General features: G+C 44.9%; 2 protein-coding genes across 5 annotated transcripts; both read left to right on the forward strand.

Moving 5' to 3' along the window:
• Positions 1-35,739: 35,739 nt before the first annotated feature.
• On the forward strand, positions 35,740-113,824 carry SYNPR (synaptoporin). Of its 3 annotated transcripts, XM_042880970.1 has the most exons (8): positions 35,794-35,810; positions 35,896-35,961; positions 75,535-75,607; positions 76,236-76,355; positions 95,139-95,263; positions 105,799-105,997; positions 111,186-111,377; positions 112,075-113,824. In XM_042880970.1, the coding sequence occupies exons 4-8, from the start codon at positions 76,317-76,319 to the stop codon at positions 112,339-112,341; spliced, it is 822 nt and encodes a 273-aa protein (XP_042736904.1). In that variant the 5' UTR covers positions 35,794-35,810; positions 35,896-35,961; positions 75,535-75,607; positions 76,236-76,316; the 3' UTR covers positions 112,342-113,824. The 3 variants fall into 3 exon arrangements, with proteins under 3 accessions (XP_042736903.1, XP_042736904.1, XP_042736905.1); XM_042880971.1 differs by lacking the exons at positions 35,794-35,810; positions 35,896-35,961 and adding an exon at positions 69,723-69,757; XM_042880969.1 differs by lacking the exons at positions 75,535-75,607; positions 76,236-76,355 and having other exon boundaries at positions 35,740-35,810.
• A 3,573-nt stretch (positions 113,825-117,397) lies between these two features.
• On the forward strand, positions 117,398-121,134 carry SNTN (sentan, cilia apical structure protein). Of its 2 annotated transcripts, XM_042880945.1 has the most exons (6): positions 117,398-117,584; positions 118,202-118,374; positions 118,472-118,599; positions 118,956-118,990; positions 119,563-119,702; positions 120,868-121,134. In XM_042880945.1, the coding sequence occupies exons 3-6, from the start codon at positions 118,499-118,501 to the stop codon at positions 121,024-121,026; spliced, it is 435 nt and encodes a 144-aa protein (XP_042736879.1). In that variant the 5' UTR covers positions 117,398-117,584; positions 118,202-118,374; positions 118,472-118,498; the 3' UTR covers positions 121,027-121,134. The 2 variants fall into 2 exon arrangements, with proteins under 2 accessions (XP_042736879.1, XP_042736878.1); XM_042880944.1 differs by lacking the exons at positions 117,398-117,584; positions 118,202-118,374 and having other exon boundaries at positions 118,407-118,599.
• The last annotated feature ends 762 nt before the right edge of the window (positions 121,135-121,896 follow it).

The raw sequence follows: 121,896 nt of genomic DNA on the forward strand, positions 1-121,896 counted from the left end.
AAGTTATAAAACTATGAAAACAGGATTTAATAATGGTAATGCTGACAAAGCCTGAACCGCAGCAAACCTGATGGGTGCCTCTATATACCTACAGCCAACTGTGCTGAAGAACAGAAGGAGTAGGAGCTGATTTATTGTTATTACTAGGTGCACTTCTATACAATTTGGAGACCTTCCTTTTCAGACTGGTAGAAGTCTGAATCTAGAGGCAGATTAATGTTTCTAATTTCTCCACCTGTGTTGTTTTATTCAGCTCTCCATGGCAAACCAGCATGGTAGTTGTTGATGGGCTCTGCATACTCTGTGCAGAGCATGCAGAGCGTGTTCCATTGTGTCCATCAACATAAGTTCATTAAAGATGGGGAGGCTAAGCCTGCTATGTCTGTTAGCAGAGCTGAAATGAAAAATATCTGGCAGGAGTGGAGTCTGGAGCAAACAAGAATTTACTTAGACTGAGGCAGAAAATAGGCTCTGATTTAGAGTTCAGTTTGGGTGTATGTTTTACACATGGGCATATAGAAAGAGAAAATTCATTGATTTGCTTCAGAGCTAGTTTATGTCCTGGTGGAGCAAAGCATTTAAGTGCCTCCTTAAGTCTATTCCTGTTCAATAAAGTGTTTATGCAACTGCCTATGTCCTGCTGATATGAATGCAAGGCTTAAGCATCTGCTTAGAGTGAAATGTTCTCTTTGTTGCACTGATGCTGATGCATGCTGCTGTATTTCGAACGTGAATGACATCACAGACTGAGGATGCAGGGATGAAGGACGGTGTTATCATTACCACATCACTGCTAATGGGTCGTTCAGATCTTCTCCAGGGACGTATGTGTTACCAGCACATATACACAAGGGGTTTATTTTTAAATCTGTTGCAAATTCTCCTTCATGTAAATAGTTCTTCCTCACATGGACAGTAAGAAGAAAAAAAAAAAAAACACTAAAAATAATGGAATAAATCAGAGTTCTAATTTTGAGGATGAAATCTGTGTAATATTTTTGCTTGCTATGTCTATCAACAAAAATCTTCCACTGGAGACTTTACCTTTCTAGCTTTGATAGGGCATTCTGAGTTCAGTTTGAGGCACATCACAGAGACACATCCTTTCCATACCTTGGTTAGGAAATGCCCCCAGGACCTACAGCTCAGCAGGAACTGCAGCTCTGGGTGTCAGATCCATGCACTGACCTATGCAATATGAAACCCAGAATTGATAACCTCGTAGGTTTACCAGGTTTTGCAACAAAATAGGGAGGGGTTCTTATTTTTGCTTTCTCCCATGCAATTATCTCTGAGATTAAAATTCACTGTTGCTGCTATTTCCAGAGCAGAGCTGGGAGCTGAGCTGAGGTTTCCTTTTATTTCAAGTGTTTTTTATTGTTGATAGTGCAGAAGAGTCATCTGTGACAATTATTTTATCCTGTCAGTAAAGCTTCCTACATGGGATTTATTTTTACAGCCAGCATCCTTCAGAATATTTCTTTTTTTTCTTCTTTCAATTCCATTTTCATTAGCAAAGCAGCTTCTGTGGGCTGTTCTCACACAGACGTTTCCATACATCCTGAAAAGCTGAGTTGCTTTGCTGACTCTGGATATGAATTGCCATCTTCTGTGCATTTCAATGGGATTAGTTTAAATCCACATTAGCATTGTGGATTTCAATAGGAATCTTACCTTGGACATCACCAACATTTCTGCAGACATTTGGGTCACACACAACAGTGAGTATTGTTCTGAGGTGTGAGATACAAACATTACTTGACCACAAAATGTCTTTATCAGATTTAACATCACTGGCACTTCACTTCTTTTCGGTCATATTTCTTACTCATTTTTTTTTCCCCCCTTATTTTTAATATCTCATCAGTGTTACAAACTAGTGAGATCACGACCTATATAGAACTGTGAATCTTTACATTTAGGGAAAGGAAAAGCTGGGTGATAGCAGCTGCAAGCATTCAGCTGTCCAAAGGCTCATTAGTCTTCCTCTGTACTTCAAACTGGCCTGAACTCTTCTATCACACAACAAAGCTTTCCACGGGGCGAAGCATCACACAGCCATGGTGTCATCTATAGCACCAAGCGTCTGGTGTGGAATTTGCCATTGCATTTCAGATACCAAGCAAACAGAAACATGTATTTCCATAGAAACTGTAATGTGCTGCCAAATACTGCCCTCAACTATGCAAATATCTCTTCTAGTATAGCCAAGGAGCCTGTTACTATATTCTAAAGAAGAAATTGATGCCGTATGTTGGTGTGTGCCAATCACTGAATGACAGAATCATTAAGAATGGAAAGACCAGTAAGATCATCTAGTCCAACCATAGATCCCTCAGTTAGGTATATCCCAATATCACGCCTATTGCTTTTACTTTTGCATGGAGCTTGATGACCTCCGCACTGCATGGAAGACATGGTGAGCACTGCTCTAACAGAACCTTGGTCTGAGGGAACTGAGGGGCCTGGGCTGCTTGGAAGGAAAGATTTAAAAAGGGCAGCCAAAGCAGAGCTCCCAACACTCGTAGGAAGAGGAATGAGGTGATGTCTGCCTTAGTTGTTGTCTCTGTTTTTCCCAGGCAGATCTCTAACTTTAAATGTTTGTCACATCTTTTTATTTTCCCTCATAAAGCAAGTGCAATTGCTCTGTGCCCTGTTGAAAACCCTCGGGTGGAACTGGGACACTCCATGAATTCTTCACACCCAGGGCAAAGCTCGGGTTTAACCGAAATGAGAATAATAACCATTAGATGAAACACGGAAATGAAAACATTGTTTGCATACACCTGACTCTTTTTGTTTGGCTTCGGATGAAAAGTTCTGATTCACTGTAAATAATTTAAGGATTCTCCTTCAGCAGAAAATCAAGACATTTTAAAAGTAGAACAGCTAGTTTTTCAAATGAAGCCTCAAATAATACTTTGGAAGTGTTGTGATAAAATGCTTTACATTTCCAAAAACTTTGTATTTTTAAAACTAGACAAAATGCCGTATATTTCGCCCATTTTATTCCCTTCCAGTTCTTTTCAGCTGGAAGGTTCACACCTGGGTACAGTTCCTCTGAGGTGCCTGTTGTTGAGCAGAGATGCTGATTGTTATTTCAGTGAGTAAGACCGTTATCCAAAAAACAATCTCTGCAGCTGGCAAAAGTGTTGAACTGCTAACGAAACCCAGAAGGAAGCATGGCTGTGGTATCCACACTTCATTCCCAGTCAATGATCTCCCCATAGGCAAAGATCCCAGTCTGCAGGTCCCTGATGCTGCAGGCTGATGCTCTTCCTTTACAATTACAGTGAGATTTCCCAACAGTTATTCCACCAAGTTGATTGGGAAGAGAATGAAGTTAGAAATAAATTCCCTTTAGCATGTTGGAGACATTGCCTTTAAGAATTTAGGTAAGTTGTGGCTTAAGTTTATTTGCTTGACTTCTGTTTCTGAAGGATGTGGGGCTTAAAGAGACTTGAATTTTTGAGTTTGTTTCAAATCCAAAACCTCTCACTGCAAGGCAGCAGTAACTATTGATGGCAATGAATGAGCACAGCAAATGAAAGTACTGACCAGCACAACACTTTCAGATATGATATTTCAAAGCCCTGTTCACATTGCTGCATTACTTTTGAGGAACAAAAGCTGAAGAATCCGTAATCCTCTTCTGATAGTGGAATATTGAAGAAAAAAAAAATGAGTCCCTTACAAGAAGGCTTAAGAATGAGTGGTCAGAGCTTACACTGAGTGCCATCTCCTTACATGCCATTTTTCACACTGTTCTGGCTTTTATTAACTATTATAAAATTGACCTCCAGTGGCAGTTGAATATTTCCATCTTGTAGGTCTGTAGGTCTGGCAGTAGAGAGCTGGGCTTGCTTACAGGTGTAAATACTGCTGCAAGAGCATAAATCTAGGAATTTCACCTCACTATTGCTCTGCAGCACTCTAAAACTGAAAAAATCAATATGTATTCTAATAGACAGGAACAAATTGGGTCTTAAAGTGTAAATAGGGCTGGGTGGAATACAATAAAGTAAATTTAACTAGTGAACTGTATTAACTGTAGTGATTGTTCTGTATTCAGGGAGGATAATTTATGTAATGATTGTCAGTACTGCTGGAATTTCCACACCAGATCTTGAAGGTCAGAGGCTGAGCTGGGACCTGAGCCTTTCCAAAGGTAAAGAAAGCATTTTCAATTAGATTAAACCTCATTATTATTTTCCAAGTCGTCTCACCTTCATCACAGAGCCAACGTCTGAGAGCACGACGCCTGTTGCTTGGTCCCTAAGGCCATCCCTGCTGGGGCTGCGGCTTCTGGAGCAGCGAAGCATCGCTCACTGCTTCTTCCCCAGCAGATGTCAGAGAAGAAAGAGTGTAAGAAATATGGATCCCTTCCTCTAGACTGTGCTTGCAAAAGAAGGCTGTTATTTGGTGGGAATAAATAACATATTTCCAAAGGAGAATTTTCTGCCTTGGAAATGCTTGCCCGGCTTTGGATGAAGTTTCTGAATTCTGAAGAGAATCATTTTGGCTTATTCATTTCTCTATTGTGTCAAAATGCTTTGCTTCATAATAGCTTGAAGCTGTTTCACTTGGACTTTGATACAGTAGAATATTAGCTGTAATAACAGGATAAGTACTAGACTATAGCTGTTTTCCTTCTATTGAAACAAAAGTTAGTGCTGTATCAGAACTACATGATCCACTATGAGTGAAAAGAAACACTCCCATGTTCCCAAACCAAATAAAAACAAAAACCATGTTTACAGGAAAATTCTGATGAATGTAAGTATTTTTCATTTAGAATGAAAGCAAACTTCAGGATTTTCTTCAGAACTGAAAACCTGGCCAGCATCCCCAGTGACTGCCACACGGTGCAGGTGCAGGTTTGGCTGCTGAAGACTTGCTGGATGGCATCTTCAAACACAGAGCAGCTTGCTAAGCCCAGCACCAGGCTCAATCTGAAGGAAGTTTGGGAGGCCCTCACCCAGAATTTATCATATTCTTTATTCCCTCTCCTTGTCTGCACAATCGTCATATAACGTAAACAGAAAGGTAGGCTGCTAGAGGAGCATTAAGCATCCTTTCTGCATTAAGGAAGGAAAGTTTTGTTAATCATACCATTAAACACGTACACAGGGAAGAACTGTGCTCCATAAAACAAGCAAAGAAAATCAGACCAAAGAAAATCAGACCATCAGTCATTGAGCCCTAAGAGGAATAGGCAGGTTTGTTGCCCTTGCAAATACTGCTGGGAATGGTCCCTGAGGTTTCCAAAAAGATGCACTCAATGTTTGTGGGCAATATGGCCTCAGCTCTTGTTGATCCTCAAAACATTATTTTGATACAAATAAATTCATCAGACAACACATCCAGAATCTTCTCAGTAATTTCTTTGTAGTTAAGACCTGAAGAAATTTATGTATTTAAATCATACCTACCACATGAGTAATGTTTTTCTTCGCTGTTGTTCTAGAATTGTCTTCTAGCATTAATTCTTCACAAAATAAAGACAACTGAAGAATTTCCAATAAATGAAATCTGAGTGCATTTTAGGCATGGCCATTAGACTAATTAAAATCCACAGTGACCAATATATTTCAGTTGAGTTAGACCACAAGTATATCCAACGAAGCTGTTTCCATTGCCAGCTCTGTGATACCATCCTGGCAGCCAGTCCAGCTGGGTTTACATGATTTCCCCTTCTACATATTCTGCTGTTCAGCCTCACTGTATTATATTATTGTTTATATCTATTTTCTTTTACTCAGGGCCATATTCTTGTTTGTAGTGGTTTTCCTATAGAGGAGACCACATGGGAGCTTGACCTGACCCAGAGAGTCAAAGAATAACAGACTTATTTCTATCTAGCTGTAAAAATAGTGTGAATATGCTCTACCAACAATGTCCTTCTTCAGACTGTTATATCCCACCACTAGCATTGCCATGCAAGGCAAATCTGACCTAGGGAAGTGCTTTGACACCTGAATTAATAAACCAGAGTGGGATGTACACAATCAGTGGTCTTGGACTCCTCGTATTCCTTTTAAAGCTGCTTAAAGCTGATGAACAACTGTTTATTTTCCAGATCTTTTTTTCCTGTTAAAACGTTAACTCGAAACTACTTTTTAAATCACGTTTTGTGTTCCCTCAGTGTCTGGGTGCCCTTACCTGTGACACAAGATGTGCCATGCTTCAGTGTCCTTGGGCAGCAGGACCAAGGTCCTGGCTCAGTGCAGATCTCACATCGTGCCATTTTTTGAATGATTTTGAACGGAAGCAGAAGGACCCAGACAGATTTTGTTATCTGCAGGATCCTTGGTACCATCAAGAAAACAAAACCTGCACTGTGGGGTGGCTGCTGCAGATAACTGAAGGATCTTGGCAAAACTGAGATGCTTTAATAACAGATGGTGGAGATCAGGCTTCTCCTTCCTTCCTCCAGTGCGGAGGACTCCTCCATGTGCCATCCTGTGCTGTCTTCCTAGAGCTGTCATTGCACGGCCCTGTGCTGTTCCCTTCCCTGGGACATGTCTGGAGACCTCTGCAGGGCTCCAAGGGACACGAGAGTGACCCTTTATGGTTTCATGCTCCATAGACTGAGATATTAAACAAATTAGAACCTGCATTTGTAAATACTGTTCTTGTCCTAGTGCATCACTATGACCATCACACTCATAAATGAGTAATAGCTGGAGACAGAAACCCTCCTGTGCCAGAACATCCCCAGAGCCTTCAGTTCTGCTCCACACAGGTTCCCTGAGATCTCATGCCTTTATTAACATATTTGGTCTTCAGGTGGCCAAGTGACCTTGGGAGGAAGCAGTAGCTGAGCTCTCTAGAACTGATACTGTTCTGCATCCAAGCTAAGTGACTTGAATAGTTGCTATGCCCTGTTCTACCACAACTAAATTTGGGTCCAGGTGTTAGTGAAATCCAAGGGTTTTGTCACAGCAGTGACTGAAGGAGAATTTCTCCATCGTTTTTCATTTTTAGGTCCTAAGTCTTCGAGGGAAATGTGCCAGCCTTGAGCTGAAAAAGACTTAATAATGCCCTAGCTGGTGAGAAATAGCACATATATTGCTGTGAAAGGTAATGCAGCCTTTCCGAACACTGGCACTCAGGAATGTATGTGATGGAGGTGATCCTCCACAGCTCTTAGATGCTGCAGGCAGTAAGCAAAGTCTGGGCCAGGAGAGCTGTGAAATTCCACTTCCAGAGCAATCTAAGAAAAGCAGGTTTAAAAATAAGCAATCAAACTAGTTTCATTTGTTAATGACTCAGTGATTCACCCAAGATAAAGTGTTTCAGATTCGAAGGGTTCTACTCCTGGGAGTAGCTTTCTTTGGAATCAATTGTTTTGAATGAAAATTAGAGTGCAGCTGAAACCAGTACTGATGAGACTATATCCATGGTGCCTAACTCCTTACTTCATCTTACTTGGCCCTTTTTCTCCTTCTCCTTCTCAACTGTAGATCTCTTCAGTCACTATCAGCTCCTAGTCAACATAAATAGACCTTTGGCTCTTGGTTGACCATCTTAAATGCTGTCCTTCTCCACCTCTGCACTGCCTGATTTAGTTCCAAAATAAAACTGGACCCAGTACAAGAAAAGGGGAATTCAAGCTCAGTTAAGGTAGGCTTAATTTCTACCTTCCTTTGTTCTCTTTACAGTGCTCAACCCACACAACCCTACACTGACAAGATTTCAGAGCTGAAAAAAGAACTCCTGCTGGCTTTTCTTCCAGCTATTGGTGATGATGTCAAGTAAGATGTTACCTTTCCCATAAGGTCTTGCTCTGTTCATATCCTTCGACCCCTGGGATTAAAATAGAGGAGTTAAAACAACTTTGGTTGTTGTGATAAGCAGCTAAAGGAGCAAATGATGATGCTGATGCCCCTCGATTAGATCTATTGTACCAAAACCCAGAAAGCCAGCAGCCTCTAGGGCTGATCTTTTTGACAAACGTTGCAGTCTCACTCCATTTCATATTTGCTTTTTAAACCATCTCCCAAATATCTGCCCACAGGGATCTCACCCTGTGATAATGGAGGAAATGTAGTTTTGCAGAGGAACAGTGATGCAATAAATAAACTCTGCCAATAGCAGGCTACTTCAGTGCCAGCTCCAGATGGGTTTTTTAATCAAGCAGAGCAATATTGATGGCCTTTGCTTGAGCTCTTTTACTAATTGCTTTCCAACATGAACTCAGCTAAAGGTATGATAAATCCAAATTTCCACCAAATGTAAGGCTGGGATGAAGATGCATTTTGTCCACGTATAGGCAGAAGGCAGCAAACAGGAAATCTTTACACTTAAGACTTTCTTTTGAAGATGTTTTCACTGATGTCTCTGGATCTTGAAATGCATGATTTAACATCTTATGCTTTACCTCATTTAAAAGAAACTGGCAAGTCCTCACCTCCTTACCCACCACTTTAAGGCAGTCTTCAGCACTTACAAAGGAGCTGTATTAAGTATTCAATGTTCTCTGCTCATCTCCATTATGTTTACTAAGCAGTTAGCATTATCAAGTTGCTGCTGTTCCTCACACTACAATATGAGCTATACAAGTTCTCAGATCTGCAGCACTCATCTACAGATACATTTAATGGACTTCAGCTTCAGGAATTTGTGTTTGAATTGGTAGTTAAGAGAGATTATTAGCATAAATGTGAACACAGCTCTGAAGTGGTGGAATATGTTCAAACACTATAGAAGACTTGTAACCTGCCAGAAGACCTTTTCCAACTTACCTGCTCTTCCTAATAGGAAATATGCATTAAACATTGACCTGCTGATGGAGGAGGAGACCTTTTAGCTCATGTTTTTACTGACTAAGTTATCGCTGCTCTGTTCTCTGTCTGTGCTGAAGATGACGCTGTTTTCAGTTGCAGACTTCATTCTCTGTTCTTGAGGGTTATCATTAATTCACTCTGTCCTTGGAGAATTTCTGGGCTTGAGTTGTGCTCCAAGTTTGGATGAACAAAGCTAGCACTTTTTTACACCCAGTTAGTCTATTTTTTGTTACTTACACCCAGGGACCTTTTCATGGCCTCTCTCTATTGCCCTCAACATTTCAGCATTCCCAGGAATGCTGAAATCATCAGCTGTATTCCCCTGTGTGATTTCAAAACAAAACCTGCTGAAGAGCTGAAGGGCCCTCACCCCACAGAGTTTGTCATTTTGGGGCAAGGATTTGGTGATCCTTGCTGCCCATGGGGAAGCTGAGCAAGATACAAAGAGCTAATGCACAATGCTGACTTGTGACAGATCCTACCCTGCTTGGGTTGAGAAAAGCTCATTCTGTAGCCTCTTTTTGGAGAGATGGCATAGGAGAAAGAGCTCACATTGGTAACCAACCCCATGATGGAGGAAACATCATGCATCAGGCCTGAACTTGGTCTGAGCATCCTCCTTTATCAACCTCTCTGTGCTCAGGGCATCAACAGTGATCTGCCCAGCCACCCTGAGGCCAGGCTGCTTAACTGTGTTAGGGAACAGTAATTTCCTGTTGAGACAGCCAACAACCTTCCTCATTTAAAATTTTCTGTTTAATTTCATTCTGTGTTTAGATGAATGCTGTTTTCTCTGTGCTTGCCTCAGAGCTTTGGCTTTTTGGTTCTCCAAATCGTGGTTTGGCAAGAATGCAACCCAGCTCTCCTTGGTTAAACAGAAAGCTGCTGCTTTCTGCTGAGCACAGAGGAGGGCCTGGCGTTATACAGCTTGCCTTCAGTCTATGATGATTTCCCCATCAAGGAAAATCTCAGTGTCAACCTATCTGTGTAAATATACTTGGAGATGTTCAGCTACAATAGAAGCAGTAATGTGCAGGCACCAAGTGTTTTCATTTAGCCCTACAAGGTGCTGTAATTTTCATTACATAGAAACCACTCAAATGGCACTTCAAGGATGAGAATGCAGTGCTAACATGGCTTTCAACGAGGGCCAATTTATTAATATTACTGAAAGCCTCAGAGGTCAGCCTTCCAATGCTCTTGATGCTCCACAGCACAGCTGAAAACACTGGGTCTCCTGCAGGTATTTTCCATTTGAAGTTACTGGCAGAGAAAAGTGGGGAAAAAATGGAATGCACAAATAATGGAAAGGCTACGTGGTACCAAGCCATTTGCTTCAGCTCTGTGAACAGAGAAATAAACTTTCCAGCAGACATTTATAAGCATTTCTTTGTGTTTTAGGACCATCAGGTTTATGTGGAATGAGTCATGGTGCCATATTCTGTTTTTGAGAACAGTGACACATCCGGCTTAATTCTTTTCGAAGTTGCAGCACAGGACCTGCCTCAAGAAACCCAATTCATCTCCTGAGACAGGTTTCAACATATGCATGGGCCAAGTTCCCAGACGCTTGGGCAGGGCTTCCTCACACATCTCCCCTCCCAATCTGCCCACTTTGTTGATTTCTTGCTAAACTGAATGAAATGAAGACCAGTTAAATCATCTCCAGATTTCTGCAACTGATAATGAAAAGTGAAAAATACATTAAAGAGCTTTCCAGCAAAAATAATGATGGCCTTGTCATTGCTGCAAGGTCGTGTTTGGATAGTCAAAGAGCAACCTTGATTTTCATCCTAAAACTGCCTTCATTCTATAATTTCACATAATTTTTCACCTCAGTTTTCTCCAACCAAATATATTTTCAAAATGGTTTATTTTCAGAGAAAATGAAATAACTCTGAATTGATTTCTGCTTTCAGTTTGACAAGCCAAAAATGTTTTCTCCTGGATGAAAACTTGAAAAACACCATGAGATGGAAAACAACTTCTTAGCACTCCAAAATGGGAATCACACTCCCCATCAATTTCCTTCCCCATAAAAGATGGGTGAGTCAGACTGAGGTCAACCTCCCACAGAAAAGGACCTGGAGAAGATTAGGAGAATTAGAAAAGATTTGAATTGACCAAATAAAAGGTAGGAAAATCTCCAACATTTCTGTATTTGAGGCCAATGCTGGCTATTCCCAGAAGCACGTAAAGACGTGGTGAGCATTTTTTATTGGTAAGAATCATAGCCTCATAGAATCATTAAGATCAGAAAAGACCACTAAGCTAAGGAGGCAGTAGAGTCTCTGCTGAGCAAATGGAAGAGGATGGGTCTGGCCTTCCCATCATGGTTCATTCAGGACAGAGCTTTCAGGAGCCCCAAGTACCCACAGAGGTGGGAGAAGCTGCAGATGCTGTGCTGAGCCCCTGACAGTGAGGTTTTCTCTCCCACATGCCAAGCGGTGAATCACAAAGCCTATTGTTTCTTACCTGAGGTTCACCTCAAGGGAATTGAGGTGAAATGCCTGTGCAGAGGAAAGCAGGCTCGCTGCAGTGGGAGTATGTCAGTGCTTTGCTGCAGCTGGGAAGGATGAGCTCCCCCAGTTTAAGTCTTTGTTAAGATAAACCCATGCCCTGGGGGAGGATATACAGAAAATACACACAACTCAGATTCCTTTCTTTGCATCCACAGCCTCCTTGGGGTTAATAGATAACTTGCTGCTTAAAACTAGAGTGCCCAACTAGCACCAAGCTCAGAAAATCTGCCCCTCTCACTTTTTCCCTTCACATACTTCTCTGCAAGGCTCAGCTCCTGCAGCCGTTTAAAATGTGCCAATTTGATGTCTATTCATATGAGTCATTAAATTACACGTAGAATCCCATTCTATTTGACATTCCATCCAGTCTCTAGGCCAAAACGTATGGCAGCATATTGAATGCCTTAGCATGGTCCAAAAACTGAGCAGCAAGGGGACTTTTGGCTGCTCAAGGAATTACTCAGATCTAACTGCAGCAACAGCATGGCAATAAAATACAGCAGTTGCTTCCCTCCAGAAACTTCTTTTCAAAAGAGGATGGAGGCTGGCAAGAGCTGGCATTTGTCTCAGAGACAGTCAAGGGAGGGTTATGTGCGATGTTCCATACAAAAGGGACTTGGTTTAATGTAGGTCTACGCAAGAGAGCTGGGAAAGAACAAGCAGCAAAAGCATAACACTTGATTTTTTCACCTGACCAGGACTTGACCACGTTCTCAAGTGGGTGAGACCAAGTTGGAGTGGGTGAGAGCTTGGAGATGCTCTTTTGGGCTTTCAGCTTGTTCTTGTTTGTCTCATTATGTCAAATGACCCAGAAGAGCCCTCTTAATGATTGAAATGCAAGGAATGGTCTTGGTGCCAGTAAAGACTGAGGAGATGCTGCTATCCTTCCCCTGGCTGCAGACATGAGAGTTTCTCCCAGCTGAGTGTTAGACAGCCATTAGCTCCACATCTCTTAATGACCTCGTTTTTCCAACAGAATTTAGTAATAGACATTAAATAAAAGCAGGTGGAAAATAAGACTAAGTATCAAACACTTTTTTGCTGCATTGTCTCCATTTTTAACAGAAATGTCTCAAAATACTGCAATGAGCACCTGCCTCTCACCACCACTGTGAAGATTACCTAAGGCTGGAGAAATGCCTTGAAGACAAATGTATGTAGGAAGGCTAATTATCATTACTGTGTTGCTAATAAGGTTATTTTAAACTCAAAGTAGGTCACTGGAGGAGTTTCATTAAAAAAAAAAAAACAAAAAACCTGCAAAACACAGTGTTTTAAACAACCTGAGCTGAGAACAAAAGACTAACAGTCTCAAATGAAAGAAATAGACCAAAAATTAAGCAGTGTCTTATAATGAGGAATGGTGCAGCAGGTACCAGGTGTGTCCCTGACTGGATGTGAGCAGAGCCTGGGGCAGCCATGGAGGCACTGTGCCATGTGCAGAGATAATAAAGCCTCTGAGTGCAGTCTGATGGAAAAGGGCTCCCTGAAACCTGGCAAAAGGCAGAGTGCTGTTTGGTGGCTGTAACCAACCCACCCCAAGCTCTCCTGCCATCAGGCTGCTTGCTTTTTTCCAGAAAATAATGGTTATTACTGCAGCATCTCTCTTCTGGAGAGCACAAAAATTGTCCATATTGGAGCCAGTGCAGCACTCCCAGCCATGGGAAGAGGAGGGAGGGAGGGAGGGAGGGAGGGAAGAGAGGAAGGGAAGAAGGGAGGCAGGGAGGCAGGGAGGCAGGAAGCTGGCTTGGTGATTTCCATGGAATTCCCTTCAGACTCAGTAAAGGTGGGGAAATCGATGGCCACCTCCTTATGAAATACATGAAGTGAAGCACACAGATGCTGCTAACAGCTTGTTAAGTTTAAATCTAAGTAAGAGCAAACATCTAACGTGTGAGTGCTGGTGTAACTTTTCTGCAAGTAGGAAAAGTTGATATGTGGAGTTCGGAATGCTTCCATCCATGATTCACTTTGGCTTTCTAACGCTCCAGTGCTTCTGATACTTGTTCATAAGTGCACCTACCTGTAGATAAATTCAGCTGAATTATTAGACTGCACCTGATCCAGCTGATCTCTTTCCTGGCAATGAGACACTCCATTTCTGCAGCACAGCATTCCTTACCAGTGCAATAATCACCATATTTCTCAAGTTCAGCTGAAGTGGCCTTCTGGGGCTCTTTGATATCTACTCTTATTTTTATTCACATCTGTTTGATGTCCCCCCCAGTTTATGTCATAAGAGCCCCAAGACTCTTAGCAGTTCCCCTGTGTTCTTATTTACAGTTGTGTATGCAATTAAGACCTCAGACTACTTAGCTCTTTAAACATTTTTTAGCCATACATTCCTATATCTGTGTATTGTTCACAGATCAAAATATTGTGGCAGGTTGGGAGCGCCTTGTTTCATAATCAGCATGAAGGAGCAAAGCTCAGAAAAACAATGTGAAACCAGAAGAGAACTGTCTTCTAATTCATTCATCCATCCTGAAAGACATATTCAGCCTCAGTTTGTTTTTATACAGTATGATTTTTAATCTAATTGTCCTTTTAAGAAAAAAATCACCTCTGATTGGTGGCAGTCTGGGTTATGAAGAGAACATTAGGGAACACCACAGCAAATTGGCCCTGAATTAGAAGAAGCTGCTAAAAATGTAAAGCTTTAATTATTATCTCATAATGCCAAGTGAGAAAAGAAAATGCTGCCATTGTGACACCAACACATCTGCACTCCGTTCTCATCATTCTTAATTACGATGGCACACAGTGATGAGGTGTAAGATGCAGAAGGGTGGAGGAGGGGGTGTGGATATGTACCTGTTGTACACCTGGAGCCTTTCACATTTGCATTTGACACTCCTCTGCACACTCAGATGGATGTATTCCCAATTAGCTCAACTTCTGCTGGAGCTGGCAGAGCCAAGACAGGAGGAGATATTATCTTTAATGTCAAGGTCTTAAAATATAACCTTTTCAGAACACGGTCAGACTCTGACCACATCTGAGGCCTCTAAACGATACTTTAAAGGAGATAAATAATATAATAATAGATAATAATAAATGTCAAGTTTGTCATAACTTGGAAATGCAATTTACCTTCTCAGCCGGAGGGAATATAAGCTCCTGTGTTGTTCTTCACCATTAACGTTCTTCCTGTTAATATGCTGGGTTTCTATAATTATCAGCCCTCTGCCTGCTATATTGGTGGTTGATTGAATGTTCGGAGATACACGCTTGCACCTCAGCCCACATCATGGCCCTTGATTTATCAGATCTAAGCAGCAGAGGCTCTGCCTATTTAATAAAAATGGAGCGACCCGAGGGAGCTGTGGGCATTGTTGCTGTTTGCAACAGAAGAAATGAATTACTTCAGCTTTGATCTGTGAGGTTACCCCTGTCCGCAGCACAGCCATTAATTACATCTAATGATGGGGCGCTGCAGATAGATTTTAAGAAACTTCTTAATAAAGTTTGGGAGACAAATGCTTGTAATTGTGTGATTGGTGCAGAGTGCTGGGCAGCTCTGGGAAGCGCTGTGTGCACTCTGTGGCACTGCCATGAGACCCACAGGGTGCTGTGGCAGTGTGGGGACAATGCAATGGATAAGGGAGGGGATGCAGCTGTGCTCTTATCTTTTGCAATGCTGAGAAATACAGCCAGGGCAAAGACCTCAATTATCATGAGAGCTCATAAGATAATTAACTGTGCAGACAAAACCAGCGAACAAATTGATCCAAAGCAAAAAGACAGAGGGGAGACATCAGCTGTCGATTAGGAGAATATACCCTGCTGTCCGCAGGCCCGCAGCAGTGCAGCTGCAGTGCTTCTGAAGCATGGCAAATACAGACAGAAAGCCACTGGAGCAACACGACGATGGTTCAGATGTTAACTGTGGTGTTAATAGCCCTGTGAGAAGGAGAACTTAAAAAGGTGATCAGATCCTTTAACTGTGAGGGTCGATAACCAATAAAGGAAAAAGTACAGCTTTCACTTCTGGAAGCTGAGAGCCTTCATAATGCAAAAGCAAAGTACCAAATGGAAAAGACTTAGCAGATTGGTCACGTATTTAGGGGGCAGAGCTCTGCTTCACAATCTGTAGAAGTGATTTGAAAATGTCTGTACTCAAGGATTTGCTCCAGCAAAATAAGTAGATCTGCTGATGCAACCTCTCCAGAACACGTCAGCCCTTTGATAAAAGAGTTTGCAAACTGTACATCTAAATGGCAATCAAGGCCAACTTTGATTCACAGTATGAAGTGTGACAACAAAGAGGTTCTCGTTGGAATCCAGTGCTGTCAAAGCATTTCTTGCTCACAAGTGCAATTTAGAGGATTAAAGAGGGTGAAGTTTGCACCTTCCAAGGCAGAGCTAATGTTCCATTTCTCCTGAAATACAGATGATGCACAGTTCTCCTTCTGCTGGGGCTTGCAAAGGACCTGGCACATCTATTGGGCAAGAAGGCTGAGCTGCTACACAGCCTGGTCCTCTGCCTGCCCATGCTCACACCCTCATCCTGATGCTTTCCTCCCCTGAAAGAAATATGAATTGGATTGAAGAGAGTCTAAATTACATTCAAAATGCAGCTCTTGAACAAAATCCCCATTCTTCAGTGATCATCATCATCATAAAGCCCCATCCAAAGATTATTGCCTGTAGGAACAGTGTATGCATGGACTTCAGTAGCTTACAGTCTGGGAATGTGCTGCTGGAAAGTGTCTGCTGCATCTCCCTGGTCCTCTCCCATCTCTGAGACAATTCCCAGTGCAGCTGGTTGGTCTGAGCATGTGGCATGGCCAGCAGCCCTCCGGGTGTGTGGGTATTAATAACGCCTTTGTATCTTGGGATGATTAAAACAGAGATGAGAAGCAGCATCACAGCTCCTGGCGATGCTGTGGCTGCCAGCAAGGAGATGCAAATGATGCAAGGCTGAGAGCATTGCTGGCAGCAACCTCATGCCTGTCCCCTTTAGGGGCCCAGATTGCATCTCCCGTGGATATGTACATTTGGACAGAATCAGGATGTGAAAATCAGCCTCTGGGAGACCCTTTCTCTTTTCCTGCAGGCATCTGCTGTATTCTGGTTTTCTGCTAACCCTGGTTATCTCAGCTGTGAAGGAGGGTGAGCCATCCATCAGCACAAGCCTTAGGCTAGGGAGGCTCTGGGGCTCTCTGGCTCTGGGATACAATTGGTTCATTTCCACCTGCAGGCTTCTGAAGGAGATGCACAATCCTTCCATAAGCATTCTGTCTCTCTTGATGATTGTGGGAAAATGGAGCATAGAGCAAGCAGAGGCCTCTGCATTTTAAGCACCTGCAATAACCACAGCATTCTTAAAACACCATGAACCTAACAGTGCATTTTTTTTTTAACTGATTCAATAACCGCCCATTCATAAAATAGCAGCTATCTGTCCACCATTATTTCTAGGAATATAGAGTACAAAAAGATGCACTTTGAGGAAAGAAAGGCAGAAATAAAAGGAAAACCCACCAAAATAAATAAGAATGCTACTAATCACACACTGTCCTGCAGCTCTTCCTCAGCACCTGTTGATGGATGCTCACACAGCTGACACGCTGCTGACTGCCCTCATACTGCCTACAGGGGATGCAGGAGGTGACCATGGGGCACAGTGCCTCAGCACCCTGCAGCACCAGCACATCCCCCTCTGGCTCCCAGAATTTATAAACAGAAGTACAATCCTTTTTTTCATAGCAAAACCTTTTCATTAAAGTGTATTTTTCTGATCAAGCCTCTGAATGCTTCTTCAGTGCACTGCGCAGTGCTGTGCTCAGCTGTACATCCGACCTATTTATTACCTGTGCTTCTGGTTTGGCTGTAGCCAGCGTAAACTGATGCCTGTAGGGCTGGAGGATCAGCCACTGGGATGTGCTCAGCTCCCTTTCAGATCTTTATGTATTTCCCCTATTGTCTGCTGCTTCCATAGGGAACACCACTGACTTGCACCCTGATCTGCTTGCTGCAAGATAGTGCTGGGACAAGGGCTGGCACAGCCTGGATGCTGTCAGACTGCTCCTGACTCCATTCACATCTCTGTAACTGCCTTATGTTTGAACCTGCAGTTTGCACGATCTACATCCCACCCCCTGCACTCCCAGCACATCCTGGACTCTGGGAGCCTTCCTGCATCGACAGACCCTGACTAGAGAGAAAGCTCTTCAGACAGTCATATCTGGCCTGTCCTTCCCATGGCATTTCCCTGAGACGAAGACTTGTAAGAGCAGGGACTTCTGAGATGTTTGTTACGTGCAAAACGTAGGGATGACTTCATGGCACAATTACCTTCTTTCTGCTCAGGTGTGATCCATGCTGCACTCACCGTATCAGCCTTTACAGCACTCACCCAAGCCTGTACTATCTCACACACGAAGCTGTCACATCCCTGCTACGTCAAACACAGCCATGTGGTTCAGGGGGAACAGTTCTCCCAGATGCTGATGACAGGCATCAAACGTCCCTTAGGTCTGAGAGCCGAGGCTGCATGGTTCTGTATTACATAAACTGCCCTAATCTGCACCCTTGGTTGTCAGCTGGCAGAGGTTCCGACTTCACGTTGACATGCTGCCAGCGAACAGTGTGTTTCTCCCCTCTTTCTTTACCTTATTCCACTTTTCTCCTTTTCCCAGAGCCTCTTGCTGTCAGACATACATTTCTCTCCCTAAATCCCTACAGGTTTTAGGGACGATATTTTAGAATCTCTGAGTTGTCTTCTTTTTGTGCTGTAGTGTTTCATAAGGAAACACTTGGTGCTGTGGAGAGAGAGATGAGTTGATGTGCTCTGGAGAGCGATGACAGCATAAGAAGAACCAAGAGTTCAGAGAGAGATGTGAACAGACAGAGGCACGGAAAGCTCAGCTCTGAAGTAGAGTCTCTCCTTCACTTGCTGGGAGGACTTTTGCAATGCTGTGTATTGCACTGCAGTGTTGCAGAGCCCAAGTGTATTGGAATATGTAATACTGGGCAACAGTTATTTCCCTAAGAAATTCTAATGCTCACTGAACACCTGTATGCATCAATAAACACATGGAAAAAAAAGAAAAAAAATGAAACACGTTAAAATAAATTGAAATCTCACAAATAAATTGTGCTCTGAGAGGAGAAAATATATTTCTGAGGTAAACAAAAAAAGTGCAAAGCATTTTGATGAAGCTGAAGGCTGGTGAGCACTTCTTGAGCAGAGGAGCCCTTTCAGACAAAGCCTCGGCAGCTCCCCTCTCTCTCTCCCCCCAGCTGCTCTCCTGCACTTTTTTCACATTAATTCTGCAGACACTCCTCCTATGGACCCTCACCCACACACCACAGCTTGGGTTGTTCTCCTTGCCAGTGTCAATGGCAGAACAAGGGTGCAAGGTGGTCCGATGGTACCTGCTGCATAATGTGCGCCTAATGAAGGATCTTTGCTTATTAGATGAGGGAAGGGAGCCACAAAAGGAAAAAGGGTTTTAATTAGCTCTCCAAGTCTCTAAGCCAAAGGAGAGCTTTCAAATCACATACTGCATGCTGTTACTGTGAATGGTACTGGGCCTTGTTTCAGCCCTGTAGCAGCAGAGGGCATAATTGAACCAAGTCTGAATTTCCTGAGCTTTCTGATTGCATTTTCTTTCTGATAAGCAAAAAAAAAAAAAAACATTACTTTGCAAATGCAAGACAGAGAGACCCTCCCATCTCTCACGGATGATAACATTAGCCCTTTTCATTAACTGGTAGCCCCGTGAGCTCCTCTAACAGAAAGTGCTGTGCAGGTGGCTGAGATTTCCTCTCATTACAGTCTAATCCCCTACGAAGACCTCTCAGGCTGGCAGTGCTGCCCCAAAGCATTGCAAGGCAGCTGAGGAGCTGAGACTCCTGCAGTGTCCAAGCACCTGGCTGCTGGTCCCTGGAACCACGGAGGGAAGAGAGTTGGTCGTTCCAAATGTCTTAATTTCCAGGTCAGCCTGGAAAAATGGTACAGAGAAAATCTGTGTGCATTTTCTAAAAATGTGAAGGAAAAGCCCCCACTTCTGAGACTATTTTGAAAGAGCTAATGGAAGAAAAGAAAAAAAAAAAAAGGTAAATTCCTTGTTTCAGAGAGGGAGTTCTTTGCTTCTTTGCTTGCTCTCAAACCCAGAGGAAGGCAAAGCTCCTGGGGATGCTTGGCTGGCTGGGAGCTGCAGTGTGCTGATAAGAGCCTCTCCAGCTCTGCAGGCAGCATGGTGTCCTTGTGCTGGGGGTCCCTGGCCCTCCTGCTCCCAGCCTTGGCAAGGAGGAATGCAGGAGGAAAGAAAAGGCCAGCAGTACCACAGCACATGGGATGCTGTGCCACACTGCCATTGCCCATGCCCCCTGATGAGGCAAGGAACCATGCATTGAGCCCAGCAGGTCTCACTGTCCTGACTTCTCACCTTTGTTGAACTTTCTGACATCATCTCCAAGTTTTCACAAGAGCCCTTTCTTAACCATCATTAATAATTTCCCTTGAGGACACCACAGCTAGAAATCTGTTGATGTCCAACCCTGTTAGCCCCAGTTTCTCAGAGACTTTGGTACAAGTCACTGTTGAGTAGTTTAAAGGAATAAACTTTGGTGGAAGAAATGAGAAGTGCTTGGCTGCAAGTAGCTGACCGTGTGAGGAAGGAAAGAGCCTGTTTGTCCCAAACCTAACCAGACATGGTTCCTTGGCTCAACGCTGCTACCATCCTACCTCATTCATCCCCTCAGCTGCTAATTAGCTTTATTCTCCATGCTCCTCATACAAAGATAGTTCTGGTGTTATAAAAAGAGCTCTATATTTAAGCTCATATTCAGAGTTGATGCAATTTAGCACCACTCCTTTGCCTGCCAGCATCCAGCATGTTTGCACAATATAAGGGAGTTTCTTTACAGACAGCAAAGTATTAAGTCAGCAGTGTTGGCCCAGCTAGGAGGTGCGCTCTGAAAGCCATGCCAGGTAGCAGGTGGCAGGTTTGAAGCCTTCACCCTCAGACAGACCATGGGTACTGAAACCCTGGATGCGTTCAAGGCCAGGTTGGACGGGGTCCTGGGCAGCCTGGCACGGTGGGTGACAACCAGCCCACAGCATGCAGTTGGAGCTCAACGATCTTTGTGGTCCCTTCCAACCCAAGTCATTCTATGGTTCTCCTGCACAGGAGCATGGAAATACCAAAATGGTGTGCAACACCAGCTCCACTCCCAGAGCCTGTACACACTACATATGGACAAACACTTGACTCATTTCCTTTGCCTTTAAGTCTTCACAAAGTTATTCTTCATCAACAGATCATATATATGATGGTCACACACTTCCCAGTTCAGCAAAGGTACTACGTTAGAGCATCTGTAGCGAAATAGTGACCAATATTTCCGTGATGTATTGAAGTAATACCAGCTCAGCATCACCTTCAGCAGAAAACAAAGCACTGAAATCACTCAAAGTGCTTCTGAACTGAGAAAATACCTTCCCAACGCTCTTAATACGTATTGCAATGGTCTGTGGAGGTGACCAGTGGTGGAACACTAGACCTGCCTGGAGGAGCCCGGTGACTGCGTGCCAGCCCTCCGTTAATAGGCACACGGCTGCTAACGACGCCCGGCGCCAGGGAGAGGGGGTCGGCTTTGCAAAAGGCGACGTGCGGCCCCATCCAGTGGCAGCTCGGCAGATTGCAGGGGACTGTGCTTCGGGAGGGCGCCGGGCTGTTTTGGTTGCTTTTTCCTATTGTGCTGCAGCAGTCAGAGTGACCGGTGATAAGCTCTTTTGCAAATACAAAGCGTGCTGGCTATTTTCAGCTGCACGGATTTGAATGGTTGCATTTGCTAAGGGCGACGCTTAGAAGATAGGAATTTTCTTTGCAACAGTGAATTCAGTTAATTTTAAAAGTAGTGAATTGCTTTCTCTGAGAGTCACCGTTGATAATAGCAGATCTTCATGGAAAGTGTTGTCAGGTTTGTAAGATTCTGGTATAATATACATGCAATTATTGAGTGCAATGCAGAGAAATTTGGCTCAGATCAAAGTATGTGTCTGTGCCTCACACATAGTACAGTTACCCTACGGGCTGCGAAGTGTGTTACAAATGATAGTTTGGGTGTAATGCTCAGTTTCAGCTCCAGCTGGGGGTGCAAACCAGCACATTCCCAGCCCTGTAGCTGTAACCCCCTCCCCAGGGTGGTGCAACCTTGCAAATACAGTTTCTGGCTTTTGGAAGCAATGCAAAATGAAATGCAGATTATTAGATGCATTACACAAGCTACAGGCTTAGAAATTGCAAGTGCATATTTCAGCACTTGAATATTATCTCAGCAGTAAAGGGTAATGAAATGTTGCTGTTACTGGCACTGAAATGTTGTCCAGGTTTACACATCTTAGGGCTTGCAGTGAGTTAACAAATATTTGAGATCTTGTTCTCTAATGCTGCCTACGTGGGTAGGGAAGAGTGGGGAACAGGCTCTGCTGCCAGCAAGTCCTCTGCCTCAGCTCAGCTCCGTTTCAAGAGCTTTTCAGAAGGAGCAGACAGGACAGAAAGCAATGGGAAAGTCATGAGAAAGTCTACAAAACTTGCAGATGAGAGAAGTTTCTAGTGGCCCTTGCTGTTGCTCATGAGCTGTTCTTGCTCCACGTGCTGCTGTGTGGTGAGTGATGGAATGGCGGTTTGGCACTGCTCACAGCAACCTGTCCAGCTGAAAACGTTGCTCCACCACCCACCAGAGATCCCTGCTTTAACCTGAACCAACCCCAGCCCATTTGTGATTAACATCAGCACACCCCAAATCTTCCCATCGGGTAGGTGCTTTCCTTGTTGAGTACCTGAGAAGAGATTTGCAAGCAGTTCTGTGATTAATCTGCTGATTATTTTCTCTCCTCCTCACCTTCTGTTATGTTCATTTAAGGAAATATCAATCTAAAAATGACTTCTGTGCAAATGAATGCAGACACCTAAAGGAAAGACCAGCTGATCTGCATCTACCTCAGCTTGATGTATCCCACAAGGAAAAAAAAACTATAAGTGAAAATCAAAAATCTCACTTTTGCTCAAGATTGACCTCTGGATTCAGAGCACTGCTTTTTGGAAGGACAGGGAGAGACCCCATACCATCACAAAGCTACAGGGATGCTTGATGGAGATTAACAGAGGGCAGGTTAACAGAGCTGGCCTAAAAGCAGTTTAGGCTCCAGCATTTCCCCAAGAAATTCAATACACTTCCAATAATCTGCTGAAAGGTCACTGAATAGTGAGTAATTCTGCAGGCAGCCGATAGCAAGATGATAGCATTGCTGGCACGCAGCCTACGCGCTCTCGCAGCTAACTTGCTAAGTGAGGCCATTTCCTCTGCAAGACAAAGCTTGGGCTAGAAACGTAACCCTCTCACTAGGAGCTGGGATTTTTGCTTTAATTTTATGATAGAGGATCTCTGACTCCCTCAAGGCACTCAGCTGGATCCTGGAAAGAGAAAACTCATGGATGCGTAGACCTGACCACTGAGTCTCAGTGCATCTGAAACAGCAGCCAGAAAAATAATCGCATCACTGGGGAAGCCATTGGCCTGGAAGCAGAGGCCCTGTTTTGGGATGCATTTGGGCAAAGAATTGGGGAGGTACAGGAAGGCACTGGTGCCAGAGCACCAGACGCTGCACCCCAGAGTGCTGCATCCTCCAGTAAAGGGCCATAGAGATGCTCTCCAACTCAGCACAGTGGATGGGCTGTATGTAAAGCATTTGGGGTCAAATTCTTGGCCAGCATCAAAGACTTCTGCTCCTGAGGTCAGTTGTTGAACAAGGACCCATTTCAGTCTGAGGAAACAGCTGAGTTTTGTGTTGAGACAGGAGAAAAAATGCAACTGCTTCTTTGCTCTAACAAAGTCACTGTTCTTTACATTGCCAAGGATCTCCGACAAGACCTCTGATCTACTGTGATAAATAGAGCATGAAAATCAGGTTTGGGCTTCAATTTTATCCATGACGTTAGCTCTGCCTTCCATTTTTTCTCCTGCAGGGTAAAGTTCTAATGAAAAAGGCAAAAGTCACTGTTAATAATCTGAGTATTATTTTTCCCTCCCTTTCTTCCAGGCCTGACTGTGGTGGATTTCAGAAAGAATGAGTCTGCAGCTTGGAGCTCTCCTGCAAGCCTTCACTGCTCTGCTGGCCGAGTCACCGCAACATGGGCATCTCCCAGCTGCAGGATCCTCCTCTTCCCAGTGCCCACACAGACCTGCTTAATGCCCAACTCCTCACCTCAAAATGCACAGGTCAAATTCTTTCCAGCCAGGAAGTTCCATTTTCTCAAAGCAGGAGGCTTCCATGGGAATGCTCTGCCTCTGTTAGGTGAGCACTGATGTTGGAGGCCTCAGATCTGCATCACTCACCCAGGATGCAGGTCATATTTCCCCAGCAGGGCAAGGGTTCTACAATCTTTTACATCAAGGCCAATTGTCCCTGGGTATCCAGAGTGGGAGGTCATTGCGAGAAAGCACCTAGCTTTGAGTGTACTGGGAGCATTCCCAAACATACTCAACTTGGGTTAAAGCGGTAGGCAGGCTTATCCAAAGCTGTAGAAAGCCTGATGGACTTATCTTGCTGTGTGTTTCCCTGTATTCACTCATCTAAAGCAACGCACAGCGCAGAGGCGTCTCACTCTTGAAAGGGGCTGGCAGTGAGCGTGGGTAGAAGCACAGCGTGGCTCCAATCGCGTTATCAATCATCCCGCTGCGACATGGCTGTCGGTGCCACTCAAGTGGCTGCTTGACTGAGCGGCCCACATTTGCCAGGAAGCCACATGGCCCAAGCAGCTGCTGAGCAGTCGGCTAAAGCAAATGCTGGGGGAAAGCAAAGCGTTCGGCCACTTTTCCTGAAGAACTGCATTTAAATTTGATGACAGGCTGGGTTATCGACCCCTAGTTTAATTGCATGGGGGTGGTGAGGTTCATCAAGGTTGGATTGCTGCTGGGTTGGGCTCCATCCTGAAGGATTGTTTAGGAACATTTTCCAGAGGATTCTTTTGGAACAAATTTTGGGATCATAGAATGGCTTGGCTTGGATAGAGACTTAAGATCACCTAGTTCCAACTCCACTGCCATGGGCAGGATTGCTACCCATTAGACCAAGACGCTGTGTGACTGCATGGTCTACTCACCAGCTGTGGTCCTATTCATGCTCCTTTCAGCTCTGTTTTCTGTGGGAAACCTTGCTTGTTGCTAACGCTCCTCACCTTCCAAAAAGCTTTGAGATCCAGTGATGGCAAATGGTGTCTGTGAACAAGATGTTAGTGCAATTAGCCAGACTTGTTAAGTACTTTCTGGCAGGTAATGAGTACATGCCATGTGTCTGTACACTAATTCAGCAGCTTAGCAGTGTTGAAAAAAAAAACCCTAAACACTCCTGTTTTCTAAACACGTTCAGTTTTGAAGAAGGGAAGGAAGCCACATCTGCCTTTGCAAAGAGATGCCATGTGAGTGTGAAGGTGAGAGATGCACTATTTCCATCAGTGGACATTTAGCATCCTCCACATGTAGACAGCCCAAGTGAGGGCTGTCCTGCAGCAAGCTTTGGCTCTGGAGGTACCATTCAGGTGATGAAAGCAGCCACCCTGGGGAAGCTGGGATGTCACTGAAGGCAGGTGGCAGAGCACCCATGTTCTGACCGTGGCCACAAAGACAGCAGGGCTAGAGCTGGGCTACAAAAAGCCCCATGCCTGAAGGGCGATGTGAAGTGCCCCAGCTCCTGCAGCCACCATGAACTCCCTGCTGCCTTCTCTCACATGGCGCCTCGTGGCAATGGCAATCCCTCCTCTCCTTGCCTTTCCTGTCTGGGTTGATCCCAGCCATAAACGTACAGCCCAAGTGTGAATCAACATTGTGATTCATCCTTCCTGCAATGTATCCTTTCACTGTGATTAAACAGCTATTCTGTAAGACATGAACTTCACTTAAGACTACATGGTTTATTTGGGTTTGGGAATACAGATGCGGTCCTGTTCAAACTGCCATGCCTGGGAGCCAATGACAGAATACAAAAATAGCTTATGCTGTCAGCATGGCTTTTTCTTATTTGTATTCTGAGTATCATCACTTTGGCAGGCACAGGAAGCTCTTCTTGTTTGCATTTTATTTTGCCTGCAGAAAATTTACAGTTCAAATGACTTCTCTATGCTTCATCAGACTAATCAGATGACAAATTGCTTGAGCTACAGAGAAGAGACCTCAGACAACAGAAAATATTAATGGAAGAAAAAATTAAATGCGTGCTTTTGGTAAGAGCGAAGATTTTGCTTCACAGAAATCTCAGTTTTCATGTTTTTTCATTCTACTGTGGCGTGAAGATTGGTGAAATGTAAATCAGATTATTTAATCTGATTACAAGGATCTACGCGCTCCGCATCGTCATTTTCTTCAGTGGCACAAAACCTCAAAACCTTCCCTCCCTAACCAAAAGAAAGGGCGATGTTTATTTATTTATTTATGCTGCACTTTCCACTTTCACTGAAGCCTCATAAAGCACTAAGAGAAACTTGTTTTGTGCTCATCTTCTTTATTGTTTTTGATGGCTGGCCGCTCCCCAGAAAGCGTGCTTTAACAAATACCCAAAGATCCATCTCCTGTTCAGCAGGGAGCGGGGAGATGGGTTGGGTTTTCTCTTCCTTGTGCTGGCTGACCTTGCCTGGAGTGACACAGAGCAAAAGCAATAGAGATACATTGCCCCAGTTTTCAATAGGAGCCTTACCACTGACTAAATGTCAGTTTTGGAGCTCTGAAGTGCCCTTGAAAATAAGTTTACTCTCAGATTTCTATGAAGTATTATTTTCTGTGCAAGGACTTTCTTCTGGTCTGGTGTTTATTTTTCAGGCAGGACTGTGGCACCATCTTCTGGATGACTCTTTAGACAATAAAAAATAACCCACCAAAGGCGAAGATGATTCTTTATCATCCCTAACAATGAGAACAGCTTGAATATTCATTGACTGTGCGCTCCTGATTACGGCAGGCATTAAATCATTTAATTATGCCATCCATTTTGGAAACGCTAAGAGCTAGTCAAACTCTTGATTGCAGAATATTGTTGCAAGGGAATACAGATTTTGCTTCTGTAGGGATACTCCTGCCCAGAGTTCTGATGAAAGGTGTCCTGTAGATTAAACACAGGGGCACAATTCTCCCTGATGTGAGGGAAGACCAAAGGAATAGGGGTGAAGGTTGGCTTTCATCTGACACAGTAGGTGTGAGCTTTCAGGAAAAAATCACTGATTAGGTTTCTATTCTCTCACCCCCAAATTAAACTATTAAACTCTAAAGCTGTATGGGGAGAGCACAGATCTCTGCTCCATTCCTCTCTCCTCAGAATAAAACTCAAGCTGTGTAATGGAGCACAGGAGGCAGCTGTTTCTCTCTACAAGATTAAGGTCTACCTGTGCAAAGTAGCACCACAGAAAGGTTTGCATACCACGGTTATAAAATGCATCAGGGAAAGCATATGCATAGCATGATTAGGGAAACTGTACAATGAGCAATGAGATCTACTTAAGCTACTCATTATCTCTGGTGTTATTTTGATGTCTTGCCTGAAACTGAAGTAAAAGGGAATTTCATTTGGCATATAAGTGCTGTGCTGTGTTCAAAACCTCCAAAGAATGCAGGTCCAGATGTTGCACCAGAGATTAGAGAGGGACTGATAGTGTGGAAATGACATGCAGATGTATTTCAAATCTCTGTATATTGATGATATTCAGCCATGTTTGCATCACCTCTCTCTTTTGACTTTCTCACAAAAATGTGAATGACAGGGCCTGTCTGTAGAGATGCTGAGCAAGAAGCTTTCATCTGTGCAAAATCAAGGGCTTATTCACAAAGGAGTGCATTCCTCCCACAGAACCATTGCTTCTGTCTAAGCAACCACACAGCCACCTATGGAGAAGGGAACAGAGGCCAAATAGTAAATCTGATAAATGTCCACTATGTACTAGATTTTCTGGGCAAGGCTTTCAAACAAAGCATTTTTGTACTCCATTCCTCCAGCTCCTAGCACATGACCAGGGCTGTAAATTACTCTAGAGTACAAGTAATAAATTCCATCTCTGTTTTGCTCAGAGTTTAAGACAGCCAGCTTTGAAACTTGTATGTCCATGAAGATCATGGCTAGGCTTTCCTTTATTCAGGAAGAAAAGACGAATCGTCTAACAGTGACTTTGCATAGCATGAGGATGCTTACCCATGTCCTGCAATGCTCCTGGTCAGAGCCCAGGGCTGCCCAATGGGAAAAAAATAACTTTGTGCCACTGTGGCCAGCACCAGAGCTCATTATGGCAAGTGAACTGAAGTGACCGTGTTTGACTGAGTCAGGGGGCTGCTCTGTGGTGCCCACAGGTCTCAGGATTTAATCATAAGCCTTGCAGTATTTATTGTTATGGTGGCTCAAGGAACAATTCAAATAAAAAATGTTGATCCCTTCATATCCTAAATCTGACTGTCAAGCATCCTGGCTGTGTTTTAGCAAGTTGCGTTTTAACGTGCCAGATTAGTTGCTATGCATAATGAAATTGAACTGCTGGAAAATAAAGTAGGAGAGCAAGAAATAACAGCAGACCCTGAGGTTCCCAATGTGAAGCCAAGGTAAGTGCAAGAAGCTGATATAAAGCTGAGAAAAGGTGCAGACAGCCATGGCCTCGCTGTGCAGGAGCCATTTGTGGCTGTAGAAAATGACATCTGGTCTGGGATAATCTGCCTACGCATACAATGGCTTTATGCGAGGGAAATGCCACGGATCTCAGAGGACTTGTTCCAGATTTAGATCTGGGATCAGGAGGGTGACTGCAGCTCAGCTGAGGGCAGCTGCTCTGGAATTCCTGCCCTGGAGCACCTCAGAGCCACTGCCAGGCACTGTGGGCAACACTGCCTCGTGCTGCACTGGGTCATACACAGCCAGGAGAAGACCCTCTGTTGGCTGAATGAACTGCCCCAAGGCAGAAATTTGGCCTTTTCCAATTTACTGACACATGTCCAGTCCTACAGCAGTGAACTGCCTGGGGCTGGTGCCCAAATTGTAACCAATGGGATGAAAGTCATCCTCCAGAACTTGCATTTCAAAACCAGGGGTGGAGGACATCACCCTTGATCCATACAAGGGATACAGCCATGCAGCCCCGAATAGAGATAGCAACTGCTGTGTGCTGCTGGGCACACCAAAGCCAGGTGATGTCAATGTAAAAGAATTCTGCAGTCCCCAGACCAAGTCCCACACCTTCACCATGGCAGCAATAGGGTCAGCACGAGGGGCAGCCTGGCTGCAACACATCTTAGTTGAATCTGGGAGGAGAGGAAAGGGATCGTATCAGGATGCCTTCTGATTTATTTACATAGCCTTCAAATCCAGATTATTGAACACTAGCATGAAGATGCTCTACAGATATACGGGCTCATATATCAGAAGTTCTGGTATATACAGGTCATTGAAATGAACTACATGGACTTTACAAAGATCAAGCTGCTCTGGAAGTTGTTTCTGCCAAGGCAGATTCTGAGAAAAGCAATACAAGGTCACCACATTGCTTTTGCTGACAACAGCCTAAGGGAAAAGGGATCCTCTATTTTCTTCTCTATCTGCCCCTTCCTCCTCAGGCCTCCCAAATGCTCTCAGACAGCCTGAGCTCATCACTTCTCCCAAATAAGTTATTTCAGAAGCTCAAGTCTCTGCTTCCCATCCCCTTGACAGATTCTACAAGAGCTGCCATAGCCTCCAGCTCCTTCCGCACCTGAAGAAATCTCTTGCAAGACTTCAAGTGCTTCTGAACACTTCAAGTGCTACGGCAGAAAAGATAACCAAATAAAATCTAAGAGACAATAGGAGACAAGATATAAGGAGAAAGACAAAAAGATGTTGCAATATTTCCTTCTGCTTTTTGTTAGGATTTTTTTTTTTTTTTTTGAAGGTCTCAAGGCTCAAGATTCTCTTATTCTTAAGAAAAAAAAAATGGCCTTCAGCAAGAAAAGAATACAACATTCTCCTAAGAAGGACACAGTAATAAATAAGACTGATGCCAGAAATGCTCAACAAATGCAGACAGGCTTAGGGCCAACCTAGTGCCTAACTCTGTGCTGCTGCTTCAAGCAGAGCATTACCTGCCTCTCCACACAAATCCTCTAGCAGCCATTAGGGACTATACATAGCCTTCCTCACCCAGCCCTAATTGACTTAATGATGCCTCTGGGAGGGGCTAACTCAATATAAACCCTCTCTCCAGTAAAGCCCTTTGTATCTCCTAATTGCAGCTCCTCAGTGTTTTTGCTTTGGGCTTAGTCTTTCTAATTGGTCTTTTACATATATTTGTATGTAGGGTTTTTGTTGTTGGCTTTTTTTGTTGTTTGTTTTTTAGCATTTTTGGTGGGTTTTTTTTGTTTTGCTTTTTTTTGGTTTTTTTTTGTTTTTTTTTTACTGTTAGTCTTCTATTTCAGTTTGCCTCTTCTTTCCTGTGCTAGGCAGTTTCCCTTCACCATGTTTTTGTGTTATTGCTCTGTTCTGCAGGGTTCCCTTGCTTTGTAAACTTTTCCCTTGGTTTGTAAACTACAGGGTTTAGTGCTGTGCTCTCTTCTTCTGTCCACCCACTTCGTCCGAATGAGATTTCCCTGACAAGAGCATCCAAGTAAGTCACAGACGTTACTGTCTAACACAACTGAGCTTTCACCAGTGAAACCTGCTGACTCTTTCAAGCTGGCCAGGAGTATCCTGCTTGCTGCTCTGACATTGCTGGAGCTGCATGGCAGATGATGCTTTGCTTCTCAACCTGACCTCATCTGTAGCTGAGCAGCAATTTTTGAGGAGCAGCTCTTGCTGCTCACCAGAAGTAGTGGGGCATCATCCCTCATCTCCAGGCTGTGGGTATGTGCAGAGTTACATGAACGTGCCCTGGAGGGTGTTTGAGAAGTTTCCTGTCCTCTGCCTTTTCTATGATTGTTAAACAGCCAGCTGTGAAATTCCTTCCAGATTGTAGGGCTGTGCTGGTGTGCACTGGGGGATTTTAGTGAGATTGGTTTTCTTTTCCCACTTTGTTCTTCAGGAGATTAGTATCTCCTGTGCACTGTAGGGCTTTACATCCCAGAGTAAGGAAGGGAAATAAATGCTCACCTGCTGAGAGAAAGAGCAGGGAAGTCTTTCTTGAGATACACATCACTAACTTATCCCTTCCCAAGGATGCAGACAGTGTGTGTGTGTGTCCTTTACACCAGTACCTGGAGGCAAGGTTTCTTCATGTTATTTCTCCTCCAGTCATCATTCCTGGAGCTGCCAATGTGAATCCTTGGCAGCACCAAGGTGCCCTGGTGCTCTGATCCCTTGTTCTGGAAAGAGCTCTAATGTGAAAGAGAGCAAGGTAGGCTCAGGCCTCTTGCTTTGTGTAATGTGGGGCTGGGGCAGATGGTTTCTAAGTGGGGCAAGTACCTCAGAGCAGGCCTTGTTTATGGAGCCACATCTTCAAGTCAGTGCACTGATGTTTTCCCTCTTCCTTTAAGAAAATAAGGCACTTAAACCTTTTCTTTGGTAAAGGATGCAAGGGGAAAGTAGGTCGTATTTGAAGGATCCCAGCCCTGACAGTGTCCCTTTTAGAGCTCCAGACCCAGGTTTTTGGAGAGACAGGATCTGACTGTGGCAGTGCTCCTGTGTACCAAATCACTCTGAAGATGCTCAGAATAAATTGCAGTCCCGTGCTTTCAAGGGAAGGGTTTGGTTGCCAGTGAAATAATTACAAAATGGAGCTATCCCTGCTCAGCTCCTCTGACACTGAGCTGGGTTTTACCAGGAAGCAGGGCTGTTTTTTTTTACCTTTAAATATTTTAAGCTAAATTAGCTGGAACCTAATTACAGAATGCTTTTGATTAAGTCAGACAATACTCTCTGGAAGGTAGGATTGAAATTGACAAGACTTGATGTCAGTGAAGGATTAAGAAAGAAAAGAAAAATGACTGATTAATTTTTTAAAATCAGACATAATTGCTCTTTGTGCACTGTGTGAAGGTTTCAGCACAGCAAAGCCTTTCGACTCAGCAAACCTGACTTTCAATAATGATTTTCAATCTAATTTCACATATGCAAGAGCAATCCAAAAGGAGACATCGAAGATGATTGCTATAGAGATCAGGAGAGAAACCACGGTAAGTTTTTTGTGAGATCTAGGAATTGCATTCAGATAGTTTGATCTGTAGCCGCTAATGCTTGTAGGTCAATATCAGCTATGCAACAAAACACTGGTGCTTGATTGAATCCCTATGCCTCTATGAGGTGCTCTGTAATTGCATGCATTCCACACTGCAAATGATCCTTCTACCTGCTTACTGACTGTTACTGGGAAATAAAATGTTGATTCAACAAAACTAACTTCAAACAAGAATATTCTGTACTTTCAGCTTAACGGTGAGCAATGGTCAAGTTGCTCAATTAATTGGAATCCTGACATCTTTTAATTATGTATCTGGCAACATATTGAGAATGTCTTTTTCTAAACTGAAATGATCACACATGGATTTCTGTTTATGAACATTTTTCAGGTTCTAAAGTTGGAATATACCCTAATACTGGGGCCTTTGAGTTCGCTGACTTCCATGTGCTTGAGGGGTACTGCTGTCCCCACATGGCCCTGTCTGTGGGGGGATTTGAATCATAGAATCGTTAAGGTTGGAAAAGACCACTAAGACCATCCAGTCCAACCATCAGCTTAACCCTGCCATGTGCCTCAGTGCCACATCTCCACGGTTCTGGAACACCTCCAGGGACAGTGATTCCATCATTTCTCTGAGCAGTTTGTGCCAGTTGGGAAATGAAGTTCCTTGGGAGACAAGTTTTTTAAGGATTATTAATGTGTGGGAGTGGATGCTTAGAATTTGGAATCAGAGCAAGAGAGAGACCCACAGATGCTGGAAGATAGAGTAGAGCGAGCTGGCTGAAGCAGTGATCTCTGCTGCTTTTCCCACTGATCGCCCATGTGTGGTTTCTGGTCACTTGCATAATTCTTGGCTGTCCCAAGGTCCATCATTTGTTGCCTGTTATTAAATTTTGAAGTGAAGACATCGAACAAATGAAACAAAGCCATGAAATGACTGGCAATTCCCATTGGGATGGCTGTCTGCTCTCCCAGTGCCAGGAAAAGGTTAAAAGCTCCCTGGTGTAAAACACAGCCATGGGGGAAAATACTGTAACCTGCTCAAAGTGTCTGGTAGCTTTAAAAAACGAAGATCTAAGAGACAGCATCAAGCTCTCCCTTCCTGCAGATAATGTGTTGTGAACAAATTTGATGGAGACCCCGAGAGGATGAAATGACCCTCCAGAGTGTGGATCTCGGGAAGAGTGACAGGTAGAGTGTGAGACTGAGGCCTGGCTGGAGCTGAGAAATCTGGTGTGCTAAGCACCATATGGTCCTCCTCGCGCCTGTGTGAGACCTCATTTCCACGCCCAACTGCTCACAAAAAAATGCGGTGCTGGTGCTATCACCAGTTGCCTTCAACTCCCTTCAAACCGGGTGACCCCACCGTCTGGCCTTGGCTGCTGCAGCCTGGGCAACCCGTGGCCATGGGCTCTGTGCTCCTGCACGTACGAGGAGAAATGTATTTTCAGCCTCCAGTCTTTTACACATTTACATATATGTGTATTTGGCTTACGTTTAATGTCCAGCAGTCTAGCAAAATAAGAGATCATTTCCTACTGTTTCCCCACTGGCTTAAATCTTAAAACCATCTGCTAAAGATGTCCCAAGCAATGATGAATACCCACTGCATTGTTCAGTGACCTCCAGTCCTTCGTGGCTTTTGCCACTTCCATCCACTGTGGTGGCAGCAGGGACAGGAGAGCATCACTAAGTCCATCCCTGGAGTTCAGCATCCCCTCTTACAATGGCCACTTCCCGTGGGCAGCGTTTAATCCTGAGAAGTGAGGAACCTCTACAAGAGGAGACTCCCAATGCAGTGAGCACACTCATGGTGTGAGGCCCTGTGCCCATAATACACTTCCTGCTCTCCCCAGAGCATTTTCCATTCGCTATGATCTCTAATTGCACCTCTGTAGCATTTCTGGTTAATGCATGCCAAGCACCAGCCGTCCAGGTGTGAAAACAAGGAATGTGATTTAGCACAAAACCCAGCCTTGACGCATAGCTTTTTGCTATTCCTCGGCTAATTGCAGATCTATCACATCTGCTGCTTTGAACATTTGTTTCAGTTTTATTACACAGTACCAAAAAAGCGTGGATCTCTAAAACATCATTTGTAGAGCAAGGTTTGTACTGGGAGGCTCAAGAACCATCCCTGGAGGTGATCAGGAACCACAGAGACGTGGCACTGAGGGATGTGGTCAGTGAGCATGGTGGGGGTGGGCAGGTGGTTGGACTTGGTGATTGCAGTGCTGTCTTCCAACCTTAGTGATTCTATGACTCTAACTGGCGAGGAGATGCTCTTCTAAGCTAACTGGGACTGTGTGTAGCAAGAGCAGCTGTGAAAGCCAGAGAGACACATTCTGCTGTACTGAAGTACAAATGCTAATAGCCATCTGGAAGCCTTGGTGATGGCTAGGGCATCGAGCGCTGGCTGTAAAATCAGGTTACTGCTGCTGTTCTGCAGGAATTTACAGCTCAGGGAGGCTGAGCACTGAGCAACCAAAACATGGCTGGGGTGGTGGAAAGGCAGTGGGGAAGGCAGCATAAGGGGAATTGTTGTAGGTGCTGTGAGCTCAAGCCTATGGAGTTAGAGAGCAGCAGGAAAACCTTCCCAACCCGATGGGAAAAATAACAGTGAGGAGAGTCTTCAGAGCACCTCCTATTTGTCTGAGGCTGACAATTTCTGGAAAAAAAAACATTAATACTGCTAAAAACCTTGCGATTACAAGAAAACATGATTAATAGGAGGGCGAGTGAATAAGGCTTCCAGTGCTTCATGGCAGTCAATGGAGATTGTGCTTTCGTTTTTTCCAGAAAATACTTGCAATGAAATTAAGGAAAAAATCCCCACTGCTCAGTTATGCCCTTATTACATGTCTTGGCGTTCTTTTAGTCTTTGAGGAAACTTTCTGAACTATCACAGGACACCCACTGAAGCCTCCTACAGCACCAAACCACCCCCAGGCAGCAAAGAGAACTGCTGAGAAGCATTCCCAACCTAAATAATTGCTTTGTTGTTTAAATAAAATAGCTGCTATAATGTTTGATAATGAAAATTCTTTTTTTTTTTCTTTATTTTTTTCTCTCCTAGAAAAAGGAGAGCTACAAGCTACAACAACATAAAGTAATAATATTAAATATAACATTCTGACCCTAACCCTATTTTTGATAGGGGAAACGTTAATAATAGTAATTTAAAAAGGTGAGTCTGCTCCCTGTGCTCTCACAGCCTGCAGCTGGGTTCCTTGTAGTTCTGTAGAGTCAAAGCTCTAAATCTTTTCCACAGATCTCCAATTAAACTCACAGAACTTCATTCCCTGTCTCCCTCCATCCTTCTTGTTCACTCCTGGAATGCATCTGGATTTTTTTAATAGAGCTTTATCCTGAACAAAGCTGATGGACTCATTAAACTTCGACAGCTGCTTGGTTAATTTGCGGGAGTGAGAACCTCGGGTGTTTCTCAGGTCAGGGTGTTTTCTGGCCTACTTGGGCACGGCTCCTGGTGGGGTTGGGGTGGTAGAAGGGTGATGCTGTTTGCAGAACGGCTCTGAATCCGGCTGGATGCGTGCTGTTCGGTGGGTCTGTGCCCCCAGCACTTCCCAAAGCCTTTGCAGGATCGTGATCTGGTCTCACCACGAACTTCTCACGGTGATGTTTCACAGCCACAGAGAACTGGAAGCGCTGCCAGCTTGCGGAGCCAACGCGAGCACGGATCGACACGGGGATGTGCCGCCCGGGAGCTTAGCATCGTTATTGAGGTTACGCCGTGAAACGAGGCCAGAACAGCGGCAACGCGAGACGGGAAAACGCCGCTCTGCTGTCAAGGAAATGCCACAAAAGCACGAGGGAGGGCGGGACAGCAGGCAGCTGCCGCGGGGGGCCGGGGGTGGCTGGGGCGGGAGGGGAAAGGAGGACACGGGGCTCTAATGTGCCTAATGTTAGCAGCTCTTGGGTGGGCGGGGGGACAGGGAGGCAGGTTTTCTTTCTTTCTTTCTTTCGTTTTATTTATTCCCTTTCATTTATTTATTGTATTTATTCCCTCTATTTTATTTCCTTGATTTTATCCATTTCCTTTATTTCACCCCTTCTTGTCTTTCTTCTATTCCTTCGTACCTTTGACTTAAATTCCCTATTCCCCCTTCCCTTCCGAAGCAAATAAAAACGCATCTCGAAGAACCAACCGCATCCTAAATGAACGGCGATGCTCCCGGAGCGTTCCCACGGCGCGGGGCGGCTCCGCGGGGCGGTGCGGGGGGCGCGGGGCCCCGCCCGGCTGCTCCGCCCGGCGTGCGCGGGGGCAGCGGCGCGCATCCCCGGTTGGAGGCTGGCGGGCGGCTCCGCTCCGCTCGGCTCCGCGGGGCTGCGGCGCCATGGAGGCGGTGGACCAGGTAGGACGCGCAGCTCCGCGGGTCGGGCGTAGGGGTTTGCGCGTTGCCGAGAGCTCCTCTCTGATTTCTTCTCTCTGCCCCGCAGCTCGCCTCCGCGGGGACTTTCCGCGTGGTGAAGGAGCCGCTGGCCTTCCTCAGGGTGTTGGAGTGGGTGAGTGCCGGGTGGGTCGCTGTGGGATTGGGGGCTTTTGATGGGAGAGGGGATGTCACCAAAGTGAGCCTCGCAGAACAGGTGGGAGACGGGCTGAGGATGAGGACCCGTCGTCCTGCGGTGATGGGATAGGGGGGTTTTGTGGGTGTCCCCCGGGCTTTTGCAGGTTGGAAAATAAAAATAAAAATCTCATTATGCATTTAGCAAACTTGTCTCTGGGCCGAGCGGGAAAGGAGGCAGATAATTGGTTTGTGGAGCAATGTCACTGTTTGTTGCTCTGATGCTCATTCGTAGTGAAGTCTGCAGGTCAAATGACAGTCATCGCCAGTAGGTCTGCGGGAGGAGAGAGCGGCTCTGAACGGAAAGTTCAGAACATGTCATGGAGGATTAATCACATTCCCCTAACGCCGACTGGCTGGGGAATTATGTAAGCTGCATATTTTGGGGGGCACATCTGCGTGCGGGTGCCATTACCCACATGCTGGCACCCACTGTGCTCACCATAATGAGGAGCTGTTGAGGTGTGCTGGGGGCTGCTGACCCCCAGAGCCCTGCATGTCCAACAGAGCTGGGTGATAGGCACTCGGATGCGGGCTTGGGATGAGGTGGTCCTGCAGTGGGGTGACTTGTGTGTAACGCTCCCAGCATCCCAGCAGCGCTGCTGCTGCTTCCAGGAGAACTGGGGTGCTCAGGGGCTGAGCCCTGGGCTCTCCCTGCTGCTTGCTGTGAAAGCAATTTTGGAGCAGAACAGAGAGTGAAGCTATTTCCATGGCAAATCACTGCTGGGAGTGTGGTGTCTTCACTATGTGCAGCTGTGCTGGTGGTGGCAGGGCAGTGAGCTCCAGGGGGGGGCACGGGCTTTGACCTTGCAGGAAACTGTTCCCCACAGAGCATTGGTGTTCTTGGGGAGTATGCGGGAGCTCTCAGGGCTCTTTCCTTGACAATTGCCCAGTTCTGTAACTTTTTCCAACTGCTGAATGTAAACCTGCCTTTATCATGGTTGAAAACCACTTGTAAAAACTCTTCTGTTGCTCCATCTGCACATTGCCTGCTTGCATGTATACAAATATACATGGGTCTGTAACAGAAACATAGCCCTCTGGCACTGCTGGGGGGATCGATCCTTTGGAAAAGGGCAAAAGATTCTAAAGTATCAGAATTCGATGGTCTGAGAAACAACTTCAAATTTTGAATGTACATGTGAGTGGAATTAAGCATGCCTTAGTGTAAAGAGTAAGACTTTATCTATTGACTTTGTGGATTACCTGAATTCCAGCTCTCTTCACTTCATCTTGCTGCTCCTATCCTTCTCCTCTCGCCATGCTTGCCATCTCTCCACCATCTCTGGTCCCAGTAAGTGTCTGTCTCTCCCCCTGACTCCTTTTTTCACTCCAGCTGTCATTTTGAACTCCAAAACAGACCCAAAGCTCTGGCAGATTCTGTGGCAGCTTTCACATTCCCCAGCAGCATTGCAGCCTTCAGTGCACTTGATCAGAACAGTCAAATTTCCCTGCTAATTGCTGGATTTACAGCTGTTTCATTTTGGGTGTTAAATGATGTGTGAGTGGGGTTTTTATGCAGAAAGTGCTGGTGACAGTGGAATTTATTAAAGCTGCTCTCATTACTGCTGATGAGTTTCTCAGAGGTTTACAGTAATCACCTATAGGAAGGTGTGACTGACGTTGTGTGATGACGTGACAGCTGAATCACAACACACATGGAGCTTTAGGATATGGGAAAGCAACTGCAAGTGGTTTTACATCACATTCTTTTGGCTTATTTATCATCTAAAGGGAGGTGTTAATTTCTGTTTTTGGAAAACTTGTGCTTTTCTTTTTTAAATGCTTGTTTCCCAGAAAGCCAAGTTCTGGATTTCAGAAGCTGTTAGGACATATGGGTGGGAAGGCTACAGCATGGGTGGCACACTGGGACCAATCCTCAGCTGGTCCAGGGAGGCCAAACCCTAACATGTGCTCCCATCTTGTGATCTGTTTGGGTAGGTCCGTGGAGGAGGTAGTTCGGGGGTCTTTGTCTTTATTAATAAACCTACCTCTGCATTGTAAAAAATGCAAATACTTTCAAGTCTGGAGACAACCGGGGTGGCTGTAGGTTCTCAGGCTGATAACTGCAGTCTGTCAGCGTGCAAGTTCCATGAGCTCATGGAGCTGTGTCTGGAGGCACTGGATTGGGCCTCTTGAAATCTTCTGCTTTGATTATTGCTGAGCGCTGTGAGAGAAGATGCTGCAATAGGACTGATTCTTCTGAATATTCATGGTGTGTTTTCATTTGTATTTCTTGCGTACTTTGCAATCTATTTCCAGGCAAGAAATTGCATTTGGAGGCCATTAACAGACAACGCTGGCTCAGGCCCAGGAAAGGTTAGGAAAAGAAAAAAGTGACTTGTAGCAATTGAACACCAGAGCTGTGTTTTCTAGGGGAAGTTCAGAGCTCTACATTGGTTATAAATGGTGTACTCACAGCATAGGGATCACGGTTCTGGGCTTGGAAAATTGCACACAGCTGTGCTAGATAGGCTCTGGATGTTCCCAGTTCTGAGTCAACTCTTGCGTTGTGGCATGTGTTGGGGAAAGCTGCTGTGATTGCTCTTCTGCCCCTTCATCCCCCTGCTTGATCTTCATTTGAGACAAGGGGATGCTGCTGATGTTTATTTCTCATAATTGTCTGCTGTGGCTCTGCAGTCCTCTGTGACCAGTTAACAGTGTCACAGCTTTCCCTGAGAAAGGACTCTCCTCAGTGTGCACCTGACAGCAGTGGGTAAGGAAAGATGAAAGAAATATTTGCTTGTCACCCTGGATTAATTTCCATCACATGGATGTCTGGATGTGTTTGGATTGCTTTGATTGGGTCTGTGAAAAGTAAGCAGGAAAAGCAAATTTGTCACTTGTGTTATGTTTGTGTGTCATGGTTGTTGCTTCTCTGGAGCAAATCTACTGAAAAGCAGAACTTTGTGTGTCTACAAAGGAAGCACTTGATGTGCATGCCACTATGGAGCCAGCCAACCTGCAAAACCTGCAAAAATATTTTGGTAAATGGCATCAGGCTGAGGTTTTAAGAGCCTTTCCCCTCTCTTCCTGTGGCTTACAGAACTGTACTGCTGCTCATCCCTTGTACATAGCAATATGTGTTCCTGGGAGCCGTCTTAGAGCTGTAGTTTTCAGCTATTGGTGGTGTTGCAGGCTGGAAAACACTTTCGGGGTTTTTCTTGAGGGTGTTGACACTGAGATGCTTAATGAACCTGAATCTATCTGAAGAGTTGTTGTAATTCATGCTTTGTGCAGAGAAATTACATTCTGGTCTTTGCATGACTGCAGTCGCTGCACGTGATTCTGCTCAGGATGTACAAAAGGTTTCCAAAGCAGTGCCTGGCATTTGGACAACAGATCCCCATTCATCTCTGATGGAAACTGGACATATGAATTGCCAGGAAGGTTTCAAAACTGTGTGCACATGGACCAAACTAACCCTGCTCTGCTTCCTTGCCCTCGTGATGTGATCTTTTGGCTCAGGAGCTGGGAAGAAAAGCCTGGCAAGTGCAAAGCTTGCTTTGTTTGCATGGCCTCTGAAAGGGTTAGCAGTCTTTCCCTGCAAACAGATGTATGCTTGGAAGACAAAGGGAATCTCAGTCTACAAAAACTGATGGGAAGTCTTATTAGGACAAAAGTCCTAATGCTGATTGCTCATCTGGCCGTGGTGCCCTTCTTTGGATTATATTTGTGTGCATGTGAGTGGATGTAAGTAGCTGCATGCTTCCAATTGTATCCTAGAAAATCTTAGATGTCATGAGTTGATGAAAATAATGATAAAAACAGGTTACATGCACGAGGCATTGATTAATATTATGGTCCTGAGATTCTTTTCAAGTTGTTGGATCCACTTCATCACATTTGCTTGTGTTTGCATTTTGCCTAACCAGAAGATGGCTGTCTACTCTGGCATGGGCATAGAGTGGTCTGTAAGGAGTCCTGTAGGTGATAGAGTCGAGTAATCCTGATGGAGTTTAATGTTCATGGATGGCTGGAGGGTTGGGTGTTTGCTCTTCTCTATCCTTGGATTGAGAGAAAAGCCTTAAAATAATATTTTTCCTGCCTACTGATGTTGCTTGTGCAACCTCAGGACCGCATTCTGTTTTGGATCTGTTCATCTTGATGTGTAGGATATACAAATATGTGAAAAAACATATTGTTGATCTTTTGATGTCTTCCTTGTGAAGCAGGTACCTGGTTGTTTTTGAAAACCTCACCCCAGTTACTATCTCAGAAATCTTGTATCTACAGCATCAGGTCAATACAATGTGTGCTACTTCATGAAAAAATGCAAATCCATTTATATGGTATTTTAGTACTACAAAGGTAATTGCCATGTAACTAGCCTTTGATGGGATGATTTCTTATAGGCAGCTTAGCATAATGCATGCAAAACACTCTGCATTTCACCACTGTGGAACAAGGGGATGTGAGCACACAACAGAACGGAGCCCTGTGAGCTGGCTTTGTTGGTCCCTGTGGTTGGACATACAACTTCTGGACACTTAGCAGGGCATCACTCACTGCAGCCTCACTGAAGACAGATGTGAACCCACATCTCACCACTGGTGGGACTGGGGTGAAGGCAACAGAAGCCCTCAGTGCGTGTGCAGTATTTTACCTTGTGGTTTTAAAGTCTCAGCTTCTGGGAGTCTTGTGATTCTGAAACCTTTGGCTCTGATAAGCCATATGCTACCATATGGTAGTTGAAGAGAGATGGAAGCCCTGAAGACTGAAAACCCAGCAGACAAGCAAAGGAGCAGAAAATCTGTTCTGTGATCCCGTTTCCATGCAGACTGCACAGAGCTGGCTGTTCTGCACACTGCTCACATGCATGTTTTTTGTGCATGGTACAAATTCAGGAACAGGCAAAGAAGGAAGGGGGAAAGGTCAGTGATGCCTGACCACATTGCAAACAGAGCATATTTCATCTGAGGTGTGCTTGCCATCTCTGCTTGGGCTCAAGCTATAATTATGGCAGAATCAATTTTAAAAGGTCACAGCTTGTTGAAGGCTTGATGATTCTTAGGCAGGCCGAGTCCAGGCTGAGTGGGACTGGGTATGCAGGAGTTGCACTGGATTAGTGTGGCTGAGAAAGTGTGCTTTGGGACGTGGGGGTTCTCTGGAGTGAGGAACTCCATAGGCATCCCTGAGTGAACCTGGCCAAATCTCTTTATGGTAAGCCACCTTCCTGATGGCAGACTCAGCTGCTGTTATCTGAGTATGGCTGTTCCAAGCTGCAGGAAGAAAAGATGAGGAGAGAAACTCATTAATGCTAAATTTGATTACATATGCAAACCAGGTTTCTATGAAAGGAAGAACAAAAATGTTCTGACTTTCAAACTAGCAAGGAGATGGATGGAGATAGAGGGCTGTGTCATTAGAGTACACAGTTACAGGATCCTTGCCAGTTTTTATGAGGGAGATGTTTCAGTCATCACTCCTGTAAATCAGCATCTGCATAATTGGAGCCCCGGGTGAAAGCCCTGCCTGTTGACATCTCTGGATTCCAGTGTTGCAGTCAGGGAGGAACGTGCTCATGACAAAGAGCTGCCATCCTTTGGATCTTGCAGTCCCCATGTGAACATGGGCTCGTGTACCAGCTTCTCCTTGGAACAGAGTGAAAGCAATCAAGTGTTATACTCCAGGAACACAGAGCAGCAAAGAGCCCTTGTCTGTGTGCCCATCCAGCCTGGCACTTGGCCAGGGGGTCTTAAGGGATGGGTTGATGGTTGGACTAGATGGTATTAAGTGGTCTTTTCCAGCCTTAGTGATTCTATGATTCTCTGATAATGGCTTTTGCTCTTGGGGGATCCAGCAGGTGCTGCAAAGAACTTAGTGGGAGGGAACATGTGGAGGTACTGCTTTTGAGGTGTTGGATCAAAGTGTCACATGTACTGCAAAAGCACAGTTGCTAAGGTGACAGCTTGCTTTCTTTTTGGCAAAAGGAAAAGAATACTGAATATGGACCAACTGCCAGCTTTTGTACTATTTAATTTGCACAGTTTCATCTTTTGGCCATTGCAGAAACTTCTCGAGTTGGTCTTTGGAAGCAGTGTTTTCCCACTCAGAATACTGCACTTGCTCAGCTGGAAAAGCCAATAGTGCTGCTCGTCTCAGTGAAATGCATAAGCCATGTGAAGTGATGGTGTTTTCAATGAGTATAACTACAGATACAAATCACGGCGTTAAAAGTTTGGCAATGGCATTCAGTCAGAGAAGTATTTTCAAAGAGCCATTTATAAAGACCAAAAATGTTGTGTTGGTTTATTGGCACTCTGCTCATTCATGCATTTGCATCTCTGAGTGCACAGAGGGTTGCTGCAAGTGTGCATTTGCAAGTAGCTCAAAGCTAATCTCAGATGCACAGGGGGGTGAGAACTGGTGGTCACACTCAGGGTTGTGGCTGTGATGGGAGGACCAAAATTCAGGCAGCAGACAGCTCAGTTACTGCCAGGCCTGAGTATCTTTATAATATTTCTTGGGGAGGAAGCTCAGCAAAGGACCGGACAAATGTGGACCCTTGAGTTGAGGGGCTCTCTGTAGGAGCAGCCTTGTGCAGCATGGCTCAGTGCTGTGTCCCAGCAGTGGAGAGGAAAGCAGAAAGGTCTTACAATTGGGATTGGGGTCATTTCTTCACCAAGAGGTCCCAGTGGGCATGCCATTCACCCACGAGTACTGGAAGGCAGCATGCAGCCTCCCACGTCTCTGTGCTAAGGAAGCAGGTGAAAAACTGTAGAGCTGTAAGGTTTCACCAGCACTTTATAAATAATCAGATGATAACGGCCTTACTTTGTGCCAGCGGAGGTGCAGGTTGGATATTAGGAAAAATGTCTTCTCAGAAAGAGTGGTAAGGCACTGGCATAGGCTGCCCAGGCAGAGGATGGAATCACTGATCCTGGAGGTGTTGAAGAACCATGGAGATGTGGCAGTGAAGGTAAAATAAATATATCTGACTGTCCTGCAAAACTCCTGCCCAGTCAACCTGATCCTTCTTCCTTGAGAAATACCAGAGCTATTGCAAACAGCCTGAGTGAATGTTTGTGGGAAGTAAATAGGCAGCTGTGTGCTTCTGCCACCTCAGCGGGTGGCTCTGGGTAACTGCTCTTCACAGTTCCCTGAATTTCCAGCAGAAGTTTGTGCTGGCTGTCCTCAGCTGATGTATGTGCTCTGCCCTCTGGTGTTATTCCTCAGGTGATGCGAATCCAATCCGAAGTATCCGGTTTGAAATGCCAATCCTCGTCTCCAACCCTCTGACATTTGCTAGTTAGGTGCTCATATTGGCATCCCATATTGTAGAATCAGAGAACTGGAGAAACGTTAAGGTTGGAAAGGACCTGCACAATCATGAAGTCCAGCTGTTGCCCCCTCACCACTGTGTCCACTAACCATGTCTTAAGTGCCTTCTTCCTGATGTTGAATGAAACGTCTCCCTGGCCCATCTCGATGGAGTTGGGTTGGATACTGAAAATGGTTCTTCAAAACCTCTTCAGTGCCAAATGCTGCAGCCATAAGCCTGCAGAGCTTTGTGGATCGCCATCTCCCAGGGCAGCCTGCATGCTGGAGCAGAATTAGGTCCCACTTTGCAAGAACATGCCTGCCAGAAGAATTAAACAATGGATGCTTTCCTAGTTAATTTTAACATTTTAATTAAATTCTTTGCTGCTGCGTGCCTTTGATCTCAGCGAGCTGATATACGTAGTGTCTTTTGTTGCATCCTAGCTGCATTTTATTCCAAACTTACACATAGCTGCTGGGATGTATTTGAGTATGAATAGAAGTACAAAATCACATGCTGTTAGGTGAAGAGTGCATCACAACTCACTTTGGCTGCCAAAGGCATACAGACCATGAGATTTTGTGGGCAGTGTTGGTGGTAGATGGATGGTTGAACCAGGTGATCTTAGAGGTCTTTTCCAACCTTAATGATTGAGGACTATTTCAGTGATGTCTCAGTAGAGCTTCTTTTTAAATGTAGTCTCTCTCTCTTGGTAGTGCAAGAAGGGGGTAGAAACATACAATGATTGAATGGCCAAGGTATTAAAGTCAGCTTCCTTCTGTTTTATAGCCTGGGGGCAGTGACTGAGGAGCCGTGAAGTGTTTGGGCTGTACCCAGGTGTCAGGCAAACAGTCATCATTGCATCAAAGTTGTTTGTAGAGCTGGTTGGAGAACAGAGTTTCACTTCAGGGGTGAAAAATCACTTTTCATGTAAGTTTCCATTGGAAATTCCATCTTTCTAGTGAGATTGTGAGAGAAGAAATATTTTTGCCACAGTCTTTCAACTCAAAGCTCAGTTGGAGGTTCACGTTGGATATCAGGAAAAGGTTCATTGCTGAGGTGGTGTTTGGGCACTGGAACAGTCTTCTCTGGGAAGTGGTCAGGCACTGAACTTGCCAGAGTTCAAGAAGACAATGCTTTCAGACACATGGTCTGATTGTTGGATGCTTCTTTGTGGAGCCAGGAGTTGGATTTGATGATCCTTATATGGGTGGTGACCAGGTCCTTGTTCCCCTCCTGCATCATGTTGTTATGCCCCAAATTTGCTTCTGGAGGGGCAAGAGCCACCTGCACCCTTGGCATTGGGACTTGCAGAGGAGGATTAACGTTTTTTGAGCAGAGACGATAAATTTTTGGAAAAAAGTGAGCAAGTTAAAAATGTAGAAAATCCTTTTGGTAGAAAACCTTCAGCTGTCAAGCACTGATTTTTAGGCAGCATGCATATTGACACTGTAGTTTATGCTTATACTTTGTGCAAGTGGCAGGAGGCTCTGTGCAATCAGAACCCATCCCAGTACAAGATCCGTGCTGTCCCAGATTCTGGGGCCTTGGCAGGCAGCTGAGGCTGTGTCTCAGTGGCTGACATACATGAGGACTCAGGGTGGATGCAGCAGAAGGTTGCCTGCTGCCACAAAGCATGATGCTGCAGTGCACTGTAAATGAGCTCTTGCCTGTGCTGCTCCCTGCATCTGGACCAGAGTGTTTTTTTACCGAGGGAACCAAGTGCTGGGATGGCTTGCTTTTTGTTTTTTTTGTTTTTTTTTTTTTCTTCCCCCTTTCTTTCTTTTTCCCATTTTCCTGATTTATTTTTCTTTTTCCATCCCTTCCATCATGATTTTCACAGTAGACTGATAGCAACAGGAGAGCAAGGACAGGCTTGGGGCAGAACTGCGCCAGCACAGCTTGTGCTGCTCAGCAGTGAAATAGAGAAGCTCTTTCTGCCACAGCATCCAAATGTTTCATTCTTCTTTTTTTTTTAAAAAAAAAAGAAAAAAAAAAAACCCAACAAAAACAACCCAACAACCGCTTTTCCATCTTTTTGTTTCTGTGCTCATTAGCACTGGCCACCCGTGGATGTTGTATGGGTTGTTAATGCAGCTGAAGAAGCTCTGACAAAGCGCACAAATATTGTTTCTGCAGCTTAGCACCTAAAAAGTAGTGACTCAGCAATGATCTCATGGGACGAACAGTTCCCAGCTCTTCCTGGCTTGCAGTGAGATCCACACATCCCTGGGCTGCTGGAGGCACGGCGCTGCGTACCCCACATCTGCATCCCTCCTGCTCAGAGGCTGCTGGGTGTGAGGAGAAGAGGGCTCTCTTCAGAGAGATTTTCTGGGGGATTTTTACGCTCCATCCCGTGATGCGCTTTGGGATGCATTCAGCTTTCTCTTCTGAATAGGGCTCCAGATGATGGAAATAAATTATCATAAATTAGAATAGATTGCACTCTTCAGCATCTCTACATCTGTCATTATGTTTCTTTAACAGCTCAGTTTAACATTTATACACACTCTGACAGCAGCTACTGGTGTGTATGCTATAAATATTGGCTTGCAGAAGACATTAATGGAGTTTAGGTAAACGTTTGATGACGCTGAGATTCTGTTCCATATGGTGGCATGCAGCAAAATCGAATTCACTGTGCCATGTATAGCACTCTTGTGTTTGTATGCACTATCCTCCTGGCTTTTTGTCAGTGTTCTGCACTACCAAGAAGTGCAGGTGCTTTCAAAGAGGAAAGTGGGTTCCTTGCAGTTGATTCTGCTGTTTATCACCTGTGCCATTTGTGATGCTTGAAGCCAACTTGTGGTCTGTGTCATAGAGTCATTAAGATTGGAGAAGACATCCATGATTGTCCATCCATCATGGCCATGCCCACCATGTCCATTCTATGGATGGGAAGGGGCCAGGGAAAAGAGGTGTCTCAGAGAAGCAGCAGGCTGGAATTGGGCAAAAAGCTGTGGGATTGCTCTGCATTCAATGTGAGGAAGAAAACCTGTGGGATTTCCTGGCCAAGACAGTGTTTCGTTAGTATTGCAGTGGGTCCCAAAGGCAGGGCACAGTCTTTGTGTGTTGGTTGGTCATGATCGCTGAATGTGGAATTTGTGAATGTCAACAAAACTGTCACCAAAACCACACTTGGCAGGAGGGTCTGCCGTATGTTCTACTGACTCACAGGAGGACAAATAACTCAGACATCATAGCAAGAGGTAGGAAAAGCTATATTCTTCTCCCTCTGGTGTGCCTTGCCATCGTCCAATAGAATTAGGACGTCTCCTGCAATTCTCTTTTTTCTTCTTTTTTTAAAACTTTTTTTTTGCTAATTGCAGCACCTTGATTAGTGCAGCTTGATGATGTGGCTGTCTCCTATATAGCATTTCTCTGATGTATCCTAGTTTTGAATTAGTGTTAAGGTATGCTGTGTTTTTTTGGCTCTGTGCTGCCGAGAGGCAGCTGCAGTACAGGAGCTGGACAGCCCAGATGTGGGGCCCAGGAGAACATCTGGCTCAGGCTGGCCCCTGGGCATGGTCACTTCGTTTTCCCCTGTGTAATGCAATGTAAGTAATGAAGCAACCTCAGTGTACAAAGCAGGGGAATCTGAAGAATGCTCTTCACACCGTAAATTGCTGAAGGTCTTTATGATGCTAGTGAATTAAAAATCCAAGTAGGAAAAAAAACCCCACAGTGCTGTAAGTTCAAGTCACTTCTTTCACAAGCTGCGAGTGGGGAAGGGAAGAGATCTGAATGGAAATGTATTTAAATTCTTTCTGTGGCAGAGTGCTGGGTTATTGCACAGAAAACAGTGTGCTCCCTGGCACGTAGAGAACTGGAGACATTTTTGTACAGACCAAATGTTTGTTTCCTTTGGTGGCATTGCCCCTTGTGATTGGGATTGTTAGGGAAATTTTCAGACCCTTGCAGGTTGCTTCTTTTAGAAGATGTTGCTTCAGGTGTTTCAGTGATGCACCTGTGTTTATTTGCATAGCGATGCTGCTCCCTCCATGCTGGCTGGGCACCAAGCCCTCTTTCTTACCTTCTCTCAGGTTTCCAGGTTTTAGCATTGTTCTGCCTGGTTGCCCTGTCCTCCTGCCTCAGCCTTCCTGCTCTTGCTGCCTCCTGCAGAAAGAAATGTGTTTACAAAACTCTTCCCTGCCAAAGCAGCCTTGCCTGTGATTTTCCTCTGGGCAGCTAATTGTGTCTGAGCTTGGGGCTTGCATTTACGTCTCTTGAATGATACCATAAAGAAGTAAGTAGTATTTAAAGAAAGGCAGTGTTTATGTTTGCTTGCTCTTAAAGACATTTTAACCCAGGCAACATGATTTCATGGTGAGCCTTGCTCCATTGAACCTTCTCCAAGCTGCAGGAGAAGATGAAGTCGGGGGGCAGTTTTAAAATGCTGAAATCTCCTTTTCTTTCTATTTCTTGTGTTTATTTTCTGTTTGTTTTTTTTTTTTTTTTTAGCTCTCTGAGGTGTGTAATTTCAAACCTGGAGGCTCTGGGTGCAGCCCTTACCATGTAGCTATGGCAGGTTTCTGTGATACCCTCATACGAAGGGTAGTTTGAGGAGGGGTGTTCTGTAGTTGGAAGTTCATGGAAATGAGACGTGTGCATCTTGAGAATATCTCCTTCTGGGGGTTATTTAATTAATTGCAAAGTTTTGTTTTGCTCCGAACCAAGCTGTAAAGATACTCTTGGGTAGAAGGGAGGGAAAGGTGAGGCAGGGGCACAGGCTGCCCAGAGAAGTTGTGGATTCCCCATCCCTGGAAGTGTTCAAGGCCAGGTTAAATGGGGCCCTGGGCAACCTGATCTGGTATCTGATTTAGTGGTTGGGGGTTGGAGGTAGATGATTTTTGAGGTCCTTTCCAATCCAAGCCATTTTATGATTCTATGAAAGGAGCCTTTGTTCTGGGTGGATTATTTGTTTTCAAATATACACGGTGTTCTCATAGAAAATGAGTGTATGTGCTGCTTTAATTAATCTGTCAAGTTTTGTTTTTCACATATGACTGATGCTCATAAATCCTCAAACTATTCCTTGAAGGCTTTCTGTCCCCATTGTATAATGGAGATGACCCATTCCCATCTCCAGCTGCCCTCCATATCTGGCCATAAGCCCCTTTAGGGTAGGATGGGAGAAACGTTGCACTTTTTGCACTCAATCAGTGCTGGATCTCAAAGTTTAAAAATATCACAAGTGAAAAACATGAATGTGAGTCATACAGAAAACACCATTTCCAAGGAAGTATAAATATCAGAGAAACACATTCTTCAGATGTTTCCTCCTCCAAACAGGTATTCACATCCAAGATTTCTTTTTGAAGTGTTCAAAGACATTGGCTCCCTGCTGTCAGAGTGACCATTAGGTACAAGAGATGCCTATCAAGTATTGATAGCTAACATCTTCCTGGAGCTAAAATAGTCACAAAGGGCTGGGTGAGCTTTGAATGAAAGGGAGGAAGTAGAGAAGGCTGCAACTTCCCTTCCTGTGGCAGGATACTCTAGTGATCTCCATAAACACCCCTTCTGCAAAGGTTGGTCCCCACTTTGGACCTGAATGCTCAACTGCATCTCACACATTGAGTACTGCCCTCTGGGGCAGCACGTCTGCATACTTTTGGGGAGCAAGTGTCCCACTTGCCTCTCAGCAGCTGGGAAATGAGGGTTTTGTACCAGCCAGGCTTGCTCTGATGCCAGCATGTGTTAAAGTGCATGTGCGTTTCCTTGTGTTTTTACAGGATTAATATTTTCAAGGCTTTTTGATAGAAAATTGCTGAAAATTATTTAAATCTGAGACGTGCCGCAGAGATCAGAGAACTCTTATAAACTCTTGAATTAGTAATGTTGAATTAGACATGAGAAAATCCTTTTCGGCTTAAATGGTGAATAGGCTTTTCTCAGAACTTTTTACGAGTTTAATATCTTCATTCATCCTTCTAATAAGTGTTACAGCTTTGGCTTTCCCTGTGTGTACATGCTCAGTGGATGCAGTTCAGCCAAACTGTACGTTTCTAGGGCTATCAGGGAGCCCTGGAAACTCATACCTTTTGTAGGGTCCCTCTCCATAGCGAGCTGCTGTGATAACCTGGGAAAGCAATGCTCACCTTGGTCGCACCAGCTGGATCCCATTTGTGTTGCCTTTCAGAGTCTAATCGGCAGCACATGGAGCAGAGCCCAAGGCAGTGCTTTGCTGCCTGAGGTTGGTGCCTGATGAACTGAAGGGATAAATACAGCAAGAATCTGCCTTTCCCTGTTCCCTTTGAGAGTGCACGTAAGTGTTAGGTGAGCTATGTTTGAAGAGACATCATGAAGTGAGCTTTCAAATATTTCCTTAAAGTTCTGTTAATTATTTCGCTGCAACGGTAAGGAACAAAGCAGAAGAATCAATATGCCTAATTAATACATCTAAATGCAAGAGAAATTAGCCAGCAAACTCTCCCTTCTCTGGGGAGGATTAATCTTCCTATGCTCTATTTCAAATGTCTTCCAGAAAAATGAAAGGCTTATCACCTAGGAAACACGCGGTCCTAATCGCCCAGGTCTGGCACTTGGGTTTACAGCTGGTGAGGGGACTCATACTGAGTTGGTCTTCTGAAGTGCAAAATTAGATTGTTTTCTTGTGTTTAACTGTTGTAGTAAGAGTTCTGAGGCTGAGTGATTTGAATGACAGATGCTAGCAGTGCGTGCGTCGTATTTAATCTGGAGACGTTCCCTGGCTCTGGATGCAGTGATGGGCCCACTTGTCACCCACATGAAGGACTGGGTTGGTTCTGGACCTGGCCCTGCTGATTAGATGAGCTTTTCAGCACCAAAGTGCTGTATTGATGGGTCTGCACTGCTTACGGAGCTGCCTTGTTTACCTCTGCACAGTGCAATAACTGCTTTTCTGACAGCTGTATGAGACTCTGAGAAGATACTGTTTTGCTGGTGACCTGCTGGGAAATGGCCAGGAGATGCTTACAGTTGCTCTTGGTGGGATCTTGGTTCTTCGTCCTCGAATTGGTCACTGAAATGAAATGACAAAAGTTTTTTCTGCTTACCAGATGCAGTATTGCAGTGTATTCTAGTTCCAACTCCTTACGGTTGGTGCGTACCAAGCCAATAATACTTGTGATATTTCTGTTCGGTTGATTACAATAATTTTAAGCTCTTACACAGATGTAAGATGATTTCAAATGGAGCATTTAAGTGAATAAATTCATCTTGATGTAAAATACGTTCACCCTCTGTCAGCCAGTTGGGTCTGGTTTTCTTTTGACTCTTGTCATTCATTGTCTTGCTGCTCTGGTGGTAATCCTAGGCTGGAAGTACTAAGATGTTTTCCCTAGAATATGACCACATTCCACTGATGACCACCTGATCATGTTGTCGTGGAAGCCCTCCGAGGTAAGACCTGTGTTATCAAAATAAATTGGGATTTTCTGCCAATTAATGGTGGTTGAGGCTTGCGCTAATGCTAGATCCTGCAGGATGATGCACTATGGAAGCCAATTAGCCTTTGCTGTGATAAGCTAGGCTTTGATTAAGCTTTCCAGGCTTTCTCATTGCAAGAAACACGTATTACTTATTGAACATGCAAATGCATCTGCAATGTGTAATTACAAAATTTTCTAAAGGAGCGACCTATTTTAAACAGGGCTTTCGTTTCATGCTTGTTCCTCAGTTGCACTTACCCACTCGTTCACACAGACTAATTCAGCAGACATAATTGACTGGTTTTAGGAGTTAAAATATCCTATTGTTAAGTGTTTTCTGCTTCAAATACCAAATATAATGAAGACCATTGTGGTGGGTATGTAAGCTATCTGCAGCTGCTCATAACACCTTACTCTGTGCAAGGAGCCTGTGGGGAGCAGTGGGCTGGCAGTGCTGCCTTCCATTGATAGCATTGCCTATATTGGTTTGAGCCAATATAGGAGTGATCCTGCCCTGACAATGTTGAGAACAAATGCTTTTTCTGTAGCCATGGATAGGGATAGCTTTTATCCAGCTGAACGTGTATCATGTTCCACTTGATGGGGATTAATTTATCGATCCAATTAGCCCCCAACCTGTTTAGAGGGTGATCACAGATGAAACAATGGAGTTAAAATTACTTTTGGCAATGTATCATGTCTATAAACTTTGACACTTGGGATCTGGATTTTATGGTGTGCCTTCTGTCAGTGATAATGGATTGCGAAGAGGAGGTTAACATATTTTCACACTCATAAGGAATACATTTTCTGTTTTACTTTCTTATACATGGCGTTGTTATCTGCGTGACAGGATCGTTTTTGTACCTGGTCATACAAATTATGATACCTTTTGTCAGGTCAGCTTAGAGATTATACAAGCTTGTGTGTCTACATCTATGTTCATATGTTGCAGCTTTAGAAAAATGTTTAGCAAATGGAATTTTTTCTTCCAGATCTAGTTAATTGTTATGGTTTTCATGTGTAACATGAGCATTCCTATAGGCAGGTGCATATGCTTCCCATTCGTGGTGCCTTCAGTTTGCTGCCTGTCTAACCTGTGAAATTCCTACACAGTTGTATACTGTGGCATGCTAGCATGACCTAAGTTTGGCCTGCCTGGCATCTTCTGAAGCGAGTAATGGCCTTGTTCCTGCTTTTTGTTGCTGAGGAAACCAACGGCTGGTGGGTTCAAGAAGAGCGTGGTGGGAAGGCGGCAGCGCATCTTTTACTTGTGGGGCTTTGCTCTCTCAGCTCATCAGTTCTTCCTGCTCGTCTCCCGGGTGCTCCCAGGGTTCCTGCTAATGGTCACAGAACAGGCTTCTCTTCTTGCTCAGAAGTCACATGTCTATCCTTCTCCAAATTAGCAGTTTCCAGTGTCCCGCAGGACACTTGGCCTAAAATAGTCTGAAAGCTTCTCCTGTTTTATTTGGCTTGCCAGCTTTCACGCATGTACATAGGATCCAGTGAGGCATCAATCTGAACATTACTGTCCTTCATTTAAACAAAATTCCATCTGTGGTAGAAACTCTTGCAAGTGAAGGTTCCAGGATTGATGTTTGATTGTTAATTGTCTGAGTTGTGATTTGAATTCTGCAGCATTTGGCTTTAGTTTTTTTGTTTTGTTTTGTTTTGTTTTGTTTTTTTTTAATCTTAGAAATTGTTTTTTTTTTTTTTTAATCTATCAATAGTAACTGCAAACTTGAGCATATGCTGCAAAAAGCACGGAGGCAAAGCATTCAGATACAGAGAGAACACAAGTGCCTTTTTAATCTGAGAAAATTAGCAGAAGGGATTCAACTTCCAGCAAACTGTGGCTTCCGATCCGCAAGCTAAAATCTGCATATTAGTCACCAGTTATTTTTCCAGATTTCCAGTTCATTCTGTTTTCTTATTTAAAGATGCTGCAATTCTCTTTCAGCCCTTTCAGACTCTGTTTCATAACTAGTTTACTTGGAGCAGGGGGAGGGAGGAGAAAACCAGCATCATCACCACCACCGTTGTTACAGCTCACATCTGGCAGGTCGTGGTTTGTATCTGCCTCTGACCAACAAAGATGCCAAACTGCTTTTTAGTCAGGAGGAAGTCTAAGGAAGAATGCGTTCTTCTTTTGAGACCAAATTCTGTAGAAGTGAGATTTTGCCTCAAGGGGAGATGTTGTTTTATGGTACATGCACATCAAACAACCAAGATGAAGTTATTAAATCCAAACCCACCATCATGTGTGGTTTTTTTTGTGCTTAGCACCATCCTAAATTTACATGAAGAAGTTCTTTGCTTCCATAACAAAGAGGGAAGGGAGGCTGGGAGCAGAAGACAGCTTCAGCATGGGCATTTTGATGTATGCAGTTCCTATTTCCAGATTGACTTAGCTGGTGAGCAGAAAACTGTCCTACTGTATTATCTATTTTTTCCACCCAAAGGATCATCCATACTTGTGTTACCCAGTGTCCATTTTTCTTCCTTATGCTGCTCTCCTTTGTCCCATTTTCCCCTGCTGTGGACCTGATCAAGGCCTGGAGATGTATGTGCATAGGTCCGCCACTCATAGGGAAGACTTCTCTGGTTAGAACAAGACTCCCTAACAAGCATGAACCAGGGCTCATATTTTGTTCTTCAACCTGTTACAGAGAAACTTAGAGATTTTCCACACCTGGCTGATGCAGGAGCGGAAGAGAGTCTGTGCTTTTAGGTTAACCACTGAAAACCCTTTTTTATCCCCATGAAATATGATAGGGCCATTAAAGCCGAACGTTTGCTGTAATTTTATATGTGTACAAATAAAGACCATAAAGCGAAACAAGCCTTATCAATTTGATGGTACTCATTATCCCAGAGCAATATTTTTTACTGAGTCCTTCTACCCCAGTGCTAGATCATTTGTATTTTCTCTTTAAATTTGCTTGAATGTGTTCTGTATTTTTGAGGAACGTTTTCTCCTCCCTCCCCCCCACTTAAAACACTGTCTGTTGTCTGATATTTTTCTTGCTTGTGGCGAATGCTTAGAAGTGAAATGCTGACCTCATGGTGGATGAGGATAAATGTGTGATTGCATTGCCTTTGATTACGTAGTTCTATATTGAAAATGCATTCTGCTTATTTTCTGTCAGGGCCAAGTGATACCCTCATTCAAAAATTTTCCTCCTCAATGCCATGCCGTTAATAAAAACTAATTTATAATACCTAGAACATTGTCTGCTTTGTGTTTATTCTTTTTTTTTTTTTTTTCAGCATGACCTTCATATTGGATTTATCTGTTACTAGGCTGGGCAAGTAACAGCATTCCATGGTGTTGTACTGCTTTATGTGCAGTGTTTGGCTGTAAATCGACAGTTGCTGTGATGCGTTTATGTGAAGGCAGTGAATGATTTCCTTATTCCAAAACACCACTCTTCTAAAAAGATCTTAACAAGTAGGAGCTGACCTAAACTCAGCTAATGTGCCAGTGGATGCACCTGCAAAAAGTCGTGTTGATGAGGTGGCATTCAGTGGCATCACCATAGATTGCTGTGACCATCGTCCTGATTTTGCAGCAAAGCACACACAAAAAAGTGATTTTGTGTGGATAAATGTTGACATTTCTTGACATTGATGAGACAATGATAGACTGTACATGTGTGTCACCTGAACAGGATAATTAAGTTCTGGAGCAGGCATAGCTGTGATACTGCTGTGCTGATGCATCTCTGGGAAATAGTTGGGTGCTATAGAAGTTGGACCCTGTTCAAAAATAAGCTCAGAATTGTTTCTGTCAGTAAGGATGACGTGTTTCCATCTGCACACTGATTGTTACCATTGCAGCAGAGGCTGTGATTGCAGTCTGTGTTCCTTCAGGAACATGTTTAGTGGAGAAATATCCTCTGAAGATTTATCTATCAGCAATATTCTCCTCGTTTCACTGTTGTTTTTTATTTTTATTTTTTTAAGTGAAAGCTTGTAAAACATGGGCAAAATGCAGAGCTGAAAGGAAGAGAAGCCAGGAATACTAAAGAAAGGGAGAGAGCTTGCTTGAAAGTGTTGGCCAAGCAGCTGTTTGTGCCTCCTATTTAGCATGAATGGAAGACGTAGCCCTGATTAAAAATGGTAGGTAGCAGCTGCACAGCCTGGGCTAAGGATTACCAGATGGTTAACTGTGATTGACTTGTCTCCATGGAGCTCAGTGGGGAGGGAGGAATGGAATATCTGAAATGTGATGAACATGCTAGGTACACAATTTTTTTTTAAATTTTTTTTTTATAATGAATGTGCCAGATTTGTTTACATGCTTCTTGAATAAAATATGGCTGCTAGTTTGACTCAAGACAGACATCTTTAGTACATGCTATGTTGCAAAACCTTGCTCTTTTGATTGTAGGTGTGATGATTTCCCCCCTCCTTCCTCACCCCCCCCCCGGTGCTGTGATACAGCATAAAATAATTGGTTGACAGAATGTTGATTCTGCAGCACGGGGAGGATTTGCACAGATGGGAGTCAAAATATGTCTCCTTGCCTTATGCTAATGCCACCACAAAGGTTAGAGAGAAGTTCAGAGCTGAATGTGGAATCCTTGTGCTTGAGCTGTTGCAAAGTGTTTGAAGTCGGTACCTGAAGAAAGAAGATCTGAGTCCGAATGCTCTGACTGTCTGCTCCCTCTGTTTTCAGGAGGGCAGCTTATGCACTGCACAGTGATAGTAATTCAGCTGCTTTTCCTTGATGTGCGCCCATTATGGTCAAAGTGGAATATTTTCAAGCCTGGGGAGGGCTGGTGCTCAGCAGAAAGGCAGGAAAACACAGCTCTAAAAATACTGTGGCGAAGGGATGACACATCCGCACGACTCCAAACAGCATCTTCTAATGGGGCTTGGCCAAATTTCTTCCAACTGCCAAACAATTGGCACTTGTGTGAGCAATATGTTCCACAGAGGCTGTAGCCATATGCACAGTGATGTATTCATCCCACAACCCATTCGTTGGGATGGGGGGAAAAGCAAGCGGTGGTCAGGGCGATGGCAGCACACCTCTCCCAGCTCTCCAGGGCAATCCTAGCATCCTGTGACTCAGTTTCTCATCCTGTGAGCTCCTTGACAGCTCTCACAGTGGGGTCTTGGAGGGGTCCTGAAGCCCTGGTGTCCATGCTGCCCCGAGGGCTTGCTCAGTCAGAGCATCCCTCATGCTTCCGACCTTCTGCTCCGAGTGGCTGCTGGGACTTGGCTGGCAGGCAGGAGCTGCAGCTACTCCAAAATAGAAACTGGTCATGTGGGGAGTAATACCTTGGCATGTTTATAGAGGGGGGAAAAAATAGTAATAACAGCAAATAGTTTAGAAATGCAGAGCTAAATGCTGTGTTTGAGGGAATGTATTACCTCGGGCTGAGGGGAGTGGGAGGCTTGGGTTGTGTGTTTCTTTATCCTCTATTGTGAATGTTTCTACTTTGCCTGCATTAATTTTTAAATCAAATTACAAATATGTCAAAAAGATGGAGCTGACACTTATGCCAACTCTTTCCCTTGGGTTTGAGTATGAATGAAATTGTGATGCGGATTTGTCTTTGTAAATGCTTTGTTACCTAGAAAACATTGCTTTTGAGCTTGTGACTGCTGGCGTGTGCAGTGGTCTCACCTGAATGTCATCAGTGTATGTAAACACAAATAAAATAATGGTTAAAGCTTTCAATATTGAGGGTCATATTTATTTCATCTTTGCTGTGTTTTTTGTGCACTTTGGCAATAGCATAGCCTACCTTCTCTCCTCCATTAAACTTCAAACCAAACCAAGACCTCATCTGATTTATCAAAACAAGCGACAGTCTCTTCAAAGCAGTGGCAGAATCCCATCCTGTCCTCACATCACACCCGTAAGTACCAGAGGGAGGAGGTGGTGGCAGTCGGGGCCCTCCCTCAATGTGGGATGAAATGTTTGGCTGCAGTTTCCATGGTACTGTTCTGAGCATCCATGGCTGCAGCAGGACTCCTGCGTGTGTCCCATGCAGAAGAAGAAACTCAGAATGACAACATGACTGTGTGGGCCGTGCTGAGCCTGAAACCCATCGCGTTGGTGGTGCCCCATGAGTAGGTTTTGTCTCCTCCCATGTATTGCAGCTGATGGATGCCAGCTGGGATGGGTGCCCATGCCCAGCTCCCTGCATTGCTGCCCTCTTATGGGCCTTGTTTCCTCTTCAGTGCTGCTTGGCAAAGCTGCAAGTGAAGCAGCCTTCACATCTTACCAAAGAAAAGGCAAAGCTGCCAAAATGTTGTCTGTTTCAAGTCAGGAAGAAATGTTGAAATTTTGAAAGTGTGTTTGCCTTGAAAATGATACCAACACCTCCAGCCTCAGATCTGGTCAATTGATGGGTTTTGATTTTGATCCATTATGCTTTCTTTTTTACATGTGTTAAGGTTTTGTAACACAATATTTTTCCACTGAAACTGTTCATTTTGAAAGCTTCAGAAGGAGAATTTTGACAATGTCAAAAATTTCAGTACAGAACATGTCATCCTGCCTGTCAACAACTATTTGTGACAAATCAAAGTTTTAAAGGGGAAAGTGTTCTTTGGGAAATTTGTCTCCAGTTGCATCATTCAGTGCATTATTTGAACTAAAAAATGGTAAGTTTAGATCCATAGTGTGTTGTGTGAAGGGAGAGCAACTCCTATTGAGGCTCATAGGAGCACTCAAGCTGCCTTGGAAGGTAAGTGTGTGTGATCGTGCTTCTTGTGTTGTTTACTGCTATTGTAAGTACTGACAAATGTGAGAGGAAGGATTTATATCATATTGCTTTTGCACAGCATTGTCTTCTAATGGTGCAAGGATGCTATTCAGCATGTTCATCATAAAGTATTCCCATCTGATTAAGCTGCATGTCAATAAGTGCTTGATGGCAACCAAAAAATATCTGACTGCCTTTGGAAGCAAAACAGATGCAAGTGATTTTTCCTTCTGGTGTTTTGTGCTGAACTCCAGGCTTTGGAAAACACAGCATCATCCAACCCCATCTACATTCTGCGTTAACCCCACCTATGTTCTGTTCTGCCATTTTACTCTCAGCACAAACCCATGGTCTCCATGTCATTCCATCACTGTGACATTTTCCTGGCGATATTTCTGGGCAGATCTTTTGTCCCCAGCAGCATAAACACTGCAGACCAGGATTTCTGTGTTGTAGCTCAAGGGCCTGGAGCTCTGCATTGAGAACAGAATTTTGCAGCGAATAAAATCTTGGTGTTAAAATGCCAGGTGACTCTGACATCCTGCCTCATGCACTGCTCAACGTGTCTCAGAAGGGCTGTGATGAATTTGTTCTTTGGCTAATTGCTTCTGTATGCGTAGCCTGCTTTATGGGTGCTTGGGTGGCTCATTTGTACTCAGGCAAATATATCTCCTGCTGTCTGAGTGCTGCCTGGGATGGAGATGGTAAATTCAGAAACTGCTTTTATTTTATGATCTGCTCTGTTTATCAGCTTAAATTAACTGCTAAAATGAACTACTTGCAGCGATACAGAAAACTGTGGTCAACTGATCCGGTTTAAGAGAAGCTTAAGTTTGAAGAGAAGTTTTGTGTAAACTTATTTCATGTTTTGCAAGTACAAAGCAATAGAAGAGGCTTAGAAGAGATTGTATCTATAATGTGTGATTTTGCCTTAACTGCCTTAACTGAAGTCATGATGTTGACCTGCTGCAGTATAGTGTCTAAATATGTATAAAATACATAAATTACATATATGTAATGAGAGCACATATATTTGCACACACATCTATATGAACATATATATTATAGAAACACAAGAGAAATTGAGAGTGACTGTGTGGTTGGCCATAGGAGCCTGGATTTGAAGCATCACCTGAGTGTGAAATGTGTCCCAAACCTTGATGGGGAAACCCATCACTCTGCTGCAGTTGGATCTGTGATGTGCTGTGCTGAGCAGGCTGTACTAAGTGAGGCCAGATGAACCTCATCTGTGCTGCACAGGCCATGAACAACACGGGTTGTCCCTTGCTCCCTCTCCTCACCCCGGTACCCACAGCTCCTTTCAGTTGGATGCTTCTGTGTAATCATCCTTAAGAATAATCTACGGATGGAAAATGAAGACTCTTTCTGAGCTGGCTTTTATTAAGAGCCTGGATAGCTTGGGGAAGCTACAGATATGTGCTTTGCATGCCTGCATTCTGTTTATAAAAGCAGCTCTGCCTCTGTTATGTCTGTCTGCAGCCTACAATGGTGCTGGGCTCTAATTCTGGCCCTGGGGGCTCTGTGCTGTTTGCACCCATGGAGAGGTGCTCAGGACTTTGCTGCCCAGATGCAGCATCTCCTCTCGTGGTGTTCGTACAGCACAAAAATCTCATCACAGAGGATTAGAGGGTTTAGTTCTGCATTGTGCAGTTGAACTGGTTAAGCTGCACTTGGTTTATCCATGTGCCCGCATACCTTGATGAGTTCATCCTGCCCTGCAGCACATGCATATTCTGCTGAGAATGAGATTTATGATTCTGAATTTCTGGGAAAATAAAATCTAAATAAACCTCCAGAGTTGAGCAATTGATCTGGATTAATGGGGGCTGACACTATTAGCCTAATACAATGCTAATCTGATTCAAAACTGTTAACATATTAAAGCTGCTTAGTTATGTGTTTGTTTGACACAACGTGGTAATCCTGTATGATTTGGGTATATTGTCCCAGCTCTTGACTTGTGGTGGGTCACCACTGATAAAAACACAATGGTAGCCCTTCAGTGTGGGGTCGGCATTCACTTTCCCCTTTGCTGGATTGGAGTCTGGTTGGGGGTAGGTGCTGCCAGGCATCCTCCTGGCTTTTATAGCCAACAAACCTGGGCTTCATCATACTGCAGTAAATACAAAAAACAATACTGGAGGAGATCCAGAATTACTTCTGGATTAAGCAGAAGGTCAAAGGATAAGAGAATGTAGCACACTGATGTATCTGGGAGGTTGTCTGGTGTTGTGCAGTGCTTTCTACCCAGTGTGGAGATAGCAAAGCTTCAAAAAGTGAAAAGCTGCCTCACATCTTCTCACTGTGAAGAGTGGGATAATGAAATGCAGAATCAAAGTGGAGTGCAAGGCCTCTTGGCTAGATATAGCTGGGCTATGCCAGAGGAGGAGATACTTTAAGTGGGAAGATTACTTGGCCACAAGTGCAGGTTGTGGCCTGCTCCTAGGTGTGTGAGAAACCTGCTGCCCTGATGGACAGCATCAACAAAACAGTACCCTTGAGATTTTGTGTTGCTAGCAGGCAAGGCAAGGCTAAAAATTTTGCATAGCATCTTTGAAGTCAGTACAGACCAGAAGTGTTGGTACCTGCAGCTTTGTATGGAATTGAGAACTGAGATTTTTAACTGCACGTGGCAATCCCTGAATATAGCACAGTCATCCCAGCCTTTGGTGAACGTTGTAGAGACAGTCTCAAAATATATGGTGAAATGAGGGCAGAGCAATGCTGTGAGTACTGGCATATATGACAAGGTTCCTAAGGACAGAAAGGTCATATTTTCATACTGTCCCGATGGTTCCAAATCTGATGCTAAGTGTTGTCGCTCTGGGAGGATTATTTACTTCACCCAAAGGACCTGGGGCCCATCAACCAGCAGGGAAGGTCTGTTCTCAGTTAGTGCAATCTGTATCCATAGCAGCCCAAATCAGAGTGCTGAGTCCCTCCAGGAGTGTCTTCTACGTGACAAGGCAGCAGCAAGATGCTGCAAGAATATTTCCTCGTTGATCATCTTCAAACCATGGCAATGTCTGTGAGCACTGAGCATGGTGGCACTGTTCCAGCTGGGGCTGTGTCAGCATGTCCCCTCCTCTCCTTCTCCTTTCCTGGCATTGCAGTGGGGTTCTGGGGTACAGTACCCCCATTGAGCCCCCATTTGAGCTGTTTGCTTTCCATTGCTCCCACTTCTGTGTTATGTCTGATTGATGGAGGAACTCTGTCCCAGCACCATGTGCTCCAGGATGGTTAACTGTGCATTTTGCAGCTAGCACTGACCTTGTTCTTAAGGTAAAATCGGGTGAAAATCGTCCCCTCGAATAAGAAATGTCCTGATGAAGGCGCGTATTCCGATCCGAGCTGCGTTAATCAAGAAGTTAGTGACACCTGGTGGCAGGATCCCATGGAAATCAAGCGCTTTTCTGGTGACCCAAATTCAGCAGCTCCCTCCCTCTCCTCCCCTCCTCTCTCCCAGCGTGCTGCTGTGTGCTGCTGTTTACTAACAAGGGCAAACCGCTCCCAATTAGAGCTCTTGTTTTCCAGGGTTTTGCAGAGGTAAAGCCTGGTGGGTAATTGTGTGCAGCGATGGGAGCATCCCGTGGTGTTCCTTGGCTGTGCAGGCATGTTTATGTCCCTGAGCTGTCCCTCCATCCTTCTGTCTGCTTGCATTCCACCGGTCCCCTCCTCTCCTCCCAGAGTGCTTCTTTAAAGGGTGAGGAATTCAGTAGGCTACAGGGGGAGGCTAAGCTCAGCTGATTTCTTATTCAATATATTTTGGGTTAACTAAATGCATACATAACAAGATGCTTTTTTTTTTTTTTTTCCTCTCTTATATCTGGCTCATCTTGTAGAGACATAAGGGAAAAAGTTATAAACAAAATAATTGTGTGCTGGCACTTTTTCACACCTGCTAAACTTGCCATTGCCTAACTTGGCAGAATATTTCTGCCTGGTTCTGGGAATTTTGGAGTTACTGACTGTATTGGTGCACGCACCTCTATGCACAGGGATGTGTGACTGGGGAGCAGCAGTTTGGGGCTGGTTCTGGGTGATGCTGGCTGCTGCAGGGCCGAAAGTACAGCCTCAATAAGAGAGGGTTAGACTGGATATAAGGAAAATGTTTTTTACAATAGGGATCTTAAAGCAGTGGCACACGTTGCCCAGAGGGATGTTGAGTACCCCATCCCTGAAGGCACCCAAGGTCAGGCTGGATGGGCTCTGAGCACCTGATGGAGCTGTGGGTGTCTCTGTGCATTGCAGGGGAGTTGGACCAGATGGCCTGTGAGGGTCCCTTCCAGCTCAAATGATTCTATGGTTCTATGAAGTATTTTATGCCTTCTATTTAATTAGTTTCCTCTGGATATGTTTAGATTTTGTATATTGACTAAGTGGTTCTTTTCCAAGCTGCCTGAGGTGTCCATTTGATCTTGACAGAAATGCTGAAGTAAACATTATTGTTTGGTCGCTGTGGCCGCTCAGAGCTGCATGGCTGGTGCCGAGCTGTTAGTGGCTGTGACAGCTCATTATCTCCCTGCATTCCCAGGCACCACGGGATCAAAGTCACTCTATCCATGTTCTTAGGGAACCTTTTCCTTTATCCTGGTGGGCTGAAAATAGAGTTGTGTGCGATTTTGCACGTATTGCTGTTTGTGCAGTAGAGTAACTGTATTTATTAAGTGTGCAGCATCTTACTTGCGGAGTCTTATTGGTGCTGGTGCTAACAGGGAGTTTGTACTGGCATTAATTTGTTTTATGAAGTCCAGTGTGTTATTTTTCTATATGTATTTACGTATTGTAATACATACATTTTCTCTATTACTTATATTACCTTCAGAATGGTGTGTGAGAGTTGAAGTGACTGCTGTTTCCAGCTATTCTGTGTGTACCTCCTAGAAACAGTCAATGTCTTTGTGAGCTTATCTGGCTTTTGCAAATGGACAAAGGCTGTCGTGTTAACCACTCTGGAAAAGTGGAATCACAATTACAGAGACTTTTCCAGGTCAAAAAAGCAGTGATTGGGGTTATTTGTGGGAATGGAGGATCACAGCAGCTACCATTTCAGACTTCAAGTACAGGATATATTTCAGATATATAACATCTCAACTTGAGAAGCTGGTACAGCATCACCAGGTTGAAAACTGTCACTAATTTTCATTATTCTAAGAGCTTTTTTTTTAAGGAAAGACATTACCTATTTTGATGCCCCGAGACAACCGTGTGATACTGACCTTTTACCAAGTAAGAAGCCACATTTTCATGTACACACAGCCCGTAATATGCATTATATGTGTCAGCAGATTGTGACATATTAGAAACAAAAAACCCACAGATATCAGTCCTCATCTATGCAACAAACTTGCAGGCTTGTCTGCTACTCCTTAACTGTTTTCTTTTCCTTCATTTCTTTTCTTTCCAATACATTTAATCGGTGAAGGAACCAGTGAACAATTTTCTGAAGCTGCTGACAGTCAAAGTATTTTGTCCCTAGATCTTTCTAATTTCCTCATAAATGCTTACCTTTTTCTTCAGCGGGATGCATTCATTGAGTTATGTATGCATCTGTTGTCATAAAAGTGCTGACAAAAGAAGCTGCCAAAATGGCGTTTGTCTGTGTACGTCTATCATGTAAGAACCTACTTGTGATGAACTCAAATCCAGGGAAAAGCGATGGTATGAAGAGCAGCAGTTCTCATTTGCTGTGCCATTGGTTGTAAATTTGGTACCAGATACAGCTACAGGGAATAATTCCATAGGAAGAGAATGCATCGTGTTGTCCTTGGTGGGGTCTGAGTGACTGCTGCTCCCCTGCAGCAGTGTGCTGTAACTCACTTAGGACTCTCCCATGGTTTTTAATAGACTTCCTGTGCTTCTTTGATGCTCCAAATTATTAAATTATCCTGTTGTCTGCATCCCCAGAGGGAGCATGGAACAAAAGCTGCCTTGTGGGTGCCTAAAGCACCTCAGTCTGTGTGCATGCTGAGAGTTACAGAGCTCTGTGGTTTGGAAAGGACCTTAAAGCCCATCCACTTCCAGCCCTACCATGGACAAGTGCCCCCACCAGCTCAGGCTGCCCAGGGCTCCATCCTTGTCTGCCTGCATGGTTTTGTTTCAGCAATCTCTGTAATTATGACCCACACTCTAGAATGTGTGTTTCTTTCAGTGAGTGCGCAAATGCTTCTCTCTTCCAATAAAAATTAAAGCAAAACATCTGTTTTCTGTTCTACCCTTCTTTAATTGACTGTGACAAGCCCCCTGTCCTTATGAGCGCACTTCCTGCTTTCCTGTGCTATGGTGGATGAGTTTCCTTCTTGTTGCTGCTCATCAGAAAGTTCCTGTTCCTCTCCCAAGCACTGTGCTCCTGGCCCTGCCATGAGCCTGGCAGGGAGACGACTGCTGGAGAAGCCTGGCCCCATGGGGTGGATGGGTTGGATGGCAAATCTACATTTGTGAAAGTAGAGCATGAGTACAAACTGATACACTGACAAAAGAGGTATTGGGATTCTAAAGGATTTTTGGTTCCCTGCAGTTCAAGCTGGCATTCCCCACTGTTAGGTTAAGGTTTCTTGCACATTGCTCTTTCAGGCTGTTTCCTGCGCCTGGATGTTGAACTACCTAGCATGTGGCAGGAGTGGTTTCCCTTCCTTCCTTCTCCTCCCTAAGGGTTTGTAGGTGTCTTTCGTTAATCAACACATTGCTTGAACTTAATAACTGGATCATTTTTGGCTTCTGGCTGCTATATTCTTCCGTAGCCTTCTGAGGATGCACTGTAGATCATAAATGTGAGATATTAAATGAATGGTTTTCCTAATAGATTTGTAACTACTCTTCCTCTGCGAATGTTATGTAAGAGCAAGTATGTGACACAGAAAGTGAATTTGGGAATAGGAAGCTCAAAAACAAGCAATTCTTTCCACAGCAAAATTATTATGTTCTTTGCAAAGCCAAGACCATTCTTGGCCTTAGAGAATCTCTTATTGTTTAGGGAAATATGAAGACAATCTAGTAATTACTCACTTTGTCCATCTCATGAGTAATGTTTTTTCCATTTAATGCAGCTATTTCTCATCCTTTTCTCCAAGAGGTAATTGGGTTCATCCTCCTGCCCCAAGGCAGGATCAGCATGAACTCTTACTGATGGTTTTATCCAACTTACTCCTAATACGTGCCATGGTGGAAAGGCATTACCCCCCTAAAAAGTAAATAAAGCTTCAGTACTCCCAAGTACTTCCTTCCCTTTGCTTCTTAGGAATGCCATGCTCCAAAGAGTATAGAAGCTTGCAACTGAAGACTGTCAGTCTTAGGACAACATGCTTTGACATGAACAAAGCCAAGTATCTTTTGATACTGTGCATAAAAAGTGCACGATAGAGTATGTAAAAATAATTAAAACTATTCACTTAGAGCCATAATCCAATAACAACGCTACTGCACTTGTTCTGTGGCTTTTAATGTAGAACTTTTCAAGTGATATGGAAAATGATTGTTCCTGCTTCGAAATGGAAATATGTGACATGGGCATAACTGGATATGTAATAGCGGGCAGCAGTGATGTTAGTGAGACAACAAGACAAAGCCCTCTGAGCTGTAGTAATAGATTTCATAGATGTGGAAGAATATATTCTTAATTAGGTGGGAATAGTTTCTAAGTACAGATTTCCACTGCCAGGGAATTTCTTCTGAGACACATTCATGCCGCTGAGGAGCCAGGGCTTCATTCCTGGCTGGGGTCAGGCATTCTGCAAGGGTCTGGCAAGCAATTCCTTCCTGTGCTTGGCTGTAAATGAGGAGTAGGAGCACTGTAGGGATCTCAAGGCTGTTCTTTCTGACGACGCACCGGCCCCATTGCTGTGATATAAATAGGACTTTCTCTTCAATATGTCTGTGCAGCAGCTCAGTTCATCACTTCAAAAGTTACCTTGAGATTTTTCACTGTTTACTGAGCAGTTTTATCTCACCTCACATTTTCATTTGCCTTTGCCTAACGCTGTGGTCAGGAGAGGCACAGGGTGGCACAGTGGCAGCTACTGCTGTTGCCCTGGCAGAGAAGGCTGAACAGAAGAGCTTATCTGTTACATCTCTCTGCTGTAATCCTGCCATGTTGGTTGGAGTGCAGAAATGACAGCGTTCACCTCATGAATATTTGTGCTTCATCACCACATCCACCAAAATCTGGAAGGCTGCTCCACACAGACAGCTCTATCTTCAGTGACAGTAATATTTTAATTGCTTTTTTTTACTTCTGGTGCTTATTAACCCAAATGCAGTGTCTGCTTTCATGTCGAGTTCAAGGGGAAATGAAATCCTTTTCAAAATTCTGGAAAGAAATTGCTGAAATAGGGGCCTGGGTTTGTGGTGAGTTTTTTTCAAGACAACTTTTTTCCCCTGCTCTTTGCAGAAGAAGAACCTCCCACTGCCTTTATCCATCCCCTTAGTTCAGCCAGCTTGTTTACACGGGCTGAGCTCTAAAATCAAAGCCCCAAAAGGCCTCAGCTGTGACTTTGCTTGGATTATAGCAATGACGAGATTGCTAAATACTGGTATTATGTTCTTATGTCCCGTAAGCTCTGGGGAAGATGCAGCTCTCACTCTTTCCTTTGCATTCTACCTTCTCCAAAATACCCTGTCCTGACCTGGGAAACACCAAAATTCTCTGATCATCTTTTGGGCTACCTGGGGCTCACAAATACCCCAAATGTAACCTGGGCTTCCATATGCCTTTTACTATGGAGTGGCTTCCACGTTTCTTTATCATTTCTTAATACACTTCAGAACACAAGGTGGGGGCCTTGAAATAGCACAGGCACTGCAGAATCTGCTGAATTTAGTCCAGGAGCAGTTGCTCACCCCAAGGCACGGGTTAGTGATGTCTCTGGTCACAGCGCAGACCTGGTGCTCCCATGGGAAGCTCTGCCCTGATGCTTTCTCCATAGGTACCAAACTCAAAACAAGGTTAGCAGAGCATTGTTTTACCCTAATAACAGTGGGAAGTGCTACAACACATGAGATGGAACCCAGGACCAGACAGATCTGTAGAACAGGTGACTGATGTGCAAACTGGGATGTGTTGGAGAGCATTGCTCAGCACTGCTCAGCGTCGTGGCTGTTGATGGATCTGGGTCACCAGTGGAGTGGAGAACTGAAGAATGGAGAAGAAATAGCTTAATTTTTTTTCTGACAAGAAGTTTCGTCAAAGAGTTGGCTAAGAACTGCATCTTTTGGTAGAATGTGATATTTCTGAACAAATCTCTCTTTGCCAAATGCCCCTGGGGCTGCTGCTGCTGAGCCAGCACCCAACTAACCAGGACTGGCAGTGGAGGCAGCCTGGCAGAAGGAGTCATGGTTGGGTTGTGGTTGGACTTGATGATCTTGAAGGTCTTTTCCAACCTGAGCAGTTCTATGATTCTATGAGTCCTGAACATGACAGCCTCAAAGCTTCTCTGCTCTCCTGGGTCCAAACCTCAGGTAGAAGGAGCAAAATTGCTCTGCTGCATTTCTTTAAGCAGCTAAAATCTTGAAGACTCAATACAGTCATCCCGAATTGGGGTGGATCCTGAATGAACTCTCCCTGGATAATCATGCTGTGGAGAAAGAAGATAAAAGCAATTGCAGAAGAAGCCAGAGATTTCTTCCAGGGTGTGAATTCATGGCATGAAGATTGGCCACGTGAGACATCTCCTGTGGGAGCCACAGCTTGCTGCCTGTGCTAATGTGGGAATGTACTGTCAGCAGCTGGTGTAGCAATGGGCTATGGAAATGGTATGCTCAGTTTGTAATTGTGCCCTATAAATACATAGCTTGCTCCAAAAGTAATGCATCCTCTTTATTTCCATGGAAACTATAACTGATACAAAGAGCACAATAACACTATTTGATAGAGCAATTTCTCAGCTACAAAACACAGTCACTACAATTAGCTGTGCATTTTTGCCAGCTATGAACAAGAACCTGCATGCCACACTCATAAAAATCTAAATGGCTATCCAGAACGTGGCTTGTCTTTCATATCATTGTTGCCACTGCTGAAATGCACCACCCACCATCTCCCTGTGCTCACATCCAGTAGTTAGTCGCCATAAATGTTCAGCAAGCATCAACAAATGTCACTGGATCCCACTTCTTCCTCATGGAGGAATTCACTGAACCCCCTTTGCTTCACATGCACTTCCATGTCAGATGCCATTTGGTCAGACTGCCCCTCTGTTACCATCTGATGCACAGGAACAAAATGTAATGGAATGTTGATGGGAAGGTTCAACCTCTACTGCCATCCCACCAACATCTGCTTCTGATGTTGTGGAGCAACCAAATAAAAGAGGTGGCATTACTTTTGGATCGGCCTGTGTCATAGCCTGCTTCCCCCATCCACTCCCAGCACTTTATGGATGTGAAGGTGAGGGGAGAGTCTGACTTCTGTTTTATTTTGATTCAATTCATTTATCCACAGATGGATTTCTCACACAGAGGGTGGTGAGGCACTGGAACAGGTTGCCCAAGGAGGCTGTGGATGCCCCATCCCTGGAGGCATTCAAGGCCAGGCTGGATGTGGCTCTGGGCAGCCTGGTCTGCTGGTTGGCAACCCTGCACATAGCAGGGGGGTTGAAACTGGATGATCATTGCCATTCTGTGATTCTGTGATTCTATGAAATGGTACCAATGACCCCAAAAGCAGAGGATTTGGTTTGACATGTCTTAGTAACAGTGCCCACAGTGCCTCACTTCAACCTGCCTACATCTGAAGTCACGTACTGCATATATTGCCAAGCTTTGTCTAATAATCCTTTTACTACAAACTCCAGTTAGAAACAACGAGAAGAACATTAAAGAAAATTACTATACACCACGTGACTGGGTGAAATAACCATGGCACCAGTGATTTTTCATTTTCCTATTTCCCATTCATCCCTTCCTGAGGTACAGAGAAGTGTTTGCAGTTTCAGCTAACCCAAGCCACGGGTCCTGGTGTCGTCTGCTGTATGTGACCTGGCTGACACGTATCCAAGTGAGCCCCAGATTGCCTGCTGCAAACAGGAACATGTTGCCTCCAAGCTGGGTGCTAAAATCACAGCTCAGGTAAGAAGCAGCCATCCTCTTATGGCTGCAGCTATTAATTGTAACAGGAACTGGCAGGCTGGAAATGTAAAGATCTTTCCTGCATTAAAACATCTTCAGGCAACGGTACAACTTTGCAGAGCTCTATAAAGCCTATCAGCTCAAATGAAATCACTCGCTTTGATCTCAGTCTTCATTTTGGTGTCCTGCAAAATTAAACAAAATGATGCAAATGCTGTAGAAGAGAATCAAATTGCTATATTACAAATAAAGAGGCTTTTTTCTTCCTTTCTTACGGAGCATGTTTTTAATAAAGCTGGTACAGCCAAAATTAAAAATACAGCTGCACACAAAAAAAGGAGGAGGAGATGAGCATGTTCATTTGCAGCTTCAAGGTGATTCTCAGTTTTTAAATGTCACATCAGATATTCTTCAGTCTTTTTCTCTTCCCTCCCCACCCCCCCAAACTGAAAAGCTCTGTATCCACCATATGTGCTGCTACAAACGCATGCCAGCAAGTTGGGCATGAATGTGAGGGCTGAAGTCACAAATCACTGCACGCTGAGACCTGGGGGTGTCAGACCTTGTCTTGCTTCATTTCATTTCACACGGGGTGCTGGTACGTTGTATTCTTGGTAGGAAAGCCCATCCTCTTGTATTGTCAGTGAATTTATTGCTCGTAATTTATGAGTTCTGATTTTCACAAGTCGTGGTGTGTTTTTTTTTTTTCCCGAGTGAGCTGTAATTCAGAGCCAGTTTCTGTGAGAAGAGGAAGGAATTTTAGACATGGTTGCAAGACTGCAGCAGACCAGGAGATAACGTGTGAGCTAAATGAGCCCAGCACAGGGCTTGAATTCCACTGCACACAATAAGCACCATCACAGCCTGAGAATAACCACACAGCCAGGGAAGAAGTGCATTACTATTAGTATAACGCTGCTCCTTCCAGCAGTAATTTGTTACCAATTGTTTGGGGAACTGGAGCTATATCCATCTTAATGTCCTGCCCAGCTCTGTTGGAAGATAACAGCATGCCAAGCTGTTCAACACACAGTAAGGGGCCAAGTTCAGCTGCAAATCTGAGGCACCAAGGGCTGATGGCCTAACTCAGTGCAGATGGGCTCAGGCCAACCAGGCTGACAGGTTCGGAGTCCATCAGCAGTTGCATCTGCAGAGACTTCATTAGCAGTTGCTTATAAGGAAGGAAGGCAGAACAGGCAGTGTTGTTGGCCAGGTGGCTGATGTAGATCCAAGCTGTGTAGGTGACACGCTTGTGTAAGTCAGCCCTAAATCTGGTCCTTGCTGGTGGCTGCTGCTGCTTCTGTGGCTTGTCAGTAAATGGATGGGCAGGGTGGGATTGAAAGGGTGCTTGAGGCAAGCCAAAGTGACCAGTAAGTGAGGGCATCAGGTGCTCTTAAAGTTAGATAAACTGTGGTGTGTGGCTTGATGCAATATAGTATTTCCTAGGTTGGAAGTAATAGAAAAGCCAAATAGTTATGGGGATACAGCAGGCTGAGGGCTGCCTAATGGGGAGGAGGAGCGTTCCTTCCTGCTTTGTTTCTTGCTGTGTAGACCTTGGGAAAGCATCCTGTTTTGGGGTTATTATCTCTTGAGGAAGAGGTGACTGGGGAAACACAACTGAGAAAAACACAGCAAAAATGAGCTGAGAACAAAAGCTTAGGGGAGAAAAAAGCTGTAGGGCTAAGGCTGCTTAGTCTGAAGGAGAGGAAATGCAATGAGAAAAGATAATTGAGCCTGAGTCCACCAGGACTGCTGTAGAAAGGGAGGGAATGGGCAGTTCTCTATGTCTGTGGAGGATGGGATGGGCAGAAGTGATATTAAGATATGTAACTTGAACATGAGGGTTGAGAAGCACTGGGATAGATGTGCCCTGGGAAGCTGTGGAGTTGCTGTTGCTGTGAGACAGAAGTCAGACAAACATCTGCTAGAAATGGGCCTTCTGACCCTGCCCCAGGCTCCCTGCCTCTGCTCGAGGCTCCTCTCAGCCCTCACTGCTATGGTGACATTAACAGCGAGTTCTGCATAAACAGAAGTCAATACATTGTCTTTCCTCTGCAAGGAAGGAGGGGCAGGTTGTGCCCTGAAGGAAGAGATGTGGGATAAAACAGTTGTGATAAGGGGCAAGAGGTGACTGAGACCTGAAATCAATGGAACTACCGTTTCCTTCCTTCTCTTTAAGTATTAATAATAGATTTATTTTTTTCTGGTCCACCAAGATAGTCAGGATGATTCTACGCTATCAAGCCCTTAATGCACTGTGCTCCAAGAAGTATTCTGCAGGCATTTCCTTTCCTTTCTCAGGAGAGATTTTCTTATGAAGTGCCATTGTAGAAAGCGGGGCCAGGTGCTCCAATACAATGCTGTGCTGCCTTTTGTAAGCAAATTCCTCAGCTTCTGAAACAGTGAATTTTTAACACGAGGCTCCTCTGCTTCCTTTCCAGCAGCAGGCAGACCTGTAGGATGACTGACTGTGGTGATAATAAAGAAAAGCACACTATGTGCACTAGGGAAATAATAAGGGGAGGATTTGTCAGTGATTTGCTGTGAGGTTTGTTGACCCTCCATGCTCATCTACTGCTCTGTCGGTGTACAGCAGCCAGATGTATCTGCAGGCAGTCAGCACCAGGAGAGCATCAGCCAAGTGCAGTAAGCTGGAAAATGTATACCAGCCAAAAGTCTCTGCCATAGGGTAAGAGGGTTGGGGGATTGTGGTCCCCCTGGGCAGGATGCTGAGCTGGTAGTGGTTGGCAGTGGAATTGCTCTGCATGGGTTCTGTGTGGTTGGGGTGGATGTAACTGTGCTGCTGGTCTGGCTGTGGGGCTCCTGTGGGCTGTGGCTGGCTGCTCCAAGTCAGAGCTCAATAAAGCCTGGAACACTGTGTCTGTTTGGAAGCATTTCTCATCTGTGGAGAGGCTTAGCGGTGAGCCTGGGCAGTGGAGTATCAGTGTGCTGAGTAGGCTCAAGCCTGATCAAAGCTTGCTGGTTAGAAAGGCCTCTTCCTCAAAATTAGTGATGGGAAGAAAGCAGGTTTCCCTGTCTGGCTGATGTGGAGGTTATTCAGAGCTGCCCTGTGTATCCTTGATGATGAGGAGCCCGGGCTGGCAATGCTGCTGTACTAGCAAAAGGCAGTCCTGCTCATGGATGCTCTGTGGAGGCACTCAGAACAAGGCGTGTTAATGCCCATGTTTGTGCTAAGTGAGAATATGTTGGGTGGTATTTGCGCGTTATCAGGCTTGTGTATTGGACAGTGCTGTGAAGAATTCGGATGCTGTGTACAAATCGTGCTCATTACCTTGAATCAGAGATGCTGAGGGTAACCAACTCTGCCCTCTAGTGCCGCTCAGCAATACTGTGAGATCCCAATTAGCGGCGGTTCTGGGCAGGTGCTGACCCAGAGCATCCCTTCATGCGTGCAGCCGCGTGTGCTGCGCTGCCGCTGGAAGCTGGGGTCGGGCAGGCAGCTCAGCACACGATGGTGCGCCCTCTACATGTCTCTATTTCCACTTGAGCAGCCCAGTTGAGCCTGAATTTGCTTTCCCATAATGTTTATTATGCCTCTGAGAGACATGCAGAGGAGCCAAATGTTGAGCAGCCGTTTGAGGAGCCTTGCTCTTTCGGCACCGTAAATAATGAATTCATTGGGGTGAGAAAATGCACACCCAGACACAAACACATGTGAAGCCCTGCAGAGGAAAGGGAATAAAAGCACGGGAGCTGGAGATACAGATGCGAAGTCCTGTGCCAGTGAAATGGGAACTGCTCTTTGGAGATAGAAACTGTCAGAGAGCTAGGAGTTAATTGCCTCGAGGGGAGACAAGGAGCACTTAAAGATGTGGGTGAGTGCTAGCTGAGGTTTGAAGTGATAGCTTGCTACCTGCCTTGCTGTTGGGGAGGGCAATTAGTTTGAGCAGGATGTTTGTTTTATTGGCTGCAAGTCCTGTCTTTAAGCATCAGCTGAAATAACTCAGCTATGAGTCAGCTTGTGTGGTAGTTGCCTTCCCAACCTCAACAAGGTACAGGGATATGTTTGAATCTGTTGGCCATCTTCAGCTCAGTTAGGTGGCACTGTGTGATTTCAAAGAGACTGTTTTCCTTCTGGAAGTTTTCTTTTCTTTAAAATTAAAAAAAAAAGACAACACCCACACTGCCTGTGCTGAGAGTACTTGCAGGAGTAGCATGCTTTTGTGAACAGCAGGAATCCACAGTGAGGAGCTCTGAAAGGCAGATCTGCAGGGCTTGGGTAGCACCAGTGCTCACCCACAAGTCGCTGGTCTGACTGCCAAGCTGTGCCTTGCACTGGGACAGAGCGCATCCAGCTCTTTCCCTGGTGTTAAAATGGGTTTATTTCCTTTACTGGCAATTAAAATGGAAGCATACTGCTTTGCAATTAGTCCTTCAAAGGTGAATGCTTGCGGACAGCCAGTGGGAGCACACAGCAGTGGTTTGATTTATGAAAGACTGAGACTTCAGTTCTCTGATCTGTCTTGGCTTGATTTGCCCTAATAAGAGCTGGGGGGCATTTTCATAAGGTTTAAACATCAGCTTGCTTCGGGTGTTTCCCAAGTCCATCACATCTTGGGTGCTGTCTTTTTATGGAGCTGGGAAACTTGACTGTCCAGTTCTGCCCACACCATTTTGGAGGAGATTTACCTCTCAGCAGATAGCAATGATTGTGTTGATGCTGGAAAGAGAATCACAGAATCTTTAAAGTTGAAAAAGACTGCTAAGATCACCTAGTCCAATTGTCAACCCATCATTGCTATGCCCACTACTTGGCTGTAGCATAAATACCCCACATGTAGGATTGGCTGTTTTTATCAGTCAGCATAGTAGTACTGTCCTTATAACTGCTAGGTTTATTTTTTTGTTATTTGTTTGTTTTTAGTTGATTTCTGAAGCAAATAAACCCTGCAAGATCATGTTGTTTGATCTTCTTCCTCCCTATGCCTTTCGGAATGGTTAACCTGTCTTAACCAAACTTGACCCAGACCCAGGTGGTTGGGTTGGGCAGAGACCTGATAGTGCCCCCATAGGGGGAGAGGATGCTGCAGAGGTTTGTGACAAATGAAAGTGGGGGAGGAAAAAAATATAAGTTCAGCTAGAGCTTTCTCCTGATAACTGTCAGATTGCTTCTCATCCCCCTTTATCTATTCTGTGTAATGATAAAAGCTCAAATGTTAATGCAAATACAAGGTAATTTGCAGAGCATCGTTCCTATAAGCGCTACATTCATTATAGGATGAAATAATATAATTATAGGGATAATAGCAAGGAGAGAGAGCAAAATGGAGAGGTGTGAGCAAAAGAGAGCAAATATATTTTCAGCAAAGTTTCGGAAAGAAACGGAGAGCTAATGAGGTGGAGCTCATGTAGATGGCAGCAGCAAGCATTGCTTTTCCTACCAGGACAAGTGTCTAGAGACGTGTCTGGAGAATAAAAGAGAATTAATAAATTGCCAGACTAATGGATGAGGGTAGAAAGAGCTACAAAGAAACACCAGTATTATCCTGAAGCAACTAAGGTGCAATGGATTTATATACACTCCAGCTTGTTCAGAATGAGTGCTCAGTGTTGGGCAGCTCCATTGCCTTTTTTTCTTTTCTGGGGGCAAATCCTGACTGTGGAAGCTAACAGCTCCATCAGCTGTATAATTAGTATGAGTAAGTCCCTGTGTTTGCACAGGGTGTTGATTGGAGGCTGCTGCCACCCAGCAGACACGTCCATGAAGGTGGACACGGATGGGCTGCTGCTGGTGACAGGAAAGAATGAGGAGAGCATTGGGTTTAGGCTGAAATAAATGGGTTGTCCAGCTGTAGCTGCTTTAGAGAGGAAGTTGAATGTTAATTAGATGCCACCAGTAATTACGGTGATTATGTATTTTTTGAGTGGCTGTTGGGAGTAGTTCAATTCACATCCAAAGGCGAGCATGAATGACATTTCTAATCACTTTAAGGAGAAGGGAAGGTTCTTCTTAAATGAGGAAAATTGCTGTGAAACAATTTAAGCTACAGTAGATGCAAAGAACTGTAACTGCTTTGATGTCACCGTCAGGAAAAGTGGATGTTGATGAAGCAAGAGAAAATGCAGTAAAAGCATCCTGCTTCCCTGCCTTCTGACTTCAGAAACCCAGGCACTGGGCAGAAAGTCTTTTTCAACTCTGAAATGAAACGCTGTAATGATTTTAAAAAAGGAAGGAACAGTAATAAAGGAAAGGAGGGAGGGTTTGTCAGGTTTAACAACATTCATAAGCAGATGATGGCAAAATTGGGACCTATGCTGTTCTTCCACATGTCTGCATTTTCTTGACTGTGAACTAAGCAGTCCTCTTGAAAATGCTCTGAAATTATTTTACTGTCAGGTCTTTTTTTGGTTGTTGTTGTTCCAGAAAACCAAATTCTTTAGGCTTATCCGTACACTGGGCTGTTCCAAAACTGTTGTGCTGTGCATATTTCTGCAGGTCCTGGCATAATATAAGTGCATGAATGAGAACCTACTCAGGAATATCTGTTGTGCTCTGAACTGAATTTTTCTTTCAGCTGTAGATAAAAACTCTCACTTATACCCACTATTCAGAACTCATTAACATGCCACCCACTGAGTCTGATAACCTAACACCTTTGATCTCAGTCTCAGCTCAAATTCACCCTTTGCAATATTTTGTTGAGGTTTTGAATAAACTTGCATATATTCCCACCAAGCATGTATTGGACCCTCAGACTTTTGTGGGATGCTGTACTGGAAATGACAGGTGCAGACTGATTAGATGAGGGCTTACATGTGCTGGGTGAGACCGTTGTCTTCAGTGCAAATCCACTGAGTGCTTCTAGGGTCCCTGATGTCTAAAAATAATGACAAATGCTTGAATTTTATGTGTATGAACATCTAAGGACAGTGAGCTGATTTGCACAGAAACCTTCTGATGCTTGGACAAGGACAGTCTCCTGCAACCCACAGGAATGTTCCACCTACAGGACATTTGCAGCTGCTTAATGTGAAACTTAAAAAACTGCATCATTCCCCTTCATTCACAGGAGAAATTCAGTACTTCACCACCCAGCCCTCCTGAAGCTGTTATTTGGAAGGCCTCTGCTGGTGATGATTCTGGTAAGATGTTGTTTCTTTGCATCTGCTGTATAACTTTGTCTTGGACATGAGTGACTTAATTGAGCATTGGGACCATAGAAGATAGATGCCCTTATGACTTTCAGAGATCAGTGTGTCTTAGTTAAGCAGATGTCCAGCATAATGGCACAGCCACTTGGTCCTGCATTCCCCTGTCTGCTTGGGCATTGCACCCAAACGACAAACCCTGCTGCTTTCTCCAGCTTCTTTCTCCATGTGGAGATCCTTCAGTGTTGCCTGCCCTTGTCCATGGGACCACCTACTCCTTTGGGTGTGACCAGAAGTGCCTCCTTCACAGGAGCTAAGTGCAAGTGTCACTTGAGATGACACCATCATGAGATGGGCCCTACTCCCAAGCATGCAGGTGTGTCCATTGCACGGTGCGGGCCATCAGAAGGTGCTGTGTTTTACTTCTGTGATGGTTCCCTACTGTTGCAGACCAGAGGGAAATGGAGCAGTGAGAGACTGACTGCTGGAGCAGTGAGAGCGAGACCTTGCACAAACTTCATTGCATGCTCTGAGTAGAGCTCAAATTTGAAAGCTGCACTTGCAAAATTTGCTTGGCTTTGCTTTACCTTGTGTTTATGTGACCTGTGCTCTCCTCTTCCAGATTGCTTCTGAAGGACCTACTGCACATTGACAGGAAGCTGCCAAAACACATTGTGCCACATCCGGGGAAGCAGAGGACAGCATGAGACTCTCATTCCTTCTTGTCTCTGGAGATGAGGAGGTGACAAAACTAAAGGGACACACCACAAGTCTGGGGAAATACAGGAAGAATACAGGAAGCCTCTGGCTTTAGTGTCTGAGATGCTGAGTACCCCTGGATCTGGTGGCTTTGGTTGCCTTTTACTCTCCTCTCATCTTGTACTTGGACACTGTTAGTGAAAGACCTGATATGGGGCTCTCCATGCTGGTTTGTGTGTGAGCATGAGGGCATGAAATGGCATGAACTTTGCATCCTCTTATCTCAAGCAGTTAAATGAAGGCATTGGTACTGCAGCTTGGTGGCTCTGTCAAAAGCAAAAGCAGTGAGACAAAACCATCTCCTATGTGTCCCCTGCAGACGCAGGGATACTAGGAGAGTTCTGTGCTGCAGAACTGTGTATCAACCCCAGCCAAACCAGGGGCTCCTCCAGCAGCAAGGTAGAGGAAAGAGCAGTAACTGCAGAGCTGGTTCAGGAGCATGTGGAAACCCCAAGGAGAGGGTTTAGTGTTAATTTATATTCTCTGCAGCTCTTCCTGAGGTGAGAGCTGGGGCCCTGGGCTCCATGGGGAGGTGGCTGGGCACAGCCTGATGCTGGCCCCATTCCTATGTGTGCAGCTGCTTTGGGAAACGTGTTCTTTCCTTTCAGTTCTCCCCAGCTCTCAGCAGTTTCTGTGCGTGCCCACCAGAGAGCAACCCTGGCACAGGGCTGGTGTCTCCAGAGACAGAGATGGGAACAGTTGGGCTGGGGGCGAGGCTAAAGCCAGCTTCCTTCACCCTATCCAGCCCTATCACCTTGCCCAAGCCAGAGCTGGAGGGAGGGTGTGATCGTGTTGTGTGCCTCATGTCCTGGGCAAGAGGAGCATCCTGCTGGGCACGAGGACGTGGCATCAAGAGAGAAGAGCCTGGCTGCCCTTAAGCTGTTATAGGGAAGGACCATGCTGGGCAGCAGGGAGAGTCTCTCCCATGCATAAAGAGCAAGTTCAGACAGCCAAAACCTCCAAAACTCAGATGGGTAACAGCCCAGTGCTTTATGGCAGTTTCACAAGTAAATGTGCAGATGAATTTTCTTTTTTATATTTTTATTATTTTTTGACAGTTGTCTCAATGAATGTCTTTGGTACTTGAATATGGAGTTTGGTGTTATGGTGTGTTCTGGTATAAGAGGTACAATCTCATACTTGCTGTTCAGAGAAGGAAGAAAGCTGTACTTGTCATGCATGTTTTATAAGCAACAGTGCTCAGTGCTGGCCTGAGGTCTTGGGTGGGCTGAAAGGTTTAGGTTTAGAGATGGGGGCTCAGCCATGCTGCATGAACTGTCTCACTGCAGGTCCCCCTCTGTGGGGAGGAGATTGCAGGGTTTGTTCTCCCCATGGATGTGCAGAGCAGGTGGTAGTCACCTCGGTCTCTGCTCCGTGTTGGATCTCATGTATTCCCATGGGCAGCAGCAGGTGGGATGGCTGTGACCCCTGTGAACTGCAGCCCCAGGGCTCACGCAAAGGGCTTTGAGGGAAAGCTGAGGGAAGAAACAGCACTGCTATTTTTATCCTTGCACCAGCCCAGGGATTTGGATTGGCAGGGTTAGTTATGAAGCCAATATTATGAGTTTAACTATGAGTGAAATAACACAACTTCTGTGGGAAGCAGAGTAAAAGAGGCAATTATGCAGCAGCTTAATAACAGCACTCTGGCTGGGTAGCTGAAAATATACAGTTGATAGTAATTAGATTTTTTTTTTTTAATTCTTCCTGTTAAATAGCTACAAGAATTACAATATATATTCATCTGATTCACTCTTACACGCTGTTTTCATCATTGGGTCCATATCCATTTGGCCTTCAGACTATTTTTGTTTTGTAATTTCCTACTGTCTGGTATTTCAGAAGCATTAAACTTAATGTTCTTAATGTTGGACACACAAAACAAGATGAAAAAGGCAGGTGGGGGGAAACAGGCAGGAACCCCAGAAATGCAGGGCATGTCTGGATGGACAGCAAGGACTTTCCAAGTAGGCTCCCCCCAACTCACTGTCAGCTTTCCAAGCACTCATCTCTTCTTTTTCATGTATAGACAGCAGTAAGTTTTCCCTTATGCCACACAACCTTGCATTACCTTAGCAACTGTGTGCTTTCCAGCTTGCAGGGTAGAACTTGATGAGCCAGCAAGTGTGTGGCGCTTGGGCTGCTTCTGATCATAGCTTGAAAGCCCTGTGCAGCATGAAAGAAAGAGCTCTCAGGTTTGCTGTTGTTGCTGAAGGCTTAGGATGGGATATTTGCTTGGAGGCTGAAAGTATTCTTCCTCTTGCTCTCTGTTTTATTATGTAAAAGAGCCAAGCGTGATTAACGATACCATGGTCCTGTTGTGATGTGACACAGGACTGTGAGGTTGTGTTTTGTGGCTGTGATGCCCAGTGGTGTCTCTGACACATGCAGTAAATATTCTCTGCAGCAGCATTCCTGACCTCCCAGCAGAGCATCTCTCATTGCCTTTCTTCTGCTGTGGCAGGAGCAGCACAGTTCAGCCTCACACCTGTATATTTCAGCTTTAAAGCACACTGGAGGTCTCCAGAGCCATTAGCAGGGTAGAGGCCACCTCCAGGTATGCTGCTGCCCCACTTGCTTCTGGTTTTCAACAGAAATACACTGTGCTCTTGGCAAGTGCAGCTGCTCCAGATGGTGCTGGGAAAAGTGCAAACGAGAGCTCTGATTCCAGCCCTTCTTCTCTTTAATGAATCCTATCCAGCTCTCTAGTGCAGTGGATTTTGTTGGTTGGGTCTATTTTTTTTTTTGTTGTTTGTTTGTTTTTTGTTTTTAAAGGGGCTTTTAAAATGCATCCCACTTCTTTCTGCTACCCCTGACTCTGCATCACAAGTTTATGACCTTCAGCTCATCCCTCCCTCACTGGGAAGGATGCTGAAGGGTTTTGCCATCTTGTGCCTCTGCCTTCCATGTTGCTGTACTCTCTCATAGCCTGCAGAAGTTGGATGTAATCCATCCATGGGATGTCCAGCTGCCCAGTGCTGGGGTCAGCTGCCAGTCTGGACAGTCTGGTCCACCATGAGGACCAGGTGGCTCATGGGGTTTGCTGTGTCCTCTTGCAAAGCTGTGGTGGAAGAGCATGGAGGATGGAAGGAGATCCTTGCGGACACTGCCTGGACCAGAATTTAGTTGGTAAGGCTGGGAGAGGGGAGCTGCCATCTCCTCCTTTATCTCATCTGGAGTGGTGCATGTGCTCCTATTGTAGGCTGGCTGTGCTGCTGCTTGCACAGTGCCCCAACCACCACCCTACATTAGCTTATCCTAGTATATTCCTGTCTTACAAAATTAGATCAATTTTGCAAATTGCTGCTGCACTAGTAATTGAATTGAAGGGTGGTTGTTTTTTTGGTTTTTTTTTTTTTTTTTTTTTTTTTTGCACTGGAGTAAATCAGGAAGAAGTCAACAGAATCAAGCCCTGAGCACTTTCAGCAACATGCTCATTTAAATTGGATGCAAGAGGGTGTCTGTGTTTACATTTGGCCTGCCAAGAATCTCTGTTTCAGAAACTGGCTTACATAATATGTCAAAATTGGTTTACTCATTAGCATTGCAAACGGTGTGAAACAAGCCCCAGATTGATAAACTCTCAGCAATATTTGCATCCTGAGCTGAGCGGCACAGGGGGAGGGGAGGTTCATTAGGAAGCGTTCCATTTCCACCAGGAAAGCAAATGGTTTCCAGTTATAACTCAGACTTCGTTAATTTTCTGTCTTCCCAAATTTAAATAAAGATTGAGAGGGAAATGTGAAAATCTCTGTTGGCAAGCAGACAGCCTGTGTGTGCGTGCTGCTGGGTGGGCAGGCTCTGCACAGTAGTGTTCCAGGTGGCTGCAGCCCCTCTGCCAGGCTCCAGCCTCCTTGCATAGACCCTTACAGTGTGGCTGGGATGGAGGTTCTGGCATTACTCATCAGCTCCTCCAAATGGTACATGGGCACTAATGGAGCTGCCTGCTCCTGCACAGTACAGCCTCAGAGCTGGGGAGTATGGAGCTGTGTGCTGCAGGTCTTCCAGCTCGTGGTGGGATGGGAAAGCCATCCATCTCCACATTGCTGCTTGGGGTTTAGCAGGCATCTATGAAACTGGAAGCACATGTGAGCGTGGGCAGGGCTGCTGAGGTGGGGTGAGCAATGGACAGAGTAAAGCAGCCCAGCATTAACGGGTGCTGAGCGTAACTTGCATCACTGCATCCTTTCTGGCTGCCCCTGAATCTCTTGAGCCCTTGGGTGATGTGGTAAAGCTGGCAGGAATCTGCTGGATGTGTGCAGCTTTCAGTGGTATCTAAAGGATTTGGGGGCTTAACTTCCATGAAGCTCTTAAGTCTGCTGTGAAACTCCTAGCTTAATCAGAAGCAGAAAGCTCTGATGCAGCACAGAGGGTCCGAGCAGTGCTGGCATTGGTGGAGTCAGTTTTTATGCTGTAAGTGATAATGCACCATCCCATATTTCAGAACAAGTTTTGCAAGAGGATCTGCTACAGCCAAAGAAAGCACCTGCTGCGGGTCCTGCTGCACCCTGATGGGATGGGTTTGGCACTGTCAGCCAACACCAACACATCCATCATCAGCAGTGTTCATGGCATTTGTGGCATGTCACTGTTGCAGGAAGAAAAATAAGTTTGGAGCTCTCGATGGTCCCAGAGTCTGCAGTGCAGTGTTGATTGAAAGTGCTATGGTACAAGATGGGTCATCACTTGCTGCAGCCCGTTGTGCTCCTGCTGGACTCACATCTCAAGTGGGCACATGGTTTGGAGAACCAAGGGTTGGCAGCTGGCAAGGAACAGCCATTGTAATGATGCTTTTCAACGCTTCCAAAAACTTTGGTGAGGTTTTTCAGCAGTAGCAACCGAGTAGCTGTTGATAATGCAGATGTGGAGTGGGAAGGGGTGATAAAATGATCTCACTGAAAAATGAGGGTGAGAGGTGCTGGCACGTTGCTTACTGTCACACCTCACCGTGAGAGATGTTCCGTGTGAGATGCAACCACAGACCTGAACACAGTGCAAAAAATCTGAGAGCAATGGGAGCCAACTTCTGCCTCATTCTGCAGAGCAAAGGCACCAAGTTGCTTGTTTCGTTTCCAGGGCTGGCTCTTGGGTAGGCAGCAGCAGGCAGATGCTTTCACCTACGCTCAAACGCGCCGAGCAGAGAGCAGTGCTTCCACATCTCTCCTTGGAGAAGTCAGCACTGTGACATCTCATAGCAGTGCTGGCAGAGGGGCTGTATCTTCTGGGAAGGGCCACATCACCAAGAGTGACACGTGGCAGTGCAACTCCCACCCATGGGAAGGAGATGCAGAGGTTTGGTGCTTGTTGGGCTGAATGTGGGCACCTTTTGTGCCCAGAGCCAGGAGCGCTGGCCCCAAATGGACAAACTGAGCTGAAATTCGATAATTTGGACTTCACCTTGACATTCTTCTGATGTTTTTAGTTCTCCTCACGCAATTGTAATTCCAAATCGCTAAGGAAAAGTAATCGTGCTCACATCTTGCTCTGCAGAGAACTGTTGTCACCCAGCAGGTGTTTCTGTATGCCAGCATGTAACTTCTGTCTGCAAATAAAAGAGAAAGTTGGCATTGCGTTTCATCTATTAAGTCATGTCTATTTGCATATACTTGTTGTAGAGCATGGAAAGGAGGGCAGAACAGTGCTAAGCCCAGTAAAATAATAAAACAGCATAGAGTGTGAATCGTGGTCTCAGTTACACAAAACACCACTGGGGTGATGGGAGCTCTTGTGAAAAGACAGAGCTTTGTGTCTGAAGACAGAGAGAGGCCCACAGCCCTTGTTGGCAGCAGTGTGGCTCTGTGCTGGGGGCAGCAGCTCTGCATAGCCTGGGGTGCAGTGCTGCTGCTGAGAGCTGCTGGCTGGCAGATGTGGGAGGCAATGAGCTGTGCTGCTGCTGCTGTGGTCTCCCAGCAAACAGGCAATGGGGAAGATTTCTTTGGGATAAATGGAAAGTATGAAACTTTTCCCTAATAGGTGTGAGGGGGTTTTCCATAGGTTATCTCTGATATGCAAAAAGTGAAAAAAGCTCATATTCAAGGCAAACCGTCTGGAAGTCCACTCCTGTGAGAATGCAAGAGATGTTCAGTGCACATTAACTGTAAATAAGAGCTGAAAGATCTCCTCTGTTCCTGATGGGCTCCGTGCTGGGCAGCTCTCTGGGGTGGGTAGGTCTAGCCTGTGCAGCCAGGCACCCCAAAAGCTCCAAGCCAGCCCAGCAACACAGAGGCACTGCTCTGGTGTGGAGGCTCTTTCAGCTCGGCACAACTTTAGCCCAGAACCGTGGAGTGTTTCTTTCTTACAGAGCGTGCATTCAGAACAAAGCGATGCTGTGTCGGTGGTGGGGAGGACGGGGCTGCACCTTGCAGCACATCGTTGTGCTACCTGCACCACAGCAATGCAATCAGCCGCCCACCACGGGGAAAGTGTTCCATCTCTTTACTTAGGCTGTGTGTAGTCACTGTCTGATAATATGACCATTTTGCCATCCCTCTGCAAATAAGGCTGAGGCTGCTGCCTGATTGGTATATCATCTCACTTTCTCTCAGCATTGATTTTCTTGCTCTCCTTATTTGCTTCATAAAAAGAGAGACGAGGAGCTGGTGCTTGTTCCCTCCCTCCCTCCCTCTCTCTCTCCCTCTCCACTGCGAGAAGCTTTTGGGAGCCTTTATTTTTAGTATGAGACAAACCTTGCTTTATTTCAGGAGACTCAAGTTGGATTATAAACCCTTTTGTAAATGTGTATGGTGATATTTGCTCCGGTAAGTTCTTCTATGATTATCTATTTATTTGTGTAGCCTTGCTGTTCTGGGGGAGAAGTGAGGTTTTAAAGGAATGGCAAAGCCCACCAAATTGTTTTACAGGTTGGGTTTCTTTGTGCTCCCATGCTGAGCCCAACTGTTCTGTGGTTTGTAGGTACATGGAAAATATTTTTGGTCTGTTTTGCATTGCAGAGGGGGGGGTGCCTGCTTTGAAAACTTGCTTTGCGCTTCATTTTACGGCAGAAATGTGGAAAGTGGGGATTATAGGGAAAAGGGATTCCAATTTGTCGTGTTTCTCCCAGCATTTTTTTTAATCAAAGGCTCCTCAAAAATAACACAGAAACGTTTGCTACGCAAAACCAGTGAGAGCTATTTAATATTGATCATCCTGAAGTACGAACATCAGACTATTTCCTTAGGAAGATTAAAGTACGGCAGGTGGGCAGCAACATGCTCCTCATCAAAATGCATTGCTGAAATAAAGAAAATCTTTAAAGTAATTAAGGACGTGGAGTTGTTTTCGTAGTGTTACACCATTAATACAGGTCAATGTACTGTTGCTCTGACTCTGCTGTGCACGGCTCTGCAGCCTCGTTCCTCCGTGCTCTCAGCTAACTTGGAGACCTCTTTGTTACCTGTAAATAGCAGCAAGGTGCAGTGATTTATCTCCCCCCATCGCAGCTCCTGGTGTGCTTCCCAGGCAGTGCGAGGCAGCGCTTGGAACAATGTGGCTGAGGAAAGCAAGATTGTGTATCTGCAGCATGTCCAGGCTGCCTGATAAATATTTGAATTTGATGCATTATATTCATTAATTTATTGGCATTTTGATTCTTTTGTGGTTGAGTCTGATCCATGGGAGTCAATCACGTTGGTGCTTCAGAAGTCTTTCAGAACTCCAGCTGTAGCTGCTTTGAGAACATGAAAATTCACGTATCAAACCCAGAATAATCCACCTACTCTCATGATGCCGGGCCATGCTAGTAGATGTATGAGACATGTTCCAGTAGGGCTGCAACTGGCTTTATTAGACCCGTCAGAGACGGTGAGGATGTTGTGCTAGCAGAGCAGGCTGAACTCATCCAGAGAGAAATTTCAGATTGGCAATAACTGCTTAGTCATTTTAAGCTGCGTTTGGACCAGCTTAATTGTTCCAGTGTTGTTTCAGTGTGGAGGAGCTGAACTTGGCTTCCCAGCTGTGTGCGGAGCAGCTTAGGACCGTGCTGGGCTCCTGAGGACTGCATGGTGGTTGGGTGCGGCTGTGCTGAGCGTTGCATGGGAAGCCCACACCTCAGGTTCTGCTGCCTGAAACTGGATTCATACGTGCCCAGTTCTGCGGCTTTTCAATTTTCACGTCATTGCTATCTCATAAGCGCCATGTATATTTATCCCATTTATATGCATTCCTGTGAATGTATGTGCCTAACAGTGATTGCCTTTTCCCAATCGTTTGATTTCTCAGGTGTGGAGGGCGTGAGTGTCTGAGCAGCACGCTTTCTAAGCATAATCCTGCTTCCCTGAGGATTGCTTTAAACATTTCCAGCTTTGCTGAGCCTTGGTGCACAGCTCAGTGTAGTAACCTTCAGGTGAGCAGGGTGATGGGTAAGGAGCACATTTGGTGACCCTGAAGGGGCAGCAGTTGGCTGGAATGAAGTGAGGACGTAGCTTCTGCTTCCAGCCCTGCAAAATGAAGGGGCTGGGGTTTCTGTACCGTGTAACTTCTCATAGCAGGGGTGCCAGACTTCCCTGAAAGATGGGTGTGCTGTGGTTTATTAAGAAAACAATTCAGCTTGTCTATATAGATTGGAAGCAGGAAAAGTGTCCAAGCTGGTGGGACTCCTGGTGTCATCCTGCTCCTGGAAGGCAGCTCACTGGAAGCCAAGGGACTGTAAGGCACTGCATGAGCCATGTGGCTGAGTCCATCACTGCAAACCTTTCGTTGGCAGAGAAGCTTGTGGTGAAGCAGAAATGATCCCTTTGGCTCCAAATGCAGTCCCTACAGTATAAGGCCAAGACAAACTTGGGGGAAGCAGGAAAGCTTGCCTCACTCCCTATGTTGTGCATGCAAAAGTCTTCCATGCTTGTGGTTTTTCACCAGTCACCTTCTGCCCATGCCAGTGCTGCAATGATATCTCTTTCTAGCAGGTGCATTAGGATCTGGAAGATGTTGGAAATGTTATTTTAGGGCTGTGTGAATCCTGGGCAGCTGCTTCTCTGCCTCATTGGCTGTGGCATCTAGCAGCTCCAGCAGTTCCTAGAGAAATTCCTCAAGCTCTTAGAAGATTGACTTCTTAAATGCTTCCTTCTGAATGCCAGATATGTTTTTTTAGCCAAGTCCTTGGAAGACTTAATGAATGCTTTCCTCACCTCTGTTAATCCTGTTCAGACCAATAGGTGCCCCATGGGGAGAAAGGTATTTGTGTTGGTATTGGATAGCAGCTGCCTGTCACTGCCGGTGGTGGCAGGTGGTGTTTTATTCTTTGTGTCATTCTTGATTAGGAGTTCTGTACAACTATATGGCCATTTTTTTTTCAGGGAATGTTTCCCTGTATGGAGGGTGGCAGATGGCAACTTGACCCAGACGTTGGTCTTTCTTGGTTTTGCCGTTGGGCTCCCTATCCTTCAGCAAGCTGAGCACAAATCCTTCCTAACAGCAGTGTGGGCTGTGAGCTCAGAGCCTGCTCCTTGACATGGGCTGTGACAACAAGTGCCACTTGCCTGTCCCCATGTGGGCAACTATGGGCACTGGGCCCTGTCCTGGGGCCAGCCCCAGGGAAGTGGAAGGGAGAAGCAGTGCTGGGCTGCACAGTAGGCTGGGCATTGAAAGCAGAACAGTGCAGCATTTGCTCAGTTGGTGTTCAATTAGGTGTCCAGTACAGGTGGGGGTCTGGCTCTGCTTGTCTGTGGTTTGCAAAGGTAATTATGACCCTGGGCCCAAGGGGATGCTCAGAGTCCTTGAACTTGTGATGAAACTCTTTGTTTTGTATTTGGGGCCAGAATACTGAATACCGTCAAAGTCTTCAGCCTTCCTCTCCTGTCGTGTCCAGTCCAACCTATTGTTTTGTAAGGGAAAATAAAAAAAAAAAAGGTAAGGATAGAAAGGAAAACGAGATGTACTGAGCCCTTCCGTGCAGACGAGGGAGGAGACAGGTGGTCAGCATGAGGTGTGGGATCTGCTGTGCTGCTCCTGTCCTTTCCCAGGCACGGTGCTGGAGCTGTCTGTCTGTGCCACACACAGGCTGTCTGTCTGGGTGGAAGGGGTCCTGCCACCTGGATGGCTGTGCAGCACTCATCTGTCACCAAACTTCCATGGCACCCTGGCAAAGCAAATATGCTGCAGCAGGCTTGAAAGCTGTAAGCATATGGGCACTAACAACAGATTAACTGAGTGATTTAGTCTAAGGGGCTTGGTAGATTACCATAAAATGTATCTTAATTAGAAAAGCAATCAAACTTGCACAGAGTCAATGAGGACAAAACGTCCGTGTTGGCAACAGCACTACATCCTCCAGCCCAAGGGATGGAGCTGTCAATGGATGAGACTTGTGCCCACAGTGGGACGTTTGGGGGTTTTGCTGCTGTTTGCCCACTCTGCCTATGGGTGTAGGATGCCTTCATGCTGAATTATTTGTTCTTGGACCATGGGGTCATCCAGCAAACTGCTCAAAATGAGGCTGATGGTGAACTTGGATGCCTTCAGCAGCATCAATAAACCAGACACTGCTGAAGGTGAAAGAGTAGAGCATTGGCACATTTTCCTTGAAAATGTGTGCAATTACCTAAAGACATATTTGAGTGTTTGCCATGTATAGCACAGCTGGTCCCAGATAAAGGACTGGGGCTTCTAAGTGCTACCATAACACAAATAATTAATAAGTCTATTTCCCTCACTGTGTTCTCTTGTTTTTAGTGAACATGACCATAATTAGCTTTTACCTGATTCTGAATTTATAGCATGTTCTTTTCATTCTGCATGTGTTTTCCTTGCTTCTTTATTTTATTGGCCACAGTTTTACTCCACAGGCCTGAATCTGCAGATGTAAAAGCTGGATAATCATCTCCAGCAGTACAGATATAAGGACTGCAAAAGTCTAAAACATATTGATGCGTTATTGGTTTGGAACAAGTTCTCCTGGCTCTGGAAGGATGTGAAGTACACTGGGAAGTGGCACCGAAGATGCACAGCAGCTGGCAATTGAGAGAAAGGAAAGGATGCCTGATTATTTTAGAATTGGCAGTATTTTAAAACATGGGGGAAGTGGGAAACATTCAGGCCAGGGGTTGCCAAGTTTCTTTTGTTACCTCTTTTTGTGCTTAGAAACAGATTTCAGAGAACATCAGTGAAAAGGCATGAGAAGAAAAAGGGAGAAAGTGTGGAGGAACATGGGATGGGGGAGGATGGAGAGGAAACTGGGATAACTTAAACCAAGTAGATGGAGTGTATCAAGAGCCAGTGAAATAAGGAGGCATTGTTGTTGGTTTTTGGCTTTTCAATTTAAGGATACTTTTATTACTGTTTCCTAAAGATGTTCATGTTAAGGTGTTACTCTTTATGATTTAGCCTTAGGAAGGAGAGCAGTGCCACCTCTCAGGACAGAGTAAGAGAAGCAAAGGAAAAGAAGAGGAAAGGGAGGTTTTAATTTTGAAAACGTTTCTTGCTCAAAATGTTCCCCATGAATTCCCAGAGCTCAACAAGGCAAGCATTCATTTGTAGCCCCATCGTTTTAATTATTAGAAAAGAAATCATTTTCACCACGTGTGCTGCTAGCTAGCCAGGAGCAAATTCTTCTTTCAGCCCTTTGCACAGAGCTGGGTGCTGAGGTCAGAGCCAGCACCAATGGAATTTTCTATCCAAAACTGCTTTGAGAGAAAAGGATGGGTCCTATGTGGAATGCTGGGTGCACCCCAGGCCCTCCTTCATCACAGGAGTGCCATAGGAAAGTGGGGTCTGGAGCAAGAGGGGCACATCTGCCATGGTCAGAACAACCACCATGGGTCTTGATGGCCAGGACTGGCTGTGCATATGCTTTCTGGAAAAGCAGCCATGCTCTCCAAAAGCAGAGCCTGGGTACCGAGCGTTGCTGCTCGTAAAGATGTTGAGATACTGGAAAATGGGAAAGCACAGCCAGCCGTCCTATCAAAGAGCACTGCTGGGGGTGTGGGAAGGAAGCGAGGCCTCATTGCTTAGCAATTTGAATGCACTCTCAAATCCTCACGGGACAAAGCTGTTGCACTGGTTTATTCATCCCAAGGGCTCTCTGGATGCCTTCCCAACCTAAATAATTTTCACCCATTTCCTTAATTCAGCTTGAGAAATGAGAACTGAGTGCCAGCATGCTTGCTCAGGGAGCAGATGACACTGGGTAGTGGCACAGCAGCACGGGGCTGAGAGGAAGCTGCTAATGGCCTCTGATGAGCACCAACGTGATAATAATGAGGTTGGTGCCCTTTCACTCACCCAGAGAATCTTAGCAAAAGTATAATCCCTGCTAGTCAATGGGCAATCATTGGGTCATAAATAATAGAGTGTGATTGAAGGACTGCACCTTTCCTGTAATAAACCATGCAGAGATGCTCCTGGCCTGGGGGGCGGGAGGAGGGGGGTCTCACTGCAGCCCCATGCTGAGCTGTGCTGCATTTCCCAGCTGTTAGCATGGTCTGTGATTTACTGTACTCCCAAATCTCATTGCTGCATTTGGTTGCACTCACAGCAGGAGGATGCTCCACCACCACAGAGATCTGCCCGCACTGAGGAAGATGGAAGGAATGATGATGCACGGTGGATAACATTTCTGTGGGCATGGTGGGGATGGGTTAACGATTGGACTAGATGATCTTGGTGGTCTCATCCAACCTTAATGATTCTATGATTCTAAGACAGAGGGAGGTGCTGGTCCCAGCACCAGCCTAGTGCAAGGCGGGCAGTGTGTGTACCGTGTACAACATGTTGTAGTTCTTTTTACAAGCTGCATTTGTATTCTGCTGGCCTCCATTGCTGTCGGACATGTGGGACAGTTGTGGTTCTTGCTGAGGCCCTAGGGCTGCAGCAGCCATCGTGGGGTTTAGTGACATTAAGTTCTGGGGCACTTTCCTTTTTCAGAGTGTTTCACATATGGATGCTGCTCAGCCTTAAGGTAAATCCCTGTGTTTATTGGAGGGAGTAAATCCTACTTAGCACTGGTTTGGATCACACTCTGTACACGGTTATGCTACATGGTCGGGCCATTTTTAACCCACCCAGCAAGTAAGGAAACAAGCAACTGCCCAAGTGTTTTAATTTTATAATTAAATGTGTGTACTCATACCACAATAAATCCGATATGATCAGTCTCTCAAGCCTGCACAAAACCTGTGTTTTCATCAGGGAGCAGGAGCAGAACGGGATTTACACGTGAACCTGCTCAGCGCAGGGCTGGGTGAGCATCCCCACCAAGGGCATGGCAGCTGCCTCTGTGTGCCAGCAGGCTGGAAAAGTCTTCAGGCCCAAAAAGGAATTCATCTCTCTGCTGAAGTGGCATGTGTCACAACATGAGTTATTCAGGGATCGTATGCAGAAATGAAACAAATCTGTGTCACTTGCACTCTCATCTCCTTAAAGAAGAGGGTACGAATGTGGAGATACGAAGGCTGCAGGTCCTTGTAAATGTCTTTAATTATCTCAGATCTTTGGCCAGTGGTTGGAGGGGCTGAAGCAGCTTAACATCTCTCCTCACTTGTGTGAGTGGCTTTGTTCACTGACGACTTTTCGTTTCACTGAATCCAAGAGATGTTGACATACATCTTTATTTTCTGCCTGTTAACTCTTCCATGCAAGCTGCCAACCTTAGCATTAGCTTTCAACTTTATGGCTGACCCATTAAACATTGGATGAAACATCTCATCAGCTTGCATTACATTTTGAACTTAATAAATAGAAAAGGCATTACACAGATTCTGTCTGGCCATCTGGAGGAACAATGTTCCTTAGCTCAACGAATGGCTCTCTAATCCTCTCATATATAGTTTGGTTTTATTCCATTAAAATATAATGAGAAAAGACTACCATACCATTATGCGGTGGGACTAAATGGGATTTTTAGAGTAATCAATGAAAATGAGTAAAAAAGATAAAGATTTTCTTCAAAGAAAAATAGCAAAAATTGTCTCCTTGGGATTAAAGTATTGTAGAACCAAATTATTATAGCACAATCTTTACTCGCTAAAAATACCCCAGTTTCATTTCCATAAATCTTTCCATTAAGAATCAAATGAAGTATTTTTTTTGTTTTAAAAATGCAAAGTATTAAATGAAATGCTCTGCTTTAAGCTGAGGATGCCACAGGGCTGCTCCCTGATGGTCTGGAGGATTTTCTCTCCCACCTCCAATAGTGACCCCAGAAACTCTCCTGGAAGACATAGGACAGCCACTTGAATGGCCTCAGGGATGTCCAGCCTGCCCTTGGATGTCTCCAAGGACAGGGAATCCACCAGTTCTCTGGGCAAGCTGTGCCATTGCTTCACTGCCCTTATTGTAGAAAAGCTTCTTCTTTATATCCAGTCTAAATCTCCCCTCTTAGTCTGGAACCATTTCCACTTGTCCTATCACAGACCCTGCTACAGACTCTGTTCTCCTTTTTCCTGTAGTCCCCCTTTAGAAGGTTTGCTTCTTGCAATGCTGATGTTTGTTTCTAAGGAGGCACACTAAATCCTGGCAATTAGTGGACAATTGCTCTAGGCTTTCTTTTTCAGCAGAAGGAGAATATATTTCAGCTTGCTCCCTGGACAGTTGTTGGAGGAAAATGAGTCCTGCTAGTCATCGCCTCCCCCCAGCACTGCTGCCCACCCAATTCATCAACCAGTCAAGCTGATATAATTAGGAATCCCAAAGTCAATAATCTGATAATCTCCAGTGAACAAGGCTTGTATGTAGGAGAAGTGATTCCAGGAAGTCTGCAGCTCAGATCCTCAGAGGACAGATGCCAGATTTTAAAAAGGAAACAGGCAGAAAGCCGGAGGGGAGAGCACTCCCTACTTTTCACTGGTGACATATTTTGGGCTATTGACTCTACACTAAATGTTTTCCCGTAGAGTCATTTAGTGCCTTTGAATCTTCTCTTTACAGCCTTAATAATGACGTTTGGCTGCTGGTTGCATTCCATAAATAAATGATTGGAGCGCTGCAAGGCTGTGCAGGGGACGATGCTGGCTGCAGGGCAGGGGATGCTTCTCACGTGCAACCCTGGCTTTAGTGAGCAAGGAGGAGGTGTAAAGCCAGGCCGTGTTTGGCACATGCTTTGCAGCCACTTTGTGATGGAGATCCAGAGAAGGAGAAGACTTATATCCAAAAGCCATGCCAGGAAGCTTTGGCTTTGTGAAACACTTTCAATGTGTAAAGTGACTAATGGAAGAGTAGGCGTCTAAGTATTGCAACCTTGCTTTTCCGAGGCATCAGATGTTCCCTTTGGCTTTTCATTGCTAAGGCAGGACTGGGCCTAGGATCCCTCCTGGAAGGTGTCCTGGGAAAAGCAAGTGGCTTATGTAAAAGTTTCATCAATTTTAAGTGACAGTGTTATCTTGCTAACATGATGTTTTAACTGCAGTGCTTCTATGTAAGCCTTTTAGCTCACCGTGTCAGGAGCCATTCTGCATTCCTCTGGCTCTTATGGCCAACCTGTTGCTCGGCAGGCATTGAGGGGACTGCTCTGAAGGCCAAGCATGGAGAAATGGTAGGAAATTGTCCCATTTGTCACTCCTGTGGCAGGAGGAGTAATGTATGGGGCTGCTGCTGCCCGCCTGGGGCACAGGTGGAACATGGTTTCCTTGGGGACCCTTGTGCCCCTAACCCAGGGTGCAGAAGGGACCAGCACTGGGCTGAAATGATGTTTATTATTGCACGGTGCCATAATAAATATAATTTCTATTGGTTAAGCTAGGTCATAGGACTTACCTGTCTTCCTTACAAAAATATACTGGTTTGGTGGTGGTGTTGATAGTTGGACTTTATGATCTCAGAGGTCTTCTCCAACCTTAACGATTCTATGATTCCATGATACAGTGGCACAGGGTAAGGCTTCTCTCTGTAGAGAGAATATCACCATTATAAAGTAGGGGATGGGGTGTTCATCAGCATACACAAAGGAACCACCATCTTCAGAGACATACTGCCTTGTTGGAGAAAGTCTTATGGCAGGTGGGGAGCATACATAGGAGCAATGTGATGCCCCAAGGGCACCGTGCTGCTCCTGGCTGCTCCTCAGAGAACTGCCTTCATATGTAAGCGTTGACCATATGCTGAGATAGATCTGGTATAAAGGGGAAAAGCCATAGACATGCAGGGTGCAGATGGGATGAGCGCTGAGTGTGGATTTATAGGCAAAGAGTAACTAGGAACATAGGGAAATGCTTTCCCTTTCTCCATAAACTTTTCAATTTCAGAGAGACGAGATTCAATAAAATTATCTTGCAGATGGAAGTTTTATTGAATCTGGCCCATAAAGCTCCCATTATGGGGTTTACAACTGCCATTTACACAAATCCTGCTACAATAAAATACAATGGTGTTTACAGCATTCCTGCAACTGCCACAGAATTACAGCACGCACAAAACCCACCCAGTAAATCTTGGCTTAATTCACTGACAACAGAAAGCAGCAAAACTTGGGAGGAAAAAAAAGAAGAAAGAAAAATGCAGAGCTGGGAAAGAGAAGGTTGTTTAGGTGAGAGGAGTTATGCTGCGTGGCCAAAATTCCCCAGAGAAAGGATTCATGGTCCTTGCCCTGCAAGGCACGATGTAAAGGTGCTTCCAAGCAGTGTGGTGCGGTGCCCAGCTGCAGGGACCAGTGATGTGATTGCAGCCAGAGCAGGGAGCCAGGCTGTGGCTGGGTTGGCTATAAAAGCCTCCAGCTGGCTCCTTGCTGCTTTCCCACCTGTTGCCTGGGTGCCTGCAGTGTGCTGAGCAAGGATAGAAAGTGGTGGGCAGCCCTGGTGGGATGTGGCTGGAGAGGGAGTAGGCTGAGGTTTGCTGGGTGTGGAAGCATCTGGAAAGCCTCTGGCTGAGAGCTGAGTTTGGGGCTGAAGGTGGGTGAAGCTGGATCTGAGGCTGCAGCCTGAGATGCTCTCAGCCTTTCTGACGAGGAGCAGCCTGAGCTGAATTTTTGGGGTTGGCTCCTTGGCCCTTGTGTCACAGGCTTATGTTAATTCCCAACCCTTTGTTATTTGCATGAATTGTGTGTCCTTCCCCTCCTTGTCCCTGTTGTGAGAGCTGCAGTTGGCAGGTGATGCTCTTCATTTATGGCAGGTTTATCTCATGCTGCAGCCCTGCACTCCCCCCTTTATTTTTTGCAAGCCATTAATCTTTGTGGCTCCCAACACATCTGCATTTGCAACTCCATTAATTAGGCCAGAATGCAGGTCAGCCCTAATCTCTCTGACGCTCCTTAATATATTGTTTTCTGACATTGCTTCACAAATTAAGCTGAGATGATTAATAGTGATTTTCAGTGCTGTTGCACATGTAAAGGCAGAACAACTTCGAGGAAACGTCTCATTTAGGATTAAGGAGTGCTGTTCAAGTTCATTATGAGCATTTATTTCAAATTAACCAACAAGCCAATTCATGGGAAAGTTCAGCTTTCTTTTTTTTTTTTTTGTCAGAGCCCAGTATAAAGAATTGAGTCAGTGACTGTTTCTATCAACTTGCCTTATTGTTAGGCTCCTAAATCCCTTTGCAAATCTGCCCGTAAGCGATGTGTGATGGGCAAGAGGTGAGCCCAGGTTAGCAGCACATTTCAAATTGAGCCTCATGCAGCAGGGATGGATCTACTTACTTTTTTTTTTTTTTTTTTTTTTTTTTTTTTTTTTGGCATTTCCACGTTGCCTTTAGAGAATCATTCAGTCCCTTATTTTGCCATTACATTTGCTTGCTGTATGATTTTTCCAGTGTCCAAATATAATTTTTTTCTCTTCTAAATGCACGCGGCCTGTTTTCTTTGGGTTCTTGGCCTTTAGTTTATTCAGTTGTGATTTGGGTTATGAGTTTACTTGTCACTTCCCATATCTGCCTCACTTCGGATCTGAGCTGCTAAAGTGAGTGGAGTAACTTTACACCTATTGTGCTGTAATAGGGACAACATTGAGCCTGGTCTTTCATTTAGATTACAACTGCATCAGTAAGGCTCTCCCCACTTTTGCTCCAGTTCTTCCAACGAAGGCAATGTCAGTGAAGTTCCCTGTGTTTGAACACCTGACATAAATACAAATGCTGATGTCTGTGGCCCTCCCCATCCCCCTAACCCACTTCTCCTGGAATGTGAAGGTGTGATATGGGTTTGCACCAGAAAGAACCTAACTTTTTCTTCCTATCCAGTTTGCTTAAGTTTATCCTGTATCTTATTTTATTTTTTTTTTTCCTGTTTTGCAAAGTGTTGGTTAATTGCCCCACTGTATCCATCTTGGGTTATGGTATAAATTTAGGATAAATAATGAAAAAAATGATCTTTTTTCTTCCCTGATCTTATATAAAATGGAAAAAAAGGTGGTGTGATGCTGTGTTTCGTCATGTGATGGGATGATAGCTGCATGGACTACCTTGGTCTACTATTGCTACCCTTATCTGCTCCTTATAAATATTTCTGCCAGTGTTTTATTTGTGCAAAGATTGGCTCATTATGCTCAGTCAGTATTCATCCTTCCCTTCCAACCCGAGCTTGCCCATCAGTTGGGTGATTTAAATAGCTGCCTGCGCTGTGAATCCCAAGTGGGCTCTGAGGCACAGGGGGGAGGGCTGAAATGCTTGACACAGACAAATGGTGATGGTTCTGCCTATGTGAAGCAACATGGCTTCAAATCTTCTGGTTCCCTGTATTGACATTTGGGAGGGGTGCAGGAGTAATGTATGGCGATGCTTTGAGTGCGTGGAGTGATGGATAACCTGACCCGAGGGGACTGGTGCTGCTGTGCTGCTGTTGCACAGATCTGCTGGTGGTGTGGGTGCTGAAACGAAATAAAATTAAAATGTTGTTTGTTTTTGACAGCTTTTTGCAATCTTTGCATTTGCAACATGCGGTGGGTACTCTGGAGGACTGCGCCTCAGTGTGGACTGTGCAAACAAGTCAGAGAGTGACCTCAACATTGACATAGCCTTTGCCTACCCGTTCAGGTAATGCATTTTGGTTCATGGTGATTGGTTTGCAGGGAGGCAGGTGCACGGGGTCTGGTGGGAAACCCCCACTGAAAATGGGTTTCCAGTCACCTGGAACAGCTTCCGATGAAGCAGCAGCTCCTGGGGTTCCTGAATTCTGCTCACAACACGGGTTGGACTCTGGAAGGGAAGGAGGAATAGATTTGGCTGGATCTGATGTGGATGGGGCTGTGGGCACCATGGGGAAACTGGAGCTCAGCACAGAGCAGTTGTGGGCACCATGGGGAAACTGGAGCTCAGTACAGAGCAGCTGTGGGCATGCAGAGCCCCACAAGGGCCAGGACAGGTCAGGGAGCCACATTGGCCCTAGGAGAAAAGGGGATAAAGGAGCCATTAACTGCGGAGTAGCCATTAATTAAGCTGGAAATAAGGGAGAAGTTAATGGCAGTTCTGAAATTTCTTTGAAAATTGTACTGATTGCCTGCCTGCGTTTCTCAGTGCATGAATTGTTTAAGTGCTGGACCACTGGTGAATTAGGAGAGCCACAGTGAAGTTAAAAATACACATTAAATGCTCCTGCAATGTAAGATCCTGCTTCAGAAGAACACCCACAGTCTTCTGTTTTTAAAGATGCCAGGTCAACTCCAGAAACCTTTCACTTCTGAATAAATGATATCTTTAAGGAATGGAGACAATTAAGGAAAGAATACATAATCCAGTCTCAGGCCCAGTATACTATGACTGAAATTATTTTGCTTCCTTGGGAAATTGTGTGATGTTTTGCTTATGATTGCTATGCACAGACCAGATATAATAGCATCTATTACTTCAACTTGTTCTAAAATGAAGCATTTTCCAAACAGTGGAAACTAAATTTGATTCCTTGAACTATCGTTGTCACTTGACACGCATTTATTACTCCAGAAATCCCATTTCCTGCTATTACAAATGTTTATGTTTTTGTCTTGTCTGTGTTTTCTTTCATTTCTGCTTAGTATGCATGAGATGGATCCTGAAAATTGAGTTACATGAAATTGTAATGCGATTCACTTCCAAATAGGTCATTTCTCCAGCATTCATTATAGAATACACCCTACAGTAAAGTGGTTTTAATTTTCATGATTATTAAGTAGCACTTTATGTGAAAAGTTAATAAAACTGAGAACAATAGTCAGCAAGTATTTCTTAACGTTGTATCAGGCACGTTGACCATTGTTTATAGAGGGAGGAGACCAGATCTGCAATTTCCTAGTCTTGCTTATTAAAAAACTAGAAGCATTGCTGAGTAATTGCAGCATGTGCTGCAAACCTGGGGGTGTTTGCAGAAGGGATCCAGCTGGGATTGCAGCTGTAGGTGGCCCTTGAACTGCTGGTATGGCTCAGCTGTGGCTGGTGTGGTCTGAGCAGGAATGTCAGACATACTCAAGACCACAATGCCTGTGCTACCTAACAAGTATGGAAGCACTCTCCAAATCTCTCCCAGGAGGCAGGAGTCCTATTCATCCTAATAATCAGCAGCTCCTCTCTTCCCAGCTGAAACAGATGTTTAATCTTTTAGTGAAAATGTTTTCCATTGAATTCTGAAGCAAGCAGGGATCATAGGCTCATGGAATGGCTTAGCTTGGAGGGGACCCTAAATATCATGTAGTTCTGACCCCCTGCTCTGGGTTGGTTGCCACTCATCTGATCAGGCTGCCCAGAACCCCATTTAACCTGGTCTTGTGCACCCCCAAAGATGGGGCAATGATGGTGGTGTGTGGCATGTACAGTTGGATGGATATACCTGCAATTTGTGAGTGAGAAGGAAGATACTTTCGTGATTTCTTCATGAATTTGATCTTTCTACTCTTTTCCAGTGCTCCTTTCACTGATTGAAGAGGGGATGCTCTGAACGCAGAAGTGGCGTTGGGAAAAGCAGTGTCTCTTGTCAGAGTAGTTGATGCCCTTGGCAAAAAGCAGACAGGCTTTAAGCTCAGCCTCCCCCATCAGGACTGTGATCCTGAAGCCTGTCTTCCTGCGTGGACACACAGGCTTTGTGTGGGTTTGATGAATTTCCCACAGTTGTCTCAATCAGTCTGTGTTCACGTGGCATTTCCCTTTGCAATGCCTTCAGTTCTCTGGTTACCGGCTGACAACTGGAGCAGGTGTGGGAGGAAGAAGGGATGTGCTGAGCAGCTGACATGGCCATGCTGTCACAGCAGTCTGCAGTGGCACTGAAGCAGCCAAATACCTGAGTGCTGCTTTTAGAGCTGCACCTTCCAGCAGGGCTTGTGATGTAGAGGGGCATCCAGCTGTATGAGCAGCTGCTCTCCTTCAATTGCCTTGAGTGTAAGGATATTGGTTTCCTTCTCCTAGGAGGTGCACAGCCAGACCTTGGCTAGCTGGTAAGTAAGTGCTGGGAGCCTTAAGCAACTAAACATCAATGTGTAGGGCTCAACAGGACAGCAAGTTTCCACTAACTGGCATGGATGGATTTGGAGAAATCATTGGTTCCAGCAGACAGGGAGCTTGGAAGGATTCAGAAGAGCAATGTGGCAAAGTGTCTGTACTGAAGATTTTTGCTACATAAAGCTTCATGTCACGTGCTTAACATGGTTAGGGTAAGTGTGTGCATACGTGCTGGGAGGGCTGAGCGTACACGCCAATGGGAAGAGTGGTGGTGCTTATAGAAAAGCTTGATGAAGTGAGATGCCTGTACATGCCTTCGCTATGCAGCACATATATTTCCAGCATGCTACTAAAGCTGTGTCTGGAAGTAATCCCTATGTCTGAAGGAAAAGGAAATTGTGTTTTGTGGAAGCTTTTCATTCACTCTCTGAGAATCTCATTTGAATAAAGATATTTCCATTGAGTACCCTTTAAAGTGTACACTTCATCTGCATGCAGTAGGCAGGCTTGTCCTTCTTCTGAAATATGACTACCAGATCCAAATTACCTACTTAGAAGCTACAGATGATTATTAAGGAGAAAGTAGCTAACTCTGTGCTTTGCAGCAATCTTTCTTTGGAAAAAGCCTCTGTTAATATTAGCATACTGCTTTGCCAGAACGTACCGGTCTTCAATTTTCTTTACCCGTTTGTAGTAAATCTTGCTTCAGAATTCAATGAGAAACATTTTCACTAAAAGATTAAACATCTGTTTCAGCTGGGAAGTGAGGAGCTGCTGATTATTAGGATGAATAGGACTCCTGCCTTCTGGGAGAGGTTTGGAGAGGACTTCCATACCTGTTAGTTAGCACAGGCATCATGGTCTTGAGTATGTTTGACATTTCAGGGACTGCATTACCAGTGTAGGGTGGGAAACAGGAAGGGATAAAGCCATCTCACTTCCTATTTCATTTTGCGTGTGTTCAATACACAAAAGATGCTCCTGCAAAACCAAGTCAGGTTTCCTAGCACTTCTGCTAGCTTGCTTTTCTACTATCTAGCCATGGAAGTTGCACCAGCTTTAGGAGAGCTCAGTGCCAAAATGCAGTTGCCCTGGTTACCGGGTGGGTTTGGTTGAGCTCCCAGGAAACAGAACAGAGTTGGTTCAACTGTGCGTGACCCATTCCAACCTGGAATGGAGCAGTCTCCTTCCTTCAGCTCCTGGTAGCCCTGAAAAGCTGTGTGCCTTTAGCACAAATGAGCTGAGGGGATTATCGAGTGTAGTTCACTGGCTGGGAGGCTGAGCAGCACAACTGCAGTGGTCCCTTCTGACTCTGCAATTGATCCATCCATGAACTGCGTTAACTGAGATGTTTAAGGAATGGCCCTGGCTTGTGGATCCCTAGTGGTTGAGCATGCAAGACCTTGGTCAGGTGTCTGCAGGGAAGCAGGTCCATAATCAGGCTGAACTCTGAACTCCACCAGGTGAACCTTGGCTTTGTTAGAGCTGCTTTTACATTGTCTGCCAGCCCTGGGAAAAGGTGACCCAGGTGTGTTCAACAAATACATTTCTCTTCAGCTTTCAATGAATTTTTAATAGGGAAAAATTCAGATGGAGAAGGAAAGTGGAAGCAACTTTCTGGAGAAGGTGTCTGCTGCAGAAGAGGGAGAATGGTGCTGCTTAAATCTTCATTAAGTCGTAGAAGCTTTTATTTTGGCACACAAAGCAATTGGAGTCTTGATGAATGTGGATGGTATTGATCCAGACTGGCTTATTTGGCTTTATAGATGCTGTATTTTATGCTTAACACTGTTTTGGTGTCAGAAAAATTCTTTAATACTTCGACCATAATTTGATCTTAAAGTGGAAGTCATTCTTTGATTTCTTAATATATGCAGCTTCTTTCCAATTTGAATTTTTAATATATATTCATGAATAGTCTCTACAGCGTTGTATGGTGATGGCATTTTATCTGTGCATGTCACAAAGGCCTCTTCTGTAAGCCAGGCTTTTTACAACTTCCCTTGCAATTTTCTTCTCGCCCGTTTTCACGGTGCCAGTGCAAAAGCAACCAAAGTAGAAACCCTTTGGCTCTCCTTTGTTTGCCATCTGATCCCATGCCCCACGTGGCAGCCATCAAATGCACATCCTTCCCCTGCTCCCAAGTCTGCATGTTGCTGTGCAGCAGCCCTGAAGGTTTACCTGGGCCCGTAGGGTCCCTCAGAAAAGTGCTTGGAATGAAGATGCCTTGGCTGGGAGTTCTGTTGGAGACGTGCTGTAAAACTCTATAGAGGAATGAATTTGATTGCCTCAAGTGCCTTAGGACAACATGCTTGGGAAAATTATTGTTAAAATACAGCGTTGATATGAAAATACAATACAAAGGAATGAATGCTGCTGCTGCTTCTGTAATTGCTCTTGTGTGTGTATTTATCTCAGCTGGCCCTGAAGATGAAACTTCTGCTTTCAGGACTTACAGACATAGATTAAACTGTATGTGAACCTTACTTCTCACAGGGCAAAGGGCAGCAGCAAAGTGTGTTGGTTCCAATGTTGCTCCAAAAGAATACCCACAGGGTTGGTGCACCCCCTGCCCACGAATCATCAGATCTGCGACCCTACTGGTCTGTGACACAGAGCCCAGTGTGAGGAGATGTTTGGGTTGGCACAGTCTGGTGGAGGATGTCTGAGTGCTGTGCTCTGTTTGCATGGGAAGGAGAAGCATGTGCTTGAGGAGAGCTGTGAAAGTATCTCGGGAAATAAATCTGGGTCTGGATGTAGGCTTGGAATTGGGGCTGGGATCACCCACTCAACGTTGTGAGTACTTGCAGCAGCATGTGTTCTATAACGAGACACTTTATTTCCTTTTTGGTGTTACGATGGAGTAGTAGGGCTTGAATTCCTGTTACGGGTGCAGTCTGGGGAGGTGCACTGCTGTGTCTCCCTGTGGGAGAATGGGACAAAGCTGCTGTGTGGGCTGTTTTCCAAGAGATTTTGTAGAATGGTTGGATTGGAAGGGAACTTAAAGCCCACCCAGTTTTAACCCCTTCTGGGGACAGGGCTGCCCCCCAACAGCTCAGCCTGCCCAGGACCCCATCCAGCCTGGCCTTGAATGCCTCCAGGGATGGGCACCCACAGCTCTGGGCAGCTGTGCCACTGCTTCACCACTGTCCAAGTAAAGAACTTCTTCCTGACGTCTAACCTAAATCTCCCCTCTTTTAGCTTAACGCCATCCCCCTTTGCCCTACTACTAGTAGATTGTGTTAAAAGGCACTTCCCTTCCTGTTTGAAAGCTCCCCTCAAGTTCTGGAAGGATGCAGTGAAGTCTCCCTAGAGCCTTCTCTTCTTCAGGCTGAATGAACCCAATTCCCTCAACCTTTCCTCCTAGGAACCACTCTAACAGCTCCTCATCCCTCCTGTATTGAGAGCCTCATAAGGGCAGCGCAGAAGTGGACAATTCCCATCCCTTCCCTCTCCCTTCTGGCTGCCCCTCTATTGATGCCCAGGATACTGTTGGCCTTCCAGATATGCTACCTGCAGGGACAGGGCTCTGTTGTACTAGGGTTTTCCCTACACCCAAGCCTTTATACCCCATCCTCCACACAGTTCTGGTCTTTTGCTTTGTGGAGACCTGAATACTTGCAGAATCTCACTGTGCTAATGAGAGAAGAGATAGGAGATGAAGAATGGAGATGGAAGGAGCAGAGGATGTGAATGCCGTGCTGCTCTGGGTAGGCAGCAGCATGCTGTGTTGAGACAGCAACTGTGGCTGACAGCTTGTCCTATTAAAAACAGCACTCCAGCAAAACAGCACTGGCCAAATGTTTGCACGACAGCTATGTGTGAGAGAGAGTTGGGAGCCTGACAACTTAGACTGAAAACAGAGGGGGGTGAATGTTTTCCAGTATTTTAACTGGACATAAACCAGAAAAGAATGTGGTTCAGTGGAGTTTTACTAGTTGGCTTCCTGGTAGCATCATCTGGGTTTTGAGCAATGCCTGCTCTAGACTTACATCCAGGTGGTGTAAATCACTGAAGAGAGCTGTGACAAATGGGGGATCATTAGAATGTTCAGCTGTCAGGGCAGAAGTTAGGGATAAATGTGTTCAGGAGGTGTGTAAAACCTCCTGGTGATGCCAGGCAGGGCTGGGATGTCTGTTGTGGCAGGTGAACATTCTGCACCTTGTGTTTTCCCCTGCCCAAGCATAAGCCTTTTCTTCTCAGACAGATTTCTACTGTTGTCTGAATAGTAAACATCACTTTGCATCCCAGAGCAAAACAAAAATCCCCATCGCTTTCATGTCTCACCAGAGCCTCTGGGCCCTGCGCATTTCAGCTTTTCCCTACTGTATTTTGAAACCTCGTTTGTCCCTTGTTTTGGAGATTATCAGCCAAGATAAACATTTCACAACAGATCCCTCCACAGTCACTACTTGCAGTAACTCATTTCCAGTAATGTATTTCTCTGATTGCTTTTCAGACAGTAAATACAATGGACAGTGTGACTCCCAGAAACAAGCGAGGCGGAAATAAAGCCCAATGCACAGATAATGGATCTTTGCATTTTTGCAAGTGCGTGTGTGGGTGTTGCAGATTTTGTGCAAGTGTGTCATGGACGAGTTGGGGGGTGGATTACAAGATGCTATTTGCAGAAAATAGGACAATCTGCCAAAACTTTATTTTTTCACTTGTATTTCTTTCACCGCATCCTAGTAAACGAATGGAGAAACAGTAACCCCCATTGAGAATTTTCAGAAGCAGAATTTTATCTGGTCTTTGTTAATCCAGGCACTGATCAAACCTCAGGAGGGGAAATCTTTGCCTGTTCATCAGTAATACTTGAGGAAGTACTTACCATTAATTGCATGTTCTGTTGGCTTCAAGGCTAAGCACTGCTAAAAGATTTCTTCAGTCGAGGGAGATTGGAATGCTCAGTGTGTGCCCTCCTGCTTGGGCTCTCATCCTGTGCCTGTTGGTAGAGCTAGATGGCTCTGGAAAAGAGAGGGACCATAATTAAAAGCAAATTCCCACGAGACTTGCACTGAGGAAGTTCAGGAAGAAAAGACAAGCTCACGCTGGTACAGAGAGAGCACAACTCATGCTCCCCCACGCACATGTTACAGCTCTAGCATTGTTCAGTGTGCCTGGCTTCATGCATTGTTTTCAGCTCACAGGTAATTAGTGTCTAAGAGCCAACCCACTCTTTGCTGTAGTGGAACAATGTAAAAATCCTTTTTTTTCCACAGTAAAATATTCTTACCCTCTGTTGGTCTTGTCAAGCCAGACAATGCAGTCGTCTTGTTATATTTCCTACAGCAGCAGAAAGTTTGCCAAGTGGTAGAATAGATCTCATAAGCCCTTAGTTACCATGACTTCATCAGTGCAACTCAACAGCCTTTGGTGGACTTTGCTTCAGATTCATGTGGATCTGGGGGAATTCAGGCCTGGAAAGCCTGGCATTGGTGGCTGTTGCTGACAAACAGACCCCAGCAGGTGAAGGGTTGGTGTCAGTGATGAGCAGTGAGGATGGCTTCAGTTCTGCTCTGCTGTGTGCAGGCTGCAAGGTCACATTCCTGAATTATCAGCTTCATTTCTGAATTAATAGCAACACAGCATAGGGCAGATAGCACTTTTGGGGGGATTTGCTGGGACAGAAAGGATTTCATTACTTTTTTCCTTAAATAGTTAAATACATTAGTGCTCTTTATTTGCATAACTTGTCAATCAGTAACAATCACTTCTGCTAACACAGCCCAACAGTATTGCTCAGATGTTAATGAAGAGCAGAGGGTGTGATTGAAAGAGTCACTCTCAGGGCTCCCAGTATTGCCCAGGAAATGGGGAGGTGAGAATGAAATACAGGGGTGGTACTGGAGGCAGAAAAGCAACAGAAGGAGGATGCTGGCCAAGGATGGCTCTGAGGAGAAGGTGGGTTGTAAAGAATTGGAGATGAGAGAAAATGAATGAAGATTAAGTCAGAGGATATGAGAGGAAGAAGAAGGAGAAAGTGGGAGGCAGAGATGTAGATGCAATTAATTTTTTGTGAGTCACCACCAAATGATCGTGCCCCCATAGAGGTTGACTCAGCAGCTTTGGTGGGAAAATTGGAGCTTCCCCTCTGGGATGCCATTCCAGATCAAAGCAGGCTTGATTACTAAAACTGGAATTTCTATCACGTATCCTCCCCAGTCTGAAAGGAACTTCTCAAATGCGTCTTGAAAGCCAGCATCCTCTCTTCCCAGGTCTATGTCACAGCCTATTTTGGGACCCTTTGCTCAGCTGAGATCTCGGTTGTTTGGGCAGAGGTGCAGTGGCCACAAGAGGCACCAATTACTGCACTTCCTCTCAGAGGCTGGAGAAATCTGAAAGGGAAAAGCTAGTGAACAAAAATAACTTGACGGAAGAAGGCTTCTGTGATCACAGGCTATCTGATATCACTGACAGATGCTTGGCCAGAAAAACACTGCTGGGAAGATAAGAGTAAGATGTTAATAGAATATGATTCAGAAATGAGATATAATCCAGAAAACAGGGAAGAGGAAAGTGGTGCCACCGCCTCTGTGCATGGTGTTGCATTCCCCTGGGGAATGAGGCTGGGGTTTTGTACTGATTCACTCCCCACGCTGTTGATTTCATAGGTTTTGGGCCAGGTTCCTATCTCCCAGTTTCATTCTGTGTCCATACAGCACCCACACAGTTGTAGGTGAGGAAAGCACAGAGCTTTCTTTTTGGGCTATGAACATCTTGCATTCAGAAGCTTTCTGTAATGCTGGTGATGGTTAAAACAAAGCCACTCTCTCTCCAGGCTGCAGAACTGGTACAGCAGCCACTAGGAAATCTTCCTCTTCCCCTTTCTGCCTTTACAAAAAGGCAGTAAGACCCAACTAATGCCAGGAAGCCCTGAACCTAAGCCAAGAAGCTATCTGTATGTCCAGAGGCATTAGTCTCTCTCACTTATTCAGCTCTCAGTGGGCTTTGCTGTGTTTGTGTTGAGGAGAGAATCAACTGCTGCTTGTCTGCAATCTGAGCAGACACATCTTATGTTTTCATCCCACCTCAACCACAGCAGCAGAAGCTGGGGGAAGGCAGTGCCCGTGGCAGATAGCTGCTGTTGTGCATGGGCTGCTGATCAAAAAGCTCTGCCTACGCTTTGGATGTGCTTAGTTTGGACCAAGAAAGGTTGAGCGATGCTCCGGTGTCCATTAATCTATCTTCGTTTCTCTCAAGGGACCCAGCTTTTTATTTAGTCATATATTCACGGCTGCTGTTGGCTCGCTGCTGCTCACATTAATTGCCCTTGAGCAGAAGAATGTCTCCCAGAAGGCCTCACCCTTTCTCAGCACCAGATCATAACTTCTTTAATTGCTGTTGTTAGCTTTCTGCTGGCTTCATCCCCTCTCCTGTCCCAGCGCAGAGCACAACAGCATGAGCCTTCGTCAGGCCCCTTGTCTCCACTGATGCTAATCTGGGGCAACACGATGCTACCAGCCAAAGCATCCCCCTAGGGACCCTATTCCTCTTTCAGAACCAGAAATTAAAATTATTAAAGCAAAAAAGTGTCTGACAGGAGCTGCCAGACAGAACCACAAAACTATTAGCTCGGTGGCTGACTGCAGTGTGAGAGCACAAGAGTAGGGCTTTGACTGCTAAAACCAAGGCTTGCAGGCTGTTTCTTTGACACAAGTTGTGTATTTCTGCTGCAGCTTGGCTTTAAAAGCCTTTGGTATAGAAGACAACAGCTGCCGTAGCCATGCACTAAGCAGTGTTACACAAGGAAGATGCAAGCTTACAAATGTAGATGTCCCATAGCCACGACAGAGAGATAAGCCCTGTTTTCTTCCTTGATCGTAAGAATTCAAGAACCGAATCACTTCATTTCTCACGTTACCCTTTTTTTCAGTTGTTGTCATGGCAAAACCTCAGTAAGGGGGGGCAACTGTACCAAACCAGAGGAACATCAGATCTTCTCTCTGATTGATTGAAAGATTGATGAAAAGATGTGCTCAGAATCTCACTAAGAATTAACCCCACGTGTGTGAGCAGCTTCAAGGAGTGCAGCCCACACAATTCAAGCAGGAGATCAATGCACATCGGGAATGAGGCAGGGAGACAGCAAGTATATTTATATCTTCATTCAGGTAATGGTTTTCTGTGCTTCACCTACTGCTCCTTGGGGTGTTTTCCAGGTTGCATCAAGTGAATTTCGATGCTCCCACTTGTGAAGGCAAGCGCCGAGAAACGCTCTCCTTGATAGGGGACTTCTCCTCATCAGCAGAGTTCTTTGTCACCATTGCAGTCTTCGCCTTCCTCTACTCGCTGGCTGCCACCGTGGTTTATATCTTCTTCCAGAACAAGTACCGTGAAAACAACAGGGGACCTCTAATTGTAAGTGTGCATTTGCAGTGTTTTCAGGAGCATTTTTGGTGGTTGTACCTGTGGTTTGGTCCAGGAGATCCAGAAGCCCAACATCTAAAGCATCTTTGTTCACCTTTCTCAATATTGTAATGGGGATTTAAGCTTATGGCACCAAGGGTTGTAGAGATTTTGTGAGGGTGGGGCTTAGTGACAGTTCTGTGTGTGTTTGTGGGGTTCTGTGCTTCCCCACCACCTCCTGCAGTGATGATGTCCACATGGACAGTGAATGTGGAGCTGGGTGGTTGCATGTGGTTTGGGGTCAGGGCAGCTCTGTGACAGCAGAGCTCCATCGATAGGAAGGAAGGGAAGAGGAAGAATTAGATATCATCCTAGCAGAAAGATGAAAGCATGCCCAGCCAGGGAGATTGCTTTCTGCTAATTACTGCTGAGTGCAGCCAAGTGACTTTGATTTGGAGAATTACATGGCTGGCTTTCCAGAATTACCTGCAGCTCCCGGCACATTTATGTCTCCACACTGACTTTTGAACATCCTTGCCCTTCAGTTATCATTACATGCACCCAGCAACCCGTGTCAATTTGTGTCATGATTTTTCTTTTTAGTGATTCCTAAAGGTGCCCAATAAAAAGCAAGTGCTGCGGCTTATTCTTTTTCTTATAAATCAAGGCTGTAAAACCCAGGAGAGCTGTTTTGTTCTAGGTGTCCATCGCCCACCAGAGCATCACACCCAGGCAGGGACAGGTGCATGATGTTAGACCAGACCTCTGCATCCGCAGGTTGTAAGGATGCATCATGCTGCCAACAGGGACCACTCTCCTTCATTCTCCTCTAGTGAATAAATAGTGCCTTGCTTTGCTTGATGTGGTTGGTGTCAAGCAATACCTCATTTCAAACTGTCTATGCAGAGGATTAGTTGCAGAGATCTGCCATTTTAATTTTCTTGTGGAAAATAATTCTTTTTTTCTGACTAACTCCATTATCCTTCATGATGGAAAAAGGAATGACAATAGCAGTGCTAATGTGTCAGTTTATGATGTTGACATTTGTCATTGTCTGGGACTTTGCTGACAGCTGCTGCAGTTGTTTGTTGCAGGATGCACGTTGCAATCCGCTACAGCATCAGCATGGTGTTGATTTAATTTGTTCTGTGTAATGGACTGTAATTGAATCTACAAGTTAAATTTAACCGGTGCCTGTTACCAAAGCTGTTGTTTGCAGTTTTCCAGTCTTTAAAGCGAGCCTACGTGACCTTATTTGTTCTGAACGTAAAGATTCTTCTGTGTGTTCTACAGCTGAGCTGCTCCTGCCAGGGGGTGGTGCTGGGCAGTGGCTCAGGGTTACTTATACTGCCAGAAGTGGGGTTCTACGTGCTCCAGGATGGGGTGCAAGGCAGCTTCCCAGGGCTGCAGGGCCCTCCTGAGGGATGCAATGAATTGTGCAAGGGATGAAGGCGGTGTCGGGTGTTTGTCTCTCAGTGATGACCGGGAGATGATGATTTTGCCCTTTCCTCTGCTGCCATGCCTGATCACAATTTCATATTTAAAACCAGTCCTGTTTCAAGCCTCGCGTTTCCTCTTGGCTTGGGAGTTGCTCAGTCTGGGATGACATCTGCCTTTAAGCTGCGTCTTCTCAGAACTGGCTGCTTTCCTCCTGATGGATTTGAAAAATGAGTGGAACTTTTACTTGAAATTTTAGGAGACTTTTTCAAAACTCTCTTGCACAGGCAGTAAAGCAGTGTCATTGCATCCCAAATTGTATCAGGCCTATCTGAGTGAAGGCACTGCAGTTCTAAAAACATGATGGCCGCGGTTCCAGGAGACTCCTGGAGTAGGCTTCTGTTGTGAATGTTTTGAGTTCACCTTGTTGACACAAACATAGGGAAGGCCAACTGCTTGTGCTTAGAGCTACGCTGGGCACCACTTCAATGGATGGAAGTGTGGGAAAATATTTTAACATTCAGTGTGAAGTGAGACATTGTGGCAGGAAATATTCCCCGCTTGATGAACGGAGGGTTATCCTGGACAGATAAGCCTGAGAGAGGACCATATATTGGGTTTGGTTGAATTCATGCACTGGGTTTGGTTAAACTTATGTACTAGATTTGGTCAAACTCATGTGTTGGGTTTGGTTAAACTCACATTTTGTGTTTGGCTTTGGGAAGTTCTAGAGCATCTGTGAACAATCACGTGCATTCACTTGTAAGTGTATCGCTTTATTCCAGTCGATTAACATAAATGCATTACTGGGCTTAGGCAAAAAGAGTTGATAAAACTCTGGAAAGAGAGAATAACCCAAATGAATGAATAACCCAAATGGTTCTTTGCATTTCAAAGGGCGATTTCAGCCTACTTCTGCCACTTCCCTTGGATGCACTTTGCCCTTGCTGCAGATGCTGGTGCTTCCCAAAGGGCTTTGCTGGCAGTGAGTTCCTAAGGCTGTAGCTGGAAGTACGTATGCGTGTAACTCATTCAAAGCTTGAAGTAGGCATTTTTGGCAAAGCTGGTAGCAGCAAGATTCAACTTGAAAAAGACAGCAAGGATTTTTTTTTGGCTATGCATACTCCAAGCTCTTAAAAACTCCCTCCTTGGATATCCTGTGTGTTTTAAATTTTGGGGTTTTTTTTGCTTTCTCCTACGTGTTCCTATTTTGCCTCCTTCTCAAAGGCACCTGTAGGCAGACCAGAGCACCTCAGCTGAGATCTGAAAATGGAACCTTGCAATTCGGAGTATGGTGTAACCATACAACAGACACACTGAAGAGATCTGTAAGCACGATTTCAAGAGGGCAACTACAAAAATTACCTTGTTCCAAAGGCAAAAAGGAAAAAAAAAAAACCACAAAAGAAGACATAGCCATGCTATGGGGATATTAAACATTCAAATGCAAGATTTGTTTTAGTATGCAGACACTCTGGCTTTAATTACCAAGGAGAAATTCCCCAGATAGACATTATGCCACAGAACAGCTTAGCTTGAGATTCACTTTTATTTTCAGCATGTCATTATCTCGTAACTCTGTTCCACCCAGAGTTGTGAAAATGTTCATCCAGGAATCCAAACCTGCTTGCAAACAAGAGCAGTTCAAGCTCCAGCCAAAGCTTGAAGGCTAGCAAAGATTCAAAATAAATAGGAAGGCACAAGTTCGTGCTCTAGTCACATATTTGGTCGTATTTTTTTTTTAAGGCCAGGCTGGGTGGGGCCCTGAGCATCATGATGTAGTGGGTGGCAGCCCTGCCAAAGGGAGGGCAGATGGAACCAGGTAGTCCTGAAGGTCTTCTTCAACCTAAGTCATTCTATGATGATTCTATGGTTTTGCTCCTTGCACAGAATGGATGAGATGTCTGTGGCCCTCTGCTGTAGTTGGGGAGCTTTGTTTGCTTTTATAACTGTCCTCTTTCTATCTTCCGTACTGTGTTAGTTTTGGTCTGTTTGCCTCAGATTTCTACTCGCTGTTCACTTATTTTGTTGTTAAGGCACTGATTCCAGAGCTTGGCTTTGCTTGCAAAAATGTAACAGTGTGGCAACAGTAAGAGAGAATCATTATCATTTAACAAAGGTATTCCCCAAACTTCTGGTGCATCCCAGCCTACTGGGTTGGTGGGATCCCCTATGCGAGTTGGAGCCTGGTTGGTAATATGTCAAGCCTCATAGGAAGAAAAAAGCATATACCATCATAGTTCATAGCTTAGCAAGAATCTGGCATTTCTACCAGCTGGAATTTTTCAGAAAATACTTTCAATTGAGCTATTGCCTCTTCATTTCTCATTCAGTTCATTTCTCATTCAGTTACTGCTAAGGCATAAAGTGTACAATAATTCCTTCTGCTGGAAATCTCCCTGAGAAGAAAATGCACTGCCAGGCTCTGTGCCTCTGCCTGCACTGCTCCCATTGAGTGCTAAGATGGTTGTCAGCTCCCGGCCTGCACAGCACGCTCTTCAGGAGAACCCATTTGGGCAGCACGAAGAGAGGTCAGAGGAACTCAAAGCCCGCAGAAAATAAATGGTGGTGCTGTTAAAAAGAAGGATGTGTCCTTTGGGAAGCATCCAAGCGCAGTTACTGTGATCCCATCTGCGTGAGCAGAGCAGCCCTTTGTTCATGACGTGCCTGGTGCCTCCTCCATCCATCCTTTCTTGGTGCCACGAAGAGCTCGTTCCCTAAAGCTGGGGGTGCTGGGAGTAGAGGAGAACCATGTTTCTGGGGATCGCTTATTTCTTTGCATACAAACCCTAAAGACTGCCTTCTTAATGATGGTTTGCTCCTCCTTTGCCATATACCTTTACTTTAAAGGGGAGAGGGGAAGCAGCCCCTCAGGGAGGGGGTATCAAGACGTGATGCAGTCAGTGGGATGTCAGACTTTGGCACCTCCGCCATCTGCTGTGCGCTGACAGATGGCATAGGAGATGACAGCAGAAAGGCTCTTCTGTTTTAGCAAGACACGGGAAAGCTCGAAAAATCACATCTCCTCCCCCGGCTCCCCCCAAACCCATACAGCAACAGTGGCACTTGGCCACTTCTTCTGGCCAAGACGAGGACAAGTTGATGCTCCAGCGAGCCTTTTAGAGAAAAGTGAGCTTCAGAGCAGAGCTGTGGGGAATGGCTGCAGCCCGCAGGACCACTGCACCTCTTCTCTGTTTTCTCATGGATGGGAAGTGGGAGCACTGCTGGAACGGAGGAGCTGAGCAGTCTCTATGCTTGGCAAATTGTTCTGTTTGTTTGCTGGGGATAATTAGGGGCTGCATGGTGTGTGCAATGGGGACATTTGGCCTTATCTGCAGCTGGTGAGAAAGCACCTCAGCTGGTGGCTGGGGATTAGGCAGTTCCAGGTTCTGCCTGAGATGGAAACGCTTCCCATTGGAAACCTGTTCCAGGGACAGCCCCCAGCAGGGCCCAGCTCCTACCCCAGCACCTGAGCATTTCAGTTGCTCCAGCTCCTGGGCCAGGGCCGGGCATGGGGAGCAGCCAAGCTCCCAGGGCAGCTCAGCACCCCATGCACCAGCCATGTGCCTGCAGGGATCTGCCCTTAGGCTGGAGGTGCCAATGGCAGCCTGAAAACCCTGGAAATTAGCACCTAAGGCAGTAATCCCAACTCATTGTGAAATAACAAAGTCTTGTTTCTTCTCTCTGATGTTTTTTTTTTTAATTTTTTTTTTCTTCTCAATGGATACACCAGTATAATGCTCCCAACTGATTTGTCTTTTAGGATTTCATTGTGACAGTGGTCTTCTCCTTCTTGTGGCTAGTGGGCTCATCTGCTTGGGCTAAAGGACTGTCCGATGTAAAGATTGCCACCGACCCAGACGAAGTGCTCTTGCTGATGTCAGCCTGCAAACAGCAGTCCAACAAATGCTTGCCCGTTCGCAGTCCTGTTATGTCAAGCCTGAACACTTCTGTTGTAAGCACATTTCATGACTTACACCATTACCCCACGAATGTATTTTCATCTGTTCTGCCTGTGCGTTGACTTAAGTCAGCAGGTATAAACCTGTTAGTGCAAGGCATGTATCTGGAAGCAGAAGCTTGCTGAAGGGAAAGATAGAGCCTGGCTCAGAGCACCTCAGGATGTGGAGGGCAGGGATCCTTTGCTTACAACCTTCCCCAGCTGCATTGCTTTGGAAAAAGGGGTTGTGCCTGACAGATTCCTTTAAAAACCCTTGATAAGAGCAATACGAAATTGGTCTTTATGTTTCAGTGAGACATTTAGATGTCATTCCAATGTTTAGAACATGTTTAAAGAACAAAATAAATGACTTCAAGCAAACTGGGCAATTCATTTCTCTGTTTTTAAAATATTTTCTTCCAATTTTATCTTCCCGGTGTTTCTTTAAACTTGATTATATTCTCAAAAAAAAGCATTTGGGGCTAAAATCCCAAACTTACTAAAACAGCAGGGAGAATAGATGCTTAACCTTGCGAATTCACCTCAGGAGGTCAATATGGAAGTTTGCTCCATGCCTTAGAGATCTTTCTGTCAGGTCTGCGGGGAAAGATTGATCGGGGCTCCTTGGTTCTCCAAAGACCATGGGGGGTTCAAGCCATCAGGCTGTGTGGCACCACGCTGTGGGTAACGAGCTCCTTTTCTCCCCGTCCAGGTCTTTGGATTCTTGAACTTTATCCTCTGGGCAGGCAACATTTGGTTTGTGTTTAAGGAGACGGGCTGGCACTCCTCAGGCCAGCGGCACGCTGCAGACACCATGGAGAAGCAGTCCAGTGGCTACAACCAGGGAGGCTACAACCAGGACAGCTACGGGCCAGCTGGGGGCTACAACCAGCCAGGCTCCTACGGGCAGGTGGGTGACTACGGCCAGCCCCAGAGCTACGGCCAGAGTGGGCCAACTTCCTTCTCTAATCAGATTTAAGGTGGTGTGAGCTCTTCCATCCCTCACACACAGAGCATTTAGCAGGTCTCAAGTTTCCGTGGCACCAGGTTTTTAAGGGTTTTACACAAATAAATACTACAACGCAGCGTTCAATGTCGATTGACGATCTAATTCTACCTCCTGAGGTGGATGGGAGGTGGCCCGTGGCTGGAGCTGGCATGTTGAGCCCCTGATAGGCATATAAGGGGTGTGTGCATCACAGGTGGTGACCTGGAGTCCGTGTTGTAGTGCGTACTGTAGAGATAACTTTATGGTAGTTTTGTATGTGTTAAGATGGTAGAAGCATTTTGTAGCCTCAAGTCTGTAGTATTTAATATGCATAATATAATTGAATTTCCTTCTGCATTTTGGTGAGAAACAAAAGTGTTTTACTATTATTTCTACTGATTATTCTGTATATCCATGCATGTAACGGTTTCAAAGCTGCCTGTCTGTGACTCTCCAGAGCCTTTGTTTTGATCACATCCTTTGTTTCAGAAGATCTTACTATTATTTCAATTAACCGAGTCATCTGTAACTTAGTGCATGGAGAAGCAGTTTCATACTACCAAATGTCTGGACTGTGTAAATGGAACTTCTCAACTTCTGCCACTACATTTTGTTAAATGTATGTTTAAAAGAAGTATGCATCTTTTATATATTTTGCAGAGTTGAATATATGGCTTACCCAAGTTCTGAATGCTTTGTAACAAAAATGTTTTTTCCTTGAAATGGCATTCAGTAGTATGTATGGTACCTGACCAATGTTTATTCCATCTAACCGAGCTAAGTATTCATTCTATAAACCACTATTTCTATGGATGTTTTGTGAATCTTTATATGTGAGCTGTGGAGAATAAGGACCAAGTAACTGTGTTATATGTTTACAAAGGTACTTATTTAACTAAGATAACAGAGGTGCAGATATCAGCATATAAATCCACCTGAAGATGCCCTGTGTCTCAGTACATAAAACATGAAAAATGCATGTACTGTTGTGACCTTACGAAGCGTAAGCTTTCCTTTATACCCTCTTATCGTGAGAAAGTCTTTCTATCTGTGCTGTTCAAAGATTGTTGGATTTCCCTGTGTTCTGTTGCCGCTCTGAGCATGAGCTTGGTGCTACTGGAGAATGTAACTGGATTGACCAAATAACCCAGGTTCAGAGGAACTCATGCTAAAATAGCCAGTGCCTGGCTCATAGCCCACTGGGATTTCTCCCTGGAAGATTCCTCACTGCAGAGTATTGGATGCGTTGACATGAAGTAAAGCCTGAAACACGATACAATAATCAAAACTGATCATCTGCATTTCTAAATAAAAGTGTATCAGTATATAATCTTGTATGAGCTGTAATGTTGAAAGCATCTTAGCTTAAAACAGCTTAGTTTCTTCTATGATTGTTGTAACCAATTTATGGCTACTTGGTGGATGAATCTATATTGTGATATCTATTTGACCCTAATAAAGTTATTGCATACAATGTGCTTTTTTCAGAGTATGATAATATTAAAATGTCACTGCAAAATAACCAAGATGGTGGACAGAATATCATCTCCGTGCTTGACCTTATTGGTCATATTCTTACTGTTTTCCAACACCTTTAAGAGCATTGTTTCAATGTGCAGTAGAATACGAGATGATTCTGTGGATACTTGTCTCTAATGGTCACTATCACAAGTTAAAATATATATATATTAAACTGTGCAATTTAATATCTGCCCACCTCTGCCTCTCTTTCCATCTATTAATAGGACTAGCCCAGTGCTGTGCTAATATCCCAGTTCTGTAGATTGCTGGACAAACCATTTCTCAAGCTGTAGAAAAGACAGGCTTGAATAACTAAATGGGAGCAAAATCCAATTTTCTGGGTCAGTGAAAATTTTTATTTTGGCTTTCTGTACTTTTGTTCCTTCTTTTATACATTTGGAAAAAGCTAAATAGAGGCAAGTCAGAAGAGAATGAAATCTGTGCTTGTGGGGAGGGATGGCTGTGTCATGACAACTGTTCGTGTCTCATTCTACTATCCTCTCTTTCACTCATTATCCTTGTGTTGTTTGTTGTTTTTTGTTTTTTGTTTTTTTTTAAATCTGCTTTGTATTAATTGAACAGGAATGCTCTAAACTGTGTCCTCCAGGCTTCCCTCTGAGAAGAATTTTTCGTGCAATCCATCTTCATCAGCCTTTCCTTATGTGAGGGTCCCATTTCTCATCTTCTCTATGCAGTGCTGAGGGTCAGAAACTTGAGTTTTGCTTAGGTTCATTCCCCATTTCAAACAAGCTGAAATGCTTGTAATCATGTGAACACAGAAACTGTGGCTGTCCAGACCTCAAGGGTTAACCCTGAAAAGGGGCAGATCCTAATACAAGACCAGGGTTGGAAATAAGACATGACTTCTTTGGGGTATTATTTATGTAACACCTGATCTAAGCAAAGGTTGTTTCATAAAAGGCAGAGCTGGTGGAAAAGTTGAGGAGAGTAGTGACAGAGGCTCACGTTCTCATGGAAGAATTGCCCCTTTCCCTACTGGGTTGGCCACAGGTTGGCTATTTCCTTGCTGCCATGCAGAACAGATGAGCTGGTTGTTGTCCCATACATCCCCCAGGGATTTCTTTGCTGTGAATTAGAAGGGAAGAAAAAGCTTTTCATCTACGTCTTCTCAGATTAATGCACTACGGCAGCAGCAAAAGTAAAAACAAAAAAGATACATGTACTCGTCTGTGTTACATAAGAATGTATTTCTGAGTGCTTCCCCTCTGTTCCTTTGAGTTCAAGGCTTATCACATCCTTCAGCAAGCACTGAGGAATTTGAATTTATTTGAACTGAGAATAGTGGCTGCATAGCAGAATGTTAAGCAGCAAGACGGAAAAGACTTTATCTGATGTTTCCCCTTTTTAAGATAAACAGCTAAGTAAGTAAACTCTAGCATCCTCTGCTGCTGGCAGACCAAGTGCTTTTCTTCATCATTAGTGAGTATCTCTGCCAGTTAGTTAAATAACTAGGTCAGCCTGGGAAAAAAACATGTTCCGTGGTCTTCTGTGCTGTCCCTCCTGCTTTCCCATGTGTTTCTCTTTCTAAACCATTTCTCAGCTGCCCTAGACAGGAGCAAATTTATGCTTTCCTGATTGGCAAAATCTCCTTCACCGCAGCCACTGAGCTGCCCGTACCAGAGCCTCTGTGATGGCTGGGACTTGGGGAAATTTCCTGCTCCTGTTGCATGGATTCATATTGCAATTGCCTGATGGGGTTAATTATTTCTAATTTGCAGGTGCTCTCAGTGCAGTCATGCCACATGCATTTAGTCTTCTGTCTACTAGCTTGGAGCCAGACTTGAATCTATACCTCTGTATGTGTGAATGGACAGCTATATAGCTTATGCTCTCCCTAACTTAGCCATTCTTTTTCAGGGTTGCCTTCCATTCCCTCCTGCTACTAAGACCAAGAGCTTTTCCTCCTGAAATTTTCTAAGAGCAGCAATAATTTGCATTTTAGTATTAATACGTGGTGCTGATTGCCCTATCATCCATCCATGTCATACATCTCTAGTGTAAAAATTTGGGTTTTGTGAGAGTTTTGGTAGAAGGTTTTAATAGTTGAGCAAGTGGAGAATCCCTTTTGTTCCATTTAGCAACAGTTTCTTTTCTTACATTTTTATCATTGTGACTTTAATAATTTTATTATTTTTTTTAATGAGCATTGTTGCCTTTTTAAAGCCTAATCTTCCTATAATGAAATGTGTCTCAGAGGGAAAATTATTTGGTAATAATATTTGTAGGCTTCACTCTGAAAATGAATGCACTGCCCAAACTGTTGGGATTGTCCCTTCTGTGTCAGACCTTCAAAGGCAGCAGGGAACAGGGTGCCTGCACCCAGGGAACCCTGCAGCCCTCTGCTCCTGGGCAGCCCCATGGGGCAGCATGAGCAGATTTTGACCAACATTGCAGGTCGTATCTAAAGGCTGCCTGGATGTGCAATGACAAGGGATGTTTCTTTGCAGACAGCCTGTTTCTAATAGCTTTGCTTCAATGGCATTTCACCAGCAGTAGGATTTATTAATATTTTATTCATCCCTGATCCCAGAGCTCAATCCCAGGCTCATGTAGGAGCTACACGCATGGTCAGGAGATGGGCTGAGGTGCTCGTGCCTCCTCCTCAGCTACACTGAAAGTCAAGTTTGGCAGTGGCTCAAGGTTTAGTTTTCTTCAGAAGCTTAGCAGCAGCTGAGCTCAATGAAGGCAATCAGGAAGCCTCAGCAGGAGGCTGACGTTAGCGTCACCCTCCCTCTATTGAGCTCCCTTTCTTGTTTGTGTCCCTGTTTCTAAGTAAAACCTCCACTTTGAAATGTCCCCATGTAAGACAGCGAGGAGCTACTAAGAGTTTACTGAAGGAATGGCAGCTAAGTGCATGATGGTGTGGGTGCACCTATGGCTTCAGGCCCCTGTGCCCCCCATCCCTGTGCCCCCTGTCCCTTGTCTGTCCAATGCAGGCAAGCCCACACCTGCCTCTGGCTGCTGTCGTACAGGGGCATTGCCAAGAGAGCTGCTGCCCCACTGACTTGTAATGTGTCATCTTGAATGGCAGAAAGTACATGGATGGGAGGGGAAGACTCTGGCAAAGTACCAAGAAGGAAGTGGGGGCAATAATGCCTGCGAAAGCTGAACTGAACTGCACACAACGATCCCGCAGAGGTAGGTATCAGGTTGTGTATTTTATGCAGACAATATTGTTAACATGTGAAATGTGCTAAAAGTTGTCTGATAGGATCACCTGGGTATCTCACACATAAATAGAGTGTATCGAGATAGAAGCAGAACAGATGGCCCCGCTCCCTGCACACCTTGCTGACCATCAACACGTACAGCCAAAATCTCACTGTCTTCGAAGCTGATCATCTGCAAAGGCAAGGGTTAGCCTTGTGCTACCTGGTATCTATAGTGCACTAACACTCTTGGAGCACTAATTAAAATATCCTGGAGAGAGAGCAGAGCCCAGGCTTGCCTGAACTTGTTAATGCCCCAGCAGAGCAAATCACCTGTTGTAGAGCTCAGGCTCTCAAAATCAGTTAAGTTACAAAGAAAAAAAACCTGAGCTGAAGTCTGATTGACAGTGGAAAGAGCCCAAAGCTGGGGAGCTGGCTCTGCCTAGAGCTGATAAACATGCAACAGGGTCTGCTCCTCGCTCTCATCTTTACCTTGGATGCTGCTGAGCCCAAGTGTTGCTGTTCAGTGGATTAACCAGGATTGTAAGGCTTTTCATGCCTTCTTGTTGGGTTCAACAGATGTAAAAGGGAATTATCACTTCGACATGATATCAAGACTTTTTTTTTAAGCTGATGGCAGATTACTAAGGCTGTATTCTTGTTTAATTTTAGTGTGTTAATTGATGGGATAATGAGCATTGATTATATGTGTTTTGGCTGCGTCATTGCAATTACAGGCTCTGTTTTATTCATGAGCCTGTCCTAAAGAATGCGCTAGAGATCTAAGACAGCTTAAACCTCTCAGAAAAAGGCTCTGAATTGTTTGAGTAATGACACTCTGAGATGGAAAATTAAAGGTTCTCTTTTCCCATGCTTTTTAAGATAATTAAAATCCACGAACGGTAAGGTGGTGAACATCCTTATTCATTAGCCTTCGGTAATTTAGCTTCTACTAAATGAGGAAAACATTTTAATTCTCTAGGCCATCTGTTGCAGTCTCCTTTATGTGTCCTGTTACATAAGGACTCATTCTGGGAAGTTTTGACATCACCCCATATCCTTTCCCTAGAAGGATGCGCTGGATGAGGTGGCTGCGATTGCTGCCTTTTACCAGCCACCATGGGATGAAAACAGCTGCTCAGTGCTTGGTGTCCCGGCAGGGAATGCTGACCTCTCTAGGAAAGGATCCACAGCAAGGAAGCGGGCAGTGTGACACACAGCCTGTTTTCTAATAGCAAGATTTGTGCCAATAAATAAAATAAAACAGATCCCTCAGCACCGCCTTGCAGAGACTGCTTTAATCCCAAGCATTTACTGATCCTGAGATCACCAGGTATTGCTTCCATTATTTATGGGGCACGGCTGTGGGCAGGCTGCTTGTACAGAGCCGAGCTTGCAACCACCTGTTTGCTGTTGCTTGAGTTGCTTAGAGATCACAAACGCTGATCACAAGAGCAATGTGCGGCTGCAGAGCCAGCATCCCCAGCACCAAGCATTACTCTGTCAACCCTGCGCCCACCACGAAGAGCCCTCCAGCTGCAGCAGGCATGCCCAAGCGGTGAGTGATGGCTTTAATCTTTGCATCTCTAGTGATTTCTGCCTGTAAGTCATTATCTGGGTGTGTATTTCTGCAATTAGCTTTCTGGAACTTGACAGAGGTTGCCATGCCTCTCTCTGGCAATTTAACGATCATCTAAACAGCCCCAGCATTTTCAGTCTGTCCTTGCAGGGGAGGGGTTCCATCCCTGAGCATCCCTGGGATGTTGGTCTTCATGCTGTGAAGGAAAGCTTTTCTCCCTTGGGAAGTCCTGGAATTCCAGGGGATTAAATGCAGTAAACATGAGCAAGGTCATCCAGGAGGAACTATACACATGCATCAGGTGATAACCGTGCCTCTTTTCTCTCTCCCTTCAGCATACCCATAACCAAGCAGCTGGCATCAATAAAAGGTAAGGGGCTCCACCCTCAGCGTTTATGATGTCTCCTCTCCTACTCACCTTTCCCTTAACATCACAGTCAAACCATATCCAGGCTCTAACAGTAACTGTGAGCAGGGAGTGTAGGGTTTTCAAGGTGTGGTTTAGGAGCAAGGAGAGAAGCCCAGCCAAATATTTCAGCAAAAATTCCAAACACATCACAAAGCTAGTGTGAAGCTCTGCTGCTGATGCTTACTAGTTGGGCTATGTTTCCCTGCCAGGAGTCCTGGGAGCCAACACCTATCAGGAGGTGGCTGGCAGGTCCCTTTGGGGACCAGACAGGCTCACCCTAACCCCTGTCCTTGCCCAGCATACCCCAGCTGTGATAAAATCTGCACTCACTATGGGACAGGAGGTATGGGGCTGGCCCACTCCACATAAAATCTAGGCTAGGTCCTCTGTGGGTATAAACACTTTCAGGCTCATTAACTTTAATGAAATGGCACTGATTGCTACCCACTCAGGATGCTTCTGACAGATTCCTTTCAATTATATCACAAACACTGCTTTTTCTGATAGGCTGGTTACTTTTTTTTCCCCCCTAGCTCTAGAAAAAGGCTCAGACCTTGAAAAAGCTTTTGCTACTGCTGCACTGGTGTATAACAACTCTGCTGACCCTGAGGGCAAACTCAGCAAAGCTGAAACCAAGAGCCTGCTGCAAACCCAGTTTTCAAGATTCATACAGGTGAGAGAATCCGAGCATCTTGGGCCCTGTTCTGCTGCTGTATGTGTATCCATCCATGGGGTAATCCCAGGTGAGATGCCACTAGGCTTGGTGCAAACATCTTTAGTTGATTAGACATAGTCTCAATATAAAGCGAGAACATGGAGCTTGGTGAGGAGTGGCAACAATAACCACTGTTGTTGCACCTGCTTGAGCTCTTGCTAATAAGGCACCGTGGTCACAAACCAATGAGGAAACAAGCCCTTGGATGATGACAAGTCCTTGTGTGTTTATGGGATAAGAAACCTATGGCAATTGATTAGGTGGTTGGTGGTTTGCCAGAGCACTGGCCTGATACCAGGAGGATTGTCCCCATGCTGCAGAGGTATGTATCCCACCAGTGAGCAGCAGGGTGTGGAAAGCTCCTCCTATCCATCTCTCAAAACCAAAAAGAACAGGAGTTTTATTTAAGTGGTAAAAGTACATTTGTAAAACGAGTGCCTTTTTTGGTTTGGATTGAGGGTTTGAGAGTGTGTGTGTATTTTGGAGGTCCCTTCCAACCCCTACAGTTCTGTGATTCTGTGATTTTGTTTGTTTGTTGTTTGTTTTTTAATCAATTAAGTAAGTGAGAGAGATATTTAGGACTAAAACATATGTACCATATGAAGATAAAACATCTTCCATAGCAACAGCAATATCCAACAGGGTAGAGAATGGCATCCATTGAATTGATGTGTCTTAAAATCCACAGTTCCTACAAACTTAGTCAAGGACCTGTCTCGATTACTAAGGTTGGGTATTTTTTATTTCTTCATCCCCGTTTTACTGAGGAACAGGGCTCCATTGCTTCCCAGCAGAGCTGTTGGCACACTGCTGCAGCTACCAGCTGCATGCATCACTGCCTGGTTTTCCGTTGTCATTGGACATCTTCTGAAGGATGTGTTCTGGATTCACATGGTAGTTCAATATTTCTGATGGAATTTCTTGGGATAACTTTAGAAAAAGTAGTGTGAGTGTGGACTTGAAAATCTGAATAGGAAGATAGAAAATACGTTAATTGTTACATAGGTGTCTTGCTTTGTTGTGGGATTTTTGTGTTTGGTCAGTTGTTTTTTTTTTTAAGGTGATGCAATAAAAAAGGAGCGTTGTGCTTAATGTTGTTTTTCTCATTGATGATTCTCCACAGGGCCAGGAAAACAAGCCGAAGTACCAGGAAATTATTTCTGCCCTGGATGAGGAGCCAGAGAAGAAAATTGATTTTGAAGATTTCATGATCTCGCTGGTCAGCCTCGCTCTGCTGTCTGACCTGCTGCAGGAGATCAAAAACGTGAAATCCACGAAATGATGAGTGCTTTGTAAGGAAAGCAGGGGTGAAATGCGCACAGAGATAACGCTGAGTGCTGCATCCCTTCTGCTCTTGCCTTTGAAATGGAATAAAGCCTTGCCCAAAGCAGCTACCTGTAGGTGATGTGCTGGTTGGGGTTTTTGGTGCTCCGGGAGCTGCAGCCCTGAGCTCTGAGTGCCAATGGAGCAGTATGTATGGGGCTCCCAGTTAGCAGCCAGGGGAAAATCTGCTGCAGGTTTTGGTAAACATTGGCTTGAGTCCATGTGCTTGGCAACCCACTGCTAAGCATTCTGAATGGAGCTTTATTTATTGATGCATTTGTTTTTACTTCTTCCTCCAGGCTCAATGGGTGACCGCCATGGAAGGAATTTCAAGTCCAGTGTTTGCAGTGGTGTGCTTGTGTAACCAAGGGGTGAGCTAGGTCCACGTGTCAACCGAGTCCATGGTTTCATGAAAATGTGAGGAGAAGAAAGCAGATAAGGGATAGTCAAGAGAAGGGATGGTGGGCAAGGGGCACCTAACGAAGCACAGGTTTGTTAACAGGGCCAACAAAGCAGTGCAACCCCTTTCATTTCCTTTTTTTTCCTAGCTAGAAAAGAAGACAATGACAATTATTTAGCTTTGGTACATAATTTTTTAAACAGGAAGGGATCAAATTCTTTGGTGCTAAAAGAGGGGAAATTAGTGTCAGCTGAGTAACAAGCTTTAACTCCTTGACACGAAAAGGGTTTTAGTGTTCTCAGAGCTAAGAAGATGACTTGTAATGGATTTTGGTGTGAAGAAAGAAGAGCTGCAGCAGGGAGTTGGAAGCCAGCTGTTTTGGGAGAACAGGTCTGCATCATCATGCAGCATGGGATGGAGCTGAGAAGA

Source organism: Lagopus leucura, unplaced genomic scaffold (assembly GCF_019238085.1).
Source record: "Lagopus leucura isolate 7727_CA_CO unplaced genomic scaffold, USGS_WTPT01 Super-Scaffold_100028, whole genome shotgun sequence".
In the NCBI taxonomy this organism is placed as follows: domain Eukaryota; kingdom Metazoa; phylum Chordata; class Aves; order Galliformes; family Phasianidae; genus Lagopus; species Lagopus leucura.

What these genes read in the sequence shown, in the direction of transcription:
- SYNPR (XM_042880969.1), top strand. An exon ending in TCCTCAGGGTGTTGGAGTGG is followed by an intron (nt 35,962 to 95,138) that starts GTGAGTGCCGGG and finishes TGTTTTTGACAG; the next exon opens with CTTTTTGCAATCTTTGCATT. An exon ending in ACAACAGGGGACCTCTAATT is followed by an intron (nt 105,998 to 111,185) that starts GTAAGTGTGCAT and finishes TTTGTCTTTTAG; the next exon opens with GATTTCATTGTGACAGTGGT.
- SNTN (XM_042880945.1), top strand. Translation starts at nt 118,499, where the DNA reads ATGTGCGGCTGCAGAGCCAGCATCCCCAGCACCAAGCATTACTCTGTC. An exon ending in GCAGCAGGCATGCCCAAGCG is followed by an intron (nt 118,600 to 118,955) that starts GTGAGTGATGGC and finishes CTCTCCCTTCAG; the next exon opens with CATACCCATAACCAAGCAGC. An exon ending in GCAGCTGGCATCAATAAAAG is followed by an intron (nt 118,991 to 119,562) that starts GTAAGGGGCTCC and finishes TTTCCCCCCTAG; the next exon opens with CTCTAGAAAAAGGCTCAGAC.